The sequence below is a fragment of the Pungitius pungitius genome, chromosome 12 (genome assembly GCF_949316345.1).
Source record: "Pungitius pungitius chromosome 12, fPunPun2.1, whole genome shotgun sequence".
In the NCBI taxonomy this organism is placed as follows: domain Eukaryota; kingdom Metazoa; phylum Chordata; class Actinopteri; order Perciformes; family Gasterosteidae; genus Pungitius; species Pungitius pungitius.
Window position 1 is genome coordinate 6,642,922 of NC_084911.1, and position 136,833 is coordinate 6,779,754.

General features: G+C 44.5%; 15 protein-coding genes and 1 non-coding gene across 26 annotated transcripts in view; 8 read left to right on the forward strand and 8 right to left on the reverse strand.

The window, feature by feature from the left end:
- gcgra (glucagon receptor a) overlaps positions 1–21,294 on the forward strand; it is a 22,973-nt gene extending 1,679 nt beyond the window's left edge. Inside the window, exons 2-14 of the mRNA XM_037476720.2 lie at positions 14,105–14,268; positions 14,646–14,742; positions 15,158–15,265; positions 15,371–15,465; positions 15,667–15,761; positions 16,360–16,549; positions 17,183–17,342; positions 17,476–17,536; positions 18,100–18,169; positions 19,814–19,902; positions 20,007–20,151; positions 20,724–20,765; positions 20,857–21,294. Of these exons, the coding sequence (XP_037332617.2) occupies positions 14,215–14,268; positions 14,646–14,742; positions 15,158–15,265; positions 15,371–15,465; positions 15,667–15,761; positions 16,360–16,549; positions 17,183–17,342; positions 17,476–17,536; positions 18,100–18,169; positions 19,814–19,902; positions 20,007–20,151; positions 20,724–20,765; positions 20,857–21,222 (1,572 nt within the window). The 5' untranslated portion in view covers positions 14,105–14,214 and the 3' untranslated portion in view covers positions 21,223–21,294. The remainder of the gene's footprint in view (positions 1–14,104; positions 14,269–14,645; positions 14,743–15,157; positions 15,266–15,370; positions 15,466–15,666; positions 15,762–16,359; positions 16,550–17,182; positions 17,343–17,475; positions 17,537–18,099; positions 18,170–19,813; positions 19,903–20,006; positions 20,152–20,723; positions 20,766–20,856) is intronic.
- A 21,567-nt stretch (positions 21,295–42,861) lies between these two features.
- trnae-cuc (transfer RNA glutamic acid (anticodon CUC)) lies at positions 42,862–42,933 on the forward strand. The gene has a single exon. It is a non-coding gene; the product is annotated as a tRNA-Glu (tRNA).
- Positions 42,934–43,370: 437 nt separating this feature from the next.
- On the reverse strand, positions 43,371–46,436 carry mrpl12 (mitochondrial ribosomal protein L12). Its single transcript, XM_037477454.2, has 5 exons — positions 46,179–46,436; positions 44,852–45,050; positions 44,699–44,761; positions 44,370–44,507; positions 43,371–43,997 (listed from the first exon to the last, which is right to left on the reverse strand). The coding sequence occupies exons 1-5, from the start codon at positions 46,235–46,237 to the stop codon at positions 43,881–43,883; spliced, it is 576 nt and encodes a 191-aa protein (XP_037333351.2). The 5' UTR covers positions 46,238–46,436; the 3' UTR covers positions 43,371–43,880.
- A 254-nt stretch (positions 46,437–46,690) lies between these two features.
- On the forward strand, positions 46,691–48,274 carry zgc:103625 (methyltransferase-like 26 B). The gene is made up of 7 exons (XM_037476278.2): positions 46,691–46,980; positions 47,057–47,259; positions 47,391–47,553; positions 47,650–47,709; positions 47,805–47,872; positions 47,951–48,029; positions 48,105–48,274. Exons 2-7 carry the CDS (start codon positions 47,060–47,062, stop codon positions 48,150–48,152), a joined length of 618 nt encoding a protein of 205 aa, XP_037332175.2. The 5' UTR covers positions 46,691–46,980; positions 47,057–47,059; the 3' UTR covers positions 48,153–48,274.
- A 16-nt stretch (positions 48,275–48,290) lies between these two features.
- Positions 48,291–56,978, reverse strand: hgs (hepatocyte growth factor-regulated tyrosine kinase substrate). Of its 5 annotated transcripts, none has more exons than XM_037476275.2 (20): positions 56,793–56,978; positions 55,187–55,271; positions 55,009–55,084; positions 54,787–54,879; positions 54,054–54,171; positions 53,499–53,551; positions 53,294–53,362; positions 53,025–53,149; positions 52,415–52,526; positions 52,096–52,194; positions 51,927–52,022; positions 51,722–51,760; positions 51,458–51,622; positions 51,150–51,360; positions 50,871–51,043; positions 50,654–50,794; positions 50,264–50,447; positions 50,016–50,152; positions 49,735–49,917; positions 48,291–49,636 (listed from the first exon to the last, which is right to left on the reverse strand). In XM_037476275.2, the coding sequence occupies exons 1-20, from the start codon at positions 56,827–56,829 to the stop codon at positions 49,484–49,486; spliced, it is 2,349 nt and encodes a 782-aa protein (XP_037332172.2). In that variant the 5' UTR covers positions 56,830–56,978; the 3' UTR covers positions 48,291–49,483. The 5 variants fall into 5 exon arrangements, with proteins under 5 accessions (XP_037332172.2, XP_037332170.2, XP_037332173.2 ...); XM_037476273.2 differs by having other exon boundaries at positions 52,409–52,526; XM_037476276.2 differs by having other exon boundaries at positions 51,150–51,363; positions 51,927–51,989; positions 52,409–52,526; positions 56,793–56,977.
- An 879-nt stretch (positions 56,979–57,857) lies between these two features.
- Positions 57,858–59,398, reverse strand: cldnk (claudin k). Its single transcript, XM_037476900.2, has one exon. The coding sequence runs from the start codon at positions 59,393–59,395 to the stop codon at positions 58,748–58,750; it is 648 nt and encodes a 215-aa protein (XP_037332797.1). The 5' UTR covers positions 59,396–59,398; the 3' UTR covers positions 57,858–58,747.
- A 1,848-nt stretch (positions 59,399–61,246) lies between these two features.
- On the reverse strand, positions 61,247–64,612 carry btr02 (bloodthirsty-related gene family, member 2). 2 transcript variants are annotated; one of them, XM_062566111.1, is made up of 7 exons: positions 64,192–64,612; positions 62,849–63,121; positions 62,685–62,762; positions 62,230–62,478; positions 61,998–62,145; positions 61,893–61,919; positions 61,247–61,793 (listed from the first exon to the last, which is right to left on the reverse strand). In XM_062566111.1, the coding sequence occupies exons 2-7, from the start codon at positions 63,116–63,118 to the stop codon at positions 61,249–61,251; spliced, it is 1,317 nt and encodes a 438-aa protein (XP_062422095.1). In that variant the 5' UTR covers positions 63,119–63,121; positions 64,192–64,612; the 3' UTR covers positions 61,247–61,248. The 2 variants fall into 2 exon arrangements, with proteins under 2 accessions (XP_062422095.1, XP_037332791.2); XM_037476894.2 differs by lacking the exon at positions 64,192–64,612 and having other exon boundaries at positions 62,849–64,166.
- On the reverse strand, positions 64,610–66,186 carry LOC119220704 (GTPase IMAP family member 4). Its single transcript, XM_062566204.1, has 2 exons — positions 66,168–66,186; positions 64,610–65,812 (listed from the first exon to the last, which is right to left on the reverse strand). The coding sequence occupies exons 1-2, from the start codon at positions 66,184–66,186 to the stop codon at positions 64,704–64,706; spliced, it is 1,128 nt and encodes a 375-aa protein (XP_062422188.1). The 3' UTR covers positions 64,610–64,703.
- A 299-nt stretch (positions 66,187–66,485) lies between these two features.
- rsad1 (radical S-adenosyl methionine domain containing 1) lies at positions 66,486–71,644 on the forward strand. The gene is made up of 9 exons (XM_037476893.2): positions 66,486–67,476; positions 67,650–67,783; positions 67,875–68,079; positions 68,166–68,531; positions 68,952–69,015; positions 69,108–69,255; positions 69,482–69,536; positions 69,611–69,714; positions 69,800–71,644. The coding sequence occupies exons 1-9, from the start codon at positions 67,327–67,329 to the stop codon at positions 69,945–69,947; spliced, it is 1,374 nt and encodes a 457-aa protein (XP_037332790.2). The 5' UTR covers positions 66,486–67,326; the 3' UTR covers positions 69,948–71,644.
- Positions 71,645–71,722: 78 nt separating this feature from the next.
- rasd2a (RASD family member 2a) lies at positions 71,723–73,249 on the reverse strand. The gene is made up of 2 exons (XM_037476895.2): positions 72,626–73,249; positions 71,723–72,476 (listed from the first exon to the last, which is right to left on the reverse strand). Exons 1-2 carry the CDS (start codon positions 73,173–73,175, stop codon positions 71,965–71,967), a joined length of 1,062 nt encoding a protein of 353 aa, XP_037332792.2. The 5' UTR covers positions 73,176–73,249; the 3' UTR covers positions 71,723–71,964.
- A 1,863-nt stretch (positions 73,250–75,112) lies between these two features.
- Positions 75,113–85,487, forward strand: epn3a (epsin 3a). Of its 3 annotated transcripts, none has more exons than XM_037476889.2 (11): positions 75,113–77,141; positions 79,039–79,779; positions 81,480–81,598; positions 82,190–82,267; positions 82,669–82,794; positions 83,031–83,114; positions 83,392–83,521; positions 83,712–83,870; positions 83,981–84,058; positions 84,143–84,379; positions 84,532–85,487. In XM_037476889.2, the coding sequence occupies exons 2-11, from the start codon at positions 79,200–79,202 to the stop codon at positions 84,816–84,818; spliced, it is 1,878 nt and encodes a 625-aa protein (XP_037332786.2). In that variant the 5' UTR covers positions 75,113–77,141; positions 79,039–79,199; the 3' UTR covers positions 84,819–85,487. The 3 variants fall into 3 exon arrangements, with proteins under 3 accessions (XP_037332786.2, XP_037332787.2, XP_037332788.2); XM_037476890.2 differs by having other exon boundaries at positions 75,114–77,141; positions 83,715–83,870; XM_037476891.2 differs by lacking the exon at positions 82,190–82,267 and having other exon boundaries at positions 75,114–77,141.
- On the reverse strand, positions 84,196–87,155 carry arl16 (ADP-ribosylation factor-like 16). 3 transcript variants are annotated; one of them, XR_009957139.1, is made up of 6 exons: positions 86,990–87,155; positions 86,667–86,721; positions 86,464–86,580; positions 86,271–86,386; positions 85,906–86,133; positions 84,196–84,321 (listed from the first exon to the last, which is right to left on the reverse strand). XR_009957139.1 is itself a non-coding variant. In XM_062566113.1 (5 exons), the coding sequence occupies exons 1-5, from the start codon at positions 87,064–87,066 to the stop codon at positions 85,968–85,970; spliced, it is 456 nt and encodes a 151-aa protein (XP_062422097.1). In that variant the 5' UTR covers positions 87,067–87,155; the 3' UTR covers positions 85,623–85,967. The 3 variants fall into 3 exon arrangements, 2 of the variants coding, with proteins under 2 accessions (XP_062422097.1, XP_062422096.1); XM_062566113.1 differs by lacking the exon at positions 84,196–84,321 and having other exon boundaries at positions 85,623–86,133; positions 86,539–86,580; XM_062566112.1 differs by lacking the exon at positions 84,196–84,321 and having other exon boundaries at positions 85,623–86,133.
- Positions 87,156–87,185: 30 nt separating this feature from the next.
- fn3krp (fructosamine 3 kinase related protein) lies at positions 87,186–89,725 on the forward strand. Of its 2 annotated transcripts, none has more exons than XM_037476898.2 (6): positions 87,186–87,236; positions 87,736–87,887; positions 88,030–88,121; positions 88,214–88,296; positions 88,397–88,519; positions 88,604–89,725. In XM_037476898.2, the coding sequence occupies exons 2-6, from the start codon at positions 87,745–87,747 to the stop codon at positions 88,940–88,942; spliced, it is 780 nt and encodes a 259-aa protein (XP_037332795.2). In that variant the 5' UTR covers positions 87,186–87,236; positions 87,736–87,744; the 3' UTR covers positions 88,943–89,725. The 2 variants fall into 2 exon arrangements, with proteins under 2 accessions (XP_037332795.2, XP_037332794.2); XM_037476897.2 differs by having other exon boundaries at positions 87,193–87,435.
- A 312-nt stretch (positions 89,726–90,037) lies between these two features.
- Positions 90,038–111,624, forward strand: tbcd (tubulin folding cofactor D). Its single transcript, XM_037476569.2, has 39 exons — positions 90,038–90,527; positions 90,633–90,683; positions 90,775–90,872; positions 91,031–91,132; positions 91,276–91,422; positions 91,797–91,852; positions 92,964–93,096; positions 93,799–93,844; positions 94,313–94,445; positions 94,634–94,770; positions 94,862–94,922; positions 95,033–95,107; positions 95,211–95,305; positions 100,032–100,188; positions 102,160–102,217; positions 102,304–102,333; positions 102,545–102,630; positions 103,356–103,436; positions 103,622–103,695; positions 103,811–103,928; positions 104,036–104,096; positions 104,198–104,220; positions 104,321–104,352; positions 104,479–104,541; positions 104,618–104,676; positions 104,861–104,942; positions 105,036–105,154; positions 105,246–105,337; positions 105,657–105,797; positions 106,425–106,508; positions 106,839–106,997; positions 107,135–107,273; positions 109,071–109,192; positions 109,502–109,579; positions 109,674–109,760; positions 109,855–109,942; positions 110,874–110,983; positions 111,083–111,167; positions 111,252–111,624. The coding sequence occupies exons 1-39, from the start codon at positions 90,350–90,352 to the stop codon at positions 111,270–111,272; spliced, it is 3,561 nt and encodes a 1,186-aa protein (XP_037332466.2). The 5' UTR covers positions 90,038–90,349; the 3' UTR covers positions 111,273–111,624.
- On the reverse strand, positions 95,352–99,237 carry znf750 (zinc finger protein 750). The gene is made up of 3 exons (XM_037476570.2): positions 98,979–99,237; positions 96,369–97,612; positions 95,352–96,264 (listed from the first exon to the last, which is right to left on the reverse strand). Exons 2-3 carry the CDS (start codon positions 97,589–97,591, stop codon positions 95,685–95,687), a joined length of 1,803 nt encoding a protein of 600 aa, XP_037332467.2. The 5' UTR covers positions 97,592–97,612; positions 98,979–99,237; the 3' UTR covers positions 95,352–95,684.
- Positions 111,625–135,910: 24,286 nt separating the features above from the next.
- metrnla (meteorin like, glial cell differentiation regulator a) overlaps positions 135,911–136,833 on the forward strand; it is a 5,885-nt gene continuing 4,962 nt past the window's right edge. The window contains exon 1 of the mRNA XM_037477307.2: positions 135,911–136,346. Coding sequence (XP_037333204.2) covers positions 136,231–136,346 — 116 coding nt within the window. The 5' untranslated portion in view covers positions 135,911–136,230. The remainder of the gene's footprint in view (positions 136,347–136,833) is intronic.

Sequence of the window (136,833 nt, forward strand, 5' to 3'; positions counted from 1 at the left end):
TCTTAAGTGCTTCTTCATTTGACGGGGGGAAACTTTATTAGTTCCATCATGCATGTGGAAAGCTGTGCTGATTTGGAGTTGGCCGTAGCATTTTTTCATTTGAGCCTCATATGCATGCAGCACAATATGCATCTGGCTCGCCAGACAAATGGCAGAGACTGTGAGGTGGCACAATGTGCTAAAACTGATAGCAGTGAGTGCTTTCTGACCTCCAACCCTGTGAGTGCTATATGTATCTATTTCCCACACCGTTCATGTCAGAAAAGATGCATTTATATTCATATTCAAACAACTCCCCTCTTTGTTTGCCCAATGACATTTTGCCCCTTGAGCAAAGCAGCATCGGTATCTTAAAGCGTAATCTCAGCTGTGATTCGCCATTGAGGTGCGGTCGCGTTCATGTGGTTGAAAACGATTCTCAGGAATTTTTCTCCACAAAACAAGTTGTGGACGTTTGCTTCGTTTGAGGGGTTAGGGTCTCAACGATCTATATGTTATCTCAGCAGTAGGCTAAAGAGATGAGTAATAATTGGTCAAAGTTGACTTACATACCGTTTGTCTCACATGACGAAGGTGAAAGGAACAATCAATTTGTCAATGTAACACAATTGGTTTTACATTGAGCCTTTAAAGAAGTATTGATTTAGGACATTGTCGGGAAACTGATGTTGAAATCTTCAAGAAAGAATTTCTAGAACTGACATACACGATATCATTGCGCTGTCTGAAGAGCACGTTAAAGTCCCTCCTCGTGCACAGCCGCGTCTTTGATCTGTAACTCGCTGACTCAAGCACTCGGGCCACAGAGACAAGAGTTATCCAGGCTGTAAACAAGCAGCTTCGTGGCCACTGAAGAAATATGGTGAAGACGTCCAGTGAGGAATAAATCAAAGATGAGGAGGGCGCATGACAGAGATCAATTATTCCCTGAACTTGAGTACACGGTACATTTTTCGAAACGCCTTGTCAAACGCATCGAGATGCCATTGAAGGTGTTTTGCGTAACATCCATCCAAGATTAAAGAGAGATGAACGCATGGAGGAGAGAAGGACGTATCTCTGATGTCTCGCGGCCTTTTGTGAGAGAAACACACAATGGCTCTGTGTATTTCCTTCTGCGCTCCATTCTACTGGAGAGCTAGGAAAGAGCAAGACACAAGGATAGAAAACAAATCGCAATTGAAGTTACAAAGAGGAAGAGGGGACAGACAGAGAGAGCGAAAGAGAGAGAGAGAGAGAGAGAGAGAGAGAGAGGATGGAGGGATCTGCAGCTGGATGATGGCCTGTGGCGGTGCGGAGGACAGGCTGGACGGGGCTGTCAGCAGCCGCGGAGTGACAGCGGGCGTCCTGTGCTGCTCTAAAAGTTCCGGTACAGGCAGACCCCTGCGACGGACCCGGGAGGGCCGAGAATAGCTCCCACTGCAAAGAGCCGTCACTCTGGATCGCAGCGGAGTGGCGATAAGGGTCGGTGCGCCGCTGGGCTTCACTCCGCCTCGTACGCCAATCGGCTCATTGCACCGCTTTGCGTCTGTGATCACCCTCATTACTGTATGCGTGCGCACGTCTACGATATAATTACTATCTCGTAGCATCTTATTTTTCTACGGGGGGGCCGACGTTCTGACCTTAGGGGGAGTTTATTTTCACTTGTGTCTCATGGAGTTTGACCTTGTATCAGATGATGTTGGTTCAAAACAATTGAAGTCTACTTTTAGACTACTTGCCTTCACACTCTCATGCAGACACACTCATGTGCTGCACATGTTCATCTACACAGCGTCTAAATACACAATTGAGCGGAAAGGATCTGAACCCATCCCCTCCTGTTGGCGGCAGGAAACATTTACCTTTTATCGAATAGAAATCGACTGCCTCGTGGCTTCAGGCCACAGTTTGATGGGCGATTTGGTGTCCAACTTTCAGGCACGTGCCGGGTTAAACTGATAAGTTAAGAGTTTATTAGATCACACCCAACAATGTGCCAGCACTGTCAGTTCCTTTCACAAAGCTCTTCTCGCAAGGAGCTCTTAACCTCTAAGGGAGAAATCATATTACTTCTTTTAATTTTTTATTCAGCAACAAACAGATGCACTTGCTATAGAAACAGAAAAACAGCAGACACTTTATTTTGTTTTTTTTTAGTTAAATACATTAGCAAAGACGTGTCGGGTCACAGCGGGGAGCGGTGTGACGGTTCTCTGTTCAGCGTCCGCTGCCTTTCTTTCTCAGAAACCAGATATATAACGTGCAACACATTCCTTCACTCACTTGGGTCTGGGTGGCTGCCAGGGGTTTACCTTCCTGCCCCCGTGAACAAATGTTTGGATGCTGCCAGCTCTATAAGGGGAAAAAACGACAAGATTAATCAAACTGAGACAAGCTCAATTGTTTCTGCAGCGCCGCTCCAAAGGGTTTTGTTCACAAAAAGCGTTGTATTTTTTATACATTTCATTTAACTGACAAACTAGAGAAATTAAAAGCCACATTCCACCTCCGGAATGTGTGCCTTATTCCGGCTTAACCACACAATTAACACAAAAAACCTGTGATATGTCATTTCATAAACTACCTAGAGCCTCTAAGCACGAAGAGTCACCACATCCCTTTTGGCCTTTAGCCAGCAACCAATACATCGAAATTCTGTCTTTTCTCAATCAGTTGAAGAAAATTCCACAAGGAATACTTGGAGGATTATAGTGTCCCAGACGTGACGTCCACTGAGCTGAAAGTGCATAGATTAATTTACCCATTATATACAATCAATACCCTCACGCTATTATTGTTGGTATTGTTTTATAATGACTCGTTTGTTCATAAGCTGTTACAGAGAGAGAGTTTCTGTGGTGTGTGGCCAACAATGCCCTTTCTCGCATTTCAAGTATGATCATTGCATTAGCACAATATTTCTCAGCAATGCAACATGCACTATTATTTAGAGAAAAACAGAAAATGATATTGCACAAATTGATGTATAGGTAAATAAAATGACACTTAAGCTGTTTTGCATAACCTTTTAAAAGAGCATTTTTTTTACAGTGGTTGAAATGGGTGTTTACATCTAGTCTGACATTTGAAGATGCTGCTAGATGTCATGACTTAGCTTATTATGTAACGTATTATATAGCTTATAATATAGCTTTTTATGTAGCGTGTTATATAGCTTAGTATATAGCTTAATATGTAGCGTATTATATAGCTTATTATGTAGCTTATTATGTAGCTTATTGTATAGCTTATTTTGTAGCTTATTATATAGCTTATTATGTAGCTTATTATATAGCTTATTATGTAGCTTATTATGTAGCTTATTGTATAGCTTATTGTATAGCTTATTGTATAGCTTATTGTATAGCTTATTATATAGCTTATTGTATAGCTTATTATGTAGCTTATTATATAGCATTCCTGATGGGCTTCTGGACCTCAACGTCAAACATTTGGCAGGACACACTGTGCTTAAAACCTTGCATTTTAAACAGAGGAACAAGCGGCGTGCTCGAGTCCCATGAGGTCGTAACAGCGAAAAGCAACAGATAACATCTGCACCTGGGGCACTTGTGTCCACTCAACACAAACATTAGACCTCCCAAATTAAAGTACCCGCATTTTCTGAATAAAAATATTCAAGCCCACTTAAAGATTTCCTCAAGATTTAAGATTTCTAAATTATTTAAATGAATACGCAGCTGCATTTAGAGCTTTACAGCTCACACAGAGCTGATAAGAGTGAGATTTTATAGCCGGTGTTGAATGACGTCGGGGTGAAGCAATACACTGGCTTTCTTTTGAGTGACCTCCAGTCAGCTAGGATTTCACGATTTAAATCAGCGATGTTTAACCTGATTAGGATATATTGTAAGTATCTTGAAATATCATATGTATCAACTGTCAGCACCGTTAATCACTTAAAAGGGAACAAAGCGTGGTACTGAGAGTGGAGAGCCAGAGGTATTTGATGCTTCAGCCCGATGCATGTGAACTAACACAACGTGTGTGCTCCCTCACACATGTTAACGCTTAACATTACTTACTTGAGTCTCTGGTAAATCTCCCCCTACAGACAATAATCCTGCCCATTAAATTCAATCAAAGACAATGTCTCGGCGATGGGACTGAGTTATCTCCCTCATATCTGAAGGTTGCGACTGGAATTATCTCAGAGTCGGTGGGAGAGCAGCCAGTGGGTTGTGAAGATGGAAACACATCAACTGTGCTGTCTTGTGCTCCAAGATGAATCACCCAATCAGACTCAACGCGGCTGATTACTCACTAATGACCAACCTACAGGCTGCAGTGTTGACCGAACGAGGCGCGGGGCCGTTCCCGGGTCATTGTTGGTCATGTTGTGGCTCAGATATGGGAGTTTGAAATGGGGCCGTCGTGTGCTTGACACGGCTCACTTAACCTGCCACTCTTGTGGGAAGCAAATACCTCTTCAGCGTCTCCAGAAACATTTCCATCAAGCGTGCAGACCGGAGCACAGCGATGTAGCGCGCGGAAATCAATAGCAGCGGAGGAAGATAAAGGGCAACAAAAAGGTTTTTGCTTTTCTCTGAACTGCTTTGTAAACCCCGGAGGAGGGAACGGTATTGAGCCATTTTGTGTTTGCTCAGATCCACAGTGTGCGGCACTAAAAATAACCCCTCCTCTCTTACAACATGTGTGTGAGTGGGTCGAGGGTCAAGTGTAGCTCCTCCTAGCCCCCCAGCACGGCCTATTATCGCAATCAAGGGCACAAACAGAGGCAGCTTTCGACTGCAAACTGTTGCACCCCTGCCGTTGCCGTGGGCTTTGGCCCGCATCGCGTCCCCATGACAACTCCTCCTCCGGCCACAAACCGATGGGAGGTAAATTCTCGCGCAGCACTTTATATAGGGTGAACCTTTTTCTTTTCTTTTTTTTCAGTTCCACGCTGATTTTTGTGATCTTCGCTATTGTGTGGTAAAATTAATATATATATATATATTTGTATATCTAACTTAAATATTAGATGCTTCTGTCCAATAATTTGAACGTGTTTAATCATTCATCGAGCGCTGGCAGCAATAACAGCGATATTTCCGCGAGGCTTCACAGTAATGAAAACACTAAAATAAGGATTAAATATGTATAAATATATCAAAGAAATGTGATAAAGTGCATTGTGTTCAGATTAGTGATGTACATTATTAATACAGAGAAAGACCAGATTTATTTAAACTGATTACAGACTTTATATCCCCAGCCACTGACAAATAGGTCAGTGTGGTGGTTTGCTTTTTTTAGGTCTTCGAGCGACAAATGCATCCGGTACGACGAGAAAAAATCTAAACATAGTACTTAAAAAAGAAAAAAAGCAATATTTAAATTCCTTGTGTATTTTGATAATAACACTGTCACACAGAAAATCAAATAGTAGTAGTAACAGTCTGACAAAGATAATTGCTACATAGTTTGGGGGATTCGACCGCAAGGGTCTGATTACAACTGTGATCTTGAACAACCACAATAGCAGTGAAGTGAAACTTATTACACATAAGTACATTTTCAACACTTCAAAAAACAACCCTTACACTTTAACCATTGCTTACAAAATGGGCCGTGACTTTAGACTATTTATTACAGGTTTCCAACTGAGCTTCAGACCTCAAGCAGAAATTGAGCGTGTGTGAAATGATGAAACCACAGGAGGAGTCTTGGTTTATTCCTCCAGCTTTAAGGAGACGATGTGAGTAGAAACACATGAGCTGTGGATAGAGGGAGCAGCGTGTGTGAATTTTAATACGGGCTGTACATACGAGTGTGTAGTTGATGCGCTGTGAGCTATGCAGCATGCAGTATTCACAGTTGTGGTGGAGATTATTCCCACCGGTGGGAGATATTTCATTTTTTCATCAAAGCAAACCACTGAAACAGAGAAAGCATCAGACAAAGCACTAATGATCCAATAAAACACAAAGACAAAGACAAGGAGAGCAAATATATACAAATAAAACTTGGTAGCAGCTGTCTTTATGAAGTAGGTTTAAACATCTCAACATCTTTGGTGAGCTTGGAGTAAAGGAAAAAGTCATTCCAAATGTCCTTAACTGATTTCAGGAGTCAACAAAGCTGCAGTGCTGCTTATGATTAGTGCGGCGACAGGTAAACGGTCTGGAATGAGGGCTGGATGTAAATGAAGGGATCTAAATCGCAGACAGCGTCGGAATAATGCTTTCCAGAGGAGTGTTTTTCTCCGTGTTAACTTTCAATGAATGAGGCTTTTTTTCTTCCGTTCTCCTTGGCGGTGATTGTTTGTCAAGTAGAACAACAACACGTCGTCCCACATGCATCACCGCAGAGAACGCTGATGTCAGTGGTTTTTTAAGCCCTGAGGGGCGGGACGTGGGCCCCTGAATGCACACACACACTCACACACCTTGTTTAGGACTGTCCAAAGAACACCGGAAATAGCCTCTTAATGTACAAAAGTGTCTCTTAAAAAACGTTATTTTATCTCGCGAAAAAGAAACTGTTGGTGATTCACGCCCACCGCCTCTACGGCTCTCTCCTGTCAAACCGCGTCCCACCCTCAGTTTAGCTGAGCTGATGTAAACTAAACACACGAAATATTCAGCACAGTGCTGCTATGGGGTATTATTCATTCTTCAACTGCCGAGGGTCATTCGAGAGCTCAAGGCGGCCTCACGCAACATCCAACCTTGAGCTAAGACCCTTTTATAGCGTGTTTGGTTATCTCGGTGTCATCAGCTGTGTTAAACATTCGGCAACCGAGCGACCTGCTCATCTCGTCTTTGTCAAAGAGTTGTAGCAAGTTAGGTTAGTGGGAGGGAAATGTAATGTATTCAGTTAACAATACTCATGAGGATGGATGAACAAGAACATGTGCGAGTGTGCGTGTGTGCGTGGTTGTGTTTCCCTGCCTAATTAGTCTCTGTTTGCTGATTACATTACCAAACCACCTACATATTATGCTGCTGTACTTTGCCCTGGACTCATCACTTCTATTTTCACCTTTTATATTATTTTTATGATGATTATAAGATACGTAGAACTCTTCAAAACATTTAAATGTATACATTTGTAATTAGACTTTTACTTTTGACTTTTTTGACGTATTTGCTTCATTAAGCTTTGTTTTTTTTGGGGGATGTTTTGATGTGCAAACTTGTATTCTATACGAATAGAATCCATTGAAAGTGGAAACATTTTTGGCGTTGTTCATGATAATAAACTAAATATATTTTGTCGATTGAACAAGACACTTGAAGACACTCGACTCCCATCACCTTGGGAATTTGAAATTAATTTGTGATGTGACCAAATGAATAATCCCCCAAAATGAGTAATGGCTTATTGATGACCTACTAACCATATCATAGGTCATGCTTTATATTAAATAGCTCCATATGCTCGTGACATGGCTGTATTAAGCAGCACACAAACCCCTATATGAAATATATAGGCAACAGAAGGAACGTTGTTGACCTATAATTCATCCAACCCAACCAGAGCTGCCCACCCCCCCCTCCCCCCCAGTTTCCCCCCCCTACTCGCTCTTCAGTGCGCTGTTGCGTGCGATATTAATACGTCGTTGGCATCGCGGCATCTTTTTCCGAGGATTTTGATGCTGCGCAGTTCGTGCCGGTTCTCCTAGCGCGATGTGAGGCAGGATGTGTTAACCAGTAAGCTGCATGACGATGTGCAGACCTGAGCAATGAGAAGGCTGTGTGTATCAGTTGACTGATGCACTCCACACAGTCGCTCTCTGTTTTAGCAACCCGCACTGTTTGTGTGGTTAATTCATTCATCACTTTTAACAAGTGAAGCCATAGCTCTTCACGGGACAATACGGGATACTTAAGAGGTATTTATGCATCCCTGCAGCACAGACGATAACTAGAGCGCACAGCTGCCCGACCGAGACGCCGCTTTAAGATTAAATACACAAAGCCTTTTGCTATTTCTTTTGTTCCTAACAGGCACCTGGAGACAACAACAACACAACAACTTAGTATGCATGAAAAAAAGAAAGAACACAAATGAGACACCTCTGGCGAGCCAAAACTATTTTGAGCACTTGAAGCAAAGTTAACATGACGATTGCCCAAGTGTGTGTGTGTGTGTGTGTTTGTGTATGTGTGTGTGTGTGTGTGGGGGGGGGGGGGGGTGCGTTAAGAGAGTTGACTGAGAGCAGGAGGCAGAGCAAAATGTGCGTATAACGGAGAAGTCTCTTTGCTTTTCACTGCCAAGAGGTTGAGGGGGGAATGGAGCTAATGTAGATCAAGGGGTGATACGGATGCTACCAGGGGGAAATGGAGTGAGATAACAGAGATGAGGAATACCAGCTGATAGAGGAGGGGAGGGGAGGGGTGCATGTGGGAGCCAAGTGAAATAAAGACAAATTGCCACAATCTAGTTTATTTTTTTTTCACAGTGGGGAGAAATGAATGTTGCTCTGAAGGCGATTAATTCCACATCATTATCTAGAGCCACAGTGTGCTCATATCAGTATATATCGCTGAAACTTTATCCAAGCAATCTGTCACCCAGTGCAACGATCTTTTAGCAGATACAGTTCAGGCAAACAGCAGACTGAGGCTACACACACTCCGCTACACATTCACTCTTTGCTATGGTCCCCTCAGAAGATCTGGTGATAACAATAACAACAAATAACACCAGCAGCCTTTTCCTCTCTATTACAGCAGTGATTAAACGTGATTAACAACGTCTATAACGTCTACTGTTTAAAAGCTTCTGCCAAGTAAAGCCTTTCTTTCCTGCTGCACAAGAGGAGATGTGTAGTTTGTTGTTACAAACACATCAACTGTTCCGACATGGAAATGAGAAGAAACCTATGAAGCCATTATCTGTACTGGCTGGCTTCATTTTTCACTTGACCATTTTTTTGGATGGTGTTGAAGATGTTTGCGTTTCCATTAAGGAGTCTCTGACCTCTTTTTCTGCAGCTTCTCCTTTGTTATGTTTTTTGATATTTCTATTTGAAGTTGCCTTATTAACATTTAATTTGAGGGGGCCCCGTAGCATATTCCTCCTCTCAACATATTAAACTTTAAATGGTTCTTCCTTCTCTCTTTATTTGTTTCCTCTCCATTGTTGGTTTAGTTCTGGAGCCTCATTTCTGTACGGTACATGCATCATCTACCAGGAGCAGTCTCATTAGTGTCCACATGTCTCTTGGATGTGTCTCTTTGAAGTCTAGATCTGCTTCGTGACTCTGCCAAGTTGTATTTCATTCTTTGGGGACAAACTGTGTCCAGGGACAGTGAAAGGCAGTTTTCTTTCTTCAAAATGTGTTTAATTTCCTTAACGGATCCTGTCCCCATCGGAATTAATTATGCTAATTAACCATGCGGTTCTGATAACAGTGTTTTGGTTTGCCACACGGCGGGCCTGTCCCTAAACATCAGCCCTGAAGACATGTTGGAACTCAAAGGCAGCCCAGTTTTAGTTTAATTATTATAAGTAGGTAGCTTGAAGACAAAATTCCCTGCAGTAACATTTATTGTAAAATTTCCCAAATATACCATGGGCAACCGCATATGCCAATATGCCAGCAAAAATCCCTCTTTTGCGCAATGAACCCTGAGAGAGTAGCAATAGAATGAAGACGTTGTATTTAATGCTTTTGCATTAGTGCCAATTTTTTGTCTCATGGATGAAAGCCTCCCCTCATGTCCGTACGTAAGTAGACATAATCGTTCTCACCGTTTATCCCGCGCAATTATCCCCGACCGGGGCGTAATCACGTGGATGTCTTTATTCGTGTGTCCACTGAAAAGGAGTCACGCCATTTTATCACGTCGCTTGCCACCACCAAGTGCCGCATTGTTAGATTTCACCAGCTAAACTACCTCAGTCCTATAGTCTGTACGGCTATTTTTAAGCCTCCACGACAATATATCTGCGAAAAGCTTATATCAGCAAGTTATGTATAGTTCTTTACCCTTAACAATTCCAATGTGGGTTCCTCTTCTGCAGCGATGATTACAACAAGTAAATCTGGGATCCGGGCAACTCTGTATCAAACTGTACAAACAGTGCAGGATGGTAGATACGGTAACACAACCCTGCAGGGCTGTTGTTTCTTCAGGCACAGATCAAAAGGTCCAACACACCTCATCAAAGAGCGTATGAAACCCCATGCAACACCTACCACATGCATGGACAACAAAGAAAAGCCCTGAACACACTCCCGCAACGCAGGTACATCTCAAACGTTACACAACCATTTGTCATTTTCCACCGCCCCCACACGTATCTGACATGACCCCCTAATATGAGAACGTTCCCGCGCGCACAGGAGCTGCCGGTGCGACGCCGATGAGTCACACTCTGCTGCTTCGCGTTCAAGCGGGGGTCAGCGACAGACGTTTCGAGCGGTTCAGAGGTCAGCCGCACACGGCGGCAGAAACCGCGTGCGCTTTTGTGCTTGACGTCGCATCCTCGGCGCCTCGCATCCGTCATTAAATGTTTTTTTTGCACGAGAAAGATGAAATGACGTCTTCCTCCAGCCCATGTTTGATGATAAAAACTGTTTCATTTCTTTTCACTCAAACTACTCTTTAGTAAGGCACACATACTGTATATTTTTCTCTTAATAAAACTTCTCTCAAACTCTCATACAAATACTCCTCACTGCTGTGTCTTCTAACAATTAGTGAATCACTGTGTTTGTACAAATGGTATTATTTACTATTTTATCATTTTGGACATTGAAATAACTGAAAACCATGAAGATTCTGCTGGTATTATCTCTGCAAACACTTATCATATGTTAAGAACATCTAATTGAATAGTTGAATAATTGAATGAGAAAGTGTTGATCCTTCAACAAACGTCTTCCTCCTAAAACATTCGACCTTTGAGCACATGTCCAGAAGGTCTGCATGTACGAACAAGTCGGTCCAGTTATAGAATCACTTAGCGAGGTAAGAAAAGGAACACTTTGACTTAAAGGTAGAATGACGAGCATTTTCAAAACACCATTCAGTGAGTGAGGCAGCAAATGACAACAAATCTGTTCAGAAGGAGCAAATAAGGCTGCCGGCCTGGTGGGCCTGCGGTTACGTGGTTGTTAACGAGTGAAGAAGATGTTTTACCGTTGAACATCAATCCCAGTTGGGACCTGGATTACTCCGATGCCGCTGTGATGCAGTTGCACAGAATCATTTTTTCCAGCAATTAAAAACATCAACAGTGAGCGAAGATCATCAGGTTTTCTTTCCGAATCCAAATAGAATCAAATCTTCACTAGTTACAATTGCAGAAACCCCTTGCATTGAGTATGGGTTAAGATGATTAATAAAAGATTTTGCCTCTGGCAAACAGTGTTTTTCTTTAACGAGTCGCTGAAGTAAAAGTAGAAAAAGAAAGAAACAAAAAACAGCTGAAATGCAATCTATAGTTAATCATTCAGATTTAATCTGCAACATCTCACAGAAAGAGAGAGAAACAGAGACCAAAGAGTGAAGACCAAAGTTTACAGCACATGACATTATCTTTTACTTTTACAGGCGAATTTCTGAAGTTGATCATTTACAGAGCAAGGGATTAGAGTGCTATCCACTCCAAGTAGTGCACCGTCTTCCCCGCAGCACCCAAATGGCAGAACATGTAAGAGCACGATGATCAGCCTCCTCCAAACTCCGCTTCACCTCGTTATCAGATGGTCACTCAGCACTGTTTCTGCTCAGTGTAACATCTGCAGCCCTGAGGTTCGAGTGGCTTATTATGTCAAAGAAAGGGAAGCGGGAAGAATACAAAAAGCACTTCTGGATCTGGGCTACATCCATTCGGTTGAATTCTCTCTATATATTCCACAAACAAAGTTTCAGTGAATGCTGTGACAATAAATGCATGGAGGCCTCATTAAAGGAGAGGGCCGTTGTGTAAGATGGGTGATGAGGGTGATGCGGGAGGCTTGTTCCCTCACTGTCTCTAGCACCCCTGCATTAGGGAAGGCTGCATGGTCAATTGTTGCTTGGGGACATTTTGTGAACTGGACAGTTATTGTGTTTTCCGAGAGGTTTGTTGTGAATCCTTGCTGCTCCCCTTGAAAGTGAAATCATGCACGCATCCTCTCCTTTTGTAATTTTATTTGTCAGTCAGTGAAATCAAATGAAAGGTAAGTACTCTGGAACAAACAACAGTAATTGTTGACGCCCATTGTATTGAGCCATCCGGTGTGCACTTGAACAAAGAGCAGTTTGTTGTTTGGGACATTCAGAGAATTTGCGTCATTCATTTGAAATCGTCAGTTGTTGTTTTTTGTACCCAAATTAAAATAAATGGCGAGGCGCTAATCAAACGTATCGCTGTCTGTCCTTGAAATTAATGGGAGCAGTGGCTATTTAATATTTCAATTTCAATTGTCTGGAGAAAAAAAACAGATCATTTTGCTCTGATACGTGTGGATCTACAGCGTGAAGAGCGATCCGCAGCTCAGTGGGAGCCCTGAGGTGTGGCTCCCCGTGGGATAACATGAACGCAGGACATACGCGATTCAGTAGCCTCACACCTTCAGGCCCATTAGTTCCACTCCAGCTCCAATCCCTCTGAAAAGGTTCTGCATATTGAAAGATGTTGGTAATTAAGCGCTCTGGGTTTCCCTTTGTGGTCCCCCTCTAGTCAGAGTAGTATCGCGTTTGGAAGGGTTTTGCTTTCATGCAATGTTAAACGGTCCATGCGGAGAGTAATAGATGCAAAAATTCAATTTAGCTTGTTTTCAGCACGGCTCATCGGGTGCCTGTTGGATCTTCTCGCAACTCAAACGCCAGTTTTGCTTCTGAAATTGATAATCCGACTGTAAAAAAATAAAAGAACAACAGAAGTGTAGACAGGAACCCCAGAACCCGCCCCTGGGTGACGTGCTTCTATTGTCCTGCATTAACCGCATGCAAGGTGATAAGAATGTGAGAAATGTGCACAAAATATGAATGCATAATATATATATATATATATTTATAAAAATAAACGTAGGTTGAAACTTTAGCACTGTGTAATGGCCACAGTTGTAACTTCACGGATTTACTAAGTTCTCTGTACATTAGGTCTAATGGCATTTGAAACTGTTGTTGTGACCTCAACATGTCGGATTTCGTTAAGGGCAAAGCGACGGTGCTGTAACCTCAGCTGGACAGGTGCTGACCTGATGTCAGACCAGACAAGAGCAGCCCTGATCCAAGAGGCGCCCGGGGCCATCATTCAGTCATTACTGGGAGCTAACGCTCACTGTGGTCATTTAACAGGCCTTTTCGAATTCGATAATATCTACAGTCTGCGTCCCAGTAGAGCTTTGTAGTATATAGGAGGGGATCTCTACGTTGTGACTGGAAGCTCTCAGCAGCTCGTCCACTCCAGACCTCAGACGCATGTTGACATTCAGTCCAAGGGTTAGGTTTTGTGGTAAGGTTGGGGTTAGGGTTATGCGCATTGAGAGAACTGAACTGAGGCTTTTTTGTGTTAACTATACTGTATGACACACCGTCCATCTGACACATACTCATGTTGTACTTATATCACTTGAGCAAACATACGTCTAGTAACAACAAATGACAAACACATTGACATATCCCCCCCCCCCGCCCGCACTCCCCCTCTCCTCGCTGCCACGAGACTAGAACAGAATGGAATTTGAAACGTTTTAGCCAAAAATGTTTCCATGGTCAAGGTGTTTTTTGCAGAAACGTTTCAGATTTCGTTCCGTTCTCTGGCTTCAAACTAAATCTCTCGGGGGAGTTTGAGGCATCGGTCGATACGCAGGTGAGTGACCTCTGGCACGCGCTGGCACGCGCTCGATCAGACTATGGCGGGCGTTAGGATGAAGGTGGGCAGCAGCCGACTGTGACTTCCTGCACGGGAGCAGCTCTGCCGAGCCACAGCTGTCTGATTGATGGGACAAACGTCATTTTTGGCACGTGTTTGATGTTCTGGACATGTCAAGTTCGGATAAGTCCACTTTGCATGCGGTTCGCACAAATACTGTTGTAATCGTGACCCCGTAGTTTTTCCAGTTTTGGTCCTCTTGTTTTACTGCAGGCAAGTTGACAGGTAATGCGTATGTAATGAGCTTTGGACTGCATGTCTCTGTGTCATCCAGGCAGTGTGGCGAGCGTAGATAACCCCCCCCCACCCCCTCTCCCCTTATGAGGTGAAAACCCTTCCCCGTCCTGCAGTATCCCCTCCCAGCATCAGCAGCAGGAACAAGGGATGTCACGGCTGTTTCTCTTTTCGGCACTGCTCATTGTCTCCTGCAGCATTGAGGTAAGTCAGCACACGCATGCAGATTCATCCCAGAGATAAAACAGCCCCCACGTCAGTCTGGGTACTGCCATTAGTCATTGGCCTTTGCTGTGCGGCAGGGGTGGGGGTTGTTTCTTTAGCTCCGAGAGTTGTAGTGTGGAAGCCTAAACAAACACTCTGTCCTTGTTGAATGTGCAACACTTTAGAGCGGGACACTTTTAGAACGACTTGTTTACAGCTACTGTATATATGAAGCGGCGTGAATCAAATGATACATTTCCTTGATGCGCCTGCTTTGTCTTCATGGTTTGTGAGGAGAATACTGCATTAATACACAATAACAAGCGTCCTTTGTGTAACCGGACTGTTTCGTTGTGCATGCACCACCGTTTCCTCAGGTGTCTCTTGCTGCTTCTCTGGATAAGCTGAAGGAGAGTTGGAAGTTGTACATGGAGGAGTGTGAGCGCAACAACAGTCGAGACCCGCCAAGCACTGGTGAGCTAGAAATACTGGAACTCATGTTTTATGTTAAAACCTGCGTGAAGGGGATTACTATCTAATGCCGTGCTATTTGCTGCCCGACGCTCTCTGCTTTCCGGCTCCAGCTCACCCCATCAGCAACTACATGCCCTCCAGCTACAACCCGCGAGCTTGTAGAATCACATAAAATGAGACGTCTGTCCACCCTCACACACCGGTCCTGTCATCCCACTATGGCATCGGGGAATTAGCAGGAGCTGAACATCCACCTTTATGTGCACCAGCTGTCTGAATTGTTTGCAACCCGTGTTGAATAGATGAGGAGCGTCATGTGATGGGTGGAGGACTTCACTGCAAAGTCCTGATGAAAGACCACGATGTTGGCGATTCCATGACTTGCATGTTTGTTTGTTTGTTTTTTTATTCCTAGGCCTTGTGTGCGAGAGGGAGTTTGACAAGTACGCCTGTTGGCCTGATGGACTCCCGAACACCACCGTCAGTGTGTCGTGTCCTTGGTATCTGCCGTGGTACAATAAAGGTAAGAGACTCGATGGCCAGCGGAGGCACGCTGCACTGCGTCGTTGCTGCAGGGTGCTTTGAAGTATCCAATACTTGACTTGAAACCGCGTCTGTCTGTGTTTAGTTCAACACGGCATGGTGTATCAGGAGTGTGATGCTAATGGCCAGTGGGTGACAATGAAGAACACCAGCGAGTGTGACTCTAATGATCCAAGTCTGGTAGGAAAAGGCTCTCTCGTGTTAGCTATTGTCTAAAGAAAAGAAAATAATGACAATGTAAATATGTATACAATGTTTTTCCCATTCGAATCATTTAAAGATAAAATATTAGGTTCAATGTTACTGTTGAAACTGTAACTTTCGTTCTCAAATAAAGGGAACAAATCCAAAGTCTGTGTTTTTGTGCCTTTTAATTTACAGCAGTACTATGGCCATATTCGGGTTATGTACACCGTGGGATATTCCTTATCGCTGGTGGCTTTGGTGTTGGCGCTTGGCATCCTCATATTCTTCAGGTAATACAGATTTTAGGTTTGAATAATTAAAAAAAAATTAAATCATTAAACATGACAGTGGGTAGAACAATTAGAAGAATAGGTAGAAATCTCAGGAAATACACTTCTTTGCTCAGTGTGGATAGTTGGATGAAATGATTGATGCAACATACACGTCCGTTCATTCAACACAACGACGCAATTGGATAATGTAGCTTCAACTGGTCACAGCAAATCTGGCTCTATCCAAATCAATTTACCTACCAGCGCCTCCTGATCTCACCATTCAACATTGTATGTATTGTATATACGTGTAAAATGAGTTACTATTTACTATTTCTTGGCTATGCAACTTCCTGTAATCTCTGCTAGTTGCCGAGCAACAACAGTCTTCTGACGAAAGTAGTAAATTCTCCTGCTTTTGTATGTAACAAATATAGAACAATTTGTCCGCTTTAAAAAGGTAGCTGTTGTTTCTCATCTTTGTAAGGAGATTAACTTAATGGGAAATGAGAGGGTATCTTCTCATCCAAAATAGATCTTTAGGATAATCTGGGGATAATTTAGGACGAAAGGAGACTCATTACCTTAGAGACAATGATAGCATTTCATTCAACAGGAAACTGCACTGCATGAGGAACAACATCCACATGAATCTATTTGCCTCCTTCATCCTGCGAGCCCTGTCTATCCTCATCAAAGACGCTCTGCTGGAGGCCAACATCACGTCACAGGACCTCAGCAGTGACCAAGAGCAGGGCTTTCCTCAGGCATCCATGCCTCCAGTGGAGCTGCTGGTAAACAACGAGGTCAGTGGTAATCCAACAACAAGTCCTAGAGGGGAGAGTCTCACAGAGTTATGTACTCTGTCAGAAGGTAGCGGGAAAATGTCACTGGGCAGGACAGACAGGGAGGCCCCAAATGCAGAATGCAGAGACAGACAACATGAGGTAATGGTATTTAAATAGCCCAAAAGAATTCCCCATTAACAAAGGCAGGGAAGTAAGGCTGGCAGAGACACGCAGCAAAAACCTACAGGAACAAAAGACAAACTGACCAGAACAAATGGATCTGAGATGGTGTAGTGACATAAATACTACATAAGGTCCCACAAAGATCGCACGTAAATAATGTGCAGCCATAATAATACATGTGTATAACAGTATTCTTATAAAAAAGAGTAATGGACGTACAAAGAGAATCGAAGCGGCGGAGGAGGGGGGGGTGAACCACGTGGTTGAGTTAGGGTTGGGAGCTCACAGCTGGCGGAGGCCGGGTCAAAGTTGCTGCTGTTCTACAATCTCGTGGCCGTTGGCCGAGAATCTGCATCCCGGCGGCAGAAGGGGCTCCCATCTGCAGCAGCAGTCATTCATCTCACGCTTACTCAAAATGCTTGATATATTTCATTCATTTATGGAATAAAACGGCCTCCTGTCTTCCAGACGGCGGTTAACTGTCGCATCGCCATGGTGATGATGCAGTACAGCATCATGGCCAACAGCTACTGGCTGCTGGTGGAAGGCATCTACCTCCACAACCTCCTGGTCATCACTGTGTTTACGGAGAGGAACTACTTCAAAATATACCTGTGCATTGGCTGGGGTGAGCTTGGGGTCAGGGGAGTGCAAGTCTTTTTTTTTTGCATGGAAGGGAATTAAATGAGAGCTGATATATAAAATATATGATTAAATATAAATGGCTGTTTTGAATTGGGACGTCTCCCATTTCTTCACAGGTACCCCGTTAATATTCCTTGTGCCCTGGGTGATGGCGAAATACCTATATGAAAATCAGGAGTAAGTTTCCACAACGCTTCCTCCCTCTATCCAATAACTCCTTCCATGTGTGGCTGCCATCGGAACCTGCCAAACATTTCGCTCTCCGGTGTTGACGGAAAGAAATCTGGCAGGAGGTCTTTCTCTTAAACATTTGAATGTTTATACTCGCCAACTCGCGGCCAATTTAACACGGATTTACCACACGAAGAGTTGGCTGCACCTGCAACTTTTCACTCAAGCATTTTTCCCGTCTTCTGCAGGAAACAGCGTCAGAACAGCGGTGTTGGAATCGCTTTAATATTTCATGTGCCCTAACTTAGGGTCTGGCGTGCACTCTTAAGTAGCAAATGGTGGTTAAAGGGATCTGAAAGGTGCACTTTCTAAACCGCCAACACAGCTTGATGTTATGTAAAGTTTTTAAATCCCACCATGGTGGCGTCACTCTTCATCAGCAGGTAGAGGGAAGCTTTTTATTTTGTAGTACAGTGCAGTTCCATGTGTTTCAGACGGAGCCGTGTTTGAAAGCATGTGAGGTGTTTCTGGTTGTCTACAATGATCTTTCCTCTGTGATCTTATTTTAGGTGCTGGGGGCAGAATATAAACATGAATTATTGGTGGATCATCCGCTCCCCGATACTGTTGGCCGTCGTGGTAATTTCTCCTTCCTTTCTCTCTGTTTTTACATCCACTCCTTTCTCATTACCGTGTGGTGTTAACTAAACATTTGAATCCAAAGTGTCACACAGGTTTTTTTTTATTTATTCTTGCATTAACAAAAAAAGTGCATTAACTCTAAAATCATATTTACCACTCCTGTTTTTTTTTCTCCATTCACACACTATTTAATATTCAACACCTCATTTATTCATGTCATCAATTGTAAATGTTAGTGTCTGCTTTAGGCCAAACATCAATAGAACAACCCAAGAGTCAACGGTATTTGGGATTAGAGAAATAGTATTTTTGACCCCTATTTATCCTGTGACCAGGCTCTTGTTAGGAGGTGTGCTCTTCTAAAGTCTGAACTTTTAAATAAGTCTGACATGTCCTGGCTCTAATGTCAGGCCAGCTAAGCAGACATCCCGGAATCTTCCATGCATTAATCTTCCTACTAAGTGGCCTGTATCTCACAGGAATTCCTGTGTTTGAGTTGCCGCAGGGACGGGACGGATGCTTCCCATTCCAGTGTTTCCCTTTTTACCCCGAACTCACCGAGGTGCACATCAGTAGAAAACTACACTCGCGTGTACGCATCTGCAAGAACGTGTGATTTAGTTATCGAGAGGCGGTTTGGTTTGAATGGTGAGTGGTTCAAACAAACACAGGGCTTTGGAGCAGGAGATCCAGTCTGAAACTAAAAGCATGCCTTGACATTTTTTCACATCACTCGCCGGTTAGTCACTTGGTAGTGATGTGAGTCATTAGTTATTCAACAGCCATCCCACTCATTCCCTCAGCCTAAGTGGTTTTGTTGCCTAAACCCAACTTCCTGTTGGCGTTTTGAAAAAGTCTCCATGCATGTAAACTAGCGCAACCTGACATGCCTTCACTGACCCATCCAATAAAGGTGATGCAGGGGTGCGTGGATGAAGCTCAGGGTCACTGACAAGTTGGATATTGTACGCTCTGCAGGGTATGGGAACAAAGTGTATACAGTAGTCAAATCCACAGCATTCTTCACATTTTGAGGATGATGAGATGGAGAAAGCTGCACTTCTTCTTATTTGGAGATAAGAATGATTTTAACCTTTCATCCTTTTACTGAATTAAAACGTTTTTAACAATTACAAAATGCTCAGACATATGTATGTACGTTATGTCGTCTTTACTTTCTCCAAATTAACAGTAACATCTTAATTGTGAAGGTCACATCATGAGTGATTTGCATTAGAGGAACTCCTGCCGTTTGTTCAAATGTCAGCTGCTATGAAAAGGTTCCCTGATATCACTGCACTTTAATATCAATAGTGAGAGAGAGCAAATTATGTCTTGTTTGATTTATCCACAGTTGTAGTTTTGACAGTTTTCATTGGAAATACTTTGTATATTCAGTACATTACGATATGTGGATTATGCTTTGCTTTTTGAGAAACACGTCGCTGTTGAAATGTTGAAGATTCCTTTTTCAATGCTTTGAGCAGCATAAACAAAACGTCAAAACTATACAAACTCAAATATTTACTGGCGGCAGCCGAATATTCAGCAAGACACATTTTCAAAAGCTTTGCACAGAAAACCTTTATCATGCAATGAAAGGATTACTAAGAACACCACATGTCTCTCTGTCTTTTCCAGATCAACTTTCTTATCTTCATCCACATCATCAAAATCCTTGTGTCGAAACTTCGAGCGCACCAAATGCGATACACAGATTACAAATTCAGGTGAGTTCAAAAGTGTTGTTTGAATTTTTTTTTCCCATCAATAAATCCCCTTCACTTATTTTATCCCTTCTTCTCTCTTTGTCCCTCATTCGCGTCCATCTCAGGTTGGCCAAGTCCACTCTAACCCTGATTCCTCTGCTGGGCATCCATCAGGTGGTCTTCATCTTCGTCACGGACGAGTCCACAAAGGCCACCATCTCCCTGCGTCTCGCCAAGCTCTTCAGTGACCTTTTTTTCTCCTCCTTCCAGGTGACACTCGACCCAAATGCTCCATTTTAATGATCACAATTCACGAGAGGATTCGGCATTTGGAGCACGCGAAAAAAAAAGCTGCAAGTACAGCTAATTAAATAAAGAAGTCATAATTCACACTACACCGAATGAACAGCAAAAACTTAAGGCTTGTCATCTTAAGTGTTATTCCAGATGAGTCGTTCTCAGCGACGCGGCTGTCGCTTCATGTTTGGGTTTCCCCTTTTCCAAATTCACTCACATGTCAGGCAGATTCACATTAACACGATGAGCTGTCTGGCCGCTTAATGGCAGTGGAACGCAGCGACACAACAACAGTGACCTTTTCGATACCTGGACACGGATGACGTGTGTCAAAGCGCGGACAAGGGAAAGGCCTCGATGAAGACACCGGTTGAGGGAGACAATGAGACAAAGTGTGTCTTCAAAGCCTTGTTCTGCGATGTGTGCGTGTGATTGTTTAACCTGCATGCACTGATGCATAGCGACACATTGTATGGTAAAAATAATGTGTGAGTGAATGTATTGTTCACGATCGGGGACTGACTCAGTTTTGCTCGTCTCCACAGGGTCTCTTGGTGGCCATTTTGTACTGCTTTGTCAACAAGGAAGTGAGTCTTTTTTATCTTGACAAAAACAAGGCTTTTCCCCCACAGGTATCTCGTTTACAGCGTTTTGCTTTTCATCTCCGCCCGTCCTCAGGTGCAGTCAGAGATCCTGAAGAAGTGGAAGCGCTGGAAGCTAGGGAGGAACATCGAGGAGGAGTACCGCCACACCTACAGCAACACCCACAACACCAAGACAGCCAGCCTGTTGAACCATGTCTCCCGGCTGCCCCACCTCCCGGACATCGGCAAAAGCTCGTCCCCCGTCTGCAGCCCCGAGGAGACGCGCATGCTCGTGGCCGGGTGCGACAACGGCGCCGCCGGCGGCAAGGGGGCAGGTCAGTGCGCCTCGCCTGCTCACGAGGGAACCGCCAGCAACTGCACCCTCCTGGAGGACATCAGCCTCACGGACAGGGCGCAGCGTTACGAGGGTCAGAGGGAGAACGTGGAGAGCCACCTGTGAGAGGCGCTGGGAAACGTGAACTTTATGAGGGAGGGGGGAGCCCGTCGGGCTCTCGTCTGACACCCCCCCCCCCCCCCCTCCTCCCCGGGGTGGCTGTGAGGAGCCGCGCTGTTGGTCTGTTAAAAAGTGGGCCTTTGTCTGAAGGCCGGGTGTCACCCTGGACGCCGAGTGGCACTCAGGTGCTGAGCAGTCTGCTGTTCTGCTGTTTGCCGGACAGCAGAATAAACCTCTTGAAACAGTCCAGCATTTCAAGGCGGATAAGCCATGTGAAATATTAACAACAAAAAAAAACACCTTAAACCTCAAATTGTAAAGAAAAAAAAAGAAACAGGGTCATTAATTGAGCCTCTATTTTATGTTGTGCTGTGTATCAAATGTGTGTTTTGCGGTACGGTAGGTTTAAGAAAAACTGGACACTGAACTGGCGACACAAAAAAGACCAAACAAATCACTCAAAACAAGATTTTAGGGAACAAGCGTTTTTTTTTCCCTCATTTTTTTGCTCCTTTATCTGTAAATGGTTTCTTGTTGGTGACGACTTTGATGGAAATGTACAGAAAAAGAAGAAACATTCTGCTGCATGTAGCTTGTACAGTAAGTCGACCATAGACCCCATTTAGGGCACATTGGACATTGGCAGCTGCTCTCACTAAGTAATTCCTGTCTATATATAGTCATTTAAAGAAGTAAAGAGATGCCATGGGGTCAGTTTTAAACATGTTTAGATGATCATCGTTCAATTAAGTATTTTTTTTTTTTTTATACCTTGGAGACTGCCGATTGTAGAGTTGTGACTGTTTTCCTGCCAGTTGTGTTTTCAAGGGGAACAATTGCAGTTCTGTGCCTTTAAATTAGTTTTCCCCCCCCCGCCGCCCTCTCGCTATCAAGATGTTGTCTCACTCATACGCCCTGGCGTTATTTATACAAAGTTCTACACGGTAGCCCACTCAAAAATTGAGACGACAGCTGACAAAGCGTGCACTCAGATCAAGGATAAAAATACACGGCAAATAGACGTGAACTGTGAAGCCACACATGCATAACGTATGACTCCACTACTGTGACTCAAAGGAACTCTTGCACAAAGGTGGTTTATAAAAGCTTCATCCAGATTTTGCATATCTGTTAAGTTTTGTTAGTTATACAGTGCCATCCCATGTGCAAATCTGAAAGCCTGTGTTAGTGATGCATCGAGTTACTCTACAGTGTTTAATATTCAGACAAATAGAACAAAACTCTGTCGTCTGAAAGCAGAACAAAACCTGTAATGGAAAAGAAAGCTACATTTGCAGCGGTACATTTAAAATATATATATATATATATATATATATATATATATATTGCTTTATTTTTAACAGAACATTAATCTTTTAGTTGCTCAACCTTTTGCCTGAATTAACTCAACCTGGCTTTGTATGTATGACTATTTGTACAATGTTAATTTAAATTTGGTAAATGATGTAAGTTTATATAAATAGATGTATGTGCCAAACAGGTGATTTATTGGATTGCTGTCGATATTGTACTTGGATATGTACATTCTTTCCTGGTGGGTATAAATGGGTCTAGTTTCAGTATTGCAGGTTTGTGGACGTCGGATGAATCATCGGCTGCAGCCGGTTAAACATCTGTGTTCCCACAGAGCACAGAGGCTGTTATGAGTCCCACTCTAACATATACAGTATGGCACCACACGACATTCCCACAAGCCATGCCTATATAAAGGCATAAGTACAGCTACGCATGTCATTATGGAAGCTACTTAGTGTCATTTTGTAGTTTCAGAGCTAAATTAGAGCGAGACATTAGCAGGTTTGTGGTCCAGGTAATTGCTCTGTGCATTAACATTAACACGTTTGAGTCAGTTTCACGCCATTTTTATCAGCGTCTGCTAAGGATTGTAATGGGGGGGGGGGGGTAGATATCCATTACTCAGAACCGAGCTGGCTGCGTGATTCACACACTGCCGCTGCTGAATTTTCTCATTTTCCAGTGCAGGAGAGATGCTCAGATACTGACTCAGTGACAAAGGAATGTTGTGCACCTTGAGTAAACGTGTTATTTGTAGAGTATATATGTTTGGTCATGGTATATTGCTAATTTTATTTCAAAACGAGTTCATGTATTTCAAGCTGTGACCATAACTTTGTATGTTTTTGAGGCCAGCGCCTTGGGTCACTCCCCTTTCTGGACCAAAGTGGTTCTGTCTGAATGTATTCAATAGGAGTCCAAATCAGTGCTCCCTCTAGTTTTCTTTTTAAAAGGTGGTTATGTACAGTACTCTCGCTGTGAGGAACCAATCAGTAAAAACTGACCGTGTTCAGATGTATGCTGTTCATCATATATTGTATCTGCTTATAACTTTGTTCAAATGGTGAAAGAATAAACTACAATGTATGTGAAAGAGTCATTTAACCGGACTCGGCCTTTTGTGTCGGGGCACATTCGTGATGTTCAAAATGAAAGAACGTGCCGGTCGACGTGTTTCTGTGTTGGTGATGTTGGCTGCACAGGCTGAATGCAGGGCTGCCTTAAAAAAAAGAGGCAACTATGTGTATTAGCCTTTTCATTCTAAATACTGATTTGTGGCGAGGAGACACTGGATGGTTCAGCTCACTTTGACTTAATTGCATCTTAAAGGGCTGCTTTTTGATTTGATCGAATAGCTGGATGTCGTCACAACCCTTTCAGTCAGAGTCAGGAGCGCTGTGTCTGATGTGTGACTTACTAAAATGGCCCAATGGTGGTTCAATGATTTTTTAGAAATTGCTAAAACCACGGTTTTATCCTTGTGTTCAGTAAACCACATTCGGACAAAAATATTTTAACATCCTATGCTCTTTTCAAACATTGTGTTCTTTGTTTTGAAAGAAGACATTTTTGAGCAGCACGGATCTCTCATCAATCACATTTTGACTGTATGAAATTATCATAATAATATTATGACCGTACTGAGAGAGTGCAATCTTTCACAGATTCTCACTTTCGATGACTTAACTGCTCTTCAGACCAAGAGCTTCAAGCCCGAGACTTCCACACACGGATTCAGGATGTAACAGCAACCCTGAAAAAAACAGAATAGAAAAAAGAAATGTGTGAAACTACTGAAAGGTACTTGTTTGCTTAAGTTAATTAAAGCAGCACACACAAATCTAACTAAAATAGTATACAGTGTAACGAATATGTGACATGTGCAAGGCATCAGATCAGTGTTTTGGTTTTAATCATTCATCTATATGCAGTTTTTCGTAAGCTAAATTAATGCAGGTAGCATCAGTGCTGTCACCTTCGTCTTTGAGTCCAAGTTGAGAAAAAACATTTCTTAACATGTGTGTCAAAGAGAGCACGAAGTGTATGACATTTCTTAAAGTAAAACATCTTCCTTCGACTGTTTGGCATTAATCACAGATGTGGATCAAAAACATTTCAGTGCTTATGTTTGCTAACTGGGTTTAACTATTGATCACTTAAAAGCGCTGAGACAGCGTGCAGGGGCAGCATCAGTCTCTGGAGCAGCTCATGCAAACATTGATTTATTGTTTCTGAGGTCAACACGTGTGTACATTAACCTCTTGGCCTATTTCACACGAAAACAGTGGGGAAATCAATATTGGAACCAAAAGATCAAAATATGGCATTTGTGTGTTTTTGTATTCGTTAGAAATGACAATGTGTGTTGTTTCCGTAAAAAGAACATTGATGATGTACGTTTCTCCCATTTGGACATATAAACAAAATATATTCAATGACGACAGACAGTAAATACAGTTTGTAGTGTTAATCAACGTAAGAGTTGTAAAAGCCTCTATTGAATGTGATGCGATGGTCGTTGCATGGCGTCTTCGACCCACTTAAATCCCTCTTAACATCGCTGGTCATTCACTCATTCACTCCCTTTCTCCTTCGGCACCAACTTGCGTTGAAGTGTTGTCCCCAAGGACCCCTCAACGCGGACGGGAGGAGCTGGGGACAGACCCGCCAATCTTCTGAGCCACAGTTGTGGTGATTTGAGGACCCAATGTCAAAAAACAGTGCAACTCCTACACACACACACACACACACACAGACATTTCCTCAGCTAAAATAGCATAATTTACAAATTCAGAAGAGAGACGAGTGGCCAGGCTCATCGATTTGGTTAATGGCCGATCCTCATCGGTCAGGCGGTCAGCGCTCGTTAGCTGTGTGCGTGTGAGAGGTTGTGTTATCCGGCACCCCGAGCAGACCACAGTCCCCTGGGTGCACACACTCTCGGTCGAAGCAACCTAATCTACCATAGCTCCTATCCGCATGTAATATGAAGAAGACTCTCTCAGCTTACGCATGCACACACACACACACACACACAGATATCAGAGATCCCGCCTCACCACGCCGTGTTCATCAGTTAACGGCCCTGCATGCCAAATGACATCAACTAAATGTGCAATCACATTATTGCCATCAAACACAGTAAAAGTTGAATTATTTCAATATCTCAGACAGCATGGTGTTTGGAGCAGAGGCACTGAGGCGCGGTGACGGGCTTTGAGTTAAATGCTTCCCTCGGAGGATTAAAAAGAACAGCTTTCTGTGCCCCGTTCTCTCCTCAGCACAACGGGCCGAACATCTCAAGGAAACAAAAAGCAGTTGCTGACCCCCCCCCCCCCCCCCCACGGGAGAAATGGCAGATCAAGTGTTCCTTTAGAAGATTAGCACGAAATGTGAGGAAAAGTGCTCACTGGCGGGGGTTTAAATGAGAAGATCAACACCATTGGTTGAGTTGGTACGGTCGAGCCGTTTCCCCTCTTCAGAGGGGCTCTGTCCAACAGGCACAAAAACACAAAGGTGTAAAAAAAAAAGGCCAATTACCACTTCACATGGGGTCACATCCTGGACTATTTCCAGCTCAGTCACACAGGATACAGTCAATGTGGGTGTTCATAATTATTTTTCATTTGCCTTGTTTCACAGTTCCTGAAACAGCTTGTAACTGCTTGGTAATATTGTCAAAAAACATAATAGTGAAAGGCAAATGAATAAAAATCCAGGAACACTTGAGGTAGCCAATCATTACTAAATCATCAGAAGTGTTCCTTCAATTGCTTTAATCCTGCCTTACGTAAGACATGAATGTATTCTATGTGTTATTTATATAATAGCATGAATAATTTGACCGACGTGTTGAATGATGTAAATAATATTGATGTATTAAGTCATTGGTCACAGTATATTGTCCCTTGCTGCTTTTTGCAGTTATACCGTTGTTGAGTGTTGACCATGAAGGAGTAGGTAGGTGCTTATATTTGTTCAGAGATATGATTTGTATCGACCTGTAGGCAAATCCTGAGTTGTTCAATGACAGGACATGTTGTTTTAGGGTTGAAGCCACAAGTTGTGTTCACATTTCCATGTGAAAATAAGGCTTTCTGATACCACGAGGGAACCCTTCAGTGTTGCCTGACAGTCATTAACGTCATCCTGGTCTCTTTCTCAGTGAGCGACTTCACATCGGCCGTGTTTCATCTGTTGCACCAAAGCAGCAGCAAGAAGTCCCATTAGTCCATGGCGAGTCTTAAAAGGGGTTTCTACGGTGACGTGAGAAGAGAAGAGGAACGTTTCTGTGTTTGCCTCACTCTGATTTCCACAAGACTGGTACGAGATCTGAATTCAATGACTCATTTTATTTATTCCCCTGGATGCCTGAGTGTTCTTTGAGCAAAACACTTCATAAAACCATGGTTGAGAAAAACACATTACACAGCATTTTCATCCCATCTCAATTTTGACAGATTTGTGGGTAGTTCCTCGTATTACATGCTTTACTTGGTAATACAAAACCTTGCTGCAAAGAAATTGAGGAACTATGGTGAATGGAAAACATCCCACAGAATTCGAAAGCCCAAATGGTGTAACTGACTTTTGTGGTTTCTCTGGGAAAATGACAGTCACCGCCTGAGTTTTCTTGATGGAGCACCACTAAAAACTAAACATTATCTAAAAGACCTGCCGCAGCAGTGACCAACAGGCCGCCTTGCATCTTCTGCGGGGGATTCATTTCCCACGATGGTGATGAAGCCAAATGAGTCTGTGTGTGACAGAGTGAGGTGATGGGATGAAAAACGTTATTTTGGCTTACACACTCCTGCAGGCTGCAGGTTTCCTGTTTTTACTGTACACATTACAGTGATCCATATCACTAGAATGCAGGTTGTTATTCCTGCACAGTCTGCCTAATCAGTGTAGAAATGCAGACACAATATTCAAAATGTTTGTAAAATTTAACTTTCGCTCTGCTTCATCTCAGTGATTTACTAAACACGGGGAAACCACTTTTCCAACACAAAAGCGTCATTAAAAGCTTTGAGTTCCGTCTAAAATGAATTATTCTGTTAAAGTAGCCATTATGCCTTTTTTTAAGAAACTAAAATCTTTTCAGTGAGAGTCTTATTTAAATATGAGCATAAAAGCTTGTCAAACAGGTCATTTCAATGCAGAAAGGGGTGAGAATGTAATTGAAATTAGAGGAAGAGCCATTAACAGGGTTTAGAAATCACCACATTCTAATCATTTAAATATCTATCAAGCTGAGCTTTTATTTAATTTTAAACCAAATAAAGTAGCATGGATGTGTTAGTAATATAATCTACTACTATTAAATGACGTGCCACTATTTGTTACAAACATTGTATACATTATTTTGTACAACTAACAACACAGTTTTGACCATTTCCAGGTGTGAATTGAGGATGTAGTTCCCAAGTGGAACATGTAAATAAAGTGCACAGATTCTCTCCTACAGCAACACTCGCCATAATAAAGTGACGCCATCATAATTGTAGTGTATTGCATTTCAACTGTATTATGACTCATCAGGACGAAAGATTACATCATTAGAAGCTCAGAATTGGATGCGAAGCATGAATCATTGTAAGATAAACCCCCGAAATTGAGCAACGACGCCCCGGCTGAAATGGATTTCCCTGCCTTCTGAAATCGATAAGCCTTGTGACCAAAGACTGGACCGCTTGACATCTGTCTGACCTTCTTAATGGGACTACTTCTTGTTACAGTGTCACATCTGTGGATGCGCCCTCGCCCGGAGGACCCAATTTCAACTTGCTGCTCACGGTTTCATGGCCTCCTTGATGGTCTCGATGAAGAGTTAGCAGGAACGTGTCATTTCCATCTGGCCCGTAAAGTACTCATTGAGACTGTTGAGGCACCGTTGGCCTCACGCTACAACTCCAGCAAGCAGAAGCCACGGGGGGGGGGGGGGGGGGGGGGGGGGGCATGAAGACGCCTCTCTGGCTCTCTGCATATTCATTTATCCAGGGTGCATGCTAATGCAGCACTACAAGCCCCCCTCCCCCCCCCCCCCCCCCCCCCCCCTCTTGAAGCTTGAAAAAATACACACACGTTAATGATACCTGATGGGAGTTGAACAGCCTGCTCACGCAAAGCAGGTGGATTTCAGCAAAAAAAACTAAAGCAAACACAAAAAAAGCCATTTTTTAATTATTGAATATCTGCTCATTGATCTTTGCCACATGCACCACGAGAACATCAAATCGTGCGTGGATTGGTGGAGTGTTGTAGACAGTGAACTCAATACTACATCCCACAGTGAACTTGACTGGAATATCTCTGGCATCTCATGGTTTGTATTTAGCTGTATTTCTTCGTTATTTTTCATACGAAGCCGTTCATCAACACGTATTTCATAATTAAAATCAAGTTCTATGAAATCTGAAAAAAGGCATCTCTACTGTATTCACAGCTTTAAAAAGGTGTGAGAAGAATGCTGTGAATGAGGGTCTCACATTTGACATTTGAATTGTATGGATGAGTCCAGAGCTGCAGCTTTACGATCCTAAACCTGCTCCCTTGCCCACATTTTTCCCTCTTTGTACGCAATTTCAGCTCACATTTAGAAAAATGTGAGCTCATTTATTAGCAGAGGAGGGCCTCAGGGAAAATTCTATGCAATCACCTGTCGGACAAAAGCAGCCCCTTTGTATTTGACATCGCCACGGCAACATTTGAGCGCTGCCTGACGGACTGATTGAGGTGAGCCAATTAAAGTTTTACACACACACACACACACACACACACACACACACACACACTCACACACGCACTAAAGGCAAAGAGCTTTTCCTATGGGTCTCTATTTTCATGGGCATACGTTTATTTATAACATAATATTTCACGTTTAGAGCCATCTTTTCGAAAATAAAATAAGCTAATCCTTTTAATCTATTTTTTTAATTTAAAATAAATAAACCTAATAAATGATCCACATTTTTTGTTCACAATTGTTATTATTCAACTTCTCAATGAGAGTAAAATGGATGCTTTCCAACTACACCGGTACTTTCTTATGCAGCTTTTCACCATCCAAAATTCGTTTTGCAATTCTGTCGGAAATTGATGTTTGGAATGTTTTGTACTCCATTTGGCTTGAGAGCCCTCACGAAAAAACATGCCATTACCTACTCTCCACCAAGTCCCATAATCTGACCACAGACGTCTCTCCGAGCACAGTCTCTCCGCGCTGTGTGCCATTTGCAGTCCGTCAACGCGCCTCCACAACCGGAGGAATGAGAACAATTTGTAGGCTTATTTGAGAAATCACACCTGCAGCTTCATCTGAATACATTAGGACTCCACGATCCACCCTGCCTGCTGTCACACAGAAATGGACACTCAAATGCTAAGGGGTGCTCCTGCACCGTGATGCGTGTCACTGCTGTGGTAATAGCATGTGAACGCTACGTGTATGGTGATGGTTATATTGTTTGTGTTCCTTTGTTTTATACATGTCGTTTCATCAATGTTTATTTTCTGAAGCATTTTGCTCACAATACAGAACGACAGTGCTTACGTGCTGATGTTCAGCGGGTATGTTTGCGAAGCTCTCCATCTCCTTCTTCTGCTTTCATTTTGTGAGTCCTAACTGAATCATGTAATGGGCCATAATGAAAAGGACGAACTTAAATATTGGCCAGATGAGGATCAAGTTTATCAACGTGGTGGACCGATCCACAGACGTTGCCATCCATAAAGCGAAACCTGCCCGAGACTAAAATGATGATGCATGGGATGCGTTACCCCACTCGGTTTATTAAACCCATTTTGCGTATTATTATGCGAGTATAATATTTCCAGAGTACTTAGAGAAAGCCGAACAATTCCCTGTGTTGCCTGTGGAGCTTTTTAATGCCCAGAGCACTGACTAAGTGAGGAAGTTAGCATCATGAGCAAAAAGAGAACAGCTGTGAACCTCCAGCATCACATCTCTCGTTAAGTACCTCGCATCCAACACGAGCTGGATCCCATGCTGGAGGAAAGCCGGGCCGCAAAGTGGCAGAAAGAGAGTGATCTTTGAAAGGGGTGGAGTGTTTTTTTTGCCTAAACGGGACCTCTAGTCTCCTTGTTGCTGTAGCTGAGAACTCTCACTTTGTTACATGATGTCCATCTTACTCTTACGCTGTACCCACTGACCCAAACCTCTTTTAAATTACTTTTTGGCCATTTGAGGGCATGTGCTTCCATTCAGACGGCCTCAATTCTGGTCGTCCCACCAGCCAAGACTACATAAACACACACTTACACACACTTATACACACACACAAACACACACACTGTCCTCCCACACTCCCAGACAACCGGTCTGAACATGCATAGCTACATTTGATTTATTTATAGTCGCATTTATCTGCATATCCGGTAATATGTAACTAAAAATAGAACCGCAGTGGGCCAACAAAAAAAAAGTACAGTACGGTTCATGTTTTTGTTCCTTGGAGATGTTTCCTCACTCAGGGCATTCAGGGCAAATAATGTGCAAATCACATCACAAGTTGTCTAGAAATAAACGCTTACTGTATAATTTGGTCAAACGCCACTAACTGGAGTCCGTGCTGTGGACGAGGCTTTCATCTGCAAGCAGTACCGGGTCCACGGGTGCCAGGGCCACTGTAATGGAAACGCTCAGATACATTACAACCACTTGAGAAGTCCGAATTAGGCGACCGTTTACTCCCCCACTTAGTACCTCTTTGGGTACCTCAATCCCTGTTTGGTATTAATGTTCCCGCCCGAGGTTAAGTGTTTCCGATCTGGACTGTTTGGAGGTGATGAAGCGTCCCGGGAGCCTCACAAACTCACGTAAGCCAGTGTTCCTTAGGGATTTTATTCAAACCAAAGGAGCTTCACATTCTAGATGCTCTGTAACTTAGAAATGTAAAAGGACTAAAATTCTGTTTGGCTGGGTCAGGAAACAACTGAGATATTATATGATCCCCAGCTAGCAATGAGAAGCCTAGTGACTTCTAAAAGTAAGCACTTGCCGTTTTAAACATATACTTTAAGATTTTCTAGTGGTAAATCTGCTATTTAAAAAAAAAAGAAAACGCTCAACAGGCATTGAAAGAGTAAGTAGGGGGTTTGCATAACCGATGAGAAACATTTAAGAAGAGTAAATGCAGTGTATCCAAATGATAGAGCTCATCTGCATTAAAGTTTGACAGTGTGATACCAATGACTCTTTAAATGGCTTCAGGGAGTTTGGCAGTTGGATGTGCTGAATGATTTCCAAATGTACTAACTGAAGGGATCCTAATTAGAGTTCACAGATTAGATCATCAGAGCTCGCAAATATAGTGCTTATAAACTATAATGGGGTGGATGCATGTGCATTTGTGTCCGTGGGTGAAGTTGGGTTCTGAACAAACACACAAAAAAGCCTTAACATAAAAATAGCTGCTCTTACATGAGAAGAATCTTGTAGTTAATTTGTCAGAGTCTCATTGTATAGTTGTCATCTTGATTTTCCCATCAAGGATGAAACCATCCTTCATGGCTTAGCTCATTACAAAAGAAAGAACAGTGGTTCATAGTGCACGTCTGAAAAAGTCTCTCCAACCGTTTCTGACTTGCTCGAGGTCAGATTTTCAGTCTTATTGGGCAATTAAAAACTTCAAAGCACGACATTAAGCGCAGCGAACATGTGGCTAAGTGTTCTTCCTACAATAAAATGGTTATTTCCACGGCTCGTTAGAATGTAACCCCGTGCAGTGGGAGGAGATTTACATGTTCTGCATAGGACAGATTCATAATATTACATACTGTGCTTTACTCCCCTGCAGTTGTTTTTTTAATTCAAGAGATTGAATTATCAGCTTTGCAACATTAGCCCTCCCTGTTCTTCTCTGGGAAAATCTTTTTGTCCTGCTACGATGCTTTGCCATTTATTTTATTTTTGTAAGCCTCAAATTTGTGTCTGCCTTGATCATCAAAATAAGCGGCGCAGAGATGTCAGGTATCAGAAACGGGATCTGTTGAAGGAGTATGAATTATCCTGCCATTCCCAATTCATGAAACACAGATGCTCCGTCAGTGCCCCTTGTGTGTACAGTATTTGTTTTTCACAAGTCACGATCTTGTAGATGAAACTTTATTGACAGGGTTGATTCCAGAAAAGCCAAGAATGACATCAACACGCACAAACACCAGCTTGTTTATGTAATAAATAAGAAATAACATTTCAAGTTGTTTCAAATAAAATGTTAAAACATATGTAACATAAGTGATTTATCATACGCTGAGTTTTGGGACATGAAGAAGGCCATGTGTGTATCAAATTTAAATAAATGATTTATGTGTCGAAAAAATATCCCTTTGTGGCTTTATTTATGACATGCAAATCCATTTCTTCTGTCCAGGTCTCTGCGTCTTCTTCATCTTCCTCTTCTCGTCAGTTGCCAGCGATCCGTAGTCCGACAAAAACAGCGTTTTTCACGGACTCCGTGGTCTCCTTTTTTCCCAGGAAGCTGAACACGAACAGCCCGTAGCCGTGGGGGTTTGACTCGCCAGCTCGGAGGTTTGCGAGGCACGCAGAGGGGTTTGCGGTGATGCGAAATGGCTTGCGGGACGAAGGCAGAGAGGAGTTATCTTTTGAAGGGAGGCAGCGATAAAACACTGCTATCATAGGAAAGTGTGTGGCTCACACCTCACTGCAGACTGAGTGGAATTAGGTGGGAAGACAGGGAGGTGTGGAGTGGAACAGGAGACCAGCATAATGGAGCATCTTATCAAACATGTCCAGTCAGGAGAGAAGTGGAAACAGTAGCTCCATGCTCAGAACCACATGAAGGCAGTGAGCATATTCTGTGTGACACTCACGGATCATCCAACCATTTCAAAACCACCAAGCGATAAGACTTTGTCTTTAATTCACCAATGTGATGCAATGTTGATGTTTTCAAACTGCGTGTAGCTGTCCAAAAGAGATATATGCGCCATATTATGGGGTTAAAAGACACCAAAAGCCTTTTTCCACAGTGCCTTTGGTTGCATAACCATTCAAAAGTTTAATCTAGTTGTTACCAGCAAATAATACCAGCACTCCCTCACGTTTGTCCTCCAAACGCTGCAGGCTGTAACGTAGCAGTTGCAGCGACAGCGTGCTTGATATGTAAGCACAGCCAAAAGCTGCACCGATACACAGCAGTAAGGAGGCTGGATAAACACACGCCTGGCATGCAGCACCACGCAGGGCGATCCACAGAGCGGATGTCCCCCATATTCAGGTCTATCGTGTTAACCTCAAGGCGTGATCCCACGTGGTCAGCTAGGAGTCCGTTTGAATCAGAGCAGATTGTAACAGAGCTGTTGTTGTTGTTGTTACGTAATCAGTGAGCAGAGAGACGCCCGGGGTCACAGGGCAGCCCGTCTTCAAAGAGAGACCGTGCTGTCACTAATGAGACGAAAACACAACAAAACCCCAGCAACAATAAAAAAAAACACCTTTTGAAATTGTCAGGAGATTATTGTCTGTTCCAATGTTTTCTTTCCCCTCCAATAAAACATAGCTTTGTTTTTTCTGATTCAGTTTAACTAATTTTAACTCAAACCAGAACCTATTTTGACTTTGTGACCTCATGTAACATATTGAATAAAGTTTCTTAAGAAACTTAATGAGCTTATTAGCGAGGACCCTGCAATGGAATTGAAGTGGAATCCTTTCTAAGGATACAGAGGGCGACCAAAAGGCCCATCAAACTCAAAGAAGAGTTTGTCAGAACACACATGAAAAACACCTGTGATCATACATGGTCACACACGTGCACCATTAGCAGACAATTAGCCTACAGACCATTAACACAGTCATTAGAATACATTGTAAATATCCACTTTCAACATGCCACTATAGATTTGTTGCCGGCTTCAGAACAGCATTGTTAAGCGACCTTTTGTTTTTTTTCCACATGAATATCTAAAGAATAGCCCCTCATCTGAATTCAATTATGTAAAAGGTCAAATTGCTGCCATCCGCATATACTTCCACCATTTAAAACCCTCAAAAAGGGATGATTGTCTTTGGGCCGCTTTCCACTCGGAGCTCCAGCGCTAACACTGCCGATCGTGCCATGGCACCGGCATCCTCCCTAATGAGATGATTGCCCTGTCGGCTTAAGGCTCCGTTAGATAATGCACGCATCCACTTTGTTTTCATTCAACAGCCTGCGTGCCAACAGTTTCTGGGGGAATATGCAGGAAGGGATGAAATGCTTCTAAATGCAATGAATCACTTGAGCTGGTTGTGGTGGACGGCCCTCTGCCCGGCATCTGTTAAAAACACTGGCACGTTGGAAGACCGATGAAAACAGCAGCCGGGCAGCAACGCCATTTGTAGAGAGTTCACAGGATTTTTTTTTGTTCCTCCAAAGGCAAGCAGGGGGATTGAAATGTTTTAAGTGTTTAATGAATTTATAATTTGCATAATCGTTGTCATATGGAAGTGCACACTTTACTGCCTTTGGGAGTGCAAAAACTTGTTGTTAACTTTGCAAACTTCTCCCGTCAGCGAGACACTGTGGTGAATGGAGCAAAAATGCTAACATTGGTACGCTAACCTGTTTAAATTGACAATGCTAACTTATCATGTTTACAATTGTGTTAGCATGCCTACACACACTAGTTAGCATTGAACACAAAGTACAGGTGATGCTGATGGGTGTGTTGAGTCATGCTGGATGGAACCCGATTTGAAGCAGCCTAATGCAGCAGTAGAAATGTCCAAAACCAGTCAGGTGGTAAAAAGAAAAACAAACATTCAAAGACAAGACAGTTAAGAACATTGTTAAAAAAAATAAAAACATTTTGAGTGTAGTTTAAGACAGAAAAGTCTTGAATCTGGAATTAAAGGAGCTGATGACTGGGACTTTTCTGGGACTTTGTTCCAGATATGTGGAGCAGATCTACTGAACGCTGCTTCTCTGTGTTTAGTTTTGACTCTGGGAGCAGAACGTCGACACGTCCCAGACGACCTGAGGGTTCATGACGGATCAAAAGGTATCAGCAGAGCAGAAATGTATTCTGGTCCTAAATCACCCAGTGCTTTATGAACCTAAAGTAGGATTTTCAAGTCAACTCTTTGTTGGACAAGAAAACAAGTGTAAAGACCTGAGAACTGGAGAGATGTGATCCACTTTGTGATCCACTCCAACGTGGTGTTGGTGTAGAAATTAAGGAATTAGCAAATTTATTCCAAATTGCCCAGTAGGATTCTTCCTGTTGGGACCATAAAAGCCAGTAGGGTCATGCCGCTAATACAATATGTCCCACTGAGTGAAAAATGTTCACATTCCACAGAAATAGGATGTTGGATGCTGGAAAAACGTCACTGGGAATGAACAGCGGTGCAGTTGATGGTGTGTTGGTAATATGTTGATCGATGTGGTCTGCAGTGAATCATTATCCAGCACTGGAAGCTGAACAGGGACCGCCAGGAGTTAACATCCTTCTTCCTTTTCACCCGCAGCCTCTGTGGAGGAGTAAAGTCTCACAGTCGACTGAGGGACAAAAGCCACTCACGCACACTTGAGAGACACACTCAAACTCTCTTGTTTGGGTTTCTGACGTATTCACTTATCTCTTTTTTGAATCTCTTCTGCGAGAAGCGAATCTCAGCGGGGGGGGGGGGGGGGATAATTAATCAAATAGAGATTTAAGAGGCTCGTTGTCCTCTGTTGAGCGGGTTTAATGGCCCATTATGCGGTGACACGGTGCTTACCGGGGGCTCTGACGCTGCGCCGGGCGCCGCGCGCGGACACAACCGTGGGGAAATTGCATCCCGGGTTGCAATGTTTTCGGGCCTCCGCCTTGTTGGTCTGTGAGTCGGGTTCTAATCGTGTTCCGCAGGCTGCACCTGATAAGCACCACGTCAGTGTTCCCATTCAGGCGCTGTCTTCATTTCCCCCGGATCATTTACCCCCACCCCTCCCCCCTCCCCCCCCCCCACCTCCCCCGAGAGACCTCTTCCACCGAGGAGCACAGGACATAAAGCACAGACCACCCCAGCGACGAGGCTGATGTTCAGAGGCAATCATCCTCTCCACACCAGCCGGCACTCCTGTGACGGAATGACTGTTGTCGAGGGCCCCCTCGGCGCACGCCATCTTTCACCCTTTTTTGGACGCATTTTTTGTGAAACGCAAAGCAAGAGTGGACCTCGTTGGGCCATGGAAATTAAACATGGCAGTAAGTCACCCCCTTTACAACATGCACGGAACATCGTTGTTTCATTTGGAGACGTACTCTCATGATGTAGATTATATTAGTCTGAAATATATATATATATATAATTTTTAACACGGAGTAGGAAAAAAAAGAGGACAAAACTACTTAATGATTTTAGTTTATCATTTTCTGTACTGGATTGTTTGTCTGTGTGTGAAAGGTCACTCACACGGTCAGACCATCCATGGTAGAATATTTTATTAATATCAATAATTTTCATTATTGTATGGTAAGAAAAATATGTCCTATTTCTCCCTTCCCCTCGTCCTTTTCAATACAAACAAAAAAGCAAAGATTATATTTGCTGTGGAATTTTGTGCTGGACATTTGCTGACAGTGCAGTCAATGAATAAATAATAAATAATCGAACCAATTACACAATGTCAAAACATATATCATTATCAATATCGTTGCATCAGTGTAGCAATCCACTGACCTGGAGCTGGTCTCCCTTGTTGGGGGTCGGTTCCCAACAAGAGCCTTTAGGTCTTGGGATGATTAATACTCTTCTATTCCACAAATCAATATTCAATTTACTTTATATATTCCCTTATGTTTATTGTGAAATTTTGTTTTTGTTTTTGGGCCTTTGACAGGTTCACATGACCCTGTTTGAGACGGTGAGAGGTTGAACTGGTTAAACCGAACAGCCCCATCGAGACATTGCTTTGTTTTGTCAGATCTCAAAAAACAAATAGACGCAGGTTTGATACAATGCTTTCATGGATTGTTTTTCAGTTTATTCTGAGAAGTGACTTCCAAGTATAGTTGTTAGATATAAGTAGTAGAGCAAACAGTATGAATAATATTCGCAATATATATATTATTTAACAACACCGTTAAGTAAAGTACAAGTATCTCAGAATTCCCCGCTGCATGAAAACAGGTCAAACTCACTTATGGATGCAGCGTCCCACTGAAATGAGGCTCCATCCCGCTGCAGACCGGCGTGTCACTCTGAATACATTGTCACCAAACTTATTGACCTTGCACAGTTTTAGCAGACAATGTTGACGACACACGGCCGTGCGAGTGACTCACATCCGCCTCGCTTCTATGTCCGAGGGCGAGGTGCGAGCAGAACAATATCCCGCTAACTCTGTTCTTCCGCTGGTTAATAAAGGAGGCGTTTTAGGTCTGTAATGAGGAGGTGGAAGACATCAGAGCCAGAAACGTCCAAAAGTACATTTCAGCGATAATGGGAGGGGTAATTTCCATCACCTGAAATATACATCTGCTGTTTATTTTAAATCAAGTCAAATTGGCCACAGGGCAAAATGTACAAGGACAGGAAATGAAATACATTATTTTATAATGTGGCCACAACACTATATTTTCCTTTTCACATGTGTTAAAGGCATAAGACGTACCCGAAGGCACATTCATGCAAAACATAAAAGTGAGTTAGAAGCAAGGAGAGGCTGTTTTATAGATCTATTTGGACTAAATGTCAGACCAGTGTACATTTAAACAGCTTTAGAGAACATTGTTGTATTTATTTTCCTTTCACTTACGGCCACTTTGCAGAGCCAGAGACATTTCAACCATGAAAATAGAAGCCATTCAGATGAAAGTCATTTTGTGTTGCCTTCGTCTGAAATGTTACAGAAATTTCTTCTGGAAGTCTGGTTTTATGCTCCAATAAAACTGACATAATGTTGCTGCAAATTGAATACAAGAGAAAAACATAGAATCTCATTCATCGAAGATTACTTAAAATGTCAGGTATGTTTGGACTAAAAACCAAAGTAATGAACGAGGCTCATCGACTATACAAAAATGCATTAACAACTACAGTATATGTTCCAGAGAAAGGAGATTAATAACTTGAATGTAGCACAAAAGGTAATCAATTCACCCTCTAGCTACACATGACCTTTTCAATTATTCATGTGAACTGTAAATTGTGATTGCATCTTTGTTTGTTTGTTTGTACTGTTTGAGACATAATATAGAATATCATACGGACTGAATGTTTTAGTTGAATCTTGTAAAGTTGAATCTTATAATATGTTCAGAGCTCAGCAAACATCACAGATAATGGTCTAATTCTGCAGTGCACAGCGCGGTGGGACGTGGATAAGCACTCACACACGCTTTCAATGGAACATGCTCTGTTTGGTAAAGCCTACTTGAAACTGTATGAGATGTTATAAAGCAAAGCACATGTGCCAGTTTAACCCACTGCTTTACATCAGCTATCTTTTTGTCAGTATCACTGTGTGAATCATGTTGAAGGCCCTGATTGAAGAACTTGGCGGCCCATTTGTATTTGTTAAAGAAGCAAGAATCGGGATATTCTTGTTATCTTCGAACCGTGCAGCCGGAAAACAAAAGTCAAATAACACACGCATGAAGCAAATGAAGATTGTGAGAATAATTCAATTGTGGAGCCTGTTGCATTTCAGTTTGATGTTCTCAAAGATGTGAGTGTTTCTCATTAAAACGTTTAATTAATTAAGCTTTTCAAATTAAAACAAAAATATGCTGCATCGGCAGTAAGGGAGATAATTGCTGCCTTGTGGGGAGCAAACACACATTTAAAAAACCTCTTTCCTCTTTGGAAAAGTGATTTCAAGATTTGGGCGTTTGTGGGAAATTGGTTTGAATTTGTGAAACAGGGTTTAATCCAGAAGTTTACTGCCAAAAAAGAGGTAGAGAGCATCAAACCTAAACAGGAAACACTTAACAATAATGTTTAACATAGATAAAGTAATAGTAATGGAAAACAAATAACCCCTTGCTGAAAGTAAAGGTGCTAATCAGTCGTATTGCATATTTCACAATCATATAGTAAATTTTATTTATACACAACATCCATGTGAATAAAAGGGGAATTTCAAACAAAAAGAATGGATTACATCATTACAATTGAGGGTAGTTTCCTTTTTTTATTTTCCCTTTTCACTCTTTGTTGTGGCCTTGCCTTTATTACATTACAGCCAAAGGTAACAGGGGTTCAGTGTCAAGGACTGGGTGTCTATATCGGGATGAAAGGCAATAGGATTACCTTGCTCCACTAATAGCTTATACGTCCACTAATGTTATAAAACCTTGTGATAAATGCAAACCCCTCAATTCAGTCATTTGATTAGATTCGTAACTTCACTGCATGCAAATAAATAGGCTGAAAGTGAAGCAAACGCTAAATTGCACTGTCAGGGAAACCAGACTTTGGACATTTAGATGTGTAACACAACGTGTCTCCATTACTGTTGCTTTTATTTATTTGGATATTTCCCAGGAGGCTGGAATTGTACCAACGATATCTGCTGTGCTAAATGAATATCCTTCTCTCGTATGATCGTTTCAGTTTCCACAGAGATCACGACCTAATGCCTTTTAAAAAGTCTCATTACCAGCAGCAGTCGCAGCAGCAGCCTCTTGTTTTGTCTTTGCCTGTAATTTTGTTGTCAGACTGAAAGAGCTCATTAGCCTCACAATTAGAGAGGGAGAGAAAATACAGATACACAAAGACAGTTAAGCACATTTTGTTTGTGGTTTGGACTGATTCCAGGTTTGAAGACCTTCTTGCAAAGGCTTCTTAACACTTTGCTCGGATTTGTTTGACACTGTGTCGGACAAAAACACAACAGAATTCAAAGATTATTTTTTTTTCGTCTTTTATGTTCTAAACCAAATGGTGAAGTCAGGCGGATGCTCGTCCCCATTTGGCTTCATATCACGTTTGTGTGAAGATCACGGCTCTGCCTCGCTGCAAATGGCTAAAGGCTGCAGAGAAGAGAGGCACGTAGTCTCCGACCAAGAGAGAAGCTTGGCTCTCACTCTCCATCCCACAAACCTTTCCATAATGGGAAACCATCACTCTCAACTCTGTTATTGTTTCAAACCAAGGAGATCAGCACTCCTACCTCCCAGTAGGAAACAGGCAACAAAATATCTCAAGAAAGACTAATATCACTGTTGCAAAGTTAAGATCTGGTTATTTTTCCTATAATTACACACAAGTACAGGTGGTGCCATGAATAAGTCCTGCACAAATAGAGAGACTGCAGACATGGACATTCAAAAGACAAACTAAGACATTGTGGAGGCGAGGTAGAGAAACTAGTCCCGTCCTGTTCTCCAGTGACGGTTACTGTTGCTATGTCCGTCAAACTTTCCATTATTACGCCACACAACTGCACCACATATGCGGTTCACACTTGAGTAACTTCAAATTAAGACAACATGAAAATCATCGAGATGATTGTTGTCCCACCGGCTCCCGTCACCCACGAGAGATGAAAAAATACATTTTTATATACGAATTTATCAGATGAGCTGCTTTTACAGATACTGTGACCCACAGAGGTTTAAACAGGGATGATGCAAAATACTCTTTGCAAGTCATTTATGGACTGATGCACAATGTTAAGTGTAGCCACAATTAAAGCAAAACAGCATGTTCTCCTTTAAGAAGATTTCTGCTGACCTCTTTCACTCTCTTTTCACTCTTTTCAACTAAACATGGACATGACATTTTTGTTATTGTTCCAATCACATAATATCAGGATTTGTCACATGTAAATTGAAATTAAATAACCAATATACTGATTTTTCTCTTGTGATCTGCTGGTCACAAGCTGGTTGGAGGGGTGAGTCATGACAAGATTTAGTGTTGACTTTCCTTTAAGAGGGAAATGTCTCATCAGTGTTTATCACTGTATCAGTGGAACAGAAACCTTGTTAATGCTCCGGTTGCAACACCATGGAATTGAATGCCAGTCCTTTTTCAATGTCATCATCAAACAGTTGTGTACAGTGTGTTTAGTCTTTAGTATTTGCGGCAAAAGGTTTTCAGGGAATTTTCAAGGAGATAAAAAAGGGGGGGGGGGGGGGGGGACTACACGGTAGATTTTTTAGCACATACATCTTGTCTGGTTAAAATCAGTAATAAATCATTTTTCCTTGCATTTTTACTTACCCACAACATCTGGAATAACATTCAATACAGTCGGAAATCTCAAACTCAGTTTGAGCCTTTTGTCTTGTTTTTCCAGGGGAAAAAAAGAAAAAAGAGGAGGAAGGTATATGCGCGCGCGCGTGTGTGTGTGTGTGTGTGCCTGTGCGCGCGCGTGTAGGGGAGGAGGGATAGTGGTCTCCCTGTAATGTGTGAGTGATAGAGTGCCTGATAAAGAGGAAACAAAAATGAGTCTGTGTCTGGATGCAAAGTAACTGAAGAAGGCAGGCGAATACTCGTATTATTTGGTATGGTAATAGATGGTAGCTAATAGTTAACTAGCAACAGAGTAGCTGATTTGGATCAATTCTTACAAAATGATTCTTGGTTTTACCAGTCAAGGGAAGAAGAGTAAATTGCTGTCACAACCAAACGGGCACATTGCATCGGTGGAGACAGAGCGCAAACTGGGAGAATATCACGTGTCTTTCAGAGGTGAAATTGATGGACTGCGCGGGGACATTCTCGGGAAATAAGACCTCGAACTACTGTATATCAAAGAAGCCTTTATCCCACACACTGCAGCCGAACCAAGACTACTCTTTTCGGAGAATTTAAGACTCAAAAAGCCGTGTCTCCATGTGAACGTTTCACAAAAAGCTGCTGATTGTCCACACAAAAGAAACGTTTTATTGTGCTAAAGTGTTCAGTATCGTACATACTGAACCAGACAGTTCAAGTATTTCTTGAACAGACAGAAGTTCTGTAGAGAAACACATGTGGAAGTGTTTCTTGACTCATGGCTTACATTAACGAACTTCAGAAAATAACAATAGTTGCCAGAACTCAAAGGACACGGAGTAGGCATGTAGGTACACTATTTGTCAGTGTAACACTGTTCCCCACAGGGAAAGGAAAACTATTAAAAGCTGCAATTGCATGGTGCTCAAGCCAAAAGGACTAATCGATTGATATGAACTTTAAAGATCTATCCAAATATTGGGTTGAGAGATAGCCGTGACCATCAGTGAATCAATGTATGAAGGATGATGATGACCTGCAGCGCTGCATTTGTATTGTTTAATTGTATTAAAATAAATACAATAATATCATTATTCAGTGTTGTTTGTACTTTCTAATTTGTAAGATTTTAACGAATTTCCTAACTGTCCCTGGTGGTCTAGTGGTTAGGATTCGGCGCTCTCACCGCCGCGGCCCGGGTTCGATTCCCGGTCAGGGAACGTTGTTTTTATTAAGTTTGAGCAACACATATGAGTAATAGGAGTTCAAGTAAAGTTCAGAGTGGACATTAAGGATTGTCATCTCATTATGTGTCGTCATTCAACATATCTGAAGTACATTTTGATATATTCTAATGCGCGGTCTTGTAATTTAAACTAAAAAAAGGTTTCTCCTCTTCACAGGCAGCAACAGATTTGTATTTTTTAAATAAACCGTATATTGAATCAAATAAACTTTAATTTAAACTGTCTGGGATATTAAGAGATAATATGACCTATAGATGCAACAAAACAAAACCCAGCAGGATAGAATGATGTAGTTTAAAATATAAAATTCTAACCTACAGTCACAATTAACTTTTATTTGTATTCCATGATATGTTCCTTGATCTGCGCATGATTTGGCAACAGACTTACATTAATCACACAAGAAAATGTAAGAAGGTAAATATTTATGGATATTTCAACTTTAATCACATTAACTAAAGTAAAAGGACTTAGCCCAGCCGTCCTGAACTAGATACAGTGTGTTCCTCAACATAGGGAACCATTTCCCTACAGCATAAACCTTTTTTCTGTGAAAAGTTAAAACGTACACACACACACACACACACACACACACAAATTGACCAACATAATTACTGATCAGCCGGGCTAATCTGTTGCTTGCTTCCCAAGTATCACAACGAAACATGAGCAGACAGATCGAAAGGCAAACAGCTGTTCGGCCATTGGTGCAGGCTGTGTGCCTGAACAGTTCAGTCCGAGTTGTTCTGCCTTATCTGATGCTGTTAAGAGACATTAATGTCAGAAGGCATTTCTTTGTTTCCCAGGATGTTCCTCTTTGTCACGTAAAAAAAAAAAAGAAAGAAGAAAGCAATAGGAGAATGACGGACGAAGTGCATGAGATGAGCAGCGAACCGGTGGAGAACAGGCGGGCCGAGCATTTACTCCAACACCACGGTGCCGCCTGCTGCCTCCAGGGCTGCTTTCAGTTTCTCGGCGTCTTCTTTGGGTACGTTGGCTCGGATTTCCTGCGGAAGTGCCTCCACTAGTTTCTTAGCCTGGTTCAGGAGAGACAATAAAAGGTTGAGTGTGCTGTTGCCCAACCTTTGAGAATAGCAACATGTTGCACAAAACCAACAGTACACAGAGTGTACCCTTGAGGTCAAAAATGTGTTTATGTATTCAGTGATGTTCCCATTCATGTTTTCTACCATGCAGCCGCCCTCCACGACTTGGCAGCTTGCTGCATTAAATGGCACGTTAGCGCCATCTGCTGTCCATCAGCAGACAGTATTTCTTAGCTACACAGGGTACTTAGTAGGTTTACAATTTTAGAGGAGTGTAATAGTCAGGGTAACGGTTTGTTTGAATTTTTCTTTTAATTGCACTTTTTCATCCGGGGGGAGGGGTGGGTGCTAATGATGACTTACCTGCACCAGATTCAGGCCTTGCATGCAGTTCTTCACCTCTTTTATAAGTTTGACTTTTTCAGCTGCTTTCAATTCGGTCAATTTTACTGTGAAGTGAGTTTGCTCCTTCTTGACCGGCTCAGCCTCCTCTTCTGCGGCCTAGTTGACAAAAAAAAAATAGAAATTTAAAAAGAAATTGAATATGCGCACAGAGACAAAAGAGTTCTAAAATACGCAGTAATACCACTAATGTCCCCTGCCAGAAAGGTGTTTGTGTATTTTAGAATATTTTTTGTCTACGGTGGTGCTGTAGCAGCGTTCCAGTTACATCATCTACTCTCTGTACTTACAGCAGCAGGTGTAGCTGATGCAGCCATCGGCATCATTCCAACGTCCTGAATGTTCAGAGTTTTCTGTAACAGAAAAAAGTGAATCAGTCCAGATGAGCCGCAGCAGTCTGACGGAACCGATTGGGGTTTAGATCTAGTAACTTTTCCACAAACCTTGAGGAGCTCGTTCAGGTCCGACACCTCTAGTAGTGTGAGGTTGGCAATGTCACCGACGAGCTGTTGAATTTTCGGGGAGTACTGTTTGGGCGCCCCGTCGAGAGCAGGGGTAGCGAAGGCGTCCGAGCGGACGGCTGGGCTGGACCCCAAAAGCCGGAGAGCACACACGGCCGGCGTTTTATTCTGAAGCTGTTGCCTGGCAAACGAGAAGATGGAGTAACGGAGAAGCTCAGAGGTCAAGAAGTGCATCTCTCATCATGCAAAAACTACCATTTAGCTATAAAGGGGCTCAACCTTTATCCGCAAAATGCATTCCCAAAATCTACTCATGGGACACATCCCCAAAAACTGACCAGTTGTTCCCAGTGAAGCTCAGACTACTTGATCCTAATGCATCCACATTTGTCTACATGTGATGCTGACACATTGTGTGGCGTGTGGTGCACATTTTGAATACCTGGGACACCTCGCAGCAAACTTGGGTTTCACATGAGTGCACTTATCCAAGACCAATTCAAAAGATGACACTTTCTAGATCAATTAAAATATTTTAAGGTCAAATCCTTAACCAGCGGTACACCAAACAATATGCCAATTAAAGTATTACTCAGTCAAACAAGCAATTATATTAATAACTGATACCAAATACAAACGCTCCTTTGTTGCAAGCTTTTCAGTGACTACCCTGGAAACAGTCTTAAATTGAGTTGAGAATATGACAATGATCTCACTAAAAAAACCTTAGATAGATCCATAATTCTTTGAGGGGGGGGGGGGGAGCTGTGCTGACATCAGGAGCTACCGTCATATGATCTACAGTGGAAGTCGGTTGGATTCTTAACAAATCATTTCTGTAAATGGCCGGTGGTCAGAACCAGTTCAGAGATGCATCTTGCAGCCAGTTCCACAGCAGAAACACCAGTTCCCAGTCCCACCAGTGTGACCTTGGAGGTGTTCGCTGACCCTCGGGGGACCATCTCTAAAATATGCACGTTTAAAATGTGTTCGCACTAAACTACTGGAGAGGACGTTGTGTTTTCCAGTGAATAAACACATAGTATTATGTCACCGTACCGTAATTAAAGGCTGCAAGGGTTCGGCTAATGTTCTCGGAGGCTAATGCTAACGCTAGCTAACGTTACTCCACAACCCGTTAAAGTGACATGACTGCGGACTAAATACCAATCCGGTATCGGTTCGAGCTACGAACTCGACCCGACGGTTCTCACATCCCAAATGTTTCCAAGCAGTGGGATCACAACGCACCTCTATTTAGGTTAACGTTACGTGACCGACCGCAGCCCGTTCGGCGGACCTTACGTACCGGTGAGATGTCGCCGCGAGCCGCAGCGCGGTCCTCAGGCAGCGTCTGGTGCGGTACATGCTGGCGTCAGCTGGAGCCTTTCCCCCCCGCCGGTGTCTCTTTGTAAATTTAAAACGAGCCGAGTGTGTCTCAGCCGGGTATCGTTTCGCTCTCTCTGCTTCACAAGCACATGGCGCCCTCTCAGTCCTCTCTGCAGCTGACCTACCCACAATGCATTGCGTGAACTGGTGTAAAATCTACGGCAACCCGCAGGGAACGTGGGAAGAGCATAGGGGGCAAGTAATATATCCTACTATATCATTGATTTTTACTCAGATTGTATTACCTTTTAAATGGTTTAACGTATCAATTGTCCATAGACAAGACTGCTGACTAATGGTAACAGCACCTATATTGATACATCGCATACTGTTGTAATGCCTTATAATGTAACACACATTTCATGGTGACAGGATGTACATCTTCGCTATAACCACCAGGTGGCAGCAAACACACATGATTCTAAACATACTCGGCCTCGATGTGATACACCACCATGCGATGTGATCCCACACGTTATGACGATGCTTATCATGGTGACTGGTTTTGCCATCGAGAGAATTATTGATCTCGGCCCCCCCTGTTTGTTTGTTAGTCATCGATGTGCTGCACAAGCCAGTGCTGAACACTGGGGAGGAGCACCGAGGGAATCCTCTTAACCAGGTAATCTAAGCACCCATCTGCTGTTGCAGTCATCCACCACCTCCAGCCTCCACCAACATGTCATTTACCAACTAGCCTCTGTGAACCAGCACAAGTTAAGGTAAGAGGGATCCTCAGAAATAGAAAGGCAATGCCTAGGCCGACATAGAAGATGAAAGGGTGCTTTTCTCCTCCAGACCATGCTGCTGTCTCCGCGTGCAGAGAGGAACTGGGAGGATCTGTGTTCAGTGCTGGAGGAAGTGCTGGAGGATCAGTCCCCCAGGCAGCTGTTTGCCTTGGAGCTGGGCTCTGGAACTGGGCAGCATGTCATCCGCTTTGCACAGAAGATGCCCTTTGTTACCTGGCAGCCGTCAGACATCAAAGAAGAGTCTCGGGAGAGGTTTGTGTCTCGTGGAAACAAGGCTCTCAATAGACATGTCGGCCATATGTAGATGTAAAACAGAAGTGATTTTTTTATTCCGTATTGTAATAAACATGGATGAATAAGTGTGTGTGTGTACCCACTTACAGTATTATGGAATACATTGCTGCAACCCATGTAAAGAATGTGCTGCAGCCTGTCCACCTGGATGCCAGCGCAGGGTGGGAGGAGTGGGCCGCCCTTTCCCGCAACTCCTGTGACATTATCATTGCCATCAATTTACTGCAATACAGCTCATTTAAAACAGCACAGGTAGGCCTTTATATCTGAGCAAATTACATCCTTCATGAAGGAACACAGAGGACATATGTGCCAGAACTTGGTTCACAAACATATCTTTTTAAATAGGGTGTTTTCAACGGATCCGGTCAGCTCCTCGAACAAAACGGCCTTTTAATAACATATGCGGTTGGTACCAGCAGCTTCCCCAAAAATAATATGTCATCACGTGAGAGTGATGTGCAGAAAGCTGACACCTGTCCACGTTTTACAACATGTTCCAGGTGTATGCCATCAATGGCACCATCACCCCCAGTTGTAATGAACATCTGGACGCGGAGCTTCGACAGATGTGAGTGCTCGTTTGTTTCCTCCCATGCAACGTGGTAACAATACGTGTCCGGCTGACGGGTTTAGTGCTTCCACTCAGGAATCCGGAGTGGGGTCTCCCAGACGTGGATGTGCTGAGGCAGCTGGCCTATGGGAACGGGCTGCGTATGGAGCGGATGGTGAGTCACGTGCTTCGAGGGTCCCTGGTAATAACGTTGTAATAGCTTTCACACCTGTATCGTTTTCTTTCACAGATCGAGATGGAAGAATACTACAAATGCCTCATCTTCAGAAAACTTTGAATAAACAAATTATTTTTGTTCATTCATTAACGTCATGTCTTGGCCTTTATGCCTCTTATTAAAATATGAATGAATGGGAAATTCATGTCTGTCTTTTCCAATCCATAAAAAGCTTATAGACAAATAAGTCAAAGCAGGTCAACATTAAGAACCAGATATTTATTTAAATATAATTTTAAAATTACTTTTAAAGTTAGACAGATCAGTATGATGGAATAAAGAAGTTCACAGATGACAACTGAAGGGTTACAGAAATCACTGATTGGGAGCGTGATACAAACATGCGGCACATAATGTTCGCTCTGCAAGCATTTCCACATTTCTGCAGAGCCATGTACAGAAAAGAGCCCCCACCGTTATTCCCTACGTAGCCGTTCTCTGGGACAATCACCGCCCCGGTGAAGACGCCCGCAGGTCATTCGCAGTTCATTGTAGGTTAAAGTGAAGGCAGGTTTTTTTTTTCTCCAGTTTCTTCTTGTTGTAGTACTATTATAAGCAACACAAATCATTTTTATAAAGCGATGCAGAGCTGCTACTGGAGCTGCTGTACGGCTTTCATTTGTTTAAATGGTCACTAGCTGTGTCATTTCAATTAATAAACATAAGAAATATTATTTATTAAGGATTGAACGCCCCTTCCACAATGTCCCAACCCTGAAAAAGCTAGAGAGAAACTACATATAGATACTTAATCTATAGCAGTGCACAACAAACCAAGACAACTCCAGTTTGTGTGCGCGTGAGGAGGAAGGGAGCCTACAGCTTACTCTCCCTAGACATCATGTTTCATCTTCACATCCACAATCTGTCAAACAGCTTGTTAAGATGTGTCTCAATCACTGCCCAAACAGGGGGATATGTTGCAGCAATTAGCTTCCATCGCAGAAAAAAAATTAAACTTTAAACATGCAGATTTTGCTTTAGAAAAATATGAGACAAAGGATGGTTATGTTTTGTCTTCTGTTGTTCTCAACTAGCAAATTTCTTATCCATTTTTTCTATAATGCCACTGACTATTTCGGACATTATATTACTTTTAGTCAAGAAGTACTACATACATATCAGCTGGAAAGGAGGAGGATGATGATGATGAAAGGGTTGTGGGGGACCGCTCTTGCTGGTTCACCCCTTGTTCCCATACTTAAGTGGGAGTGAGGCAAAGAGAGCGACTGTCCCTCAACATCATCACAATATTCGACATTGCCACAACATCACAGCAAGATGGAAGGTGGGAAGTGTGTGTGTGTGTGTATCCAGAGGGCGGAGAGAGGGAGGAAAGACCAAAAGAGGAGGGAGGGTGTAGTGTGTCAAACTCTGCAGCGTGTAGGTTTTCAATCGAAGGAGATGAGCTGTGCCTCTACGCTGCCGGGAACAGCCTGAGGGACCTGCTGCTGCTGATGATGCTGATGCTGATGCTGCTGCTGCTGCTGCTGCTGTTGTTGTTGTTGCTGCTGCTGCTGCTGCGGGCCACCAGAGGGAGCCACCTAGCAAAGAAGTGCATTAGCGAGGATTTAAATAAGGAGAAAAGTGGAAATCAAGGAATAAATAATTAACATAGCAGAGAAAGTAAAAAGCAGCTGACCTGTTGGTACATAGGTGGCTGGCCTGGCATGTATTGCTGCTGTGGCGGTATATTGGGGTCCTGTCCCGGCAATGCTGAAATCATGTTCTGCATGCTGTATGGCTGGTAGCCCATGTAAGCCATACCGTTAGTGGGGGCAGGCTGGGGCATGGGGGGCATACTCTGGGCCTGAGAGGCCACATTCTGCACAGATCAAGGAAAAGAACATTGGCACAGTTAATCATGTGTCTGAAGAATTTGGCTGAGGTTTTTCATCCTAAAAAAGAATGAGTCAATCATGCCTGGTATCCCTGTGTGGGTGTGGGCTGATAGTTGGAGTAGGGTGGACTAGTTGTGGGCGGAGTCTGACCAGGAGGGGGTGCGGGATGCCCGTTAGTGCCTGCTGCCTGGTACATGTATGCGTTTACCATGTTGGGATCTGGAGGAAGAGAGGACCATCAGTCACACACAGCAGCACAGCGAACACACTGAGATCATTTCCTGGTTAAATGCGATTCAACATGGTAGATCATCATAGTTGTCTTTTCACCTGGAGCAGCAGTGGGCATGGCCTGGTACTGGGGTGGTGCAGTCTGCCCAGGCTGGTTCATATAGATGTTGTGCATAGGCGAACCCTCCACAGACCCAGCCGGGCTGAAAGTACCCGGGTAGCTGGGTGGAGCGCCAGGCTGGTACACCACCCCCCCAGCCACATTGGGGGGCAAAGACTGCATCTGCGTAACAGCACATACATACAAGGTCAGACCTTTAATCCCAAAGAGTCATGGAGAGGTAAATATGGTGCTTTATCTAAATGTCCAAGCCAAATAAATAATTGGATTGGAATTGCAAAGAGCCCAGCTGATGCTTGAGTGCGGGGATCGTCGATCATTCAACATGAATCAACCTGCTCATACCAAAGACACATGCGTGTGTGTACCTGAGCATAGGGCAAAGAGAAAGCAGGCATCTGGGCTCTCATCTGGATTGTGTGCTTCTGCTGCTCCAGACGCATCTGCCTCTCCTTCTCCTGCTCCTGGAGACGCTGGATGGCCAACTGCCTCTGCATCTCCAGGTACTCCTTCAGCCCAAAGACAACAATGAGCAGTGTGTCGAGACAAGCTTTTCTCCCCCGGGGGAGAGCATCATCTAGTTACCTGTTTCTTCTGCCGCATGATCTCCAGTTTCTGCGCCAGCTGGATGTGCCTCTGTCTCTCCGCTTCCTCCGTGGCGCGACGCAGCTTTTCCCTGTGTTCGTCCCGAAGTGCGTTGAGGGCGGCCCGGGCGTCGCGCACCTGAGCCAACTTGTCCTGCAGCCCCTCGTAGTACACTGCGGACGGCATTCGCACAAACCCAGAAGTTCAGGGACCGGACACTACGCATCCGGTGCACACACACAGAGACACACAAACTCACGCACAGCGGCTAACACTCACATCGCTTCTCGTCCAGCTGGTTGAGGATGTCCAACAGCTGCGGATGCATGTTGTTGATGGACTGGAAGAGCGAGAGCACGGCGCTGTCGTTGGTGATGCTGCGCCCGCGCATGTGGTTGCTTTTCATGCGGTTGAGGAAGGTGGTGACGGAGTTCTGCAGCGCCTTCAGAAATTGCTCGTGGTTCTCCTCCGACTCGCCGTTCTGGTACTGCTGCTGAAGTTCAGGAGCGACAAGGGGGGGTCATTTGTGGTTGGCACACTCCAAATCAGCAGGACACGCATTTTCTCGTCATGGACTATCAACATACCTCCACTATGCTGACCGGCTGGACAGGCACATGACTTTCTACGGGCAGACTGACCGGCGGAGGCGGCTCAGCCAATGGCACTGGGGCCGGGGCCGAGGGGGTGGGACTCTTGCGAGCCTCTTCCTGCTTCTTCTCCCAGTAGGTTCTGTTCAGGTAGCGTGCCAGCTAGAACAATAAGATTACCATCAGTACTTGGGCTATGAGTAAAATCCCACTGGTCTGTTATAATGCAGTTACTGACGAAGAGGAGGATACGACATGTACCTCAGGGTCGACATCTTCAGCTGACGGAGCAGAGGAGTTCTGAAGAAAGCAAATAGTTCACACTGGTCAGTGACAAAACATACTTTCGTAATTTCATCAATCAATAACCAGGAAATGGATTGTTTAAATTACACTAAAAATAATGTTTGGTAGAGTAAATCATTTGCTAGGCCAGAGAGAAAGGCAGCATGGGAAGAGGACTCACCACAGGAGGGGTGTAAAGCGTGCTGACTGGTGGAGCTGAGGAGGTCACTGGAGTGGGATCAGCCTTGGGATACATTGAGTAGGAGTTCTTATGCCGCTGTAAGAATACACATGCATGCATCACTGCCTTTTTAGACTAAAAATACGAAAGATTCAGCTGTGCTACCCACCATGCGCTCCTTCTCCTCGGCCTCGCTTTGAGAAAGGGCAATGGCCAGCTGCAGCTCCTCTTCCTCCTGCAGGGCTGCCTCATCTCTCTTGGGAGGCATCTAGTGAGAGAGCAGAACGATGGTAGGACCCAGAAACAGCCAACAGACTACAATAGTGCAAGAATTAAATAAATATTCCCATACAGATTACGTGAAGCCAGGGGGATCTGTTGTCCTATGTCGGGGGGTGGGGGGAACATTGACTTCCTTCCTCAACAAAATGCACTTCAACTAACACCAGTTAAACAATCCCCTAAGGCATCTCATTTTTTACTTCTACCTGGGACTGTTGTGAAAGCGGGCTGGTCAGGTACTCGGGAGGCAGCTCGGCGGGGCCCGGGGTGGGGGCTTTCCCCTCGGCTTTCCTAAGGGGAGGAGAGAGGGAGGGGTGGCTGGTAAAGAAAAGAGATTGCACAAAAACGGTGTTAGATTGTACAAAGTGTTCTCAAATTAAAAACATGTTTTTGTCTTACAAACAGTAAAAGAGTTTGCGGCATTTTACAGTATATTTTTTCCACGGTTGCATTATATAACCTACCAGCAAAGTCTAAAATGTACTAGAATGCATCAAAAAATGACAAAGAACCAAAAAAGGCCTGAAAGAAATAAACTACCAAGTTAGAAATAAGAAAAAGTATAATTTCCAAACACAAATCAAACGCAACACATCGACCCGTGTCAGCAAAGACCACATAGGATTTATTCTTTTTAACTATTTTACCCTAAACTAAGAAGCTACCAAAGCAAACAGTGATCATGAGTAAACTATAATCCCAATATAACACAGTTATGTGCAGCAAGGTATGTATACATAATAAACAGTGCCTTACTAGTCTTACTGCTCGGCACTACCACCTATACATCTGACTCTGCGACATGTGGCCACTCACTTGTTAAGCAGCTCAAAGCAGGGCTCGCACACGCGGACTTCCTTCTCAATGCCAAACTTCGGAATGGTGGAGTACTTCGACGAACATTTGCCACAGAAAATCTGGCCGCAGGCTCGACAATGGTGCTGGACGAGCAGAGAACACAAATCGAGGTCAGCTTCCTTGCGTCAGCCTCAAACATTTTTACTAACATACTCGAGGTGCTCTGGAGGAAAAAAAAGAAACCATAAAATCTGCTAGCGCTCCAGTTCCAGGAAAGCCCAGCCTACCTTTCTTGTCATGACTCCAAACTGGACTCTGCACCGGTGGCACTCCTCAGCATCCACCCAGTCAGGGGCCTGGACCAAGCAGACAATGTAGCGTAATAATGCAGATGCGTAAAATCACCTTTTCTAAATAGCCTGGTGCCAATGACCAATCCCAATTTAACAAATGCCACCGACAGATATAAAGAGACAAAGCAAAATGTCTCACTCTCTCGGCTGCAAACATGGCATCGCTCTCCTTGAACTCTGGGAACTCATGACCTGTGTGTTAAGAGAATGAGAACGGTTACACATAGAGGATCATACTATGGGCGCGTTACAAGGAATCACCAAGCCGTGTAACATAAGTAACAATGTACAGTTTCTGATAATTGTTGTGGAATGCAATGTATCGAGTTGTGGAATATTGCTTGAATTTTTAGTTGTGTATTAAGCCATGTTTGTACATGATTACTGTCACGAGAACTAGTAATTACCTCTGTGCAAAAGATGTGTGCTCAGTTTTACTGACATTATCTCCATAGAATTATATTAAACCTGTACGTAACATTCTGCAATATCAAAAACATTAGTCTTGATATTTAAAATGATAAACATTATTGCAATTATTGGTTATATGGTTCACACAAAGACCTCTTGCTTCGATGCAAATGACCCTCAGGGCCGTGAAGGGATGAACCTCATGAATTTGCATTGCTGGAATTATAATTAGCCGCAATGCAAACACTTAAAATGCAGTAAAAGACAGCGCGTGTCCACCCACCTTCCACTTTCATAATCTGATACGTGTCTTGGACCACCTTGTATTTGGGTTCGTTGCGGAAGGCATGAGCCCAGGCTTGGATCAGGTACAGGATCTTGTTTCGGACATTTGGTTCCGTCTGTTGCCCAAGGTGAAAGAAACACACAGTGAAGGAAAAAGTCTTTACAATCCCTTTTGTGCTTGTAAAGAGTTTAACATCAGTAAAAGTGACAAGACGAGACAAAAGTCAACCTGAATAAAACAACATTGTGATTAGTTACAAGAACAGAGGTGGGATGTCCCTTGTTCTGGTCTGAACAGAACTTCATGTCACAAGGCAATGACATCATCAGGAAGTGGGAACCACTATGGGCTGCAGGAGCTAATCACATGACACAGCAAAGGCCCAATCAAATATTGCTTGCTCATGCTGTTATGCAGTCAGCTGCCTGACGTGGAAAGGCTTCCAGCCAGAATATGTTGGGACAAAACACCCCGTTCGTGTAACAAAACACAGTAGCCAAACCTCCCACTGCTTGTTTACATAATACATAGCTGCACAGATATTACATCATTACATTTAGAGGGGAAACCAGCCGTCCACAAATCAATGAACAGAAAAGTTGATTTATCATTTAAAATGTTCCAACAACAAATATTCTCTGAGAATCAACTGGATTAAGGAAGGGAAAATATACTTTGAACGAATTACACATATGCAATATTATAAAGAAATTGTCACAGTATGGGTGACCTTGAGTAAATCCTTCAGTTCCTCCATGGTTTGCTTACTCGCCACCTCGTCGTGGACTGTCTGGCCACAGTTCTTCACCACCGACTCCAGGACCTGAAGGACAAGGTGTCATAATTACTCGTCACACACATTCCAGCAAGGAAGCCTTCTTCGAAAAGCAGCGAATCACATCCGACAAAAGAGCACCCAAACACTAAACATTTTCCACTGTACACATCTTACCTCGAGAGCATAGAGGGCCACATGGGGATTTTTGTCATTCAACTTCTTCTTAATGGCCCCGATAGCATACTTAGCTCTGCAATGACAAAAACAAATGATACTTGGTAGTAACTCAAGGCAATAACCCCCCCGCCCAGTTCAACGCTGATGGGTGATGAGTGTGGAGGGAATCACTCACTGTGCGTCTCCTTGTCGAATGAGATCACAGATCTGCAAGATGGATTCCCAGTCAGTCTCCAGCAGCAGCTGACTAGTGGCTTTGTCTGCAATTAGTGGTGGTGATGGTTAAATCATTGTAACATATGTATTATTGTTACTCTCATTAGAATTGTTGTCCTCATTGTGATATTGTATTATAGAGTTGTTTCACAGAAACTGTGTTTGTGTAAATCTCCATCTATTTATTATTAATGTCCACATCTACACGCTTTGGTACACTTTAATATATGTGATGAAGTCCAACACAACAGCGCTGGAATAAATCATTCCTTCATAAAAGGTATAATAGTTTGTTTAAACTGTTCATACACACATAGATTTACCATACAGTTGTTCAGGCGTCTATTCATTTAACACCATCATACAGTAATGTGTTCTAACGCTAGAAGAAATAAATGAACTCGTCTACTTTCATTATATGAGGGAAAATGGGGGGGAAAGCACTAGTGTGAGAAAAGATATTGCTTGTTTTACATCATTTTAATTTTCTCTAGATGTTGTCTTTGCTTAGTTTCAAAATACACCTTACAATTAACACACAAAATGTTGGGACATTTGATTCTGCCAAAGAACGGCCATGGAGATTTTTTGACATTTATTTGTTTGTCATTAGTTCTACCAATTATATAATAGTCTTAAGGTGCAGTTTGCTTTGTACCTGATCTTGTGGCTCTGTGGCAACATCTAGTTTTAGGAAGAGAACAAGTCCTTACATGGTGAATCTTTCTAAATACCGGTTTCAAATGAACACTAATAATTTTCATCACAACATTTAGAGCTTTTTATCCGCTGGGGGGCCAACAGGTTAATTTTATTATGATTCCCCCTGGGGGGGGGGGGGGTTGATCCACCCATCAATATCAAGGGAAACCAAAAAGGAAGCTGTGTGTTGAATTGTGTCTGCACGTCCATACTATAACATCAAAGTTGTGACTGTCCATTTCGCGCATGCATGACCAACGTTATTTTTCCTGGGTAAGGTTAGCCAAAGCTAAGCTAGTTAGCCACCTTGCGTTACCTATGCCAGCTTTATTTAAAAAAAGAATAGATCCATACAATGACGAGTTCAACAGATAGGTAACGTTAATCAACCTGTTGTGGAGTGGAAAAAAAAACAAGCTCAGAGGCAACATTATGAGTCATCATTAGGTTGTCTCACTAATTGCTTTCTCAAACAGCGGAGTCGTGTACTCGGTTCTACAGAAATCTTATTACTAAACGACCAGTGGTTGAGTGTCTGTGTGCTGGTGAACCTAAAAGGAAACAATCAGCCTGGTTTAGCATGGGCTAATAGTATGGGATACCACACGGGTGAGGTAACGTGGCTTAGATAAGACTGTGGGGAAAAATAATAAAATAAATACGAGTGAAATGGTTTTTAATCGGGCAGCTAAATGTAGGCGAGCCTATCTGTGGCCTACAAACAATAGCAGCCAGAATGTTAGCAGGCTACAATTAGCTGGCCCGGGAGCCACAGCCCCAGTGTCTGTCAACACAATACGCTGGAAAACACCGCACTTTGACGCTAATAAACTACCAACTTAACGAAGGTGTTCGCAACTCACCCAGGAGGCGCTCAAATGTACCTCCACCTTTCCCCATCTTAGATTAAAAGTGTCAAAGCGGCTGTCGAGGCGTCTTGTTTGGTGAACGGGGTCCCGGATATTGTCACCGCGGAGGTTAGCCTGTTAGCTTCTCCGTTAGCCACGTAGCACAGCTGTACGGCGCTTCCTGCTCCCCACTTCCGCCCCCGAGACCACAAACATGGAGCGTTTTTCTCCCTCTAGCGACGGCCAGTTGCAAAGCCACCAGACAGTTAACCACGTGAGCGCACAGGCTTTATTTCCCCCTTATGGACTTACCCAGATATGAAAATAACAGGCAGGGCCAAGGACACCAAAGCAGGATAGATACAGGCAAAGATTAAACAGTAATGTTATGCATGCGATTAGTGAAAAACTAAACTAAATTAAGTACCTTTGCAACAGCAGAATGCAGTTGTGAAGGTAGGATCACTTATATTTCACAAGTAAATAGTGTGTATGGATGGACACACAACAATTCCGATTTTAGAAATCTATGGTCACATATAATATGATGAATAGTTGAAGATAAAGTAGACTTTTCAAATTGACAGTAGAGTAGTAAGTAGAGTAATCTTGTTCCTTCTTGACCTCCGGTGACGCAGTGATGCATGGGTTCACAGTGGCACTCTGTGACATCACTGATAAGAATGATTAGAGGTCCAAAAAGTACACTCATCTGTCCTTACCCAATCAGTGTTCCCTGGGGTGAAACATACTTCAACTTTCAACAATGGAGGCCAGATTCTCCTTAATACTCTGTTGATTATAAACATAGTGCTCTTGTCTTACTCTACGCTTTCCATGTTGTCGTGTTAAATAGCACAGTCGGCCTTACTGTATTCACAGCATTATTCTCCCAGCATTGGTTTAGGCGCTCTTAGGTCATGTATGAGTCACTACCTGGCACTTGGAACACTGGTGCCCATTGTTGATGTGGTGCTGTAATGCTCTATAAAGTGGCATTGTGTTGCTCTCTCTTTTTCTGATAAGGATGGGGAAAAAAACATTTTACAGTTTACAGGATAAACAAAGCCAATACGAGGGTGAACTTTCTATGCAGTTAATTTAGTTTATTAGCATGTAGCCGAGAAAAGGACATTTAGAACATTACATTAGCCAAAGTGCAGTGGTCTGTAATAGTTTTAAGTCACTTGGATTGGTTTTAAACCTCTCTGTAGATGATTATATACTTTGACACACACATGTTACATACCAGCACATCCTGTGTGGATCTGTTTCCTTGTTTTTAATTTTATACATTTGTAAATCCAAGATTGTTGATGGGGCGACTTGTCCGATGTGACAAAGAGTAGGAGGTACTTTGAGATACCTTGTGTTAAAAAGCTCTGGTTTGATGTATTTGTCATTGACTGACGGAATCCCAGGATTTTATTGTTATGAAAGTGAGAAGTGTTTTTTTTCTCTGGTGCAAGGAACAGGCGATGGGAGATAGAAAATGGAGGACCACGCACACACACACTTCTCAACAATATGGCATCACAAGCATACGTACACACAGACCCATTGTTCTATTGTTCTGCCCCACTGTGTAACCACATAGTAGCGTTTTCATAAAAGAGCATTTTTTAAATTAAAACTACTATAATACGTCTTTCAATCACATATAGTTGTTAAGTCTCATATTTGATCATTTTAAAAATGTGAACACAAATTATTTTCCTCAGTAGAGAATTTGGACGACCAAAACCTTTATTGTGTTTAACACTGACAGACAGATAACAAGGTTATTGAAGAATATCAGGTATGAAATAATAAAATAAGTTCAATTTTCAGCCTCTCAGAGAAAAAAACTAACCTGAATAACATTAAATATAAAATAATTACAAGGAGCAAGATGAAAAGGAGAGGAAACAGGTCTGTCTTCATTTGGGGTACATTTGTGGGATTTGAAGGTATTTGGACATTTTGGAAACTTAAACATAACCCTTGACCTGTGAGGCGGGTGCCCTGCGAGGACTACTTTCTCCACTGCTGAAGGTGGGAGAGCCTGGCATGCCCGGGGGACTTGACCCGGCATAGAGCAGAGATCCACCAATGAGGAGCAAGGCAGAGGCACCCCAGCCAATGTAGAGGGCCGGGCCAAGCTCGCGCTTGTGTGGGGCCGCCACATGTGGATCGTAGAAATCCCTGATGATGGAGTGGGCAGTCCAGCAGACGGGTACAAGGTACAGGAAGCCTGCGATGGCAAAGAGGCCGCCGGAAATGCGAGCAACACGGGCTTTGACGCTGTTCACGCCGATGCACTTAGTGCACTTGACTCCCAGGACCCCCAGAGCCAGGGCCAGGCCACACATCAGGATGGAGAACACGGTGAGGCCTCGGGCCGCCTGCATGTCACTGGGCAGCGCCAGCAAGCTGTCATACACCTTGCACTGGATTTGACCCGTGCTCTGCACAATGCAATTCATCCAAAGGCCTTCCCAAATGATCTGAGCCGTCACTATGTTGTTACCGATGAAGGCAGTGACCCGCCACAGGGGCATGGCACAGACTACCGCTCCACCCACCCACCCCACAAGGGACATGATTAGGCCCAGCAGCTGCATGCCCGTGGTCGCCATGACGAAAGGAGTTGTTTCAATCAGATGGATTTGTCTTTGTCAGATGGATTTGTCTTTCTTAGTGTCCCACAAAGAAACGTGAAATACTACAGTACTGCAGGATCCTCAGACCTCAGGTGATGACAGTGTTTACTTCAGCTTGGGTCAGACGAGGAAAGGTATCCTGAAATTCAGGAGATAACAAAGATAATTAGAATCAATTTGGATAATCCATGATACAAATAGTGTGACTAAACTATACAAAGATACTTAGAGCATTGCATTAGTAAAGTATGAAAAGACTAATGGAGCATTAGTAGCCGCATTAAACATGCTTTATTTATCATAAATATCTGGAAACAGGCTGGGAGCTCCATGTTTAGTGGATTCCAGGGAGAAGCACAGAGAATAGTCGTCTTTGACACAGCTGTGGGTGTCGAGCTACGCCTTGCGTGGTGAGTGGATTATCTCAGAGAAACATGAGGAAACTGAACACAAGCATCTTTCATGAAGGCTTTTAGAGTGGGCCAGGAGGACCTCTGTCCTCTATTTATCTCTGCTTCAGTAGCCACATTTCACCAATTCTGTGAATCAAACCCTTCCCTGCACAATCAAACCAGGGGTGGCTTCAGGACACGAATGGATAGGAAAACATCCAAAAGATAAGCCGTCCCTTTGGCTTCTTCAAAGATAAAGATGTGTCCGAAAGATCCCAATAGGGACATTTTTTTAAATAATTTGTTATAAATTAAGATGCAACCATCTGTCCTGTAAGTGGGCAGATAACAATGGTTCAAATAAATCTTTGTAACCCTGTTAAAAAGTATTGTGCACAAATGTAAGAATTCTCCCAATGGCCCACAAGGACCCCATTTGAATAATAACCTATGCCTTATCTCTCATACAACCAACGGCTCTGTTGATTAGGGTATTTTTAAGGTGTTTCTTGCAAACGAGGCACGACTGACCTCACCTGCCTTTTTTCTCCTGTTTCTGTATGAAACTGTGAGAACAGCTGAACATATAACACAACAACTACAAACATTCTTCATACTTCATCAAACCCATCACATTTTACACAAATACATCGGTACCAGGGCAATTTCTCTTTGACACTTTGTTGAAAGGTGTGGATAGTTACCTCAAAGGCAGTTTACTGGACTTCGCCGCTCTCGGTTGCGCAGGCCAGTGTCGCCGCTCCTTCGCTTTGGTCGATCAGTTGCAACTGCAGCGTCGCGGTGGACGGCCGACGGCCCTGAGGATTCACTTCAGTGGCCCCGGCAGGCTGGAGAAAAGCTGAGGCTGCGTCTCAGAGGTCAGGTGAACTGAGGGAGAGCGGGTGGATCGGCGTGGACACCCAGCACACTGGACTGGAGATGGGGCTGCCCTTTTCCGAGATGCCAGCGCGCGTCTGTGTGGCGGTGGGTAGGAGCGTGCGCTTGTGTGGACGACTGTGTCAGTGTGTGAATGAGTGAATGTGTTTGAGTGTGTCTCCCAGTGCCTGGCGTACGAGCACAATGCCCCGCTGTTTCGCTTTGCCCGTCCTTCCCTGCTCCTCGTCAACCTCTGTCCTGAGCCCCTCGCGTCCATCCAACTCGGCGACCCATGTTCTCTTGTTTTTGACTCACTTGTTCGTTCATGAGAGTCTTCTCTTCTTCTCCTGCCCTCTTTCTCTTTCAATCTGTTTATGCCTTTCATTAAAGTTCTTCAAGGGTAGGGAGTAAGTCCTCATCCGACCTCTTGTTTGCTATTCAGGCAGCTTTTCATATGGATTTGCAATTAAATAGATACATCTGACAAAAAAAAAAAATTATACGCACAACACCTGCATTTATACCTGATGATTATAACTATCAAAATAACAACATCAATGTTTAGATGCTGCAGAAAGTAGAAGAGATGATAAGGGGAACATTGTTTTTGCCGCCATGTAGGCGGCCTGGACTGAAAAATGGATGAAGCCGGTCAGTGAACGTATCTGCGAAGGTGTGAATGTGTACTCCAGATTCTGCGCAGTAGAAGGACACGCGGCCCTCGGCGTAGTCCAGGAACACGCCCACCTTCCTGGGCCTCTTCTCCACAGCCAACGGCGTGACAGGAGAGGTGTTGGCAATGAACTGGCCTCCAGCCTTCAGGCTTAAAGTCCAGAAACCATTTGCAGGGCAGACAGAGAACTTCCCCTTCCTGTTTATGGACTGTCTGACGACACCCAGATTCCACTCGATCTTCTCCCCGACCTCCACCTCCCAGTAGCACCTCCCGCCGCTGAAGCTCTCTTTGGCCAGCACGTTTGCAACGCGGTCGAACCGCTTGGGGTGATCTGGTACCTCGTGAAGCTTGTCCGTATGTCTCACCTGTTTTCTGTCCTCTGAGACGGAGAGGAAGGGGTGGGCTGTCTTTGCGCTCAGATTGACATCAACTAAGAAAGTGGGAGGAGGAGAAAAGGACAAGAATGGGTATAATCATCCATTTTTGAATGTGTGCATAGGCCCTTATTTTTGCATCTGCGTGGACTTACCGGTGTATTTCTCTATTCTCTTGAGTTCTGTCAAAGAATGAACAGATTTATTGAAGAACGCTCACTCGAGGATTCAATACACAAGATGAAAGCTGGATTACTCACCAGATTTGGAGAGCCTGTGGACTTCTACCTTTATCTTCTCCATTATGTCCTCTAGTGCTCTTCTGGTGATCCCAACACAAGGGTCAGTTTCTATGACAACCTTGGACCAATCCTTCATGTCAGAGGGGCACGTAGTGGGAACAATGTTCTGCGTGACATGAACAAAGCTTTTCACTGATTGACATCACCCTCCAATACCGTTGCATCATCTGAAGAAGGTGAGGGTTATTACCACGGTAACTTGGTTCGTATCATCATCTGGATCACTTTTTACCGGAATATTGGGCTCAGGTTCGCTGCTCTCCTTCCTCAGTTCCTGGATCTCCTTTTCGATCTCGTTCACCAACCTTTCCACTCTCTTCTCCTCGTCTCGCTTTCTTCCCTCGATTGCGTCAACCACAGCTTTGTGATTCTTCTCCATCGCTTGCACGAGGTTAGAAAAGACCTTCTGGCTCTCTCGCACCTCTCTGAGGTAGGAGTTCTGATTGGACGTCATCATTACATTACATTACATTACATGTTATTTAGCTGACGCGTTTATCCAAAGCGACTTACATTGCATTATAACCCATGCATTACATTTTTGCCTGGGGAGCAATTAGGGGTTAGGTGTCTTGCTTATCACGTGTCAACATTGTGTCAACTACGCATATTACTGTTAAACAGAAATGTAATGACGCAACGCACCTTTTGTTGCTCCAGAGCCAATTTCATCCGTACAACCTTCTGCTGCCGTTCCTGAATCATTTGCTCAACATCTATTACCTGTAACATTGAAATCCAGGTATAAACTAGGATGCGTTCATTTCCACAGCATTACGATTGAATCAGTGACAAACGCCGTGACGTACCAATTCCTCTTCGGGTGGATTCTGGGGTCGAGTTTTCCTGTAGTTATCTGAGACTTCTGCCAGAACGCGGTTGACGCTGAGGTCGGGCCGCTCACTAAACAGTCTCCGGCAGCGAGGGCAGTATTTGGACTGGTGTCTCGACCAGTGGAGACTGAGACAGGACAAGCAGAAGCTGTGTCCACACGGTATGGTCACCGGGCTGGTGAAGATGCCTCGACAAAGGGAGCACAGGAAGTGCTTCTCAGGGAGAAGGCTGATCGTGGAGGCCATACTCTGAAAGTGACAATTTCAGCACAGTACAAGGGAGCTTTTGAAACTTTTTTAGTTTTTCCATTTGGTGAATGAGTTTGCACAGGAGTGTTGCTTTATCTCCCGTTATTTACACAACATTCAGTTGCTTAAACAACTAAAGTGGATTCACATTTCCTAAGAAATAATAGTGTTATGAAAAAAGAGCATGATTATTACACATTAAAAGTTCTTAATGAAAATTGATCATTTGTACACATTTATATGAAAAAAACATGACAATGTAATAATTTTATTTATGTTATACATATAATGCAGGACAAAGTATTGTCAGCAATCTACTTGGTGTAGTAGTAAAGTATTTTTGACTACGACATAATAAAATAGTCCTCATTGAAATGATGATGTTATAAGTAACATTTTCTTTTAGCTGGTTGAAATGGAGCAAGTTTCTATACAGTTAGGAAGATGTTTGCACAGTTTTTAGGTTGAAAGCCGTTAAGTGTAGTACTTTCTGCAGCAGGATTTCAGAACATATTGTCCCAAGGCTTCTCAAAGCTTCATACTGTAAATTTGCTGCTATGCAGCATTCTGTTTCACAAATACCAAGATAGGTCATAGTCTTGAGTGGAATGGCACTCCTCTCACCTTACGTAATGTTAAGTAAAATACAGGATATGTGACTTGTTTTTTTAAATCTACTGCAGTAACATTTGTTCCACTGCTAAAAGCCCCTGAGGGTGAAGCCTAATCCTCTGATTATTTTCTATTCTTATCATCGTGGTCACAAACGTTTCAGTTCAAAGGTATTTCCTTGTGATCGAGGCGACATACTACCTGAGAACGGGCGCAGTTAAAATCCTTGATGTAAGGTATGTGGTCGAACCGGAAGCAACCAAACAGCTTGTTTTATTTTACTAAGGAGCTACAGTACAAATCAAGACAAAGCAACAACTATTGAAATGTTCCTTTTCGAAAAAACCTGAGAATGGGCAGTTCATAAACGATTAAAGGTCTGAATTGATTGACATAAAAAGTAGTTTTCCAAAAGTAAAACTAAACATAAAATACTAATGATCAAAGCGTGGTCTTACCTCTCCAGGTTAGTCCAACTGAATCCACAGTCAGTCTGCACTGCTTCTATTCACAGGTTCAAGTACATAGACGCTGTAAATGATTTACACTGAACAGGTGCACTAAGGTGTGTTTGTGTGTGCGCGTGTGTGTGTGTGTGTGTTTCGTGGGCAGTGCTTTAGACAATGCCACTCTCAGTCGAGACTCCACCCTGAATGTTATCTGAGCTACTCATCATATAACCTAGAGCGAGACACCATGAAGTGTGGTTGACAAAGAACAAACTCTCACAGGACTTGTTGAAATCCACAACTTCATTTATTTAATTTACACATGCAGCCACACAGTGATGAGATTTAGTGGTGACCTTTCCTAAAACCCTTATAGGCTGCAAATTGTTGGTCAAGTTTTACTCTTAACCTAGAGGGAGGTGTCCATTTCCACATAGTTTGGGATCAAATCAGCGTGAAAGCTTTTAGGCTACAAACAGCCATTTATTCCTGAACCATAGTCAGTCAGTACCAGCACACTGTCATGGACGAGGAGCTGCAAAGAAGCGATTGATGAAGATTGAGTTGAAGTTGAGCCTGGCGGGAGGGGCCACCCGGTCCTCCATATGCTCTATGGCTACCTGGGCTGTTCCGCCTGCTGATCCACCTACGGCCCCCCCTATGATCCCGTAGAGAACCATGCCTCCTGGCCCCTCGATGGAGCCAAACAGTGCACCCATGACAGCGCCCACAACGAAGCCCGTTCCCACTCCTCTCGCCAGGGAGGTTCTGAGCCACCCGTTGTCCATCTCCGCCTTGGCTCGGATCTCGGTGCCGACGTTCGCGGTGTAGGCGTCCTTCTGTTGATACAAATCCTCCGCTATGTATTTTTTCTCCATCTCAGTCCACGCCTTCTCGATCTCACCCGTCCGTAGCTTTCTGAGCCTCTTCACCTCCTTTTTCACACTAACCTCTGCCTTCTGGAAGGTTCTGCTGGAGAAGCAGGCCCCTCCTAAGGAGGCCACCATCCTCTCTATCTTCTGCAGCAGCTCTCTGTCCCGGCTTTGATCCCTCCAGTTCTTGCTGAAAACATGGAAGCGTCCACCGTACTGCTCGATCAGTTCTCTCAGGGGCCAGTCAGACTTCTGCACCCGGTCTTCCAGGGCGGCCCCCTCAAGGTTTCCCTCGTATGCCAGGAGCACCATGCAGTGCCTTAAACAGTGTCTTCCAAAGCGTTCCTTCATTAGTTTGGGGGTTCTCATTTCATTCAGGGAGATTTTCTCCATATCAAAGGTGACAAGAAAGGCGTGTGGACCAGGAATACACAAGCACTTCGACCTCCTCAACTCCATTTTCCTCTTGACTTGAGATATATCCTTTTCGTAGATGTTTGGTCCATTGACTACAGCCACCCGTCGTCCGGCTAGCTCTCCGGTATTCTTCCTGCTGCCAGAAATGCTGGTGACATTCTTAGCAAACTCTTTCCTCCCAAGGATGTAATTTGTTAGTAGGAACTGCGAAGCACCACTGCTGCCAACCACCAGAAGCCTTAATTCTGTAGGAGATCCTGTGACAAAGTGAAGTTCAATTAGAATGGCAACCCAGTCGACATGGAATGCAGAGAGGTCGACAGAAAAATCATCATTTTTGCCTAATGAGGTAAGAATTAAGTAAATTAAAGTTCATCTGGGACATGAATGCTAGACAAAATTACGTGGCAATCTCTAAAACATTGACCTCAAAAACACAAATATCAACTTCACACAGAAGCTAGAAAAAAATTAATATGATCATCAAAGTCATCAGTATTCATTGTCTGAGTTACACACTTTTTTTTTGTTTTTGTTGTTATGTTTCAGTCTGGACCGAAGGGTTTGTGGACCGAAAAACAAACGATTGACTTCTCAGTTGATGACAGCTGATGAAAGGCATGCAAACTGGAATGACTCCACCTTTAAAAAAACACATTTGTTTATCCACTTGATATGTTTAATCAGGGTTCTTACCTTTCTTCCTTTTATCCATTGGGCAGATATACAGCACAGATTCACTCTTTTGATTTGGATTATTGCAAAGTTCTCCAGCTTCTCACCGGACTGAGGTCCAAAATGAGGGTTGCACAACACATCAATCCCTCTCTCTCTCAGTTTGTTGATTAGGTCATTGGTACCAGATCTACTGTTAAGTGGAAAATTACCTCAGGGTTGGATGCTGGCAGAGAGGACATTCACAATTATTGAGTCTTTTTTAATTAATCAACTTAAACAACTACAGTGTTTAATAGTTTTGCAGTTATTTCGTGGGTAAAACTGAATTTGGAGATTTGGAGATTTATGCTTTTCATAATGGTACATATTATTTAAGGGATTTGTCTAATTATCATTATCATCTACAGGCTCTGATCGGGCTTTAATTATATGAAGATGACAATAAAGCGTAAGCAAAGAGATAAAAGTATTTGTTGTTATTCCGTTAAAATGATAACTTAATACGTGATCCTACGCAGTTATCTCAGTCCACCACAAGGCGTGTCTTTTCCTGAGGTCAGACAAATCAATAGCTCATTAATTAGTCTGATCCTGTGTGAAGAGAGCATAAATGTATATTCTAAATATAGACTAGGTTGTTGTTGTTAGTCTTTGCATCCATAAACAATAGTCTTGTTGCAATGAAGCCAATGTTCACACTTTGTGGTGTTGAATGTTTTGCATGTATATGTATATACTCTGTATATAAATAAGGGACATACATAATTTAAGGTATATGGTCCTTTTTTGTATATTCACTTCTGTTAATTCCAGATAATAATGTCAGTAATCTATGTTTATACATCTAATGGTTCAACGCTGCAGATGGGCCGTGCTCTGAATTATTCCACTTTGCAGTTTGAATACATACAAATTGTGGTCAGTCAATATAACAGTAGGCCTGACTCAACTCGAGTAAAACAGCACCCCCATGTGGTTAAACTACGTAGCACACAAAGAGGAAAACACATGTAAGTGTTTCCTGGTTGAAGTGACGTCACAGCTACCAGGAAGGCAACATTCAAGCACATTTGAGTTTACGCGATTTTGAAGTAACGTTGACGGCGGCCCTCTGCGGGACCACGTGTCCCAATGAAGGACTACCTCCTCCGGCCATTTGACGTCTTTGTTGGACAGGATGTTCACACGCACGCTGCGTGCGGGACGACGTGTTGTCTCTCCCGGGCTGCGCAGCTTCTCTGAGACCACCGGCGGAGGACACGTTGAGGACGCATTTGAACGGACAGACTCCCCACGTCTCTCAAATCAGGCCTCTCTCTATGTGCACGTGAGCCAGCATTGGTCAATTAAACTGATGTAAACGATTGTAAAGCCATGCATGCACTGAATCAAATCCATTGTATCAGTATTAGTTAGTTATTTCAATCGCAAATCCTAAAAAGTCAGGAAAACGTTGCCCAGGCAACGTCCAAGTCACCTCCCTCCTCTCTTCCTCTACAGTGGCCTTACTGCCTCAGAAGATGCACCTACTGCAACTTTAACAAGTACATACCCGGAGAGAACAATGACCTCACCATGACCGCGTGCCTCCAGCGGGAGACTGACACATTGTTGCAGCTCAGTCAGGTCTCCTGGTACGGTGCCAGTGTCTCTCTCCCCCCCCAATGAGGAATCAGCTGTCACAAAGTGCCTTCGTCCACCCTCCGTCTTGATTTCTCCCTACAGCATCACCTCGGTTTTTTTTGGCGGTGGGACTCCGAGCCTGGCTCCCCCCTCGACCATTGCCGCGGTCCTCCAAACGATTTCGGGCCGGGCGCATCTCTCGGATGAGGCGGAGGTCACGCTCGAGGTCAACCCCACTCCCGCGGGGAAATCAAGGTTAGAGGACTACCGCCGCGCAGGGGTGAACCGTTTCTCCATCGGGGTCCAGGTGAACATGAAATATACAGACAACTGATGTCACGTGATCGGATTATGAGCTGTGCAGTGGCACCAATCACACTTTCAATCCTTCAGTCTTTGCAGGACGAAGATTTGAAAACTCTGGGCAGAGACCACAGCTCCCGTCAGGCTTTGCAGACCGTCGAAGAGGCCAGGAGGCTCTGCCCCGGCAGGGTGTCCCTGGATGTGATGTTCGGTCGGCCCGCGCAGAGCGTCGCCTCGTGGGAGGGCGAGTTGCGCGAGCTGCTGAGGGTGTGCGATGACCACGTGTCTCTGTACCAGCTGACCGTGGAGCGAGGCACCCAGCTGTTCAAACAGGTGCTGAGAGGAGAGGCGTCCGTGCCCGCTGAAGACGTGGCCGCAGAGATGTACCGCTGTGCGAGGAGGACTCTCCGGCAGCACGGCTTTCTGCAGTACGAGGTCTCCAACTTCGCGAGGAACGTGAGTCCTCGACGTCCCGTTCCCCGCCTCCCAGGAGGCATTAATTCATACGCTTACAGGAGAGAACTGTAAAGCAGTGCTTTATGTATAGGATGTAAACATATAAAGCCTACAGTACAAGGCGTAAACAGGCAGCACAACAAAACTTGTAAGACAAAATAAAATGAAGATAGAAGAATGGAGAATATTAGTCAATATCCAATGATCAGTTTTAGTTTTAGGACTGCTGTTTTGTATACATTATCAACAGCTGGTTGTTGGTCAGGAGTTAAAAGGGACATTGCTTCTTGGAGAAAATGTGTCCACTGATACTTTGTGGTTTTTGACGAGACGTCACCATCAACAAGGCAGATGTCACATGAACACGTGTGAGGGCAACAATCCCGACAGCATGACGACGCGGCGCTTTGTGTCACGCAGAAGGCGGTGAGTCATCACAACACGAGCTACTGGAAGGGAAGACAGTACATCGGCGTCGGCCCAGGTGAAATATTGTCCCACCACCACCACCCCTCCCCCACCCGGTGAACGGACATCCCGCCAAAAGATATTTCTGAACCCTTTTCTCTGTGGCAGGTGCACACGGGAGGTTCGCCCCCCTGGGGGAGGGAGGGGTCGTTCGGGAGGCGCGGACCCAGACCCTGGAGCCCGACGCCTGGATCCGCGAAGTCCAGCAGAGGGGACATGGGACGCGTAGGCGGATTCAACTCGGCCGCCTCGAACTGTGAGCTTTTGCAGAAGCGTCTGGTGTCTTGTGATGAGTGTACTTTTTTTTTTTTTTACACCAAGGGGCAGCTGCCAGTTCCATGTGAAATACTTCTACTTTCTCCAGGACACTCTGTCCCTGAGAAACGCTTTCATCGCACGCACTTACTCACGCTGTGCTGTCCTCGTTGTTGTCAAAGTCTTGTCCCCGAGACGTTCCGCCATGAAAGGTGTTTCTCTTGCAGACTGGAGGAGGTGTTGGTTATGGGAATGAGAATGACAGGTGGCATCAGTCACAAGGTGAGGCTCGTACCTGCGTGACGCCCCGCCGATTGGAAATGCTCCGTTGTGTTGATCACTTTGATGCTTCACAGCACTGGGCGACGTTTAGCCCTCAACTGGGTCTCTGTGAGGCCTTCGGCTCATCCAGCGAAGTCCAACAGTTGCTCCAGAATGGACAGCTCATTCTTGATGACAGGTGGCGTATGAATAATCGACTAATAGTTTCAGCTCTGCTGAATCTCTTATTTATTTATTTATTTTTCTCCTTTTGTCATTATCAGAGGTCTGCGCTCCTCCTGGGATGGACTGGCCGTACTGGACAGCATGCTGCCAGCTCTGCTGGTGGAACTGGAAAGACAAATCGGTCAAAGGCTACCAAGGGATCCCCATGCTGGACAAACGGAAAGCCCAACGTCCCGCCCACGGTGACAGTCATGTTAATACAGCAGATAGCTTCAGAGAAGACTGACAGGAGGGTAAAAAACAGAAATCATGAAAACGGGCAAATATTTAAATGATTTACATTGTTTCATATTTAGATATTAGGTTTTTCCTCTTCAGTGGGACTAGAAATGTGAATATTTGACCCCGTTAATGGAGCAATGAAACTCTGGTTTAGATGTTGATATTTTCTTTTTCATTCTCCAGGTGCTTTTATGCAATTGTTGCCTGTGCTGAGCATTTCTCAGTAAGTCATTTTACAGTCATCTAAACATGATATTTTGCCCCCTGTACACGAGCAGTGTCTGATTTTTTTTTAAATAGACTTCAACTCTCTTTTGGAGCATCTTTCTATTAACTGATCAATTTTGATTCTGTGGTCTGTAATTTGGTCATTTATAGCGCCAATAATTCATCAATTAGTCACCAATTGTGAAATTAATTGGCAACTGCTTCTTAAATATGAATTATTTTTCCCTTCTTTATGAAAGCAAGTTGAGACAAACAACATTTGAGGACTTCATCTTGGGCTTCAAACACTGATCTTTTACAGAACGAATGTTTCATTTGATTAATTGAGAAAATAAGCGATATATTAAAAATAATAGTTCAAACACTTTCCGAATGATTTATTTCAAATGTTCTCAGAGAATGTATGTAATGTATGTATGTGTCACTATCTACGGAGGAAATAGAGACAATTATCTGTTAAGTATGAGCAGATCTTTTTCCACTCCTTATAAACTAGACAAACTAAACTAGTGATGAACATTGGTCTCCTCTCACACTCTGCTAAGAGCTGATGGTCTTATAGCAGGGGAGATTCCTAAACCAATACCGATCTAGTCAGTTCACATTTGACTCAACTGTGTTGTTGATGCATTTTTTAATAGATTCATATAACCATCACACCGTATGTCCTTCTAACGGACGCCTGACGCACCGATGCATTCGTTGGGTTGTCAGTCGTGACGTTGCTGTGAGCGGTGGTCCATTTCTGCAGTGATCACGACGCTGTCAGGGGAAAAAAAACGGGGGCACAGCTCTGCTCAATGATTCATCCAACCTTGTGATAATCTGCCAGCTTCAGTGACTGCAATCTGATTCTATTTTACACCATATAAAGAAATATGAAAAACGGATGGAAACTGTACTATCAGGTCGTGAATCATCGCCTTTGCTTGAGGAACACAACAGCGTTTGTGTGTGTATCAGGGAGATGGTTTACAAAGGAAACAGTGGCCGACGTGTCGCTTTCGAGTGCTGAACAGAGTAGCTCCAAGTCAGTCTGTGGCTTTGTCTTTATTTAAATTATTTTCACATATCTAAGGACTCTCCAAGGAGAGAGAGCCCACGCAACCGATTCGTCTCGGGAAGCCGGAAGAGTGGGTCGGATATGTAAGAAAGAAAAGGGGCACTGGAGAAGAGTTTGATGTGGGCTCTCTCCATGGTGCTGATTTCGAGTTCAATGCGTCCCCCCCCTCCCCCCTCCTTCACATGCGATGCCTTCCCCTCAGAAACAACATGCTCACCATAGTAGCCTACATTAGTGTGTAGGCTACTCAGGCATTGTATCACCTCAGCCCCTGAAGCCGTCCACAGTGCCGTGGGAGGGTTTCAAAACGGGACCAAATCTCTTTTGTGTAGTAACAAGGTTTAAGGCTGCTGAGTCATCTCCTCACACTGAGGAGCTCCCTCCCACACACTTATGGTCATCTTTCGCATCATCACTTGAAAAATATTATGGCTGACGTACGTGAATGCAAGGCCGACAGTATCTCTGTCTCACCGACCTGTGACTTAAAATGTCCGAAATCACACGAATGATTGCTCATGAGGCATTTGTGACCATTAGAAATGTTTTATTATAGGAATGTGTAAATACATATACAAAAGCACAAAAGATGAAAGCACTGGTCCAGCCAGGTGCTACAGAGTATAACCCCTTACATAATATAACATTGCAGCATACTACTACAATTGGTTTATCGAGAAGGCGCACGATTCATTGAATCTGACACCTCTCGTGTTTGTTGTGTTTGGTGCTGGACTTGAGCACCAGCCGCAGGTCGCTGGTGAAGCTCGGGCGGCGCGCCAGCGGGTCCACGGCGGCGCAGGGCGCGCCGAATCCCCGGCTCCCTCTCCAGCCCCGCGGGCCGACGCACATCGACTGGTAGCTGAGGATGGAGACGAGCTGGTGGCGCGACGGACTCGTCTCGTCCGGCAGCCCGCAGAGAGCGGCGAGAGCCCGGAAGGCCGCCTCCGTGCCGGCGCCGTCTTTGGCGGAAGTCTCGAAGAACGCGACGTCCTCGCCGAGCGCCTCCGTCACCTCGGACCGTCGGACGGCCCTCGGTGCGGCGACGTCCGCTTTGTTTGCGCAGACCACGACTCGCGCCCTCGCGGGATGCTTGGAGTTCAGTAACTTCGCCTTGGCGTCCTTGATCTCGTCGAGCCGCACGCAGACTTCTTCGAAGGACTCCCTGTCGTCCAAACTGAACACCAGCAGGAAGGTGTCACCTGGAGAGGGAGGGAGAGAGGGAGCATCGTTTTAGTTACATCGTAACACCCCACATGCACAGGTGCTCTCTCTTGTAAAAAAGAAAATAGTATTTCGTCGCATTTTATTGATGCTGAAAACGAATCTTAATCTAATCTGAGAGGCTCACCTGTCAGTATGGATAGCCTCCGTTTCGCGGGGAAGTCCCTCTCACTGGCGGCGTCCAGGAGATCCATCTGATACGTCTCTCCTCCTATGTGGAACAGCTTTCTGTGGAAGTCCTCGGTCGTGGGCTCGTATTGCTCTTCGAAGTCTTTACCCAAGAACCGCTGGAGGATTTTGGTTTTACCCACTTTGGGCGCGCCGAGCACAACTATTCTGTGACAGTTCCTGCGCTTGGTCAGACCCAGCTCCAGCAGATTCATGGACCTCTTCGGGAGTCGATCGATGGACACCTGCCGATTTCCGGAGCAAGAAGATAAACCCGGGGAAACCGATCCTTTCTCTTGTTGTTTCAAGCGCCCTTTAACCGTCTTGATGATGCCCATGCTCGTCTTCGATATGTTTGAGACTTTGGGATGCTGCGGTCCGGGCGTGAGGGCAGCGCCCTGAAGAAGTGAGTGCGTGATGTCTGAGTCGTGACGCCCGGTGAGAGAGTTGAACATTTCGAGGATGCCGTCAACGGGAAGGTAAATCTTCTCAGTCGCGTTCATCGCCATGTCCCTTCAAGCGTCTCCAGGCACCGAGACGAGGCTTTGAAAAAATCTCACCAACCCAGTTGCTTCTCCATGTGCGTGCACCGAAACGCAGCCGAGTGGCCCCTCTTTATAGAGCAGCACCTTGCGCAGTGTCTGCGTCACCGCCTCATCCAGAGACCACAGTCCTTTTGTGGAAGCACACAGAAGCAACACAACAAACCAGCTCTCAAGACCTCCGCGTTACATTATCTTAGTCTCCATAGTTCGGACACGTATAGAAGGATTAGTTTACCCCAATTTGTTTAAAAATTGTGAAATTATTCAAATCAGATTTATATTCTTATTTAGAACATTTTGTCAGGAGACAAAAACATTGGTATGACATTGCCATCTGTGTCGACTTTATTCCTATCATTTAAACACCTCACTTTATGGATTAATTGACAACTAATGTGTCTAGATATCAGTTTCAAATCCCTGTTGCCATGGACACAGGAGGTGTGAGAACTAATTGTGTTAATTATACAGAAGTCATGGTTACAATAATTATTCATTTTCAGTTCATATTTCCTGCTGGAGTCTATTTATGTTAACATATGCATAACACATCAGTGTTTTCCCAACCGACGCGACATCAACGTAACTGTGCATCATATGATTAAGTTATTCATAAGGCTGGTATGAGCAGTACTTTCAAACCTTGTGGTTTTCTGCAATGTTCACATGGAAAAACTGCTCTTTGCCGTATGGGGCCTAGTGATGCAGTTTGCTTTTATTTTCCATTGTATAAAGACATAAAAATAGCACTTGGCTTAATGGAGAATTACATGAGGACAACCATTTGCATCAATGAGTAAAGCTCTGTTCGAGAAAGAAGATTTGCAGGAAGTTGAAGGACGCTTACCTTGAGAGTACATTTGGTCCGTACTTTGTTGGAGAAGCCAGAACATCTTGAATAACTGCAGTCTTTGTCCATCAAATTCCTACTGGGTACAAACCTTGGCCACTCTGAAAGAACAGCCCATAACAGTCTCTTTCAGGAAATCTGAAGAGTGTGTGAGTCTGCAGCCATACAAAAAGGAAAGGCTGATTGCCATGGAGAATACAATCCCATTTCATCTTGTACAGTTCAGAGAAAACAGAAGACCTTTTATTAAAAGGAAAAACAACAGCATTTTGAAGAAACGCCACATGAATTATATTTTAAAATGTAATGTATGTTCCTACCTTTAGTTTTAATAAGGTCAGAGGATAAGAAACATTAAAAAGCCTTTACGTCAGAAAAACCAAAGAGTTATTGCTTCTACCGCTCCTATAATTTCCCCCTGTCATGGATTGATATTATTAGCAAACCGCCTTCGTCACAGTACATCAGGCTAATGACTGTAATTTGTAAATGCAATGACATTTATAGAAATGATTGAGCCATCATCCACCCATCAAAAAGCCACACATCGTGACAGTCATTTCACATGCTTTACTGTGACACGACATTTATTTTCCAAAGAAACCAACCGATACTGTCAAGGTTCAATTTTAAAAGTGGTCACCGATATTAGCTTTTAAAATGTGAATACGTAGCTGAAATTGTTTGGTAAAAAAACAATACCAAATTGATAAAACTCAATTTAACAACAATGACTCAAAATGACCTCAAAAGGAACATGCTAAATATCAACTACATACATAATGTATAACGCAATAGATAATATAAGTAAATAATAAACGACATGAAATACCTAAGACACATGTGCATATATGTGCATCAAACACAGTCAATATACACTCACTGACCACTTTATTAGGTACACTAGTAAAATGTTGGACCACCTTTGCCTTCAGAACTGCCTGATGGCTGCATATCTATGATGAAAATCTCCCGTTCCACCACATCCCAAAGGCGCTCTATTGCGATCTGGCCACTGTGGAGGCCATTGCAGTACAGTGAACTCCTTGTCATGGTCAATAAACCAGTTTGAGATGATATGAGGTTTGTGACACGGTGCTTTTTCCTGCTGGAAGTAGCCATCAGAGGATGGACATGGTCAGCAACAACACTCAGGTTTGCTACGGAATTTAAACGATGCTCAATTGGTACAAAGGGACCCAAAGTGCCCCGAGACACCATTACACCTCCAGCCTGAACCATTGACACAAGGCAGGATGGATCTGTGCTTTCATGTTGTTTACATAAACCCTACAATCTGAATGTTGCAGCTGAAATCGAGACTCATCAGACCAGTCTTCTATTGTCCAATTTTGGACAAATTGTTCATTCTCTGTAAACACTAGAGATGTTTGTGAACTTAAGTTGTCTTGACCACATCTTCATAAATTCATTGAGTTGCAGCCATGAGATTGGCTGATTAGCATTGACATTTGTGGCCCAATCTCAGAAAACAGCAGACAAAAAACCCAACACTAATCACCAGAAAACAAAGATAACCACAAGTGGGCAGCAGATAGCGACAGATCCATTCAAAGCTCAAGTAACAGGATCCTCTAGTGGACAGATCAGAGATCACATGCATTTCATTTTCGTTGTTTATTTTGGCACCGACACAAGAACCGTCAGACTTCCTTTACATGACGTCCCCTCGGTGCAGTAGCAGGTCCTTTCTCCTCCCCCTCTGGTCTACTCGCCTGCATGCCCCCCTTCTCTGCACTGACCTCATCAGCCCTTTGTTGCAAAACAAAGGAGTGTTCAGGCATCTGTTTTCAGGAGAAATAAAGACTTAGGGGTGCCAAGACAGAGAGGAGGAGGGCCGGAGGTAGTGTGTGAAGTTTGGCTCCATCAACTTGATCGCAGAGAGTCACGTGGAGGCTAAAACGGGAGCAGCAACAAGCCAATGTGGCCTCCCACGCGGAGAACTAGAAATACCGGCTATGGCAGCTTCACTGCCTGATAAAATGCAATTTTTTTTCTAGATTCGCTGTGAGTGGCGTCTCCGAAGAGTCATGCCTTTGTGGTTCTAAGGTGGAGCTGGTATTTCCTGTATGTCCTCCTCAGTCACCCAGTCACAAGGCCCTCTGCTCTCTCTCCCACCATCTCCTCTGTACATTCCCACGCACATCAAGCTGGTAGAAGGCAGAGATTGCTTTTTGCGCTTTGAGAGAATCCAAGACGCCTTAAAGACGGAGAAGATCTAGTTCCCGTGCACTGCATGACCATGCCCCTTCAGACAACATCCCATTAGCTGTGATGAATAAATAAAGAGCAAAGAACCAACGCTGGAGCTGCTGGAGAAGGAAACACAATCTATGGTTTGGTCACTGTGGGATGTTCACTCACTTTGCAGGGGTGAGCTGCATTGAACTATGGGAAATGAAAAGGTCTGGTGTACAATTACAGGGTGAGACCCGCTGTATCACATTTCAACGCAAGACCCCTAATATTCCAATATCTTTAGGTCTCTGTAACAGTTCAATATTAAACCACCTTGCAGATTGACGTTATTTAGGCGCAATGTTATTCAGTGAAGCGGGATGAGGGTGCGAGCGGGTGTGTCCTAACGGCGTGTGTGCGTTTACGCAAACCGGCACGCGGTCACTTTGCGCCCCTCACTCGCGGATCCTTTCCGGTGTGCGTCTCTTCCGGGTGCTCGGATCACCTGCTCCGATGGGCTCGGGTTGCGTTGCGCCCGGCAATGAAAGTGTTAAGTCTGACTCTGCATGCACCGAGCGGGCCTCCCTCCCTCCCACTCCATCCATCCATTTGCACTGTGTGTGTGTGTGTGTTTTCGAGGGGGGTGTCGGCTGTGTCATCCGCAAGCCTGGATTGCGATATGCGCGCACGCAACTTACTTTCATAATAAAACCTCGCATTTGAGCTCACACGCTTTTGCTCTTTATTAAATAACCTTTAAAAAAAAAAAAAAAAAAACTCCCGTTCCTTCTCCAACGGGATATGCCGAGAGGCGGAGGCGTTTCTTCCTCCACCCAAAGCCTCCCCAAGTTGAGACCACACTGACGCGCTGTGACATGAAGGTAAGAGGGAGAGTGGATCGCGGTTCGTCGCGATTTTTTCTGCTTTCTCTTTGTTTTGCTGTTGTTGTGTTATTCCGCCGTGGTTTTAAACTTTTAAACTCGGAATCACTGCTGAGTCACGATCGTATAGTTCGCGGTCTACGCGAGCGCTGCCCAGTTTGACGCGAAGCGTGCACGACAATGGCTCCGGGTCGTCCTGGTTTGGGACAAAAAAAGGGACGCAAGTTGAATCGAAACCTGTGTTTTCATCCAGCCGTTTCGGCGTGTTTGGTTCCACGCACCTGGAGGGGGCAAAAATAAAACACACTGGCAACGTAGGCCCGGTCCGGAAACAGTTTAGTGGCCTATACGAAAAGATTGTTTCCCTAGGTGCAGGATTTAAAGACACGAGCTCATGTGCTTGTAACGAATAATTAAAACGGAAAGCAGACTAAGTAAATAGTTTGAGAGCCGAGTCCAGTATGTCCCCCGCGTCAAGGTCACATGTCACAGTCCTCAAACTGTGCTCCGGAATGTGTGTCATGGGCAGAATAAATATGAATGTGTGTGCACATGGTTCGTTGCCTCCCTCCTCTGGCTACTATCAGATCGACTTGTGTGATGTGATATCATACATGAGCCACAACAATTGATCTATCGTTGTTATTGGAAAAGGAGGCATCCAGGATTAGAAATCTAGACAAAAAGGGTGGTGTTACTGCCACTCTTTGATATGTCCTGCCACAGAACATCTCTCTCTCTCTCTCTGTCATTTTCGGTGTTACCCCCCCCCCCCCCACACACACACACACTTTGCCCACTTTCAGTTACAGGAATTTAGAGAAGCTAGAAGCAGACTATCTGGTTATTCCTTAGAGACAGTCGCTAGCTGTCTTTCTTGTTACCAATGTACTTTCTTGTTTCTAATGTACTTTCTTGTTATTTGTTCTTCCGAGTTTGTATCTCTATGTGGAAATGCACTTATTGTACGTCGCTTTGGATAAAAGCGTCAGCTAAATGACATGTAATGTAACGCTAGCCAATTGACCCTAGGGATCAGGAGATAATGGGACTCTGTCATCACAAACATTTAGCCTCTTCCCACCACTTCATGTATTTACAGCATAGAACACTCTCGTAGCGTGACTGATGTCACCGGACAATTTAGTCACTTTTCGCTAATAGTACGCCCCGATTTCTTCTGTTGAGGCTTTTCAAGGGTTAAAAAACGGTCCGTTTCTTATTGACTTTCTCTATACTGCATCAGCCTGCCACATTTATTATTATTATAATAAATTATTCAAATATTTAGCAGGCCATCTCTCATCTCGTGGCCTCTTTTTCGAATATGAATCTAACATTTGGAAACGCTGACTCAGGTTTTGGGTCAAGTTAGTTAAATAGAAGAGACAGATCTGGGAAGTTATCGGCTCAACTGACTCACTGTATACAAAAGAAAGTCCAATGTCTGGGGCATTGTGCATATACTATATATATATATATATATATATATATGTGTGTGTGTGTATATACAGAGAGGGAGGGAGAGATGAGGGTTGAGTTGGCGTCCCTAAACTAATATTTTCTTTTACGGGAAGGAAACAGTATTTCTGTGAATGATTAATTTATTAAAATATAGCTACCGAGCTGATCATTGCTTACTCGGCGCGCTCACACGTCTCTATTCAAGTTGTTTGAGGGAAAACTGATCCAAGGGGTCGTGTTTCACTTCACTGGGGGGGGGGGGGGGGGGGGGGGTGAATTTTTTTTTTCTTCGGTCCACAGTGTTGTCAGTAACGTCAAGCCGAGGGAGTAGCGATACTAACGATGCTATTGTGGGTGTGCCTGTATGAGTCTAAGTAAGTTATCTCTGTGAATATTTCACACAAGGATTAAACATATGTTCTTTTTCCGGCAGAAACGCACCGGTGGACATCACTGAGGTTTCCCAACAGAAGGCTAATAACTTTGTTCCAAGCGAGCCACCTCGTCTGAGGCGACGCAGTGGGCTCGCCCGCTGTAAGACCTATCTCTCTCTCTCTCTCTCTCTCTCGCCGCCTGCGACACACTACCGCCGCCATGCAGACCTCATCGCTCCGCCGCCAGATGAAAAACATGGTCAACAACTTCACGGAGGCCGAGATCAAGGTCCGTGAGGCCACCTCCAACGACCCCTGGGGTCCCCCCAGCTCGCTCATGTCGGAGGTCGCGGACCTGACCTTCAACGTGGTGGCTTTCACCGAGGTCATGGGCATGATCTGGAAGCGTCTCAACGACCACGGTAAGAACTGGCGCCACGTTTACAAGGCGCTGACCCTGCTGGACTACCTGATCAAAACGGGCTCCGAGCGCGTGGCCCAGGAGTGCCGGGAGAACATTTACACCATCCAGACGCTGAGGGACTTCCAGTACAGCGATCGGGACGGACGCGACCAAGGTGTCAACGTCCGGGAGAAGGCCAAGCAGCTGGTGGCCCTGCTGAAGGACGAGGAGAAGCTGAAGAAGGAGAGAAGCCAGGCGATGAAGACCAAGACGCGCATAGCGGGCTCCGCCAGTGGCTTGGGCTCCGGCTCGATGCCTCCTCCGTACCCGGGCCGGTCCGCGGGGGTCCTGGGGGACGAGCCCGGCATGTGCAGGAGCTCGCCGTCCTCCTTTAACTGTGAGTAGAAGGGTGGGAATCAAACGTCCACCTGAGAAAACGCGCCCGGATCACTTCCTTTGGCCGTCCTTTTTCAATTCCCACCATATAAAGTCCCATGTGGTCTTTGTATGTCTTTTTTCTGAAATCACGGCGACACCATCGGGCGGACTTCTCTGCTCCCTGCTCTGTTTTTGAGAGATCACTCGTCGCCTGGTGTTTCTCACCGAGGTGACACAAGCAGCACGTTCCAACATTGAGGCCTCGATCTGTTGTGATTGAACAGCTTCTTTGTTGTTTTCCGGGTTCTGCTCCCCACCGACGGTTTGACATCTGCATTCCTTTCATTCTCTTGTTTACAGTCACGTCAGCTGAACTGGATTTACAAAAGAGGAGGACGCCCTGTGTGTGTGGGGCTCTCAACCTAATGTGAAAGCACGGCTGGATACCATGTTTACTGTTACATGTGTGACCTGTTACGCTGCTGTGGAGATGTTGGCTAGGTGGCAAGATAATATAAAAGACCTAAGTGAGCCCTCTGAGTGTGTGTAGGGGTTTACACATCTGATGTCATTGAATATGAACTACAGAAAAAAGCTCAAACTTAAAAAATATATTGTGGATGAAAGCATCAAGCAGCTTGTGTGTGTAGCGTTTGTGATCGAATGCCTGGTGTGTACCGTATACCTTTTGTGGCTAATGGTGTAAATGTGTGTAGTCAGTCAGCAGCAGATCCGCGGCTTCATGATTGCGTCACTTACTTTGATGTCTGAGGCCTGTCATATATCAGATATGCCCACTTTTGGTAACTGTTTTATTTCTCGATACATTTTTTCCCGATTGATCCACATTCTTTGCATACTTTTCTAGGCCAGAACATGTGCCAGTGGAGACATCTGGCATGAGCAGTCAGCATGTCCAATGGGAGCAGGGTTTGCGCCAGGAAAAACATATTCTTCATGTGATGACAAAATGCAAAGGGCGTCTTTCGCGCTGGATAACCATAACAGCTTTACGCCTACAGACATGCTGGGCTTTGCAAATGCGGTTATTCGATTTAAATCTTTTGCTTTTTGCATTTGCTTTGCTCTGGGAACATCTCATGCCATCCGGGACACTGGCGCACAGAGATGTTTGGAGTGTTGGACAGAATGCTGATTGATGGCGTGGGTGGGGGTTGAGAGGTCAGCAGCAGCTAATTGCGAGCGAGCGTTCCAGCTCAAACGCTGGATATTGAAGGGCAGCACAGTGGAAATGATCGGCTCCTGAGACCCTAACGTTGCCACTGTGTGACCTGCTTCCCTCTTTTGACCTTGTGACAGACAGCCTGACACTCAGACTGGTGCACTGCTAGCAACAACAACAAAAAAAATGACCCCACACCCGGCATCCACCCTTCCCTTCCTCCAAACTAGGACCCCAGCCCAGAGTATTTAGGGTAATAAGGTGGGCTCTACTCCAACCTGTCCATCCCTCTGCCCCTCCGCCTCCCCGAATCTCCACACAGACGCACCATTGTTCTCTGAGCAGGGAGGCAGGCGCAGGCGCAAGCAATGCCAGCAAAGGCCCTGACCAATGGGCAGCGGAAAAGAACATGTGAACAGTGCCAGCTCCTTTTTCTTGCCTTTAAAAAAAAAAAAATCCCTCTCAAGTCTTTCACTTTTTACATCCGTTTTTTGTTTCTTGTTCTAGCCTAACACCCGTCTGCTCTTCCTCTGTAGCCTCCTCTTCCTCTCCTCGACTCGATCCAGAAATGGAGCAAGCTCGGCCCGCGACCAGTGGAGAAGAAGAGCTGCAGCTGCAGCTGGCCCTGGCTATGAGCCGAGAAGAGAGTGAAAAGGTACCTCTAACTAAGATAACACAGAGACACACACACACACACACACACACACACACACAAACAAACAAACCTCTCATCTCTACAGCACGAGCGCCTGAGGAAAAAGAGACTTAAAAACATTAAACGTCCCCCCCCCACACACACACACACACACATAGGGTTGGAGACTGTCTGTAATGGTGGGTGAGGCGCTCTTACTGCCTGTCTCACCGAGGGCCACCATTTCCCGAAAGCCTTAACCAAAATGATATCATCGACTCCGATGTGGTCAATAATGGCGTCAGCCATGCTGGAGAGTCAGGGAGCTGGAAGAGCAAGCAAGCGAGAGCGAGAGAGAGAGGGAGAGAGAAAGCCGGACAGGATGTGTGCATTGATCCACTGTCAAGCAGCCAAGACAAGGGCAGCAGCTGTCCTCTGGGACCCCTCTTCTGCTATTATAGGAATATATATCAAAGGCTCATACATGTTAGTGCGCTGCATTTTCTGTGACACTCCTCAGTTCTACATCACTTAAGTCTGTAAGGCCCAATCAAGCAAAGAAATCCAGCGTTTACCTCTCCCGTTCTCCTCATTCTACCTGCTCGACCTTAGCCACCCCCTACACTGGATATTGATGAACAGACCCAGCTGCGGATCGCTATGACGCTCAGCCAGGAGCAGCCCCACAAGGTACAAGTACGCTGTTACCAGGGAGGGCCGGCTGTTCCCTTTTGCATCGTATGCCCTGTAGCGCATCACTGAAACCAACCTCACCGGCCTGAGTGGGCCTTCTGAGAACCTGCTGCTGCATGCACTTCACCACCTCCATGGCCTCCCATGACACCACCCCCCCCCCCCCCCCCCCCACTAAAAGGACATGCCATTTTCTAAAGCGACTAATCAAACGGGGCTGCATTCTTCTGTTCTACTAACCGTTAAATCTCTCCATAGTTCAAAAGTGTGAGATACCGATGGAGGGGCTGAAGGGTTTGACCCCTTTTACTGTAAAGTCGCATGCAGCGTGCTGTACTGTTTGTCCAAGCTTTGTTTGCACTTTCTTGATCACACACTGATTGCGATTCCTTTCCCAGTTACCCACCCATTCTCAGCCAGTCCAACCTGTCCCTGTCCCTGTCCCTGCCCCTGTTGCACTGGATATGGATGAGGACACGCAGCTCCAGTTGGCCTTGAGTCTGAGCAAGGAGGTGCACCAGCAGGTAGAGTTACTCAGGGGTTAAATGTTTCCAAAATGTTTTGTACCTTTTTAGGTACATCCGGCGATTCTCTGTTCTCCCTTCTGTTTGACCGCCCAACTTTTTTGTTTGTGCGCATTGCACTCATCTATATCTGGGTCGTACGTTGCCCAGGAAAACTGGCCCAGTCATAAATATAGTATGATGTCAGAAAATTTGAATTTGCCCAACAGCGTCTGTGTGTCTGTATCTGTTCATAGGAGCAACTCAGTCGCCAAGGGGACGAGTCGATGCTCATGAAAGCTCTGGAGGACAGCAAACGTGAGATGGAGTCTAAAGGCGGGGTATGATTTATTGGGGTATGGAATATCTCAATGGGGGTGATGAAGCATAAGCTGTATACTGTGGTTTTGAGAACAACATATCTATGGAAAAAGGCCCAACATTTATATAGTATAATACACAATAACGATTGGCAGGATTGGAGAGGTTGTATTTTTAAAGATTCATCAACAATTAAACTCAACTTTCACTTTTGTTTTTGATGAGAGAACTATTGCAAAGTGTTAAAGCCATATACTATGCTGAGAAATATGTTCTTTTTTTTGTTTTTGCGGGTAGACTGCCTTCATGGACCTGGTAGATGTTTTTGCGCTGCCCTCAGATCAGCCTCCTAGTAACCAACGATGGATCGATGCCCCACAGCAGGCCGCTGCTGCTCCGGGGAGCGCAGGCCGCTGGGACTCCCTGGGTGAGCCTTGAAGTAGCTGACCACGATCAAAGCACCAGTGTTAAAATTAGTCATAAAATGTATGGTCCTTGACGACTGAACTATTTGCAGCTTGATTCATTTCAGGTGTTACCAGAAACCGATATAGCATTAGACCCGTGTTTGCATTAGGACTCTCTTTCCACTCTCTAATTCACCTCTGTCATTTAAGTAGGCAGCGACAATGTCACAGGAGTAGATGCCCCCTGGATGGCCCCGCCAACGTCCAACAGCCCCCCTCCTCCATGGGAGCCCCCTGTCAACCCCTGGGACGACCCGCACAGAACCTTTGACGCCGCAGGCCGAGAATGGGCCTTCCCTGAAAACACAGGTGATGCACACACTCCGACACCTTCAACCATGTCAAATAAATGGGAGAGGCCACATTTAATTTCCAATGACATATTGGAATATTAAAAGTAAATTGTTTTTTATTTGCAGCCGCCTCAGGAGTCGATCCATTCTCATCCCTCAAAGGGACTGTCAGGGAACCCTACCTGCGACCCGGAAGCCCCTCGGGTAAACAATGCGTTCCTTTTACTGTTCTCATAGGGATTCTGCCCAAGCTTGCATTGTCACAATTTGCTCCTTTTCTGCCGTCAGATGGGGATCTTTTTGATGAAGCCATGGATGGAGGCCCGGTGGATATAAATGGGCGAGGGGAAAGCAGTCCTGAGCTATTTGACTTGGCCTGTCTTGGAGAAAGCCTGGCAGCCCCCGGCCCTCGTACGTGCCGGACACCTGAATCCTTCCTGGGCCCCACAGCGGCATCCTTGGTAGACCTGGATAGATTGATCCCAGTAAATCCTCCAGCCAAAACCTTGAACCCCTTCCTCTCAGGTATTTGGTGCATTTTTTACTCATTTGGGGCTCAAGGGGGAAGACCAGGAAATCACAAATTTAGAATTAAATACTATCTGTGTTTGTTTAAGTTCAGTAGCTTTTTGAAGCAAACCAAAATATATATTTTTTTGTTTCATCTTTCTGTTAAGGACTCAGTGCTCCATCGGCCATCAACCCATTCCAAGCGGAGCCGGCCAAACTAACTCTGAATCAAATGGGCTACAGCACCCCCGCTCATGTTCCCCAGGGCGCTTCCCTTCCCTACAGTGCCTCTTTGCCCCTACCCATGAGCCACCAGCCTGCCAGCCTCCCCGCCTCTCTTACTCACCCAACCCAGCCCGGCCTCGGCCTGCCAGCGACCCTCCCCGAGCCGCTGTTGCCCTTCTCTTCAGGCAGCATCGACGGATCACAGGCTGCACAGAACCCTTTCTTATGAGGAGCAACTAAACTGGACCAAATAGCTATTAAAAAAAGGGTAACTGCGGATTGAATAGCCGCATCCAGGACTTGAATGAAAACTGAATGTTTCATATTGTACTATAATCCGGTAACCACTAGATTAATGCAAGCTGGTTCTGCTCCTCAGTGCAATAATCAGTGACAGGAGTATTTAAAAAGAGACACCTTTGTATCAAAAATGAGTGTCATGCAGGCACTCTTTATGGCCATAATCGATTGCAACCATAATACAGATAAAACTCGCACAAAAGCACAGTTTGATAACAGTTTGATGTCGCTTCACTTGGCCACAATTACCAGGCAAATTGTATTACGGATTTTCAACAAGTCTCTTGCTCACTCGTCTGTTTGTGCAATTTGCTTTTCTGGCTGCTGCTGTCATATACAAATGTAAAAAAAAATGGATTTCCCATAAGAGACCAGCGTTAGAGACCTGTCCCGTGCTTCAAATGCTGCCGCATCAATACAGTTACATTTTCTGTTGGAACCAGAACTGTTTAGTAACAGTTGTGTGCATTTGATTTTATTTTTGGTGTTTGGGAGGACTGGAAGTGCTGAATGATTGCCCATCAGCACGTTACCCTTAGAAAATGAATGAATCCTGAGTTTTATTGATTGCTTGTGAACCAGATTCGTCAAATATAAGGGTAAAATTGGAACACTGCCTCATTTTTCAGTCTGTTTTATTGCTTTGCATTTCATCAATTCCTGTGACGTCAACACTTTTCATTCCAGAATGTTTATAAGCCAGGCAGTAGCATTCACAATATTTGTTGTGCACTGTAGACCCTCTGCTGGTAGTGACTCAGTACCTCTATGCTGCAACACTTCAAGTAATCAATCAGGAGCACGAGTCTTCCCCTGTCAGTCAAGCAGTTTGCTATTTGTAAATAATTTATAATGGTGGGGGAGACACTGCATCGTACAACCAATGCATCTACTTCCCCATTTACTCGTTCCAGGACACTAAAATATATTTGGTCCCAAAGATATGGCAACTGATTTTCAGTGGATCCAATTTTACGTGTCTTTGTCTTTTCACATTGAGAATATTGACATCTTACCAAAACGGCTTGAAGCGGTCATCAAAGGTCATTTGTGAGTAGAATCCCAAGGCTATGACAGTTCACTTGACTATGATGGACTCCAGCCAGCTCAGCACCTCCTGAAGTCCCTGTCCGGTGCTGGCACTGACTTCCAGTATCGTGATTGGCTGAGTAGCGGATGCAATGATGTCATCCATTCTGAAGAGTGATTTTATCTCAACGAGGCTCATAATGCATGGCATGTCCCTGGAAATAGTCAATAAAAAAGTACATAACAACTTCCAGCTAAAGAGAGTTATGACGTTGCTCGACCAGCAGGAACTGAAATCTTGCGGGGATGCAAAGTAAAAGTGGGGATTGTTGCGTATGTGTATGGGAGTTACCTCTTGTTGAATAGAATTAGCACAGAAACACTGTGCAAAGGTTCAGCGGAGAGCACCGACAGCAGCTGGATGCAAGAAGAAGATATCTGAGTAGTGTTGGCTGAGTCCACAATAAACTATGAAAAAACAAAAAATGCAGTCAGCGTGTGTACCTCTAACTAAAGTCCCAAATAGATACAGCTTGTTTACATACAATAACTGAGGAGCAATCTTTGAAGTAACTGGGCCATATAGGGCCCATGCAGCCTCCTAGCTCTCTGAGTGTCACCTTTTTCTTCTTTAGTGTAAGGTCCGTGAGGTTGGTTCCTACCTGTGGTGGTATAAGAGATTGCAGACGTTAAAAAAATGATGCTGCACACATTAAACGAGGATTAAAAGTACCTTCCAAATACTTACTGTGGGAAGAGTGGAGGGAGGTTCCCCGAGCTCACCTAATCCATGCAAACCGAGCTGTAAACAAACAATGTTAGGAAGAATATCCACAAGAGCCAGTGCAGTGGCTTTAATTGGATTAGAATTAGAATATTTTATATGATATATGTTTTGGTCTGTTAAAAACGGGTTTATGTGTAACGTTAGTTGCTGACTTAAGTTAGTTGACGGTTAACTACTTATTGTGTTTGCTACTGAAGCAGGCTAAGCTAGCTAGCTAGCTAGGTAACGTTAACCAACGTTAGGGAAGCCAGTCTTTTTCCGAGTTCTAGGTCCCCAAAAGGATATTTTGAAGACGTTTCAACAACAACGTTTTTCCGACGCTAGTCGCTCCGAGCAGCAGACAAATGTCACGGGTGCTCATTTCGGTTTTTCGCAGAACGATAATGTAGCCACGTTAAACATGTAACCGATGTAGCTTCATTTGGCACCATGGCGACGATCACATGACCGTGACACGTCACTGCGATAGGACGAAGTAGAAGTCACATGTAAATATACCGGAAAATAACAAGACCACCTTGCTCGAGACGGGTTCGTTGGCCTATTAGTGATACTATAAATCCACTATCATTTATTTTGGGAATTAATAATGGAAGCTACGTTAAAGAAAGAATTGGGCTCCGCCATGATTAAAGCAACTGGTCACTCGGGAGGAGGATGTATCAGCGAGGGCCAGAGTTATGATACTGACACTGGGAGAGTTTTTGTGAAGATAAATCACAAGAGCGAGGTATTTTTTCCCATTAAGGTTTTAGATTATTACAGTGACGTGGTTTTAGCATGTGGGTCCGTGTACCTTTTGATCGTCCCTTTTATCGTAAAAACCATATAACGAAAACACAGTCTTCTCGTTTTTCAAAAACGAGAAAACGGCAAGTGGGCAGAACCCTCTTGAGTATTTGACGGGCACCGACTGTACTGTGCACACATGTTGCCATTGAGACAAATTTCACTACTTCTGCACATGCAAAGTAGTGAACGTGAGTAATGCTGCACTGCTCACCAACCCAAATTCCTTTTTTTTATTCAGGCCAAATTGATGTTTGATGGGGAGAGGGCCAGTTTGGAAGCCATTTTAAAGACAGAAACTGTTAAAGTCCCCAAGCCTGTGAAGGTGGTTGAACTTGACACTGGAGGATGTGTATTTGTGATGGAGCATCTGGACATGAGAGGTCTTACCAAGTAAGATATCACTCATACAATTTGTTCAGCTCTGAGTAGAATAGAGGCCACATGAAAATATAGTTGTGTAAGCATATGTAAGTATAGTTTGCATTTTTTAATTTTCCTTTAACAAAATACATTTTTTCCAAATCCAATATAGGTACTCAAAGCAACTAGGCGAACAGCTGGCAGATCTGCATCTTCACAACAAGATACAATTGGAAAAAATACATAAAGAGCAGCAGACTGTCGGTAATAACCTTAAGTTAACTTTTGCAGGGGTAGTAAATGTACCAAAACATCCTTTCTCCTCTGACAAATATTACCTATTTGTCTGTCCACAGGAAAAAGAGCAGGACAATCAGAGGGGGCGGTTGTTGAGAAATTTGGCTTCAGTGTACCTACATGCTGTGGATATCTATCCCAGGTAAAAGGAAAAGTATTGCGTTTGTATACTAAGTGTGTGGTCTTAGTGTCTTTAAGATGTGACGGTAGTCCTGACTGTATTTCTTATCTTACCTCAACAGGAAAATGAGTGGCAGGATGACTGGGTGATGTTCTACTCCCAGCAGAGATTGCAGCACCAGCTTAACATGGTTGAGAAATCTTATGGAGACAGGGAGGCCCGAGAGCTCTGGGCCAAGCTTCAGGTTCTCTTTACACTTTACACATACCCCTATTATTGTATGAATGCTTTGACAGAGCAACTTATCTATTGTGACCTTTATTTACAGCTAAAGATCCCTCAGTTTTTCACAGATATGGTGATTGTCCCTGCTCTTCTCCATGGAGACCTATGGGGGGGCAATGTGGCGCAGTGTGCTCTGGGGCCTGTCATCTATGACCCAGCCTCCTTTTATGGCCACTCCGAATATGAGCTGGGTATTGCAGGGATGTTTGGTGGATTCAACAGCTCTTTCTACTCTGCTTACCACGAAAAGATTCCTCAAGCACCAGGCTTTGAAAATAGAAACCAACTTTACCAACTCTTCCACTATCTGAATCACTGGAACCACTTTGGTGGGGGCTACAGGGGCTCTTCGATAAGCATCATGAAGAAGCTACTGAAATAATTGTACTTGTACTCATACCAAGTGTTAAGTATGTATTTCCAGATCATACTTTTACCAAAAGGAGTGTGGCTAATTGCTGGAGAGACTAAACATAACAGTATAATGTCTGTAAAAAATACAGAATAAACATATCAACCACCCCCCCTCCCGTCTGCTACATCTATACAAACATGCTTCATATGGACTCTTTAATTGTATTTGTGTGTACTTGTGTGTAGGTTGTTGTAAACAAAACATAAACCTTGATATCTGAAACCTTTTAAAAAGGAAGGGCTTACCAAACACCAAGACCTTAGCTCAGCACCAACTTTAAAGCTCTTGATATTTATTTAAATAATTTCTTTGTGTTCAAAACACATTTGCTTGTCTGTTTAGTTAGAAGGTAGTTTGAAGAACAAATACCAAGACATGTTGGTATGCTGCAAAACCTTTTCTGAATCCTTAACCTTTTCCTTTTTTGTATGTTTTAAAGCAAAGGACATCACATTTTCCCAGTGAATGCAATACATTATGCTTTATCTGTAACACTGCATGTTCACCTACAAAATGTTGCCGTATTTAAATTCCACTCCTTGGTCCACAATACATCCTGGGGGAAATCAAAGTCTGGGACGTGCTGTATTTGTTGTCTATCAGGTATGAGATTGTTTGTTGATTGATGTTTTTTTCTTAAGTCTTACTTTAAATGTAAAAAATGTTTAGGATTTTAAATAAAAATAGTTCAATACAAAGAAATCATGTATTTAAAATGTAATCAACTTGAATAAAAGTAAACAATTATTGCCAGCAAATAACAATTATTTGTCTTTTCTGAGAAGGACCTGTCAACATTATATCACCACATTACTGGACCATTATTGTTGAAGCATTAACATTTAAATGTATCTTATAATCATTAATCTGTAATCTGCTATTGTTAAGTCTGTGACACAGTATGACATTTTATATTTTGTTTGTAAAATCTTAATCTTTAAACTAACTTGGAGACCAGTTATAGGTAGATAGCATAAAAGGAACAACATTGTCCTCTATATCTGTAGATTAAAAGTAGAAAGTAGCATCAACGTCTGAGCCTTCTCGCTCTCCGTAGTAGGGAAGGACCGAGCGCATCTGCTACGCACATACAAAGACCTGAGACTCCTGCTTCGGTATTGTTTAGTGAAATTATTTTTTAGTTTGCGGACAGTTATTTTTATGGAAATATCCTCTTGAACAACTCCGTGTTGTCGCTATTTATTGAACACATTTTTTTTTTGTAAAGTCAATTATTTGATTTCTATTCGTCCCTGTTGCTAGGCAATGCTAATATTAGCCTGCTAACGTCAACTTGTTCACAACTTAAAACCAACAAACGCCAACGGGTGCCTTTGCGACAAGTAGGGTTTCTAGGGTTTGAAGCCCGGCATAATGGCTTTACCGGAGGCAGAGAGTGGATGTTCCGCTGGTGAAAGCGGGGAATCCATCGTTAATACGTGTGTGTTGGGGGGCTTCAGTGAGAGCAGTGAGACCAGAGATCTGCTCTCCAGCCTGCTGGAGGTCCACGATGAGATCGTGGCAGTCGAGTTCGCTACACAGCGGTTCTTAGGTGAGATAATCACCCTCTAACCCCCCCGGAAAAAAGTAATTCGGTTATTTGGATTTGGTTGTTTTTAGTCTCGCAATTCATCTCGCTGCACATTTTCTCCCACAGTGATAATGAACAGGTATCAAGAGCAGCCCCACCTGCTGGACCCACACTTAGGTAAAATATCACTGTATTAGCTAAATCCGTTTTAGCGCTGTAGATACTCTTATAGAACGTGTGTACATTTCACTATTCATTTTTGTGATAGAATGGATGCTGAACATGATACTGGAGATTGTGAGGTGTGAAAACTCTGCCCCTTCACTGGTTCATTTGTCCTTCAAGTTTCTCTACATCATGTGTAAGGTCAGTCAAAAACATCTGCATTATCCGTGTTTTCTGCCGCTGCGGTAAATGCTCGCCAAACACCTGGAGATTTTATGACACAGAGAAGTTATGCAGCTTATTCCGTCATCCTGATTCGTAAGGCAGTCTCCTATGCTTGTATTTCTTTTAATGAGCAGGTCAGAGGCTACAAAATCTTCATGCAGCTTCTCCCCCATGAGGTGGCAGATGTCCAGCCAGTTCTGGACCTGTTGTCCAAGCAGGATCCCAAAGACTCTGAGGTGAGACTGACCGTACTATTCTAAAGGCAATGATCATTTAGGCCATCACAATCACACATCCATGAATTGGCCTGAGACATATTTTTTGATTCGACTTCAGCAAACATTGAATGATGATGCATTTTTACATCTACTGATTTCAGACGTGGGAAACCCGCTACATGTTGTTGTTGTGGCTGTCCATGACCTGCCTTATACCCTTTGACCTTTATCGTCTGGATGGTCATCTGGAGTCGGAGGGTGGCACAGTCAGAGAGCCCACCATGGACCGCATTCTCGCTATCGCAAAGGCAAGCTAAATATATGCTACAGATTGGATTCCACTCTGTTTTTTTGTGAAAGGAGATGGAAGACATGTCGAGGTTTCACTCCTTATGGTGGCTTATCTGTGTATCACGGCTTGTTAATCTTCAGAAATACCAGATTAAACTTTGTAAAGATTTGACAGCAGCAATTGTACCAGTAATGGCACAGAGGAAATGATAACAAAATGCTTTTACTCTTTTATAGTAAGATTTCAAAAAAATAAAATAAAACAAAATGTCAAAAGAAACCTAGGTAGCCAGTGAACTGAATATTTGGTATGTTTGTAGTCAGTCCAAAGCGCTACAGTCATGTTACCATACACCACAAGTAACACATGTAACATTTATTTATTTTCCAGTCATATCTTCTCGTCAGTGACACTCCTAGGGACGCTGCATCTGTACTGGTATCAAAGTAAGTACATGAACACAAGTAATGCATAGTATTTTCATTTTGTGATATAGCATTTTGAACCATTATAATAACCATTAACATTTTTATTTTTTCAATACTAATAGAAATCAGACTTGCAGGCATAATATTATTTGCAAAACTCTGGGCAGTAGCATTCCTGATCTCTATAATCTAGCGTTAACGTAACCAATTAATTATATTAAACATTTGGAAATGTTATATTTGCTTTATTTAATTTAGTTTCCCTGAAGATACAATTCAAAAGTGTAAATATATCCAAATTTATTTTTCTATTGATTTAAAGTGTATTATTGAGCCCTATGTGCATTTTTACTTCTGTGCATTGAGGACCTGAGTTGTTGAGGTATTACAAAGTGTACAGAATTCTGTTGTGCATTCATGTGGTGTGGTGGTCAGCACTGTCGGCCCACAGCAAGAAGGTTCAACTCTACCCAGTGGCCTTTCTGTGTGGAGTCTGCATGTTCTCCCCGTGTCTGCATTGGTTCTCTCCGGGTACTCTGGTTTCTTCCCACAGTCCAAAGACATGCTCATGGGATTAGGTTGATTGGGAACTCTAAAATGCCCGTAGGGCCGTAGGCGTATGGATGTGAGTGTGAATGGTTGTGTGTCTATGTGTTGCGACCGATCCAGGGTGTACCCCGTCTCTCGCCCGAAGTTGGCTGGGGATAGACCCAGCCCCCCCCCCCCCCCCCCCCCCCCCCCTCCCGCGACCCTGAGTGCAGGATAAGCGGTTTGAAGATGGATGGATTCATATGTTGTGGTACAAAGTCAACATAAACTGAAATTGTATCTTTAAAAGATAACCATTATTATTATTCTCAGTGTATTTAGAATAGTAACAATGGCTTGTTGCATATGTCAAGGACAGATGTCCGCTCTATGCAGCACGTGTCAATCATGATTTCCCAAAAGTCTGTTAAAAATATGGCAACCGGCAGTAGATATATTATTGTTAATGTACCTGTATTGCTGTTTTCCCTCACTAGAGAGCGAGGTTGCTCCTTGACTCTCTTCATTGACTGAAATCTGCATTTATTTACATGAAACTGTCTAACTGTTTTTTCTGTCTTCGTTGTACATGACTCTACAGGTTCATGACGCGCCCTGATGTGAAACAGAAGTGCCTCGGAGACTTTTTGGACTGGAGTCTGACGACCATATCCCAGACCAACGATCAGTCGATGAAAGACATCATGGTGCTGGATGGAGCCCTGCAGTCTCTGGTAAACCCGCACGTTCATTGATCGCCCTTACACCTGTGGCGTTACACGCACACCTGTCAGCAAATGTCTGAAGCCAGTGTAATCGGTGTGCACGGCGGTATCGAAACTGGCAGAGGATGGTTTACAAGAGCAGACACGACCGGAATGGCTTACTTAATGTGGTTTTGGCAGGTGTGTAATCCACCTGCTGTGACTTGTGTCATTTAAAGCCGCTACTTTAAGATAAACGGTTCTTCATCAAATGAGTGATGGTTAGAGTATTTAGTCCACAAATAATGCGCTTCTCTTTTTTACCCTGATGCCTCTTGATAATACACTTGTTCTCACTGCAAATCTTTATCAAGGTTAATGTCAGCTAAGTCTAACACAGCCCTCAAGCAAGCACATTGAACTTGTATCATTGGCACATAGACTTGAATAACATGTTTAGAAAGCTTTTATTTGTTCTTAATGTAGCCTGTTTCCAGAGGTGCTCAGGGCATCCAAAACTGTCTGTGTGTTCAGTCAGCACGCCTACAGGACCAATACCTGCTTGTTTAAGTGTGTCAAAAACAATTGTCATAGACAAATTCGTTAATAGGACATTTTTTTGGTTTTTATGGGCAATGTTTGTTAATGCAATAAAAGTGTGTAATGCCTTCCCACATGTTGATTCTGTCATGTATCAAAAACTGATGTTGTCATCTCCTTTATGTCTCCTAGGCAACGCTTTTCAAGCATGGAAAAAGAGATGACCTGCTAGAATATGGTTTGTTCCTTTTCCCCTGTTATATATTTTTTGCTCTAATATCTAAACCAGTTATTAAATCATGTGATTGTGACATTTTTGTCTTTGTTCAGTTGATTTAGTACTTTATAATATAATTAAAAAGTATGAAAACAAGGCCTTCTTATACCTGAATGTGATCCAGACTTTTCTTTGACATGCTACGCACAGCACATTTCTAACTAGATATGGAATTTTTCTGTAGCCACTCTGTTGATGTTGTTAAATGGCAGTTTTATTCCTTATTTGTTTACCTGTAATATGCAAACACACTATGCAAATATAAAACAAAAACAAATTGTCAACATAGTGAGAATCTTTCCCAACAAGAATGCACTGGTATTCTATGAAGCCTCAGGGCAAATACCTACAATACATCTACATTCATCAATTCATACGTTGCCACATTATTCAAACAAATAACATTGAGGTCCTTTTTTTTGTGCACAGCTCCTGCAATTATGAAATGTCTGGAGCAGAAACAGCTTTCCGAGAGCAGCCAGGCTATGCTGAGGAAGCTGGGTGTCAAACTAATCCAGAGACTTGGCCTCACCTTCCTGAAGCCCCGTTTGGCCGCTTGGAGGTCAGACTAAACAGCAACTTGTTTTATTCAAACAAACAAAGTGGCAAACAAATAAGTGGTCCCCGTCGGTATCGACACATCGATTAAAAAAATCCACTGTGTGTTTTCCACTTTTCACCCTCAACGAGATGTGGCTAGATCAGGCCGGAAGACGTTTAAATGCGTGGTTTTATATTTTTGTTTTTAAGGTACCAGAGAGGCAGCCGCTCACTCGCAGCAAACCTCTCCATGTCCCAGTCGAGCTCAGTCGCTACCGCTGCGACTCCCGGCGCGGAGGATACGGAGGAGGACTACGACATTCCTGAGGAGGTGGAGACCGTCATCGGTCAGTGACGAACTCGGTTGTGTTTTTAATTCTGCTTGTCGTTGAGTTACCTTTTTGCTCAGGGAATCGAATATGCATTTTTATTTCCCAGAGCATCTGCTGCTGGGGCTGAAGGATAAGGAAACGATCGTGCGCTGGTCTGCAGCAAAGGGGTAACTTTGTGCTCACATGTCATCCTCACTGCTGCTTGTCTCTATTGTTTCTTTTATGTCAAAGAGTTTCTGCTGTGACAGTAATCGTTTGTTTTTATTGAACCGCTCAGCATTGGGCGGGTGACTGGGAGGCTTCCTAAGGAGCTGGCAGATGAGGTGGTTGCATCAGTGCTGGACTGCTTCAGGTAGGTTCATTGTTTGGGCAGGTTAACTGACGTTATGCCCACTATTCCACTAAGGAGTTTTATTTCTTCACCTGTGCTGTGTGTGTGTGTTTTCTTCTTCAAGCTTCCAGGAAACGGACAACGCCTGGCACGGAGGCTGCCTGGCCCTGGCGGAGCTTGGGAGGAGAGGCCTGCTGCTGCCGTCCAGGTTGGCGGATGGTATGTGGCCACAAATTCCCTTTCAGATAGATCGTTATCGTAAAGGTGTGTGCCAGTGTAAGTTGGTTCTGGTTGACCATTTATTTATTTTTAAAAATATATTTACATTTACAATACATTACCACATCTTCCAAAAGAATGTATGATTTAAATATTAACATCCCATATAAAAAGGGCTTTTCACCTTTTTTACAACCAAGAGCAACACATGCACATCAAGTCTTTTCATTTAACGATTCTTTTTTACATTTGACAATGTCGCAGTGCTACGGACATTTCCATTATTAATTATGTTCAATAAGTTGACCATCTGGAGTTTAGGCTTTCAGCGTTGAAGGTTCCAGATGCTGTGTCCTTCATTCCGAGTAATGAAAACAGCTTAGCAGCGGCGAGGCCTCCTCCTCAGAGCCCGTCCTGGTGCTTTCGCTCTCTTGCTTGCTTTATGGCACTTGCTATCAGCCTGGTCACTTCCTGCTCTTTTCACACTGGTTTTCTTAGCAATACCTGTGGGTTTGGTCTTCTCTGGAGAGCCAAAACTCAAAGTGTCCGTGGAATCCACAGAGGACCTATGAGCAGTGCTAAAGGCACGCAAAGCGGGAGCGGAGCTTGCAATGGCCAGCTGACAGAGGGCCAGCGCTGCAGTCTGCCTCTGGTCACATGGCCCCTCCTCCGGCTCGGCGTCTGACCCCGGCTGGAGGTCTTCTGAAGAGCTCGGGGTGCAGCTGCGAGCGGGGCTGCTCTCGGAAGCTCGCAGGCTGAGGTTCAGAGGCAACTCTTTTCCGTCCAAGCCGCCTGGGCTTGAGCCCCTCGGCCTGTGACTTCTTTCTTTGCCCTGGGTCCTTGTTGAGAGGTTCAGGGGGGTCAACTCTTCTCCGCTGTGCTCCCTGCCCTGGTCCGGCGATGGTTGAGTTCGTGGCTCGGAAGCCATCCCGGAGGAGTGTCTGTGGCTCTCGGCAAATCTGAGAAGTGGAAAAAACAAAACAATTAAAGGACTGAACAACGTCAATTATCAGAAAACGATACAGAGCAGCTCAATAAAAAGATTTGGGTAATTTTTACTAACCCTCCATCTGTCCTTAACTGCAGCGAGCTCTTTGCGGACTCCTCGAGCCTTACGTCGGTTGTGATGGGGTGGATGGGTGCAGCTGCGTGTCCCGGCTGGGTGTTTGCCTGTGGGTCGCTCTGCTTGGTGTAGTGTGGGGCCTCTGCGTCTCTCTGGATGATGTGCGCATGACCGGGTCTGTCGGGGGACCCCAGCGCTGAACAGCCCTCCATGGGACCCTCCCTGGGCCTGCTCTCCTTGTCTCCTTCTCTCTGCCCGTTGTTGCTCTCCTCTCGGGTGGACGCGATGAGGCTGTCGAGGCTAGACCGGGAGTGCAGGTACAAGTCGTAACCCTCCGGCACGAGGGACGGGCCGTACAGATCCAAAGGGAGGTACCTGGGTCCTGTGACTGGCACGGAGAGCTCGTGCGGTCTGTACAGGGCGAAATGCAGAGGGGCGCCCGAGTGAAGAGGGTGGCAGTATCTGTACGGGTACGGAGGAAAGAGGGAAGCGTGAGGTGGGGCAACGGGCTGCGGCACCACGGGCCTCTGGGGATGCATGAACTCCGGCCGGAAGGAAGGCGCGTTCGTCTCATCGGCGCGGTGGACGGGTGGGAGGTAGTACGGCGGATACAGGGGCCCGTCGGGCAGGAGGTACGGCGTGTATTCAGGGACCATGGGGGCGGGGAACGGTTTCAAAGACACCCACGGGAAGCCCTGGTGGTTGAAAGCGGGAGCTGGCGAATCCGCCGGCGGCTGCACGGGTGGCTTGAAGGCTTCTCCCCCGTCGCCTTTGGGCGTGACGGGGGAGAAGGCGGACTGGCGCGGCGCAGGCTGTCCCTCGTCGGCGTTCTCCCCCTCCGTTGGTGGGTTTGAGTTTGTCTCGCTGCGGCTGTCCTCGTCGACCGGGCTGCCGCCCCCGACGTCGACCTCTTCGGGGTCCTCTCTGTCGTCGGCCGCGGGGCCCTCTGGGCCCCCCTGTTTCTCAGCCGGGGGGCTCCGGAAGTCCCCGCATTTGTCAGGGACTTCCTTCGCCGCAGGCTTGGCCTGTCGGGCTGTTTGCCCATTTTTCTGTGACATCAGGGAGATGGAGTTCTTACACAGGTTGTATTTCATGTGGTTGAAGAGATGGGACTTTTCGTTGCAGGTGAAGGGACACTGGAAACATTGGTACTTGTAAGGCTTGCCTGGCGGTCGAGGGATGTAGTGGGGCCTTTTTGGCTTGCGTTCTTGAACGGTTTCCATCTTGATTCCAAAGGATGTTTTCTGAAATAGAAATGCAGTTTGTTTTTCAAATTTTGAGTTTAAAAAAATAAAATATCACGCTCCTTCTTTCCACGGGAGTTAGAAGGGCATGTGACACTTTAAGCCCAAAACACAAATGAAACCAGGTTTTCACTGGGAGGCTTGCAGAGTTGTCCGACTGGTTCAGGAGGAGAGCGGCTCTCCTCGGCGACGTTTTTCTTAGTTCTTAAAGCGGCTTGTGCAGAAAAATCTCTCTGTGCACAAAACACTGCACCCTCAGGCTAATGTATTTCGGTTACTGCACACTGGACTCAACCGAGCAACTGTTTAAATAGGGAGAAACTACTGTATGCAAAACGTGTACTTTCCCCCACCCCCCTCATGTTTGCATTGGTGCAGTCCTGTCTGTGTGGTTACGGGTGATTGGCAGCAGGATGCTAACGCCTCTAGCCGACTGTCTATCGGCTCTGATATCGCTCCGCTCATTTTCCCTACGAAGTGAGAGAGCTCAGTAGACAGGTGTTGGCCACACTGCACACTTGCTAACGCACTCCCTGCAGACCCGGAGGGCGTGCAGAGACTTGCTCTCTCTATCAACCTTACTAAACTCTGTGCTGTCGGCGTGGGAACCAGGAGCCACCTGCTTCCCATGACTACACCTGCGGGATGCATTCAGCTCCCAATCATCACATGATGAGCTCACTCCAGAGGTGCAAAATGATGAGAAATGCTTCTTCGGTAATTGCAGTTAGTACCAGTTGTACCAGTTAGCAAGAGTGGCAGTCTGGCAATCCTGAGTGCCATTTTCTTAATAAACTGTGAATCAGGAGGCATCTGGAACGCCTCAGTTTCACCCCTTATGAAATGAAACATCACCTTAAGCTGTGAGTTAAGTATGGCTGGGTGCCGCATCAAGGAACCTGCTTGTCCATGTGCTGTCGCAAGAAGTTGTCACTCAAGTTTCTGCCCAGTTCGAGCATGCAAAGCCACTCCTCCTTTAAGTTCTACAGAACTTAAATTAATTGGAAAATCCTTTTAATTTTTTTATTCTGACTTAACACAATACAGTCACAGAATTTAGTTTTCATATTTTGTTTAACTTAACTCAAATCTATATTTTTTTCAACTTAATTGTTTTTTCAATCGTCTGAAAGTCTGTTTTTAAAACATATGATAGGTGACAAGTATCTTGTATATGTGTAGACTAAGCATGTCTAATTAAGCATGAATTCAGATCCACAGGTGGATACGCAGCTTATACCAACTCTATGAAAAACAAACACGTTAAGGGTACCTTTTTAAAAAAGACGTCTTCTTCAGTCTCACTCAGAGGCTTCGACGCAGCGCTCCAAGTGTATAACCCGATGATAAAAATAAAGAAAATTACCTGCTTCGCAACCGTGTCCTGGGCCTGGAGAGAGCCGCTCCGCTGTCCTCAGCCAGCACCCGTTCGCTCCAACTAGGTTCGCAGGGTGTTGGTGAATGTGTGTGGGATGGTGCGAATGTGTGTGTGCTTTATTTTCTACTGCTAGTTGTCTGGTGAGTTGCTCTCTGTTGAGATGTCGTCTAACTGGTGGGCGGGGCTTGAGCCCAAACACCAGGGCCCTCAGGCAACGCTGATGCACCTGATATTAGTCGAGCCTCAAGCAACGATTTACATGGCGGGGTTGTTGTGTGGGGCCTCTTGTTCCTGCTTTCACTTCCCTGCTCCGTCTCTGCCCTTTGAGGAAGTGACCTCTTGCATTCACTATAAACAACTTGTTGACTCCACATAAAGTGCAGCTGTTCTATTGAAGTCCAGTGGCAGGCCGGACAGATGGGCGTGGCATACATGCAGGTCAAATCGGTGCTGATGTTGTTTATTGTGTTAAAGAAAACTAATGGCGTTTTATACATATATAAGAATATATATCTATACAATCCAACTTTCACTATACGTGCTAAATGCTTGACCCCCCCAAATCATTTTCTGATATGACACGCAATTTGATTACATTGCTCATTTCACTGATTCTCACAGTGGGAAAGAAGCAGGTTGGAAGGCTCTACTTTGGATTGAATTAGGATTCTCTTGATCCTAAGTGGGGGTTGATTAATACATTTGGTTACTTTCCTCATCATTCAAAAGACTTTAGTAAAAATAGACGAAAAAAGGGACATAACCTGTTACATTTGAAACACTATTGAAAAACGACTATTGCAAGCAGCAACTACCCAAAAAAGAGAGTGAACTTTGCTGCACAAGGGCGTCATTACTACAATATAAATAGTACACGCACACACTGCTGGTTGTAGTCCAAGGATTTAGATTTCAATCCGGTCTGATGCTCGGCACAGAGATTGCTTACAGTACATGTAAAGATGCTTTATTGACATCGTACTTTGACCTTTTTTTTCTTCTGTTTCTCGAGATAAATCCACTTCATTTCTTTACCTGCAGTTGTGCCGCTTATTGTCAAGTCGCTGAGCTACGACGAGAAGAGGGGGGCGTGCAGCGTTGGATCCAACGTGCGCGACGCCGCCTGCTACGTGTGCTGGTCCTTCGCCAGGGCCTACGAACCCAAAGAGCTGGAGCCTTTTGTCACTCAGATTGCCAGGTAACCTTAATGGGCTTGTGATTTGAAAGCCACGGTCCTCTCCAAAAAAGACGCTTTCTGATTTGTTTTGATTCATTTCTTTCTGCTATTTGTTAAAAATACAAACTACTCAAAATTCTCCCCAATTTACTGTATATTTTTTACACCAGTATAACATCACAACTATGCCACAATAACCACGCTGAACAAAATAATACTTCATTTTTTTCCTGACAAAGAAAAATAAAAAAACTGGTTGAATACCAATAAAGCTTCAGAAACATTAATATATTTATAATAAGCCCACTCTCGGCCAATAATATCACCCCACCAATATATATATATATATATATATATATACTCTAAATATGTTGCTTTGCTGAAAAAAAGAAGGAGCAGCTACAGTCAAAGGTTGAATGCAGGATAAACTGTTTTAATAATCAGTACGATGTTAATACAATATAATACAATTTAAATACATTTTTAAAGTATTTGAAAATACTTAAAATAAGTCACATTGCTGGTTTGTTTTGTATATATTTTAAGACATATTCAAACGACCTGCTTGCTTGCTGCTGGTCATATTTGAGAGAGGGCGGCTAACTTATTTGCTTTGTGTAAGAGGGTTCAAATCGGCTCCCTGCTGTCTAGTAAGTCATCGCCGAAGCGTTGAACGGCAGTTGTATTCCAGTTTGCTCACATGCTTAATGTAAAACAATCAGCTGGTTATTCATTTATGTTACTAAATTGTCGTTAAGACGAGTAACCAGGTTGCTTATTCTGCAAGGGGCTTATGATCTATCTCCAGAGTGTAACTAATAATGTTTTGAGCCCAATAAACAGTTTGACCAAGAAGGGCTTTTTCCTGGGATCAGAAGCAGTAACAAATCCCAACTTAAAAACCCGTGCATCTATCCCAGAATCAGCGTGCAGCGAAGGCGGCGCTCTATCATCCGCTGACGTACGCTCCGTCTTTGTCAGCGGTAACGGTCTGCCTCCTCCTCAGTCTCGCCTCTCTCTCTCTCTCTCTCGCCGTGCATGTATGGACCTGCGTCCTCCAACTGTGCCGACCAGCTCTGCAGTGTCTGCTTTGAACCCCTGTGACTTCCATTACCACCGGCAGTCGCGACAACACCCTCTCTTGCCTTTAGCCTACAGGACTGCCAGGTTTCGCCTGTTCCTGTAGGTTTCGGTCGCCGTTTGGCAGCAGGGCTCCGACAAGCTGGTTCCTGCTCTATTCATCACAACTAAATGACATTCACCGAAAACATACTTTTTTCAAAGTTGTGACTTCGAGGCACACACACACACACACACCTACGCGCACAGAGGCATATCGCTGTCCACTTGTTTATTGTTGCAGCCACAGACATAATTCATAATGTGGTGCAGGCTATTATCCAGAGGGCAATCGGGGCTGTTTTTGTTTCCGAGCCCTTGGGGCGGGGGCAGTTGGTAAAAGCTCCAGGCCTGAGTCTTGCCGTTAGGAGACGGGGAACATGGGAGGAGAGGAAACGAGGCCCACATCAGTCAGGCTCACCCGATCCCTCTGCAATAACTGCCGTCCACGCACACCCTCCGGAGACTTGTAGAGGCAGCGTAGAGAGGAGCGGTTTTGGGGTTCGAGACATAATCAGACGCACATTGCTAGAGACTTATGGTCGATAGTTAGAACGAGTACCTACGTTAAATTTATATCTGAGTAAAGTACCTCCCATTTTTTATTATCTGAGGAGAGGGACGTAACCGACACAAGAAAGTTGTCCGCGGTGTTCCAGAGCAATGAGAACAAAGATATTAAAATGGTTTAAAAAAAACCAATGCCTAATAGAAGCATTTTCTGTTGCCTACCCTTTTAAAGTTCATCAGTTAATCATTATGTTACTCAATAACAAAACAAAATCCACTTTGTAGCACCGGGCGACCAAGTCCTATGTACATGTCTTTGATCTCACTCGGGCCCTTTCCCGCTTTGTGTTTTTTTCTCCGCAGTTCTCTGGTGATCACAGCCGTGTTCGACCGAAATGTCAACTGCCGCAGAGCGGCCTCCGTAAGCCCTCCGGTCAACGTCCTCTATCAAAGGTTTTCAGTTACATCGACACTCGTTGATTTGTACTGTGTCTCTCTTTGTTTCAGGCTGCCTTCCAGGAGAATGTCGGCAGACAGGTTTGTGACTGCTTGCGTTGGATGAGTAACTGAATTAATCAGATTCGATGTTTCTTTGCCGGATATCACTCCGCTCCTGCTCAAACTTGCCCCGTTAAGCGACATTCGATTTAACAGCCGTCTACCGAGCCATAAATCTCTCGTGGAAGCAAACGCATTATGTCCCTTCCACGGTTACTCAGCTGTCTGTTCTTTGCTTGTGTGTCAACAGGGGACATTCCCTCATGGTATAGACATCTTGACAGCAGCAGACTACTATGCTGTAGGGAATCTCAACAACTGCTATCTGAACACCAGGTGAGACGCTGTTCATTCTGCACCGTGGACGAGCTTGACACGACTTGTGTGTGTGACTAAGAGAACGTGGCTACTCTGGCAAATGATGCAAGAGCCGAAGCAATGAAGTGTGTGGCAACAGGTCACGTCCCGTCCTTCCTCATCGGCAAAGGAGATGACGAATAGAAACCTGGCCGACGTCTAGGCTGAAACCTGCCGACAAAATGTTTTCTGCTCTTTTTTTTTTCTTCCCCTGTCCCATTGGTCAAAAAGAAATGTGTGGCGACACGATTTCTGGTTTTCAAATAACTAGATATAGCACCATTTAGTTCAACTAAGTCTGTGTGGCTCAAAAGCAGGTTTTGATCATAGCATCATGTGCAGCTTCCAATTCCAATTCAAATGATGAACTTATATCACTTTTTTGTTCCCTTAAATCTGGCATTTATTTAAGATATGACTTAATAATGCTCGTGAGAAAATCGACAGAGGAGCTCCAAACCCCCTTTTCAGGAATCGCCACCTTTGGCAGAAGTCGCAGTAGCGCGAACATTGAAGCAGAACAATGGAGAAAGATGTTAGCCCCAGGGTATGACCGACAACAGAACTGAAGAAAACCGGGTACAAATATTAAAAATGACCAGAGGTGGATTTTGAACATTAACAGGGAAATGCACGAAGCTGGTATTTATTCTAGGTAGACGCTTGCAGATGTGCATTCACACGGTCTTTTTTTGTTTTCAAAGTGTCTACATTGCAAGTTTCCCGGAGTACACCAAGGCAATGATAGATCATTTAATAGAAAAGAAGATCAACCACTGGGATGGGTAAGTACTGGTATTTATCTATTTTTAATGTATTGCTTTGATTTTCTTCTTCTTAGTAGACGATACAGAGACATTAATTGTATTGTGCACTTTAAGTTAAAGTAGTTGAAGTATTTGCCTTTCTTCATAAATGTCACCAAGTTGATCTGACCTCATCGATATATGTATATATATATATATTCCAGGGTGATCCGAGAGCTCTCCACTAAAGCGCTCCACAACCTGACGCCTCAAGCACCTGATTACATGGCAACAACAGGTAAACAATGTCACCTCACTGGTTCCACGGGCTACGGAGAAAGCCAATTGCTCATGAGAAAATGTATTTTGGAGATATATCTGAAATCTCTAATCAATGGTCACTGGCTTGTCAGTTTTGCCACAGCTGTTGCCCGTGGCGGTGGGTTTTGACCTGCATGGTCGCCATGGAGCCATCCTAGCGTGTGCGGAGATCACACACGCGCTGTACAAACTGGGCCTTCAGACCAACAGGTAGACTTTGATACCCAGTTGAGGGAATGCGTTGTTCTAGTCCGTGCACATTGTCAAAACGTTTAACGCGCTTGCTTTGAGTCTCACTTGCTACATTTGTCATACAGGGCTGTGGGGGACATCATTTCTTCAGAATGTGTGGACGCATTAAAGAACATCCATCAGACGGTAAGTTTACCGAAACAAGCGAACAGAAGATGTGGTTTCAAGTAGATGAATAAACTGAGGTGAAATTTGTTGCTGATGTTTATTTGTGTGCTTACTTTCAGCTTAGTGACAAAAAACAGTACAGGTACGTGGACCGGATATATTCATTTATCACCAGCAGTAGAGTTGAGAAACCTAAAAAATCCTTTGCTTTAAATAACAATTGTACTTTTTTGTTTTTGTAGGGGTTACGGTGGAGAGTTAATGAGGCCAGCAAGTAAGTCTAACGGCGTTTAGAAAAATGACTTCTTCAAAGCAGTTCGTTGGGTTTAATGAGTTGTGGCACAAGCGTTTTAAAGGACGGGAAGCATCCAAAGTTCTCATAACATAATTTTTTCGACAGTGTGCGGTCTCATCGAAAAGCTGTCGCTGTCCAAAATGCCCTTTAAGAAGGACCCTGTGATCTGTGAGTTTAACGCTTGCTTTTATTTCTGTTAAATGTTTGTGCTCCATTCAATGTCTGTAATATTGCTTTGTTTCAGCTGGCTGGCAGTGGCTTATTGACGACACCATAAAGAGTGGTGTAAAGGATGGCAATATGGTGAGCCCTTTGTCTATGAAACACACGTACCATTATGGATCTAAAAGAATGCAAATGTTCCCTTTTACTTGCCAATTAAATACAAGCTAACAAGCCAGCAGCTCTATGGCAATAGTTAAAAAAGTGGCTTCTGTTAATATTTGGGGCTTTACTAATCATTCGCTCCATCCTTCTTCGTCTGCAGGATGCCGTGGTGTCAGCCCTGTCCGCTCTGTGTGAGGAGTTCTACCAGGCCGAGCCCGGCAAGCCGGACCCACACATGCAGGGTGAGTCAAACATTATGTCCCTGTTCCTCTAGCTGTGCTGCGGCTGAATTTGAAAGTAATCTGTGCATGGCGTGTGTGTGTGTGTGTTTGTAGATGTCCTGGTATCTCAGTACATCGAAGGGCTGAATAGTCACCAGATGTTCACCCGGTGTGGATCTGCACTTGCCCTCGGCTGTCTGCCAGGATTTATGATCAATAGTAAGCTGAAGCAGGTATGTTTGGAGGATCTTTACACTTTCTAGCCATTTTACAGCTCAACACCTCAGTATTTAGACATTGTATACGTGTGTGTGTGTGTGATAGATCCTTGAAGGCCTTACCCAGATGTGCACTGTCAGCCAGAAGGAGGGAACTTTCACAGAATCGAGGAGGGATGCAATCAGAGCAATTGCTCAGTGAGTTTCCACGTACACTTTTTTTTTTCTTCTAGTTTAGTTGTTATAGTTGAGACTTATGTTGTGAAAGACCCTCTGTTCCTCCTCTGTTCTCTGTCCTGCCTTGTTCTGTAGGCAGTAATCCTAAAGTAAACACCTTGCCGACTACCGGCCCGACCTGAATGACGTGTCCGTCTATTTCTCTTCACAATTTGTTTTGCATTATTCCTCAAAATTCAATTTTTCCCCCATTTCTCTACCGGGTTATCAGCATTTGTATCGCGTGTGGTGAACTGTTGAGTCTTTTAAAAATATGTACTTGTTTTGAATCCTCCCCCAGGGTGAGCGTGAAGGTGCCCGTGTGTGCCCACGGCTCCCCGGACTCTGCTCTGTGCTCGGAGAACATAGCAGATCTATACGGCTCTCTTCTCAATCGCATGAATGACTACACGACAGACAGCAGAGGGGACGTCGGCGCTTGGTAAGTTAAGGTCCTCCTCATCGAAAAAACACTCGCAAGTAACATGCATGCTTTCAACTTGCCCGAGGGATGCGGAACACAATGCTCTCGGGGGTTTAATTGCCCTCCACCTAGGAACACGGAGACACACGGCACACATGTAGCCCCGGGCCACGCTTGCCTCCTCCTTGGAATGTCACCGGGCTCGTCACCTGTCCTTGACTGCACGGGATGGGCTGCTTCCGTCGCACTGTCGTGTCATTTTTTTTTTTTTTTCTTCATTCTTCCTAAAGATTTGACCTCGTTTTACGCCCTTATCTCTACTGCTGTTGTCCCCTTTTCTTCTCGCTACTCATGTAGGGGCGAGGTTCCTCCCCACTGCACAGATTGCATTTGAACCAGCGTCTTGACTGACATTTGGCAAAAGCAAAATGTGCCCTGCGGCCATGGAGCTAACGACGATGTTCCGATGATGGCGTGCGCCCCTGTGCCTTGTTTTTGATACGCGTGTTATTTGCCGTCTTTGTTTTTAAGGATATTGTTTAACGAGCTGCTGCTGTGAGCCGGTGGGTTGTCGTGTTGCCTCGGGTCAGTGTGTGGCTGAGGGAGATTCAGGCATGGAGTCTTTACTCTTTCTCTCACTCCCAGGGTGCGAGAGGCCGCCATGACGAGTCTGATGGAGGTGACTCTGCTGGTGGCCAGCAGTGCTCCAGAGATCCTTCCGCCAGATCTGTGAGTATCAGACAGAGAAATACACACTGTGTTAAATGTCACCAGCAGGGGACATACGTTTTAATGTCAGTCAAGTCATGACTGTGGTTTTCATTATCATGTAAATGTCTCGAGGTGTGGCCACAATACCTCTGGCTGACACAACTTTGATTATGCAACAGGGTTAAAAGGAGATTACGCAGCATTTACTTTCACACTAACTATAGTTGAATTCATACTCAATTGTTGACCTTGGATAATTGATTTTTTATTTGCTGTAGCTAAAAAGTTGAAACACAACAAGATTTGTTGATAAATGATTTTTCTTTTTCCTCTCATTTTCGTCTGCAGGGTGAAGTGTATGATGTGCTGCCTTGCTCAGCAGGCAGCCGAGAAGATCGACCGCTACAGAGCGCACGCCGGCAACGTCTTCCTGCGCCTCCTCCACAGCACCGAGCCGCCAGTACCTCACATCCCCCAGCAGCAGGAGCTGCTGAGCATTTTCCCTGCGTGAGTCACCGCGTGCTCACAACTTGCAGCAGAAATGAGTTTTGCCAAATCGGTGTAAAATATGAGAGCTTGATGTGGATCCGGTGTATTTAAAGTCTTAGAAACTAATATTTCCCTCCCCTTGCTTTTTCTTTCAGTGAAACCGCCACCAGTCTGAACTGGAATGCTCCATCCCAAGCTTTCAAGTATATCGCCCAGCTGCTCACACTGCCCCAGTATCAGTACCACACCCTGCTGGGCCTCACTGTGTCCGTGGGAGGGATCACTGAGTCCACAGTAGGTCGACTGTGATGAGAGGAGTATGGCGGGGTCAAACCGGAGCGTTATGGTCCATAGGCGGGTGATAGTTTTGAAAGATGAGGGCGAACGGAGACGAGGTGGTCACTGAATGCTGTCATGAGTTACGGCTTTTTGCTGTTGCAAGATTTTAAAACAGCAAAACGAGGCGACCGTGTATGATAAGAAGCACCACATTACTCAATCTCATGGTTTCTTTCTCCTAATTTAGACACTGAAAAATCAAATTAAGTTCAATTTGTTAGCCATTTATATTTTCTGTAAAACTTCACTTGTGTTTAGTAGTGTCTAAGTGTCTAAAATTGTAGTTGCATGTTACGGCCAAAATCAAGAAGTTCACATGGGGAAAAAATACTGTGTTTGGGTTTTGCAATATAACATACAGTATCTAATTCCCCTTTTTAAAGATGCTGCTTCAACATTTCACTACCCCTATAGAACCTAATGGTGTTTGGTTGTACTTCACTAATAACAAGCTGGTACATAATGTTTTTTTTACTATAAATATTCCCATTTCATCAAACGGTAAGGCCGGAGTCAGCTCTTGGCATCTACTCTTTAGGAGATATTTAGACCAACAGGGGGAGCTATGCAGTCCACTCAGTCTCCTGCACTCTAATCCCAAACTCCTGAATGCCTGACTTTCAATTAATTTGATAAAATCCCAGATTTAAGGCAGTATTACTTTGACTCATCTTCACCATGGTCCTCACCATTACTGCAGCAACCTCCTAAGCTTGAAGCGTTGATCCAGAACGAATTGATCCGACGGGGCCCTCGTGGTACTGCCGAGCGGGAATTTCCCATCATTTTAATCTCTGCTATCCACTGCTACATAACGGCTTAAAAGCCTGTCAACTCCTGACCCCTTACTCTGAATCCTTCAGGAGGCTCGGCAAAGCCCCCCCCCCCCCCCCCCCCCCCCCAAGCAGGGGCTGACCCAAGTCACCCTCCGGAGACAGTTTGACCCTTTTTTTAAAACCAATCATTCAAAAGAGGTCCTGCTTACAAAGATTGGTGATGGTTGGGTTATTTTTAACTTTTTACTGTTATGGAGTTTTAAAAATAGAAACAGTTTGAGGCCTGCAGAAGCAGCAGTGAAGTGAAACTCCAATGAGGGCTTGAAGACGATATTCTCTGTTGGAGACGATCTGGCTCTCATCTTCATTTTACCTCTTATAGGTTTGCCACAGATGCATTCTCAAGGACGCAACGGAGCATTATGTTTGTACTGGATTGCATGCAGGAAGCTGAGCCAATGCTGCAGCAATACATGAGCCAAGATTACCATTCTCACACCGCAGGCACATATTCACACAGGCACAGAGAGAGATGGAGCATCCACGGACGTTCCAGGAACTGCCTGGAAGGCCTGCCTCAGTGTCGAGGGATGACAGGGCCAAACGCAGGAAAAGGGTCCCAAGACAGAGAAACCTTATTCCTTACAAAGTGTTCACACGTGTTAAAAACTGTTTCACCATCAAAACACAACTGAAATATACAAATGATTGAAGTGAGGATTAAGATACACTTGCAACACTCGTTGCAAGCTTTTCTCTTTGATTTCCCAAGAATTTGAACCCTGACCAAAAGGCACTCATAAAAGAATGAGTTGCATTTTATTTAGAGTGTTTTATTCAACTCTTTCTCAACTTCCTCAAAATGTGTTTTTATCGCTCAAAATGACAACTGTGACGTAGAACTCCCCACAATGAGTGTTTTTTTTTTATTTGTATTCCTCCGCATTAACGGTCGGCCTCCGCTGCTTCCTCCCAGGTGCACTTTTCTTCGCTGTCGTTGTTCGACCATCTGAGAAGGATTCAGGACGACCGTGCTACTCTGACACAGTTTGGAGACACGCTGCTGAGGGTCTTCAGAGACAATCTGCGCAACGACAGGTACTCCGACCAAGATGAGACCCCTCTCCGTCTCGGCCTGTGGAGAAATGTGTGTCCGCCTTTCAACTGGACTGAATTGTAATGTTTCATTTTGTGCTCGTTGTTTAATTATGCAAATGATTACACTTGATTTACATTTATTTACATTGTTGTTCACAGTATACACACATGCAGAATGTTCTTCCAATCTATTTGGTCATGTGTATTGTTGTTGTTATGCACATAGCAACCCAGGAAAGCGGGATTTATATTCTCATTCCATGATTCGCAGTCCTCTCTCTGGGACATTGACACTGTTTCTTTTTATAGGGTGTCTATTGCTTTTCTTAAGATGCTAAATCAGATGCTTGCTAACAGCTGCTTTGAAATCTTCACCACCCAAGAGAAGTGAGTGTTGCAACAGTACTATTTAAAAAAAAAAATCGGAAAGAAATATGACAAGTGTGAGAACTTATGTTTTTATGTCTTTTTTTTTTTTAAGTCATCCGTTCTGTTTGGACCTTTTGGCTCTTTGCAAAGAGTTTAGGAAGGCCAAAGATATTTCCAAGCTGCGCTCCTGTATATCTGTGTAAGTCTGCATTTTATTGACTTATCCGGTCAAACACTGCACTGAGAGGCACTAAACACCGTCCATGATGACTCTGCTGTTTGGTGCTTCCCAGCTTTTGTGGGCTGATCCAGTTCCAGGGGGATGTGAGGAAGAAAGTATTGTCCCAGCTGCTGATGCTACTGTGCCATTCCTTCCCTGTGGTAAGTTCACGAGACGGGAACACTCGCCCTCGTCCTTACTAGGTCTATAAAACCCTCGACGAGCTGCCTTTCACTGTCAGAAGGTGTAGCCGCTCAGGTTGATGCTACAACATTCGCACTCTTCCAGTTCCAGCTCAAATTGTCAGTGATGTTATTGTATTGACTTGGTGTTTTTTAACTCTGGGTGTGGCAATGCCGGTTGGTCGGTTGCCCCACCTCTTGGTTCCAGACTGACTTAATCCCTGATGACGCTTTTATTCCCTTGACTTTTAAATCAAACCTCACCAGGATGTTGACATTTCTATCAAATAAATAACGTATCCTAATAACATTCTAATCAGTCTCCACTGTACTCAGAGTTAAATGCTAAATAGCAAATGTTAGCATGCTAAGACTTTTTAAGTGGAAGCTTCCACTTTGCCTCCCCTCATGTTTCCAAAGGGCATTGTTGTTGACCCAGCTCTCTAAAAGGACATCCGGATTGCCGTCTTTTTTCTTCTTAAGAACAATCCAGCAAAATAACTAAAAAAAAAATAAAAGATGGTATTTTCTTCCTGTTTTGGTCAAACACGTAATCGTTGAAGCACTTTCCGTAGTGCCGTAAATCAAGCCTCCATTTTCCTGTGAGTTTGAACTCCGTGGAGGAGAAGAGCGTATTACATACAGGGAACCTATGGTGTCATTATTCCAGAGCCATGACGTTATGCAGTTGACTTCATAGTGATAAGTTAAGGCAACATTTTCAATCTACTGCCACTTTAGCAAACATAGTTAATATGGTCGACAACGTTGCTGCTTAAGATCAGCATGTTAGCCTTACCACTGAACGTGTTCCCGGAGTTAGCGGCGGGTCAGTAGAGCCTCACAAATAGCCCCCCGCAGCATGGCCGCAGATAACTAACAACCAACTGTTCCTCTTTGACGACTCTAGATCAGAAAGACCACGGCCGGCCAGATGTACGAGATGCTCCTGACCTACGATGATGTCATAGATCCGGAAGTGTTGGACGACGTCATGACGCTGCTAAGCGATACTAATTGGTTAGTGGTCCCATTGCATGCCGTTACTCGTTTCAGTGTTGAAGGATGTTTGGTGTGTATGCGCATGTGACACGTTGTGGTGCTGGGTGTCTGCTCCAGGGAGAGTGACCTTGCCACAGTAAGGACCCAGAGGAATCAGCTCTGTGACTGGTTGGGAGTCCCCAGGCCACAGGCAGTTACCAAGGTAACCAGGATTTCTGATGCTTGCAGACGCAAACCCGCTAACATTTGTTGGGCTGAGTTAACTCTGACTCTCTGTCGTCTGCAGAGCCCTCACCAGGTTTCCTGATCATCTGCGGCCTTCAGCAGCAAGTCATGTATTTGGACAACGTGATGTGAGAATAAAGGATGATGAGCTCCTCACAAGCTGACTTCTGTCATTTGGTTTGTGCATCAGCCAAAAAAACAACACATTGAATCCATCACAAAGTCAGTTTACATAACACAGATGTGATGAAAACGTCGGCTATTGTTGCTCAAAGTTCTTGCATGTGCCCGTCAGAATATTTCGACAGATGTGAAACTCTGGTGTCTGAACTAATAATATACAGAACACTGTCATTCCTTTGTACTCATCCCTTTGTTGACAATGTTTTGGTCTCTTCGAGTCTAAGCATTAATATTAAAGTGAGTGGCAATAATCAACAGTGTTATCGTTTTTTATTATATTTTGAGTTTTGTCTTTACAAATTCCAAACCCAAAGCGCATCTGTAAAGCACCTTCATCGTCACTTTCAGGGGACGCAGCTTTTCTCACGTTTTCTTTTCGACACGCAGTCTAGTGAGACTTTGGAGACGGTTTCGGTTGAGCTGTTCACTTGTAGACAAGGAAAACTGAAACCCAAACTGTAGTTTGCTCGAGGGAACTGGCCATTTTCAGACCTACTTTTTGTGCCTCGGTGGAGGTGCCAGGGACTGGAGGAGCCCTGGCCCCGATAGGGGAGCCTCTCTGGTTGCCTGTTGAACAGAGCCGGTTGTGTCACCAATGGTCAAAGCTTTCTCATTACAGTCAAATAGTGGCCACATTGTCCTACTGACAGTGATACAAATGTTACATTATATTAGAAATAGCTGGTTTCCGGTTGTTTATCCTACATTGCAGAAACTCCCCAGGTGGGTAATCACTATATTGCATTACATTTTTCTTTAATATGATTAAATTAACTTGATTAGTCCATTCCCATGGAAACTGATTCTTAAAAATGGGTTGTTGTTTTTTTTTCCCTTGTGATTGATTGCAGCAGTTTGTGTATTTGTGCGTCTGCTGCTGAATCCTCATCAATCGTTATTCGTTAAAGCTTCTCTAGAAGTCCATTCTGAACATGAATCTAGCAGCAAACAACCGTTGGTATTGTAAAGAAGAGAAAGATTGAATTGTTCTTTGTTAAGAGCCATCCATTCTGTGCATACTTTCACTGTGTGGAGTTTGATTCCAAACACTGTTCAAATGTGTCTTAACCACCTTTTCTCATTTCCAATCAACTGTTTCAAAAAGCATCACTTAACTGGATTTGTGTGTCTGCGCCATAATAAAACTGCTCCATTGCCTCAGTGGTGATAAATACAATTATATCTAATCGTGATGTTGTATTTTTAGTTAATGGAATCTAGGAAGGGCACTAACTTTGAGGTCATTTAAACTTGAGCAGTTACACGTATATATAATATACATGTATGAATACTTCTGCAAAACATAAGTTTCGTCTTAAGATGTTCAAGAAACAACGTTGGCCATTTCAAGGATTTGAGTTCCTGATGAATGTATATATGTATATCAATGGTCACATTGTTATTTGTCTCTTGGCTATCTTGGCCTATAACTGCTGAGTTGGTGCTTCTGACAAGTGGCTTTGCTAGCCTCTTACTGTGCTCATTAACAAGGCCACATTCATTCTTACCCTCCATGGGTGTTGTCGAGTTTGTCTGCCTAGTCCAATATTGCTGCAGCCCATAATTCGACTTTAATTAATTCCCGGCCAGATGGAAATTCCTGTAGTTTCTGATAAAAGGAAACGGTGTGTTTTTCTCAAGCCGGATTGACGGTAAAGCGAGCAGTTTTGCTACATTGCTCGGGGTAGAGAGGAATGCTAATAATTCTAAAAGGCTTACAGTTCGTAGGCAGTAGCCATGGCAATTCTTCCCATACAATGGTGGCCTTTTAGAAGAGCTGGGAAGGGAGGGAACTGCTCTCCCTCGTCGACTCGCTTTAGTGTGATATTAGGAAAGACCTCTTTGCACTTTCCACTGTTCTGGCTATTATGAGATTATGTGCTACCCAAAGCAGCTAGTCCAAGTTAACGATCATGGAGGGGAGAGGGCACTCATGTTTCCACATCTGTCCACACACAGCATGGTCAGGTTGTGTAATATTGATTCTACATTTATATTTTATTCACAGCTTTCTGCCTACATACCTAATTCTTTTCTGAAATGACGTAACCCACTCATTGGTGGCATTGATGTTACTTATATTTTTGATTGAGTACCTCATCTCTTTCAGGTGATTTCAGCATTCACGCCAAACAGATTGTATTTCAGTAAGGATTTTTATTTTGGTTCAACCTTGTTTTGCACACCTGTGCACAATGTGGGTACTTGTGCAATTGCACCGTCATTGAAAGACTTTGTGTTATTGCTCAGAGAAAAAACTGTGTTTTTAAATTTCCTTGAGGATCCGCAACATGACAGGAGGAGCATTGGTAATTAGTAATTACCTCTTTTAACATTAATGACTTAACTAGTGGCGTACATGCAGGCTAATGTTTGAATAATTGCCCTCCAGATAACCTCCTTATTCATCTATTTTCTCTCTCTCTCTATTTCTATAAATATGTATGACTGACTAACTGATATGGGGTTCATTGTCAGACATTTGGGAATCATACATTTGCAAACTCTAAAATAAGAACCTCCTATAAACCAGAAACAACTGAAGTGCATGTATTTAAAATCAAGGTAATAATGTTCCATCTATTTAGTTGGGTTTAGCTCCGCTCTGTGCTGTGTACACACTGACTATTTTACCGAGTTCACGTTGTGGCATTTAGGTTTATTGCTCCCAGGTGTCAGCCATGCTGAGACTTCCTGTGTGTGGCCTCCACACCTGGTGCAGGATCAACGACCCTCCTCCCGCTTGTTAGTCAGGTTCATTAGTGGAACTCGGGACTTAATTGCCCTAAATTTGCTGAGGGAGTATGCTGTGGAGCAGCTGTTTCAACTAGATTGTCGTTCAGGACTTACTTTAAATTAAGCTTTAACATATTCTAATAAATTGTTTTTAAAGTCAGTATTTTGAGAGATTAGTATTAGTATTTTCTCACATCAGATTTGAAAAGAGGGAGAAAAAGATGCTGCGTGTTCAGTGTGTAATTCCAGGTAGAGAGAGCAGCACACACATAATCATAGTCTGTACTGGCTGAGCCATACAAATATCAAGCCAAGCACCCAAAACAAATCTTGAGCTGAAAATGAGGTGGAAAATAAAATTGTTAAGACACTGCTATGAATGTAATTACTGTCATCTTGATCAGTAAAGAAAACAGGAAATTGGAGGAAAAAAAAACAGAATATGATAATTACATGACTGACACGATTGTTAGAAATAGCAGAAATGCTATAATTATGAATAAGACAGCTGATGCGGTGTGCCTCCAGGAAACCACGGTCTTTATAAGTTTCCAAAAAGCCATAATCAGCCTGTAGCAGACATGCGCTCTGTGCCTCGTAAATGACCACGTTGTTTAGAATTATAGTCGTTTGGAAATGGAGGCAGCTGGACAAGTTTGGGGCCTAATTGCTAAGAATCTGTCCCTTTAGCAGACCTCAACTTAATGACCGGTGTGTTTTTATGTCAACAGTGCACACAAATTCTTTAAAAATAATTTGGCCCATTAAATACGACTGTTTCTATGTCGTTGCTCTTCATTCCGTGTGGGACACAAACTTGCCTGTTAAGATTGTACCAAACGATGGATTGGGGCCAAATATGACAATGTCTCACAGCCTTTGCATTTGCTTCCATTCCATAGTTTTTATTCATTTTTTTCTTGTAACAATCAGATGTTTGTATATTCTCTGACCACCTCGTTGCAGCAGTCAGTGCGGGCCCTGCGAGACTAAATGTGATTTAGACCCAATAAACGATGCCGTCGGAGGACCGGCTTGCGAGCAGGTGGCTTCCAATGAGCCTCGCTCCCCCCCCCCATTGCTGCCCCCCGACAGCCACTATCCGCTCCGGCACCTCGCAGATTCCACACTACATTTGTTTCTACACGTGCACTACGTTGGTCTGACCAGTGGACAGCGAGGGACAGAAGCTCTCGCGTTAGTGTAATGGAGCGGGACGGGAGGCTGGTCCGATATCAAGAGGCCTGCCGAGCTTCTCGCAGACTTCTGGCAATCGTCTTCCTTTGGGCTGCGTCTGTTTGGTGAAAGACGCCCCGGGGGGGGGGGGGGGGGGGGGGGGCTGCTTGCTTGGCATCCACTTGGAGTCGTCACGTCTCTTTTTTTTTTTGCAGATAAGATATGTGTGTAATTCTTTCACTTATGGGGTAGGATGAGAATAAATTTAGCCATGTTTTTTTTTTTTTTCTGCTGCCAAAACCTCCTTGGCCTGTCATCGCTCTGGCCTCTGTTGAACTGAGTCTCAGTCTTTGTTTTGTGGTCCTGCCTGTCTCGATGCATGCTCGGGGGAGTGACTTCAGACGCTCTGGGGCCTGCATTGCCTCTCCTGTTGGACGTCGGCCAAAATGAGCTCATCCGTGACCGCTCGATCGCAGGAGTGCCTCTCTCTCTCTCGCTCTCGCTCTCGCTCGACCCCTTGAACCCGGGAGCCGGCCTGTGCAAGGACGACGTTTACAGGCGAGTGCGAAGCCCCTTTTTCCCAGAAGCTCCGGCAGCGACTGACCACTGGCGGCCCGCCGCCCCCTCGGCGCCTGCTAAGCAGCACGGGCCTCGGGCCGCCGCGGGGAGAGAGAGGCCCAGTTTGTTCTGGACACACGCCAGCACTGAGCGGCAGGGGGCCATGGCCAGGTCAGCTCTCAGGGGTGGTCTCGTGGTCCGCGTGTGTGAACGTACGTGGGTGTGTTGGTGTGTTTGGAGCCATAATGATTAGCTTGTGTTTTGTTTTCGTGTGATTCTATTATTTTTGCTTCGGTGCTAAGCCTCTGGGCCGTAAGATCTCTCCGTCTCTGTCGAGCCCCCCCCTTGTGTGTGTCTTGGGAATACAGAGGAGGGCTGCGTGTAAAAGGTTATGGTTCTAAGCCATTCAACTTTTCTGGGAAGATAAATGCCGATGGGCTTCTGTACGTTAAACGAAAAAAAAAAGGGAAGTCGCTAGTTCCAGCAAATGAGGGACATTAGCATTCTGGGCGGAGAGGTGCCGCTCTATCGATATTATCAGCCTGAGCTGAAGATCCCTGGAGTGTACCAGGTGTGCCCGGCCCACAAAGAAGCCCCCCCAGTGGGGGAGAAAGCCCCAGATTATCCCGTCACTCAGTCATCTCCTGGGCTTACGCATTCAATCTGGTCTCAATCTGAGGCGAAGCACGTAACCGTGGGGGTAGACAAGGGTCAGGACCCGAGATGGAGTCATATCTCTTTGCTCCTCCTCCTGATCTCTTGCTCCTTCCGTGGCCACCTCATCCGACCCTCCACCCGGCCCTGCCCTTCCTCACCATTTGGAAACCATTATCAGACCGGCTCTGAGTTTTCTGACAATTAAAAGGAGACGTTCTCCAACGTTCTGCCTCGGATTAAGGGCTATTCCCTGGGATCAGCCTGTGGAAGGGCCGACACATCAGGGATGTTGTCTTAAATTCCTGGGATTCGGGATTCAGCGTGCGTCCTTAAGAGGCGGGACGAGAGACTTTCTTTGCGATACAACTTGGAGAAGACAAGAGCTGTGTTTTGCTAAAAAAAAAAAAAAAAAAATCTAAAACATCTGTCGCATAGTGTAGGTCCTGTTCTTGGCGGCCCTACTCGTGGGTCAACTATGGACCCAATTGGATCTGCTTGCATTCTTTGGCAGAGGCTGGACATCATAAAATAAAACCATCCCAGCAGAAGTCCACTTGGTTGAAGTTGAGTTCATCCCACGGCTCTGAAATTGTGTTTGACAGTTTCGTTTTTTTAGGGTCCTCGCTACGACTAGTCGTAGAGGAACCTATTGTATTTCAAGGAGTTCTTCTTCTTCTTATTACTCTCACAAACCGCGGGCCTTTTTGGGGCCTTCACGTATGGGTATAAAGAAATGTCTCTATAGCGCCCTCTAGAAATTTAAAAAAGACCACACAAGGCCAGTTTCTGCCCCCGATGTCCGATCAACTTGAAAGTCATTAGGTCTTGTCTTAAATTTGGAAAAAACATTTTCAACACACTTTTCCAACGTCAACGTTATGCGAGAATATAAATGAAGTAACCCGACAATTTTGTATAAATTCATAAATAATGTCAAAAGAAGTGGAGGTGGAAAAGTGGTGGAGAGGACTTTGTCTAACAAAACAAATCACGTGTGTATTAAGCAAAACGGAAGTAGTGATGATGTCTTTTCATTAGTCCAAAAAAACAGATGAGTCACATTAGATAACATCAGTTTCAGTTCCACGAGTCATTCTCCACTCACACATCCTCCGTATCTTTGTGCACAGCTGAAGCCTGAGGTCTGAGAAATATTTTCAGTGTGCGTGGCGTTTGCGCAAACTGTTCCTTGGAAATCTAAAGGCTGCCAATTAGCAGCATGAACTGGGTCAAAGTCGCTCGCTAGCTTGCGGTTGGAGCATGTGATACGGCTGCAGCACTGAGCTAATCTCTCCAAGGCAGTGTGTGTGTGTGTTTGTGTGTGTGTGTGTGTGTGTGTGTGTTAACCGTGGCAGGTCTTGAACTTGTGGAAACCGGCGGACACTTCACCACTGCAGGGCCCGGAGAGCATCACAGGACTCTCAAATCAGATGATATGGTGGACTGAGAAAGTCTGTTTGTCTCGTTGTGTTGACAGCATCTCCAGAGTTATGTTCTCATGTCATGTGATGCAAGAGGCTGATTGTGGTGAGATTTACGGTATGAATGTGTTTTGGGGGGCTTTAGGGTTGTTTAGAAAGATTCTAGTCAACGAGTCATTCGGTATTCAGTAGAACTATAATTAGCAAGGATTTAAATCTCTTCTTCATGGACCTCACGAACGGATCTAAAAAAAGTCTCTTCTGTGGTTCGGTGCATCAGTCGTAGAATCCTATTTGAAGTGGAGTCAACTCCATTTTGACCGTTAACTTGTGTGAACTGCACATCTGTTGGTCAGATTAAATTAGCTAATAATACTATTTATTTTCCAGTACATCAAGAGTTTTACCATCTGAAATGCGGTTGGGGCCGTTGTTTAGTCTGGTTGACCTCAGCAGGGCGAATCAGTATCTTGTACTCCAAAGCCGTCTGTTTCTGTGAGCACAACACAGAGTTCTTTACTGGGCTTTTTTTTTGGGGGGGGGTCTTTTTTCTGCTGTTATTGCATCGCCTTGTCTTAGCAGCGCTCCAAATTACAGGACTGGAAGCTGTGGACTTTCAGGTGGTTGTATACATACTCTGAATAACCTCCACTTCCTTTGAAATCTTTCAGCTGTTCATGCCTCATTTCCCACCGGACTGGAGTGAACACAGAGGCCAGGGCCGACCGTGCCAGACGTGCGTGGTTTGTTAACATGATAAATATCACACTGGTGACAGAGCTGCCATTCACTCACACTGCTGGTCAGGCCCTCGAATACGTTCCTCATACGAAATAAGATGTTTAAGATGTTTAAAGGCTCCCGAAGCCTGTCTTCCTTCGTTTGGAACCCGTTGGTGATCTGGGTGCACTGCAAGCACATTGTTTGTGTTTCCATTCAAATGTAAGGAATGTCTTTGAAAATAAATGATACACACAAGAGCCACAGGCTGGCAATGCAAGAAGCAGAGGGGAGAGAAGGGGGGGGGGGGGGTTCTGAGTGAGTGATGCCATGCCCCCTCTCCCCCACATGGCAGGCCTGCTGGCGCGGTCATGGGTCGACATCAGACTAATAACAAGTTGCTGCTCTGCTCCAATCAGAGGAATTCAGACATCCGCCCGGGCCAGCCGCCCCACTCGCTCTATTTCGCTATTTTAAGAGCCAGACCAGGAGGGGGGGTGGGGGGGGTGGTGGAATTACACTCCAATATACTTAATCATTTCCATCAGTGATGTGGGATAAGACTCAGGAACTCCTCTGCCGCTACGAGGGCTGTTTCCACGAGGCACGTTCCCCCCGTCCACATTAACCCTTCAAGCGGTTTAGAGAAGATCGCTGCCATTTGCAGAGGAGCCCTTTGCGATTTGCGGCACTCGTGCTTTAAGCCCGTCAAGAGGGGTTAGCAGCGTGCGCATACTAATTCTGGTGAGAGAGAAGAGATTTGAGACGGGGAGGAAGAAAGGACATTGGGTGCCCGCTGCAGCGGTCTACCAGCAGCTGTCACCCCAAATGAGTAACTTCACTCGGGGGGGGGGAAGTGGCTTTTGACACCGAGTAGAGTAAAGGAAGTGTGCACGTTGCTCTGAGCTGAACTGTTCATCTGCACTTTTACTCTCCGCGAGCAGCAGCCGTATTGTCACTGGTGTCTCCTTCACGCCGGGTCGTCACAAGTCCCCTTATCGTCTGACATTCCTGCGGCAAGCGAGAGGCCCCGAAATTGCAGGATGTGGGGTTCCTCCTGCAAATTGAATGCCCCTCTTTCGAAGGGGGACGTCGAGGAGGGAAAGCGCGTCGGCAGGGGCCCGGGGCAGCTCGCCCGCCCGCCCGCCTTTGGGAAGATCACAAAGTCTTCTGGCGGGTCAGGGTTTAGCGACGCGGCGGCCCCCGCTGAGACACGCATGGCCGCCAATTCCATCCCTGTGGGGCAACAGCGGAGTGCTGCTCGTCGGAAAGCCCCGGCCTTCTGCTGCTTGGTGCAAAAAGTACCGTCAGGGACAGCAGTGGACTTGTTTGCCTCTCTCCACCCCTGGAGCTGCCGCTTCCCCCGCAGGGGGCCCTGGTGTCTGGTGTACGAGACCTCCGGTCCCCTTTACTCGTAGTCCAGGTTCTCTCCCATGGCCTACGGATCGGTCCTTGCTGTCACGCAGCCGTTGCTGTCTTAAGGTTATTAGTACCTTTTGAACAAGCAGTTGACATAATTAGCTAAAAGTATAAACAATTGACCTAAAGGTTATAGACAGACAGTTGCTAAAAGTACTGAACAGATCAAGTTGATCTATGGAAATAACAGATATAAGGTCAACATGTCCTGTTCAAATGCAAACAGCCATAACAACAAATTGTTGTAACAAAAGTTTTGTAACCAGGTTCCAGTAATAATGTTACTGTAAAATCCACTTTAAAATCAATTGAAATGTGAACATCATGGATCAAAGGACGGGTCTAGCTTGTGTTGTGGTCTGAGTCTCTCAGAGGAAATAAATGATCATCTTCAGCCTTCAGAGCGACTCCACGCGATTGATCAAACGTCGCTGATCAAACTCTCCCCTCTTGAACCTCATAGCTGCAGTAAACCATCTGTGATTCTCAATGGGTGAGTCATTAACAAGTAGTTATCGGTACAGTCCGAGCCTCCGCTTCCCCTGCAGAGCAGTAGCCATATTATGTCTGCTCAACTCTGCTGTTTACAGTCTGTGATGACCTTTGACCCACCCCCCTCTCCCACCCCCTCACACCACCTTCCTTGGCTGACTCCCTCCATCGAATCCAGTATTTATTAAACGGCTCCACCACCTGTCTGTGCAGGAGGAATGCGTGCACGCTGTCAGGGTGCCGGAGAGTCGCTGCTGCTGCTGCTGCTGCTGCTGCCTCCATTTTGAAAAGGGGAGACGAGAGAGGGAGAGGCAGCGAAAGGTTAACCGCTGGACTGCTGCGGCTGCAGGCACAGGAACACGCGGCCTCCTGGTTCTCTCATTAGCCGCCTCCTTCTCCTTCTCCTTCCAAAGCCTCTCTTTCCCCCTCGTTCCGCTGCGATGTGCAAGTGTTTTTTTTTTTTTTTTTTCCTTGAATACTGAAATAGCCCGTGTCTTGTTTTATTTGTCAGGCATTCAGTGAGAATTCCCCCTCCAACCCACAGCTGGCTCAGGAATGTCCTTTGACTCCCCCCTCGAGTCTCCACTCACTTCATCACATCCCTATCCCCCGCTCGTTTTTCCTCCTCTACCACTCTCTCTCTCTCTCTCTCTCTCTCTCTCTCTCTGCTCGTCGCCATCACTTTTAGTCCCCTTTTTTATATCTGCCTGCTCGTCTTTTCAGGGATGCCAGCTTGGAAGGGGCTGAAGGGTCGATCGGTGCCAAAGCTCACAACCTGCTCCGCACACCGAGAGTTGCTGTGGAGATAGGATCTCGTACGGCTAAATTGGCTTTGCTCACTTTGTCGTCTTGGCTCCTCTTTTGATTATTTCGCTCAGTGTGTCCCTGGTCCTCTTGCTTTTCTTAATGCTGCCTGTTTCCTCTCCGCTCTGCTGCCAGTTCATGCTAACCTTTGTGATGTGTGCCTATTCAAAATGATGAATGGGTCACACAAGTTATAGTGATAAAGTATGGTTTCCAAAAGAATCACGAGGGACACTTGAATATGTGCATCTGAAGGGAACAAAGAAGTAATTTATTTCTTAGGAGTAATACAGGAAACAGTCGTAAAACCCAGAATTGATTATTGGGACCAAAGACGACCGATTGAAAGTCAGCGCTCGGCTTAAACCGTTGAACAACAAAAACTAGCGATCCAAGTGTAGTTATGGATTCAGAACTCAATCTGAAGAGCCGTGAAAAGGCCATTAACAAACCTGAAGAATATGTCGGGGGCTCTTCAGTAGACTGGACTATTGTAACGGTGTGTTCACCGGTCCGTGGAAAGCTAATCACGCGACTGCAGCTCGAGTCCTCACTGTGCCGAGGGAGTGGATCACATCTCCCCAGTTCTGAGGTCTCTACTCTGACTTCCTGTCGAACAAAGAATTGACTTCCTGCTGTTGGTTTATGGAGCAGTGAATGGTTCAGGGCCAAAACACGTGTCTGACCTGCCGCTACCGGGGGAACCATCCCGACCCCTCAGGTTGTCTGGGACGGGTCTACGTTCTGTTCCCGGAGTCAGAACCCAACATGGAGAAGCAGCGTTCAGGTTTTCTGCTCCACAGATCAGGAACAAACAGAAAGCCGCAGGTCTGCCGAGTCCCTGAGCGCCTTCAAATTAAGGAAGAAGACTTCTCTCTTTGCTGCTGCTTTCAATGTAACCCGATTCAAGGATGAAGTGGATGCTTCTTTACGGTTTATTTCATAAACTGCGCTGCGACTTTTTATTGTTTTAATGGTTTTATGTGAATCACCCTGAATAGTCTTGTTGTTCAAATGTGGTATATACGTACACATTTGCCTTTGGAAGTAAATTGAATAAAGGAGTAATAAAAGCTTAGGAGACGCTTTATGTGCACATATTTTCATGAGCACGTTCTTACAGTTGTTTCTTTCTATTTATTTAAAGGACCATAAAATTCCTAATATAATGGTTAGTGCTCCCGGGCCGTCTTTGCGGGACGCTCATTTTGTGGTCATTTTCTGATCTCAACTGTCAAAACCCATTACAATGGAGAACCCGGTAAAACTTTCTTATGACTGGGGCAGCAAAAACAAGCTGCTAAAACAAACCTAATGTTCAATCACCTTTTAAGTTGATATTTAACTCGTTACTCATGCAGCATAAGCATTCTGTCCAACATTCAGTCATCTTTAGCTCTGGTTTCCCCCAGCCGGTCCCTCCCTTCCTCTGTTTGCCATGTGGAGCTCGGCAGGTATTGCCAAGTGTTTTTTTTCTGAGCTGCCTGCTGTGATTAAAAACAACGCTATGACAGCGATGAGACAAAGCAAAGTTGCAGGCCATAACAAGAAAAATGTAACAGCACCATGTGAAGCTAAACCTCTCTAGTCAACTTTTCAGATTCTAAAGCTTTTATCCATAAATATGCCGATGATTGTATTTTTAATGAATTAACCTTCCCGTAAATAAAACCATCGCCTGCAAATGAACTTAAGTGCTTTCAACATCCTTTCATGAAAAGCGGTTTTAACTCATTTAAATGTGTATTAGAACGAAAGCAAAGAAAATATAGTTTTCATTAACTCCCGCACCCCCACTAAAACCTGCCACAGGCACTATTCGTCATAAACCATCCATCCACTGGAATGTATCTGGAGATGTACGGCAGCTCTGAATCCTCCGTGGAGAACTATTTCATGCGTTCAGATAAATACCACAGGAGCGACCGCCTGCTGTCCGCGGAGCTACCTGCCGCCGTCCCTTCACATAGCAGCTGGCGCAGAGGAGGGAGCTCGTGGGACCGATGCTCAGCGAGCCTGGCTGTTATGTACCACAACCGAAAACCTGTGAACCCGCCTGTTTGAAATGATTTACAGCGCAGGACTATGGTCTCCTTCATTTTCCCGCTCCTCAAACGGGGGGGAACAAAGGGAGCAGTGTGTGGGACACGGAGGCCGGAGCAGAAGCAGCTTTATAGATGGGGTCAGGTCAATGTTAAGGTGCTTCGGCGACTGTGTAACTTCTGAACATGCACGGTGCACGGGTAAAGTTAGTGAGTGCCAGACCCGGTTTGGATGTTGAAGGATGATTATCTAGCACATCGGGGTCTCTTGAGGATAATTGATCCCCATAGTTTCCCGCCATAAAACATTTCATCGTGCTACGGTATCTTTCTACAAATAAACCCTCCATATCCAGCCCGCCTCTCTCATCCGGCCTCCAGAACATGGCTCATGTTTCTTTATTTAAAGAAATTCCTCTGAATGATTTACAATAATTCCTCCACAGAAAATCACCTAATACAATTATGAACGGGCCCCTCCAGTGAATAAAGGCTTCTTGTGGGCTTTTGTGGACTGTAGGTATTCTAATACTCCATCACTGTTCCATGAATCTATTGTTCAGCCCTTTGTGTCCTGAACAAAACCAACCAGCATGAATAAAACAGCGTCTAATGCCTCATGAAATATACATTCGGTGCTATGCTCTCAAGCATAGCCTTTGCAGCAAGTCATCCTCCGTGATTCCTATGTGCTGCGCAAGGGAGAAAATGCATGCACTGTGGAAGAGGACGCACTTGATGCTGAAGCTAAAGTAAACCAGATGTAGGGGATGAATTCGCTGCGTTTCTCTCTACTGAGGTCATTCCTGGGCTCGGTTTTGGCGTCAATACATAATTCGCACGCTTGTATTAGTGTTCACTTGGAAGACAAACAAGCGTGTGTTTATGGGCAGGTGGGAGTGGGGCGTTGCCCTTCCTGACAGTGTGTTGAGTGATCCAAAAGCAGAAAAGTGGACATGAATTGAGCACATCCTTCATAGTCTTTTTCTGGCAGAGTGTGGCATATTAGAATCAAGCTCACAACCTGAGGATTAATTAATGGTGAGAGTCAATGCAGTCTTCCAGAGCCTTTCCTTTGCTGAGTGTGAGTTGATTTAAGTTGAGCTTAAAAAAAAAAAACATGTGTGAGATGCTGAAGACTGCAGTGTCACGCTTAAATGGAGGGTTGTTGCGTAATGCAGAGTGAGCCGTTGGCTGATTATGATCGAGTATTTTTTTCTTTTCTTTTCTTTTCTTCTGTTTTTTTCCCCCCTCTTCCACTCATATGTTAACATTCTGGGATATGGATCCTAATCAAATACCAGGTAATTGAGCTTTTCGAAGGGCAGACTACTTTTGATAAACAAGTTCTTGTATGTCCTTGTGACCATTATGGTCCCAGACGTACTGTAGATAGGACCTGCTGGGGGTAGGAGACAAGGTTTTATTCACTCGTAATCTCAAGGAGGGAGGAGAGACCTTGAGTCGAGAACAAGATCATCCAGTGCAGTTTGAGCTGTTCTAACTTGTCTAAAGCACACATATAAGCAAATGTAAACACTAAGCACACATAACAATGACCTTCTCAAAGTCCTTCTCCGTATGCAAATACAGTTCAAGCTGTGCTTTGCATATTTAAATGTGTGTTTTGAGATTTGTGTATCCAATTCCGACTTGGCTCGCTGAGGTGGTTCCCTCAGCCGGAGTTTCCTAAACAGAAATACGCTGTTGTCAAAACAGAAAGTATCGTGGTTGAAGTGTCCGATTGCAGCCAAAACAAACACTTACCTGTGAAATGAGACCACGTGAGAATAAAAATCGTTCTAATGCATCTGCCAGTAACTGAAAAGAGTAAATAGTTGGAAATATTTTGGCTGTGTGAGGGACTGTGTGAAAATGATTGGAGACGGTAGTTATTGTTTGTAATAATCATTTTCAGAATAGCTTATGTGGGAATAATAAATAAGAAGAAACAAAACGAAAGCATAGTCAGTCCCACCACTGGCTATACGTTTAAAAGGAATCTCAATGGAAATGCTGAAGTTAAAGGTCAACTCACACTGAAGAATGAACCTTTTCTTTTTAACTTTATTTGAGAATAAAAACTACGGTGAAGGAGGAAGCTACTGTCGGTGGAGATGATATGCAATCCCTAAAGATCTGGGTGTAACAGCACCTTCTCGCTTCAGATCTCTCACATGTCCAGTTCCCCTACGAACAACATGCAGGTCCCCTCCAAGGTACACACAGAAGTTGCAAAAGGGGGCCCCTGCTGTCCTAGTCCATTGTCCCGGGGGGGGGGGATTGGGGGGCACAGGCATGCTTGGACACATCGGCCCGAGGATCAGATTGCTTTTGTTGGGCCCGGTCCCAGGTCCACGCCGCTCCCCACGACTTCAAAGGCCGGTGTCAGAGCGCGTTAGGGAAGACGAGAGGCGGCGCGAGTGCGAGTGCAGCCGAGTGTGATCGGCGGGGGCCACGATGCACCCGCAGGATGACACCATGTTGTCTTAGCAGGCGAAAGAAATCACGCAGGACTGACTAAACACCCTGGAACAGGAGCGGAGAGCAGGCAGGCAGCTGGCTAACACACGTGCACATATGTACCAATGTACAGTTGTATATGGGGGTTGGGGGGGGGGGGGGGGGGGTGTCAAATGACTCACAAAACAAGAATGACAACAGAGGCTGGCCGCTGTGAGGGGAGACAGAGCCAGTGTGTTATCTCTTATCCAGCGGACTGAATGTATGCACAACACGCGGGGCTACAATGGGACAGAGGTGAAGCAGGTTGGGAGAGGATGGTGGGGGTCAGGAGTCACCACACAGGAGGCAAAACATCCTCCGCGATACTCCCAAAAATCACATTCCCTGGTGTCGCTGCAGCCAGACCTAAGCATCCTCTCCCCGGTCCAAACACAGCAACGCTCTTCCCTACACACCTATTTTTCTACGGGAAATTCGACTATAAAAACGTTCGGATTGTAATGTCTGAGATGGCCGGCTGTTATCTTTTCGGGTGTTTGCGCACGGACTGCATGAAATAGAGGGGCGAGAGGTGTTTGTATGATTTCGTGGTGGGAGAGCCACTCAACTCAACCGCTTTGGGATGTTTCTTCTATGAGCTTTCGATACCAAATAAAAGTGCTCAAAACTACACAGCTTCCAAAAAACTGAAAATGGGGCCCGAGACTCATTTTCTTACAAGCTGACATTTTTTTTTTAGGTTTTTCCATAGCAATCACTTTATTGTATTTTTTTTTACTCGTTATTCTGCAGTATTGAGTGTGTAGCCGCAACCGCCAGAGACTTTGAGGTGACGACGCCTCGTGCGCGGAGAAAGAGCTCCTTTCCCGACAGGTGTGACTCCCGACCTCTGTCAACACACCCGGGGCCTGATGCCGGGGCTCGGGCATGGAGAGACACGCTTTGTCTGCTCACCTGCACACAAAACCCCACTCCGCTGAACAGCAGGAGCCCGCGCCAGCACCTGTTTTTAAATGTTCGGCTCTCGCAAGCAAGAGCGAGATGTAAAGCCATTGTGTCGATGCCTCGGCGTTATGGCCCGGTTCCACACAGCGGGTCGTCCTTACGAGGAGGGCGACCGGTGATTGAAAACCACTTGTTGATGCTCAGCAGGAATGCAGAGGGAGATGATGTCAAAAACCCAAACATCTGTTGGCAATCTGCCAGTGAGTTTCCTAAATTCTTTTTATTTCATTTTTTTTTTGGACAGAGAGGTTAATCTTTTACACGGTGATAAACATTTCTGGCAGTCCTCCCGAAATACACTTACAAGCACGTGCATGCTTTCATTCAACCCGGCAGATGATTCCAGATGTTTCCTAAGCGGATGAAAGGCTGGGAAGCTCCTCAAAAGGCTGCATTAGGCTCGACTAGGAGTTGGAAGCAGACCAGCTGGAACCACCCAGGCCTCCATACTGTTTCCTCCTCACGGGCCCCTCCCGAACCAAGAGCCATAGTTGTGATTTATCTCTCCGGGACGTGTACGGCGCGTGGGGAGGAGGCCCAGGCGGACTTCTCTATGGATAAACGCAAAGCCCCACGATAAGGACCACGTCCAGGAACCAAATGGAATAAATAAATAAAACCAAAAGGGTAAACAGATCTTGGAGAGTATAGACATTCTCTTTTGAGCACATCTGTTTAAGTAGCGTTAGAATGGCCTGTTTGTGGAAAAATAATTTCTCATTCGGGGGTTTAACAACAACGGCAGCCAGGGATTATTAACCTTCTCCAGCAGACTTGTCTTTCGTCACAGATCACCGATCCACCTTGTTATTGAAACTGTCACTCCAGCTCTTGGCTCACACAGACACACAGGAAGACACCAACAAGAGCTTACTGTAATTAGGGCTCAAGCCGCAAGCCTGAGGTGCGCGAGCCACCCACGTCCCCTCCATTATATCTGATCAACGCTGCATCGCTGAAAACCACAGACCTCAAACGTTTGGGAGTCAAAAGTGGGTGTGTTTTTCCACCTGAATGGAAAGATTGTAACAATTATGTGGTGTTACGGCAGGACGCACAATGGGGCCCATTGTGCGACCCACAACTCCCCTGGCTGCAGGAGGATCTGAGGCTCGGAGAGGGGAGAGCTGGGACTGGGTGGAGGTGCGCAGCGAGCCTCTGCCGCTGAATCGTCGGCTTTGTTTGCAGACGTATTCCTGGGATTTCGCTCATGCGTTTGAAATGACTGGGGCTCAAATCTCCTGAGCTCTGCTCGCAGTCCGGGTCGTACATTGTCAGACACACGTGAGCGCACATTCAATCATGCTCTGTGAATATTTGATCAGTTTCCAAATCCATCCCGATGCGGTTTTATGCATGAATAATGCATTTTATGGTGTTGAGTAGTTGCCTAGGTTCCGTAAAGAAATTCTCCTTTGTCAGAAGGTGTGTTTGTGTCTGTGTGTGCGTTTGTAGGTGTGGGTGTGCGTGCGTGCGTGTGTGTGTGTGTGTGTGTGTGTGTGGCTGTGTCACCTGCTCGTGATTTTCACCTGCGTAGACGCATGTCTCATCATGACGGAGTCTCCTGTGTTTCAACAGGTGTCACGCAGCACAAAAACATGAACTCCTTCACACAAGGGCATATTCAGCAAAGGGATACACAAACAGAAATGTGTGTGTATTTTAAAAAAACGCAATATAAAAAGTGTTTCTCTTAAGGCACATGCTAACTGGAATATGTTTTCGTTGTTTTCCTAAATCTACGAGTACGCATTTGATCTAGTAATCTAACAATACATGGTGTTGAGGTTGTATCTCACACCGGAATGTGACGTTGCCATAACTACCATCGTATTGAGTTCTTTTCCGTGCTCGGCTGAAAGCATTTCTGATATCATCACAAGACTTTTGACCGCCGAAGCGTGCCTGTGTACCGGGACATATGACCCTGGGAGTGTGTAAAGAGTGTGCCAGCCTTGAGTATATGGGAGGATCTAGACATGTCTGTCTCTGTGTGTGTGTGTGTGTGTGTGTGTCACAGACACAAACCGCCCGGACAACTCGCTGGTTGGGCCCTGCAGCGCTAAAGGCGTGGGCTTGTGCGTGTGTGTTAGACGCTGAGCTTCTTAGCCGGGCCTAAGCCCGGGAGGGCAGAGAGTGGAGCGGAGTGCCGAGGAACGACAACAAAGCACAACAATAAGATCACAGAGCGCGCGCGGACTCAAGGCCCGGCTCGCGTGATCCCTCAGCTGATCTGGCCTCCGTGTTCCAGTCACTCAGGACCCATCGGGCCCACTTTAAGCCACACCCGGGTTGCTTGAAAATTTCAAAGTTGCCGTGCACTCGGTGACACCTGCTTAAGCCCTGAAATAACCTCCTGCCGTGGACGTGGCCTTTCAGCGTAGTCCCTCGGGGGGAGGCGTAATACTGCAGGTGGTTTCACCCGAGGAGTTTCGAGCAACCCTCGAAAAAGGCTCGTGTGTGACTGACAGTATTAATCTTCATTCACCAGAGTCCGTTTCCATTGTTGTTTTCTACGTACCTGTTTCGCTTCAAATGGCTATCGTTTCACCACAGGCTGTGTTGGCAGACTGCCTGACATAACCTTAGAATGAAAACAGGACGATACAGCCCTAACAGGTTATTTGTGTTGCGCTATGCTCTTTACTCAGCATGTCCGCATTGTTTTTCTCATGTGAGACCACAAAACAATGGAAAGATTTCAGTGTTTAGCAACAGCTTAGGACTAAGCTCTGCAGCCTGTTTTTTATTTTTTTTCTTACATGTTCCCCATCAGTGAGACGAGTGCTTTGCAGCGTACCGAGGGACAAGATGATGATGAAATGTGTTCCTTTTACACCCGGTACGGCCAACAAGATCCCTGCCAGAAACGCCGTGGTAAAGTCTCAAAAACTAAAGCTAGAACAAATGTTCCTCATCGGATGGGTGTGTATTTCCAACTTGATAAACTTGATAAACATGCCTCAAAGTTTCCGCCATGCAACACTTATTTGCGTGATTTAGGAAATACGGCCCTGGAATTTTATATCCTCCACATTAATTAAGCCTGCTCAAACCTGGCAAACAGTGGTTTCAGGTAACAGAGAACATACTTCATGTAAGGCATGCGAAGAAGTGACATTTCTGACATACTGATCCGTTTCCTTGTAAGACTTTGTCGAAGTAAATGTATCGTGCACATTTAAGATGAAGATTGAGCATCATTATTAAATATGATATCTGTGCAAACAGGCTCATCAACAAACCAGACATGTATCTATTGAGCCTTGCTTCTTTGTAATTGCTGCTTCACAGTGAGCTATTAAACAGTCGGACTGCCACCAGGATAATCTTTACAGGCTCATAAAAACCTATGTTCAAATATGTGCTGTGCGTCATCTCAGGGAACCGTAAATACTCCTGAAGTCAGTGTCTGAAAACCTCAGGAGTTGGTATTTGTATCTCTGAGCAACCCCCAGCATGAACTCTTTGTCTTGCTCATTGACCCGCATATGTTTCCTCCTGAACCCTACCTTCCCCATCAACCTGTCCCCCTCCTGTCACCTGTCACCGGCTTGTGATTCACCGGATGAGGCGAGTGCAGCCTTCAGAGCCGACCACTACGCCCACACAACTCTGACTTTCCAAAATGCAGCTCTCATTACATGCAGAATGAGATGCATTCAGACGGGTGCCGGAGGATCTTAAAGAGCCCTCTGTATCAGCGCTCCAGGAACCAGATGATTGGGTTAGAATTTCCATAAAGTGCCATCGTGCTCAGTTTAACGATTGTTATGTTCTTAATAGTTTGTTGGTTGTTTCTCCAGGCAAATCATGTGATTTATATACAACATTGCATGTGGAAGTGCACAATAAGCCAACTGTTGTACCCCCCCCCCCCTCATCTGTAAACAATTGAGCTTGTAATGAAAATGTATATGTGCTGGTTCAGATGTGCATCAGGTCTTTTGGATAAGTACAAATCTTAATAACACAAGAAAATAAAAACAAATACCACATTTGAATGTTAATGCTGGTGAACGTGTGCAGCTGCTGAACAAATCCATCTTGTTAGTCAATTATCTGATTGAGTATTTTGTTCAAGGGGTAAGTGGAAAAGAATGATGAAGTCCCTCTTTGTGTGTGTTTTTCTCTCTGCACTGCTCTCAGATGGCGGTCACAGCTGACCATTTCGCTCCGCCATCACCATGCCAACACCCGACATGTTTCCAATCTTGTCAATAACACTTTTAAAATGTGGCTTCATGGCTTCAAGTGTGTCAAGGTAAATGCTCTGTTCGCTCTTCAACCCTTTAAAACCACAGGAGGGGAAAACAAGGAGATATCTCCATAAAGATCTCATACACAAGACAACTTCAGTGAGCAGTTGAGTCTGGCTAAACCTCATCTGCACTGGCGGATTGCTGCGTATTTGATTAAAGACAGACGACACCTCCTGCAATGTTGAAACAAAAATGTGTTTTGCTTTGTTTCAGGGACGCAGAGATCTGCCGTTTGTGAAATCAATATAATATTTGGATTGTCAGATGTTTAAATGTTCTCCTGCAGTGTTCAAGAGAGAGAGAGAGAGGGAGAGAGAGAGAGACAAAACATTGCAGAGTCTCTAGATAGTGGGAGCTCCGTGTGTGTGTGAGCCAGAGAACTTGGGCTTTGACAAAAGAAGGCGCTCCCGCTCCTCTCTCCTCCCACAGTCTCCGGGTCTATCATGGCTGTCACGCAGCATCAGGGAGCCCAATGGCTGAAGGCTTTTTGTGTACAGCGTCCTGGACCGATGGGGTGAACCCAAGAATGAGTGCACCCCTCAAGGAAGCGCTCGTGTCGCAGGGCCTCGACCAAAAGACAAGAGAGACGTGAGCTTTTTCTCCACAAGAAGCCACGAGAATCGGCCCGCTGGGGGCGAATCTGTCGAGCGGAAGTCGCCCCGGAGAAACGCTGCTGTAAAGACACAGGATTGCTTTTCCTCAGTGAGCCAAATTTCACCTTTAGTGCTGCTGCCTTGTCTTTCTCCTCCTCCCTCGCAAAGCTGTGTTTCATTGGCTAATCCCGGGGGCCGCCGTGACCCGCACTCCTAATTCCTATCTGATCTCAGTGAAATATGAGTTTATAAATACAAAGCTGGGTTTCACTTTTGTTATGGTGCTTTCATAAGGCTTGCCCACCTGCCCTGTCAAAATGAGCTGACCCAAATTCCTCTGGTGAGCACACAGCGCTGTGGTTCCTCAGGTTTCTTCTGCTGAGTGAGGGGTATGAAGGAGCAGATAGCATGGTGTTGGAAACAGCTTGAAGGCATCAAGGGCTAATTCTGCATGGACTTGAGCATGTTGCTGGAGGCCTTGGCAACAACTAATCTCCGCTATCACCCCTCGGTGCTTACAACAGTAACATCAAGGAACACGGCTGGGACATTTTTGGTCTTTTCTCGTCTTTTTCCTCTCTTTTCTCCGTATTTCAACATGTCTTTCTCCGGGCAAGTTAGCAATACTTCACCATTAAGTGACTTGAACACAAAGGCTTTGTCTCTTCTGGCTTGCAAAAACTTTGGGGAATTTTCAGTGAGATGCAACAGTTGCTGCATCCTTAAGATATGTCACTTCCTCCCACATATTTCACCAGTGACCCAAAATAAACCCCCCCCCCACCAACCGAGGCTGATGATTGAGAGGTGGAATGTGTGATAATTAACGTGTCGTCGAAGCAAGAAAAAGTATAGTAATGCGAAGGGGTTGCAGGAGACAAACACCGAGTCTGTGTTCAGATAAGGCTACGTGCCGTTTACTAAGAGAAATGTTCACGCAGGTTTGAGCTCAGCTGCACGTCTGACAGCCCGCAAAGCAGCCAGCGGAGGATGATGACAGCCAGAAGGCCTCTTGATGATATCAGCCTCCGCCTTTGCATACCACAAGATATCGGACATGCTCGTGTGACTTTAAAGTTATTCCGTTCAAGATAGTAAAGACTTAAGGAAACAGGAGGCCGGCTCCGAAGTGGCAGTGGTTTGGGTGTTCATCACACTGGTTCAGAGGGGAAGGCTGTAAACACCAATGATCTCAGCCGAAAGGAGGAATAAACTGGATCGTTTAGAACACAGAGGAGAAACAATTGTTCACTGTCTGCTTTTTCAAAAAATAATTACAAAAAAGAAAAAATAATTTTCTTGTTTAATAATTGACATGCTTGGTTTCTTGTTTTGCCACAGTGAAAGGATTAAAGAAAAAGCCCAAGTTAGAGACAGAGGGGACCACGAGGACACACACACACACATGCAAACACACATAAACATCACATCCTGGCAGCAGCCTAATCTACTTTATGACTGCTTTTTCACCTGGAGGCTATGGCTCCGGGGCATGAAAGTAAGTCACACTCAGCAAGAGTTTGGGACAACAGGCCAGGCTAAAAAAAACAATCCTACCCCTCCCCCTCAAAGTTCAGCAGCCTCCTCCTCCCTGACTACCAATAAACTCCCCAATGCCAGGCGGCATAACTCACAGTTACCACTTTATCTTAAAGATGCAGCTCACTCCTTTTCTGTCGAACATGATGGTTTCTATGCCTGGGGCCCTCAGTGTGATTTACTGTCAGAGTCTCCTGCTGTCTGTCATCGATGGGTTTCATTCCCGCCTTCGTTTCCCACTCTCCGCTCCCACCAGCGAAACCTCTGACAGGTGGAGGGTGGCAGAGCTAAACCTGCTTCTTTTTAGAAAATAACAAACACTAGTGTGATCAAGCAACTGGAATAACAAGAAGAGGACAAACGCCCTTTTCTTGGAGGAGATTAAGTATGTGTTTTATAATAGTCATATGACTAGGATTTGAGTAGGGCTGCAACAACATATTATCTTCAAAACCGGTTAATTCCTAATTATATCTGTTTGCAATTGTTTGACTTCAATATACTCCCAAGGTGATGTTTTCAAATGGCTTCAAATAGCCCAAATTATATTTTTTCAATTTTCAAGAACAGAAAATCTCAATTATTGACTTAAAGGATTGATCAATCATTAAAACTGTACTGGATTATTTTTCCATTAATACACTATAAATTTAAACTTGACTTTTTTCACAATGTTTTTCGTCTTCAGCTGACCTAAATGACATCGCTTGAAGCAATTTATCAGATTTAACTCTTTCTGGAGGCCCCACTTTTTAATCTTGGAATAAACTCAACACAAATTGTGTTATTATGATACATTTACTAAGAAACTTAACAGGTAGCTTCTGTGTACCAGTGCAGGTGTCATTTTGATGGCTCCTCAGACGTCATGTTCGGACACGCATCGTTCTTTCAATCCAGACTCGTACTACGCCAGAGAGCGTGCAATAAAAGGGACTCATACAATGACTAAAGTACACAAACCATACGAAAATGTTGCACAATTTTAAGTCAGGAAGATGGCTGAGAGTTTGATTAGTTTTATTACAGAGTACGAATCCATTGTTAAAATAAAAAACGTTTCAACGGCCCTGAAGTTTGTGGGGCTCTTTGGTGGCATGAGGCCCGTGTTGGGACGTGTGCTCGGCATGTCGGGTCCCACAGAGACGTCCATCACCAACCAGCCATAACCAAGTCCAAAGAAACCAGAGAGGAAAAGAAACAGTTACAAACTACTCTGGTTTTCCTAGTCGAACAGGTTTCTATCCAATGCCAAACACCGTACACACAGACAACATGTTGTTTCAAAAGAGACCTCAGGATCCACGACGAGTGATGGGTAATTTATGTTTAAAGATGCTCAGAGTGGTTGACGGACCCCGTGGCTCTGCAAGTCACTACAGCTCTCGTTGAACTTGTAAACAGAGCTGAACTACAAAGCTCAGGAGTTGTTGGCTGCAAACCTTGTGTCATAAAGTCATCAGTTAATTATTAAAGTGCAAAAATTAGCATCGCTTTGCTTACTTGATGTTCTGAAATTACTTTTCGGCCGTTGAGTTGTCTCAGATGCGTGATGTGGTTTTCTAGATATGATACATACTTTTTATAATCTGGATGAATTATTGCAGAATACGTTTAATCTCAAAACTGCTGATATAATAAGAAATGACCATTTCAGTACTTGAAGTTCAACCTACTGCACAAGTAACAAAAACTAACAATACAGCAAAACTGAGTGATAAGTGCAGCTAAATTGAATTTGACTTTATCCTTTTCCGATCCCTAATTTAACAGGAACCCCGATGTAATCCTAATAAATTCAATCCACGTTCTAATAATGGTTTCTGCTGAAGTTATTTGTTAACAGATGCTCTCACCTTTCTTTCTTGTCATCTCCCACCTTAAAAGAACTTCAGTATCTTCGGGACAGACATGATTGGGGCTAAAGGATCTTGTTGCTGACTCAACTTTTTATAGCCACAATCAATTCAGGAATAATGTGAATTGGCTTACTTAAAATGAAGAACTGCATGGTTTTGTGTCATCCAATTTAAAGGCGAACGAACATGCAGGGCTGTTATACTTTGTAAAAGAAATACTAGACTTTGCTTACTTCAGGTGCTGTCGGAAGTTTTACAGTTATATTCAGATTACTCTTCCTTCTCAATAAAGATGTAAAGATGACGAGGAAGTTGACCAGTTGAACAAAATTAAATTAGTATTAATACTAATTAGTATTAGTATTAAGTTTAATACAACAAATGTAACAATGCATACTGACCTATTTGTTTCATTCATATCTTTTTGTACCAAACTGTGACAGGCTACAATCAACGTAGATGACGTTTGAATCTCGACAGTTGACGCAGTTGGTATGTAAATAATTTCCATGATTACAACAACAATCAAATATTCAACTACAACAACTCTTTACCTTCCATACTGTGTTGATATTTAGGTCAATAAACATATTTTGTGCAACTATGACGTATATAACAAATGTATATTTCATGAAGATATTCAATAGAAAATAATAAAATAACACAAATACATATATTTTTACCCTAGGTGGTGTTTTTAAAATAAAAACAACAACCAACTAAATCCATCTCAATGGCAAAACAAGTACGATTTAAACTGCGAAGCGCTGAGTTCGGAGCTTTAGTCTTGCACGTGAAGGCAGCATCGGTAAAACTCTCGCTCCGGACGGGGTGTGACGTAGAGTGCAATCAGGGCAGCAGTCGAAGTGGACCTCACTCCGCACTTTTACCGTCAGCGCTCAGTTGAACCGGATCCGAACAAGCTCCAGTTACACACCGGAACCCCCCCTAAGACAAAGCCAAGCAGACACCCCAGATTTACCAGCGGCGAACGGACCGGGTTGGAGGTGGCGGGACACATGGAAACGCCATGTAGCTGGAAATACGGCGGTGGACTTCTTCTTCACGGTTTCCCTGACGAAGGAGCGAAGTGAGCCGCGAGAGAAACATGCTCACCCCGATGCCGGCCTCCCTGCTGCTGCTGCTGCTGCCGCTTCTCCTCCTCCTCCTCTGCCGCAGTTGTTTCTGCCAATACTCGAGCGACCAGTGCAGCTGGAAGGGCAGGTGAGGATTTAATGTGAAATCGTAACGAAATGTCCTGAAAGTGGGTAAACGTCCGTTAGCTGCGGGCAGTTGAAAAAAAAAAAAAAACACTTTGATCGAAACTGAGCGCGAGGACGCGGAATCCGGACAGCGCCGTTAAACGGAAAGGAGCTACACGTTAACTACTAAATAATAACAGGTTTTTAAGAAAGAATGGATACTGTTTGTTCAAAAGGTAGATGCTTCTGTGGTGTAAACGTTAGATGTTCGTTTTACATACACGTGAGTTTCGGTCAAGGTGCCGCTGTTTTTATGAACGACGATGACAACTTAATTTAATCGGAACCATATCTATGTCTATATCTGTTTGTGTGTGTGTGTGTATGTGTGTGTGTTCAGGGTGTTTTCGATTATGAATTTAAAGTGTAAATGATGCTGAATTATTCACTGTCATATTTTTCTAACGTCTGAGTTCATATATATTTTTTTTTGATTTACTGATGCACAG

Excerpts from the sequence above, each read along its gene's own strand:
- mrpl12 (XM_037477454.2), bottom strand. The coding sequence starts at position 46,237 with ATGTACCGCACCAGACGCTGCCTGAGGACCGCGCTGCGGCTCGCGGCG. Across the intron at positions 44,508-44,698 it reads CATCAGCTACACCTGCTGCT|GCCGCAGAAGAGGAGGCTGA; the intron begins GTAAGTACAGAG and ends TTTGTCAACTAG. Across the intron at positions 43,998-44,369 it reads AAGGCCTGAATCTGGTGCAG|GCTAAGAAACTAGTGGAGGC; the intron begins GTAAGTCATCAT and ends CTCCTGAACCAG.
- zgc:103625 (XM_037476278.2), top strand. The coding sequence starts at position 47,060 with ATGCTGCTGTCTCCGCGTGCAGAGAGGAACTGGGAGGATCTGTGTTCA. Across the intron at positions 47,873-47,950 it reads GACGCGGAGCTTCGACAGAT|GAATCCGGAGTGGGGTCTCC; the intron begins GTGAGTGCTCGT and ends GCTTCCACTCAG. Across the intron at positions 48,030-48,104 it reads GGCTGCGTATGGAGCGGATG|ATCGAGATGGAAGAATACTA; the intron begins GTGAGTCACGTG and ends TTTCTTTCACAG.
- hgs (XM_037476272.2), bottom strand. The coding sequence starts at position 56,829 with ATGGGGAAAGGTGGAGGTACATTTGAGCGCCTCCTGG. Across the intron at positions 53,363-53,498 it reads CCATGTTTGCAGCCGAGAGA|GCCCCTGACTGGGTGGATGC; the intron begins GTGAGACATTTT and ends TGCTTGGTCCAG. Across the intron at positions 51,364-51,457 it reads AGCCGGTCAGCATAGTGGAG|CAGCAGTACCAGAACGGCGA; the intron begins GTATGTTGATAG and ends CCTGAACTTCAG.
- cldnk (XM_037476900.2), bottom strand. The coding sequence starts at position 59,395 with ATGGCGACCACGGGCATGCAGCTGCTGGGCCTAATCATGTCCCTTGTG.
- btr02 (XM_062566111.1), bottom strand. The coding sequence starts at position 63,118 with ATGGCCTCCACGATCAGCCTTCTCCCTGAGAAGCACTTCCTGTGCTCC. Across the intron at positions 62,479-62,684 it reads TGGCTCTGGAGCAACAAAAG|AACTCCTACCTCAGAGAGGT; the intron begins GTGCGTTGCGTC and ends ACGTCCAATCAG. Across the intron at positions 62,146-62,229 it reads ATACGAACCAAGTTACCGTG|AACATTGTTCCCACTACGTG; the intron begins GTAATAACCCTC and ends CATGTCACGCAG.
- rsad1 (XM_037476893.2), top strand. The coding sequence starts at position 67,327 with ATGTTCACACGCACGCTGCGTGCGGGACGACGTGTTGTCTCTCCCGGG. Across the intron at positions 68,532-68,951 it reads TCTCCAACTTCGCGAGGAAC|AAGGCGGTGAGTCATCACAA; the intron begins GTGAGTCCTCGA and ends TGTGTCACGCAG. Across the intron at positions 69,016-69,107 it reads GTACATCGGCGTCGGCCCAG|GTGCACACGGGAGGTTCGCC; the intron begins GTGAAATATTGT and ends TCTCTGTGGCAG.
- rasd2a (XM_037476895.2), bottom strand. The coding sequence starts at position 73,175 with ATGGCGATGAACGCGACTGAGAAGATTTACCTTCCCGTTGACGGCATC. Across the intron at positions 72,477-72,625 it reads GAGGCTATCCATACTGACAG|GTGACACCTTCCTGCTGGTG; the intron begins GTGAGCCTCTCA and ends CTCCCTCTCCAG.
- epn3a (XM_037476889.2), top strand. The coding sequence starts at position 79,200 with ATGCAGACCTCATCGCTCCGCCGCCAGATGAAAAACATGGTCAACAAC. Across the intron at positions 79,780-81,479 it reads CTCGCCGTCCTCCTTTAACT|CCTCCTCTTCCTCTCCTCGA; the intron begins GTGAGTAGAAGG and ends CTTCCTCTGTAG. Across the intron at positions 81,599-82,189 it reads GCCGAGAAGAGAGTGAAAAG|CCACCCCCTACACTGGATAT; the intron begins GTACCTCTAACT and ends GCTCGACCTTAG.
- arl16 (XM_062566112.1), bottom strand. The coding sequence starts at position 87,066 with ATGAGCACCCGTGACATTTGTCTGCTGCTCGGAGCGACTAGCGTCGGA. Across the intron at positions 86,581-86,666 it reads CTCCCTCCACTCTTCCCACA|GTAGGAACCAACCTCACGGA; the intron begins GTAAGTATTTGG and ends ATACCACCACAG. Across the intron at positions 86,134-86,270 it reads CTAATTCTATTCAACAAGAG|GGACATGCCATGCATTATGA; the intron begins GTAACTCCCATA and ends GACTATTTCCAG.
- fn3krp (XM_037476897.2), top strand. The coding sequence starts at position 87,295 with ATGGAAGCTACGTTAAAGAAAGAATTGGGCTCCGCCATGATTAAAGCA. Across the intron at positions 87,436-87,735 it reads AGATAAATCACAAGAGCGAG|GCCAAATTGATGTTTGATGG; the intron begins GTATTTTTTCCC and ends TTTTTTATTCAG. Across the intron at positions 87,888-88,029 it reads GACATGAGAGGTCTTACCAA|GTACTCAAAGCAACTAGGCG; the intron begins GTAAGATATCAC and ends AATCCAATATAG.
- tbcd (XM_037476569.2), top strand. The coding sequence starts at position 90,350 with ATGGCTTTACCGGAGGCAGAGAGTGGATGTTCCGCTGGTGAAAGCGGG. Across the intron at positions 104,097-104,197 it reads TAAAGAACATCCATCAGACG|CTTAGTGACAAAAAACAGTA; the intron begins GTAAGTTTACCG and ends GCTTACTTTCAG. Across the intron at positions 104,677-104,860 it reads GTGTAAAGGATGGCAATATG|GATGCCGTGGTGTCAGCCCT; the intron begins GTGAGCCCTTTG and ends CTTCGTCTGCAG.
- znf750 (XM_037476570.2), bottom strand. The coding sequence starts at position 97,591 with ATGGAAACCGTTCAAGAACGCAAGCCAAAAAGGCCCCACTACATCCCT. Across the intron at positions 96,265-96,368 it reads CAGTTAAGGACAGATGGAGG|ATTTGCCGAGAGCCACAGAC; the intron begins GTTAGTAAAAAT and ends TCCACTTCTCAG.